Consider the following 129,872-nt stretch of genomic DNA (forward strand, 5'->3'; position numbering starts at 1 on the left):
AGAATCTCAACCATCTTTAGTACATTGTAGAACAAAATATGATTTTCCAAAGAGACAATTAATTTTGATTTATGGCCTATCTACAATCACTTAGCTTAGAACATCTAAGTAAAGTAGTTACTTAGGAAAGTCTGCAACTTACGTTCGTCATCCACAATCAACTTAGAAAACTTGCTGGGCTGATATACGTTGCTATGCAGTTGTTTGTTTACCTTTGATATGGAAACGTCAACTTACCGTAGATTTTGAAAATTTCCAAACCAAACGTCAGTTTCTAATTTGATTACTTTTCCATTGTAGAAACTCAGATTCATTTCCATTGATTCAAATTCCTAAGCTAAGTGAAATTTTCTAAGCTAAGTGATTGTAGATAGGCCATTAGACTTGAAATTTGGAAAACGATGCACTATTTTTGTTGTTCTGTGTCTGTTTCATCCGAAACAAATAAAAAAATATCCAATTATTGTACAGCAATAAGGCTTAAACAGCCGTCCCAATTTGCCTCATGTGTAACGTTTCACCCCAGATGATGTACTAGGTTAAAACATCAAAAATAATATTGAAATACACGCAACCCCTGGTGGTTGATCACTTTTTCGATTGACACTTTTTGTTTTGTGCCCCGTTGGCTTGACAAAGTCAAACTAAAACATGACGAACTGTCACTGTTTACACGGCGCTCACGCACACTATCAAAACATAAGTTTGGTAGTATGTGTGAACTCCGTGTAAAAGGGGTGTCAAATTAAAAAGTGACCCCGTTCTTTTGACAACAGTTTGTGTCAAACCATCGGGGTTTGAGTTTATTGTGGATTTAGCTGATAGCTGGATTTTCTAGCATCTTCTCATGGTCGTTGGAAACCTGGGGGTAGCGAAGAAGCCGCCATCTTGGAAGTTCAGATAAAAAACACTGAGAATCAGTATTATACATATTACTTTGGTAACACGAAGTGTGTTATCCTGGTTAAACTCAAAAGTCCCAATTTTTTTAATGCCGACTCTTAGTGTACGGGCGCTGTTTGATTGACCAAAAGAAAATAAAGCAAAAAAGGTAAACAGAAAAATCACTTTTTTCGATATGAATTTTCAGCCAATATTGGGATGGAATCTCCTAGGATATGATAGAACTTGCCATAAGCAACACAATTCACTTGTTTTTTTCACGTATTTATCGTTTGAATTGCGGGAAATTTGAAAATCAAAAACCCAAACAATGATTTGTTATGGGCTACCATTTGTTTTAGGCATTATGGGCTCTCATTTGACAACCGTGCTAATGTCGACTGTTGTCAGTTTGCTTTGGTCGGAATAGGGTTGCCATCCCCCCCGTTGGAAACGGTCGTGGTTAGGCCTAGGGATGCCCAAATGGTGTGCAAAGTACAATTCAAAGAAACATGATGGTTGGCAATTTTGGTCTTACATCACTTCTCAAACATCAAAAATACATTCTTGCTAATTTTTTATCATGTTGGCAAAATATTACTATTCTTGAAAAAAGTTTCGATTTTTATTAAATGATCATCCCTAGTTTATAGCGTTACATCGTGCTGCCATCTGGTTTTTATAATTGGAAAAGTGCTGAGTCATCTTCTAAAAATCCTATCTAGCCCACCAAAATGAAGTCGATCAAATAGTCGATTTCGAAGGAGAAAAAGTGGAAAATCGTGGTCTTAAAATAGCGACGCCATCCCCCTATGCGACCACGTGCTTCGTTTGTTTGTCAACAAAGCTGCAGCTGTGTTATGAGACGAAGTGAGGGGGAGAGGTTTTGACATTTGCAATCCCGCATCTGGGGACCATCCATAAACCACGTGGACACTTTGTTGGGAATCTGTTACACCGCCCCCCCCCCTTCGTGGACAATTCTCCATACAAAAAAGTTTTTTTTGATCGTGGACAATCGCCAAACTCCCCCCCCCCCCCCCTTCTAAAGTGTCCACGTGATTTATGGATGGTCCCCTGACCCGCCGCCTATTTCGACGGTCTTTCCAACGACCGAGTCTAGTAAGGAACTGATCATACAATAAAATGAGCAAATGTCAAATGTGTAAAAAAGAATGTTCAAAGCTTTGAATGGATTTTGTTCTTGAAATCCATTTATTGTAGGTAAAATTAAGCTTGAAATTTTAATTTATTCAATGCATATATTTGATTGAAAGCTGCATTTTGATTACTTTACAATCATTTTATATAATTTTGTAATTGTAATTGTAATTTTATTTGGTTACAATACCTGTTTTCACGATAGTTGATGATCTTGCCGTGTGTAATTTTTTAACGTTTCGAGAATGAGGTAAATAAACAATAACTAGAGCACGCATTGAAAACAATAACAAACCCTTTTTGTGCAGTCGTGCATTGTCTCAAAATCTGATTGAAGTTTGTTGCTGGAATCCAAAGTTCTAATAAAACAAATCAAGCAAAACAATGCCAAAGGGCCGTTGTGGGTTTGTAAACAAAGAGTGTGTCCTGTTCACGCTATAGGATGTTTACATCTGGCATGAAAGGGATACACTCTTTGTTTACAAACCCACAACGGCCCTTTGGCATTGTTTTGCTAGAAATGTAAATAGAGCAAATGTCCCCATTTTAGACCTAGTATCAATTTTGGATAGTTGGCTTGAATTTTGTGATCGTTCACTTGAAGAACATTCTTAGAACTACCATCAAGACTTTAGCACTCCAGTCTCAACGAAATAGTTACATTTAATTTGTTGTCTGATCAAAATAGATGTTACATACAGTTTAATTCATGAAATTGTAAAGAATACCTCAATCAAATATTATGTACTAACGGTGAAATGCTCACAGGTTAGTTAGAAATTAAACGCCGGATATCCTGAAGTCAATCCAACTTGTTCATCAACCCATCCTTTCCTCATTATCAAATCATTGACCTCGTGTGGCACGCTACCGGAAGATCACCTCGTGGCACGTGCCCCATAAGATCCGACCCCTGTTCCGGCCAACTCGTGGCGCCTAGACACAACCGCGGAACCTTTCGCTTTGAAGTTCCTCCGACCGGCGCGTGTGCCCACCGTTGATGAACATCATCACCCATTCAGTAAAGTTCTTCATCAATCGCGCACGTTGTTCGCCAGAACTTGTAGGCGGTCCATTGTTTTTATTTTTCTCTGTTCTTTTTTTTAAGCATAGCGCCAACATTCAATTCTAGAGTAAGGGATCGAGCATTAGCATAATTTGCTCATTACCGGCGCGCTTCAGCAGCGGGTCTGGTGAATAACTGATTGACTCAAGTTCGGGGAACCAGAGCTTTGCAAGGAGGGGGACACATTACCATTGAGGCATACTAATAGTAATAACTTTTTATTTCTACAGATTACCATCGTCACTGCGCTGCGTTCCGGAGATTTCCGGTTGATAGCAGCGCTGTCACGCAGGAAAGCTCGAGGTCGGTGACTTGGCACTAGTGAAGCGATGAACCTCAGCCGAACCTCTCAGGAGGTCAAAGCAGGGCAGCAGGGTGTGACTTCCAAATTGAATTACGTCGAACAGTCATGGCGTGAAATCTATTTTCGTCTACACACTATCTGATCGTTTATTACTCCTTTTCTCTCGCACCATTTAGCAATCGATCTTGCAATGACTGCCCGTTTGCTTCTGTGTTGAAAAATGATTTCAGAAAAGAGGTGCCACGTGTGGAATAAACGGCGGTTCAAAACGCTTCAAAACATGTAATCATCAAATTTGGGGGTAGGTGAGTTGAAAACCGCAATAATTGAATATTTTTTCAATGTGTTTCCCACCCCTGTCAGAAGAGAGGGAATGGCTTTGAAGTCCTACCTAGCAAATTGACTAACGAGCGTTTAATGAAATTTATTTTATTGGTGGGGATTGCAATCAAAACTTTATTTTGAGATTCTATTCCATCTTCACAGCAAAAAATCCGATGGTAAAGCGCTTGCAAAAGAAGGCACATCACCACTGCATGTAAAATATTTGTAAACACAAAACAAGTATCAACCGACGGAATTCAAACCCCGCAACAACAGTAAGAAGTTTGGATTTTAAACATACATTCTTCGCCCCCACCCTCTATCCCGATTAAAGCCGAGGATCAACAACTCTAAAAAGAATTTGTAAATTTTGAGATTTTGCAGCAAACAAATACGTAATAATTGTAACTATTTCTTAAATATATGCAAAAGATAGTAAAAACTAACAAAAAGATAATTTTGGAGCAAAATGTATGTATTCATTTCATACGACCTTTTCAAAAACAGCACGTAAACAACTGTTCGCAAAGCGGCCTCAATTTAGAACTGTCAAAGCGGAACCAATTTACTGTTTACAAAATGCTCCCAATAAGCAGCAAGTATTGTAATCGATCAATAATTTATTTCGTCTGGAATAAAAAAAAAGTGGATGGCGTCGAACTTTTGAAGTATTAAATGTCAATTAATCTTAAGAAAAGGGTTGAAATCGAGATTGGCATAATTCGTCACTAACATTTCAGAAAGCGCTCTATCTCACGCAAAGCCCATGTTTACAAGGGAATGATGGAACGAGAGGAATCACAAATCCGCATAAATAATTTCAAGATTGTTCAGGTGTAAACCGAAAACGCGATAAAAAATTAAAGTGAAAGAATAAGGCGTCTAACTGCTTATTTAATTGTCGGTGTACAGGACGCCGCATTGTTTAATCATTTTCTGGCGTACATTCAATTTTGCTGCCCAAAACCAGTTATTGAATTGGAAAAATAAAATTCTTTTTAAAATTTTCTTTTCTTGATTTGTGTGCACCTACGTCGAAGACCAAGATTGTTTACTTTTTGCTCTTTGGTCTGACCAGGGGGCGACATCTATATCTCACTACAGGCAGCTCGCCCGTAGCCAACACAAGCTGTCACCTTCGGCACCAGAACAAAAGGGAAATGTCAACTTCGGCTCCAGCACAAAAGAACAGCTGTTCGTTACGGAATCAAAACAAAGCAACTGCTCGCTGTAAAAAAAAAGTACAAAAACTGCAGGCATAAAATGGAAATAAAGTAATTATTGTTTTTATGTAAAATTTTACCACAATGTTCGTTTAAAAGATAGTGTATGTTTGTGAGGTGATTTTTATCAATTTATTTGCAAAATAAACTACTAAAGTAGGGATTATTAAGCACACATCGGGCCGAAGACCTCATTTTAAGTTGTACTTTTATCACATGAAACGTTTAACTCAACTACTGTGTAAACTGTGACTTTTACTACAGTAATTCTTATAACAAAAATGAAATTATTAATAAAAAAAATATTTTTGTTTTCACTGTGCGCAGTTTGTGCGCGTTATCAATCTCAATCACCCAAGATGGCAGCCTTTAGCATCCCCCTGGGTCTGACAGTCTTGGTCTGACAGATTTGGTCTGACAGCTTTATCATGGATTTTGGTCTGTTCTAGGCGAGGGATAGGACACAGCACCTTCCTGCATGTTTATGTCGCATTTTTAAATGTTAACGATGAATTATCAATAACTATGAATAGACCCGCGACATAATGTAGAATTATCTTACTTCGATATCATAACTGCGCTTCAAAGACTCATAATCTCGAAACATCCATCATGATTCACTAAATGTCATCCAATTCTGACGCAATTTTTCGTCACGTAGAAACCAAAAAGGCCTCTTTTGGCCGCCCATCGTTTAGTCTATGAACAAAACACGCGCGAAGCACTAAATTTCTGATCGAGAATTCTAACATAAACAGATCCAAAATGTTTCAAAACAAGTCATTTTAGCATCAAAAAATATGTCACGCTTGAGCTTGAACATAGCCTTCTGCTTTGTTTATGTTTACTGCTGTAGTGCAGTTTTATTAGTGGGGAGCATTAGGGAGCATTCGAAAATCACGTTACGCATTCTGTCTTTTCAGCACCAAACAATATTAACAGCGCCTCTGGCGGGGACTTCAGGGAACTGCATGCGTGTCAGATCCCTCGACACAGGGCTGGATAGGAACACCCCAACCAAAAATGATGATTTTTTGAGTTCCATATCCTTCTTTTCATACGAATTTTTCAGTTGTATGTGTTTGTGCAACCAACCAAACGGGACCACGCGGTCGCTTCTTACAAATTGAGTTGTTTTCATGTAGATGGGCGTCGAACTCAGGACCATTCGCTTACAAAGCGAACACCGTAACCAGTCAGCCACGGCCGCTCCCTTTCCATACGAATTTTTCAGTTCAACCCATAAACCATTTTTATGGTTCGTATGGAAAGTAGGATATTGAACTCAGAAAATCATGATTTTTGGTGAAGTTAATCTTCTTCTAACTTCTTCTTCTATTTATATAAAAAAAATCGGCGGTTTTGTTCGAACGCGAATCAGTTCAATACGAAGCGTCGGAATGAGGTGCGCACGGTGCTCAAAATACCGTTATTATGAAAAAAAATATGCACTCCGAGATTTTGGGGTCTATCGATTCCTTACACCATAGCGCATCTCTGTGCAAAAAATAAAAACATTCGCTGATGTAGTTTTCGAGATACAGCCCTTTTAAGATGTTACATCCGATTTTTAATAAGAAAACCAAAACAATCAATACAATTTCAGCACTTTAAAGAATATGCATTTCGAGATAAAGTTGTTTTTTGCTTCATGTGACTGTCAAGTATCTCTGGGCCAAGTTTCAGAAGGTTTGCTGATGTAGTTCTCGAGATACAGCCATTTTAAAATGTTATTTCCGAATTTTTCAAAGAAAATCCATAAAATTAATACAATTTCAGCACTTTAAAAAATATGCATTTCGAGATAATGATGTTTTTTGCTTCATAAGACTGTCAAGTATCTCTGGGCCAAGTTTCAGAAGGTTTGCTTATGTATTTCTCGAGATACAGCCATTTTAAAATGTTATTTCCGATTTTTTTAAAGAAAATCCATAAAATCAATACAATTTCAGCACTTTATAGAATACGCATTTCGAGATAATGATGTTTTTTGCTTCATATGACTGTCAAGTATCTCTGGGCCATGTTTCAGAAGGTTTGCTGATGTAGTTCTCAAGATACAGCCATTTTAAAATGTTTCTTCCGATTTTTTCAAAGAAAGTCCATAAAATCAATACAATTTCAGCACTATAAAGAATATGCATTTCGAGATAATTATGTTTTTTGCTTCATATGACTGTCAAGTAACTCTGGGCCAAGTTTCAAAAGGTTTGCTGATGTAGTTCTCGAGATACAGCCATTTTAAAATGTTATTTCCGATTTTTTCAAAAAAAAAATCCATAAAATCAATACAATTTCAGCACTTTAAAGAATATGCATTTCGAGATAATACATCAGCAAACCTTCTGAAACTTGGCCCAGAGTTACTTGACAGTGATATGAAGCAAAAAACATCATTATCTCGAAATGCATATTCTTTAAAATGCTGAAATTAAATTGATTTCATGGATTTTCCTTGAAAAAATCGGAAGTAACATTTTAAAATGGCTGTATCTCCAGAACTACATCAGCAAACCTTCTGAAACTTGGCCCAGAGTTACTTGACAGTGATATGAAGCAAAAAACATCATTATCTCGAAATGCATATTCTTTAAAATGCTGAAATTAAATTGATTTCATGGATTTTCTTTGAAAAAATCGGAAGTAACATTTTAAAATGGCTGTATCTCCAGAACTACATCAGCAAACCTTCTGAAACTTGGCCCAGAGTTACTTGACAGTGATATGAAGCAAAAAACACCTTTATCTCGAAATGCATATTCTTTAAAGTGCTGAAATTGTATTGATTTTATGGATTTTCTTTGAAAAAATCGGAAATAACATTTTAAAATGGCTGTATCTCGAGAACTACATCAGCAAACCTTCTGAAACTTGGCCCAGAGATACTTGACAGTCATATGAAGCAAAAAACATCATTATCTCGAAATGCATATTCTTTAAAGTGCTGAAATTGTATTGATTTTATAGATTTTCTTAGAAAAATTCGGAAATAACATTTTAAAATGGCTGTATCTCGAGAACTACATCAGCAAACCTTCTGAAACTTGACCCAGAGATACTTGTCAGTCAGATGAAGCAAAAAACATCATTATCTCGAAATGCATATTCTTTAAAGTGCTGAAATTGTATTGATTTTATGGATTTTCTTTAAAAAAATCGGAAATAACATTTTAAAATGGCTGTATCTTCAGAACTACATCAGCAAACCTTCTGAAACTTGGTCCAGAGATACTTGACAGTCTTATGAAGCAAAAAACATCATTATCTCGAAATGCATATTCTTTAAAGTGCTGAAATTGTATTGAATTTATGGATTTTCTTTAAAAAAATCTGAAATAACATTTTAAAATGGCTGTATCTCGAGAACTACATCAGCAAACCTTCTGAAACTTGGCCCAGAGATACTTGACAGTTATATGAAGCAAAAAACACCTTTATCTCGAAATGCATATTCTTTAAAGTGCTGAAATTGTATTGATTGTTTTGGTTTTCTTATTAAAAATCGGATGTAACATCTTAAAAGGGCTGTATCTCGAAAACTACATCAGCGAATGTTTTTATTTTTTGCACAGAGATGCGCTATGGTGTAAGGAATCGATAGACCCCAAAATCTCGGAGTGCATATTTTTTTTCATAATAACGGTATTTTGAGCACCGTGGGTGCTCTTTGTTGCGCCTGGTTCGTATAAGTCCAAGGAAGGTTCTTACGCCAAAAAGTGACAATTTTGACCACTCTGGAACCGATTCTGGAAAATCTACAGATTGTATGGGAAAAGCTGAGTGCTGAATAGTGGTTCGCAAAACGGCCTCAATTTTTAACTGTCAATGTGGAACCAATTTACTGTTCGCCAAATGTAGAGAGTATTGTTATCGATCATTACAAATTGTTTCTTTTTTGCGAGAATGAAAAATGTGTGGCTTTTGACGAGTTGAAGTCAAGCAATCTTTAGAAAGTTGAAGGCGAGATCGTATTTTTTTATAATTAGGAATGGAAATTGTTTATGGAGTCGATCCGGTTGTATCCATCCAGAAGCTGTCTTTATTGTTTGATTCCGTGGGACAAGGAAGCTGCAGGAATCCAATATCAGCCTGAGACACTCAGCAGAATGACACTCTCGCCGCAGTTCTTCGTCACCAATAAAAAAACCTCTTCAAACCGATAGAAACTTGAAAAGCACACTCAATTTTCCACCAAAAAATGCCAAAAACTAGACAAAATAAAACAAATTTGGGGTTTTTTTTAAAAAAAGGTCCAATAAACCAAATTTTCTGTTTTTGCTTTTTGGGTGTTTTTAAATATTTTATTGGGAAATAAATACATGAAAGTACTTAAAAACTGATAAACTATTGTTAAAAAAAATGTCCATACAAAATGTAGTGATATTATGAAAATTTACTATTTATCATCCATGTAATTTTTTTTTTCGTAAAAACGATAAAATTTTTAGTAAAATATTACTATTTAATCTAAAAATAAAAGAAACCTTACAAATACATTCTAATCTGATGTATCTAAGTGATAACAGTTCAACTGTTAGCAAATTAACATGTTTTTTCATGCATTGTTCCTCTTGCCCCAACGGGTTTTTCGTCTTGCCCCACTAGTTGAGTAGAACGTACTGAAAATAAAAAAAAAATGTTATCAATTTTTTACATAAAAAAACTGGATTTTTTAAAAACTTGTTTTAACAAAGTTCTATTCAAGACCTAGAAAAAGATGATTATAATAAAATCCGACAGATTTTTTAACTTTTTAATGGGTTATATCGAGCATTTCCTTAGCTTGTTACACTTGCCCCACTTTCCCCTAAGCAAAGTGGGATCATTCGAAAATCAGGTTACGCATTCTCTCTATTCATCACCCAGAGAAAAGTTACGTAAAATCAAATTTTTAATCAAAGGAGGCTGAATAAGCAAACAAGCTAGAAACGTTAACAAACGAAAAAAAGGCAGAACGAAGTTTGTCGGGGTAAGCTTGTAAAATTACCAAAATCTGTGAAAGTAATATTTAAACAACTCCTACTAACCCTTACTGAGAGATTTTTGATTTAATCTTCATTTAAAATTCTACTCTGTAAATTATGACAGCGTGTGAATTTTCGGAAAATATTTTCTTAAAAGTCACTCACACACACACACCCACATTTTGGACCCTTTGTTTCTCCCATCGGCACACGGTCCTATCCCAAATCAGGTCCGACCGCCCCAGACCTCTGGATGGGGATGATTTATGCATGTGACCGATAAAATTTGCATACAAAACCAATTTGAATAAGGTTCAGAGGTTATGTTATTGTTTAAAGTATGTGCCATGCGTTGGCACGTTTCGGGAGGAGGCAGCGAGTTGTTGCTGCTGCTGCCGGAGACTGATAAAAAACGACGACGACGACGACGGCGACGAACCCATATTGTACACACGCATCCCGCGCGATATCCCTTAACATAAAGGGCCGACGAGTTGGCAGCTTTTGGCTCCAGAATTTGCGAGAGAAAAGAATAAACTTCAAGTCTTGGGGGGAAATTTAACGTTTTTGATGGCGGTAGCTTCGAAATTTTTATTATATTCTCCTTCTTTAAAATTATATTTCAAATTTACAGAACCTAACGGTTCCGGTTAAATTTTGAGACATCTTTCTCAGCTGCCGCAACGACAATGGAACGGTTTATTTTGAATTGAACAATATCCTGGGGGGTGCGTCCCCGAAATTTCCCATCGAATTTGAGGTCGTTGAATTTTAACAAAATCAAGCAAAATAGCGAAAAATTCATGCCCGCAAAAGGAACAGAGCTTTCAGAATGGCGATAAAATGATTGCAGACCATTACGGCTATTATCACCTCCGTACTCCGTTGTTTGTGTTCCGAAGCATCTCGAATGAAGGTGTTTGCGAGGTTCACTTGAGCCAAAGGTCTTCGGAAAATGCATGACAATTTAGGGTTCGTCTTCTGAGGCTCACCCCAGTCACCAGCAAATAACTCGAATTAACCACAGAGGATCAGATTTACAAACCGGTTTTTTGTTTTCCGCAATTTTTTTTAACATGCTTTAAAGCAATGTCTATTTGTCTGTGAATTTGCTTTGAGGTGGACCTTCCAAGAAAAGAGGTTATTTCACATAATTGGAGCCCATCATCAATAAGTGCTCTCTAAAAGTGTGACGGAAATTGTTTTAAATGGTTCATTGGGTTTAAATTGAACACATTTAGCTTTTCTGCAATCCAGGACCTAGATCCACATAGACCATTTTGAACTCATTCAGCAAAACGCCTAACTTGCGCCCAACAATGCAAAATTTGCAGTTTCGTCGGCGGCGCACGCGTTAAAGTCACTGCCCCCGAAAGTCGTGAAATCTGGACATAAAATCACCCGGCCGAGCTGCGTGTTCCGGAATCGCGCGTCCAATCGCGACTTCAATTTCTTCATTAATTCCAACCGGCCAACTTCCTGACAAGTCCCAACAGCAGCGTCGGCCCTGCCCACATCAATTACCGTTTATTGCTTGACAGCATCAGCACCCGCGGCCGCACTGAATTATGTGATATGAATTTTAATTAAATCGAAGATTAATTGACGGCCATAATTTAAACTGGGCCGCGGCGTTAGGCGACTCGCTGTTGGGAGGGACCTCCCACACGGTCCCCCTTCCCCCCCTGCTCGAAGTAATTGTAATAACAATTCAAATCGAAAAACCAACCGCAGTTGCGCAGTTAACTTTTACGGCTCTATTGTTGATTGGCCTGCATGACAGAACAAGACCCGTGTAGAGTTTCCGGGGGCGGCCACACTGGGCATACTAATAGAGTGTGGATACTGTGCAGGGAGACCCCATGTGGATCGGCTTCCGAAATGCTCTAGTAGATTATGGTTTATTTTTGTGCTGACTAAACTAATCGAATTAAGTCACCCCCTTGTTGCATACTCACGCAGAAAAAAGTTTTGTAGAATCAGCCTGTACCAGGTTTGAATCAACAAAATTTTTGTTGAATATAATCAACGCCGATTTTGCGTTGAAACAAACCTTGATTTTCTCGATTCCACAAAAGTCTTTTGTTGTTTTGAAAAAGCTGCTTTGACGTTTAGCGTTGATTCAACAAAAATTATGATTTTCAAAACAACAAAACGTTTTGTTGATTCAAATATGCCTTATTTTTCTGCGTGCTTAAATGTATGCCCTGAGGGAGCGCACAACTCAAGCTCAATTCGGAGGAATTGATGACTTGGGTTTAATCCAAACGTTGAAAAAAAAAGTAATTGAACCTTTGGAACACAACTAAGATAAATTAAACATACCCAGGTGTAGTCGTCTCCCTGGGTCCTGCCTCGGTGGAGTCGCTGGTAGGCAGTTGGACTCACAATCCAAAGGTCGTCAGTTCGAATCCCGGGGTGGATGAAAGCTTAGGTTCAAAAGAGGTTTGTTTGCAATTGCCTTAACAATCAATCCTTCGGACACCCAGTTTCGAGTAGGAATCTCGTAATCGAGAACGTCAAGGCAATGCTCTAGATTTGGTTTTTGTTTGATTTTTTTAAACATATCTTTGAAATTTCCTCGCACGCAGCATAACATGTTGTCAAATGACGATTTATTCCATTTATTATCATTTAAAAATTATTCATGACCGTAATCTGGGGTGAATCGGGACTACAGTCTGAATAGGGACAGCAGTTTTAAGAGCACTTAAAGCTTTTAAATTTGGAAATACCCCTGACTCAAGGTGGTTTCAAAAACACCCAAAAAGCAAAAACTAATAATTTGGTTTATTGGACCTTTTCAAAAAAAACTCCAAATTTTTCCAATGGATCAAATATGGTCCTCTTGGAACAAGCTGTCAAGTAGGACTTTTTTCTGTCAAGAAGGACCACGAGGTTAATTTTTCAAAATTTAAACTCTTTGTGGTCAGACAAAGGGGCATTGTACGCAGAAAAAATAAGCTTTATCGCCTTATACAATAATATCAGCAATCTAGGCCTCATTTTAGGACCCAATTATGCCTTTTTTTTTTTTTGCTGCATCAAATATCATTATTTTTCTGCGTATATTCGACCACCCGAAAAGTGTCCTCCGTGGAGACAACCCGATTGTTGTACTGGAGTTTTTTGTTTTCTTTTTTTTTTGTAAAGTAGGATTCAAAAATCAGCCAAAGGCAAAAAATATAAAAAAGTTGATTGATTGGACCTTTAAAAAAATCTCCGGTTTTTTTATCAACAGTGTATTGAGGTTTTGCAGCACGACTCTGTTCCAAATCTAGATTTTTTTTTTTTTAAATAGTTCCTATAACCATATGAAACACAATAGCTTACAGGACCTTTTTAAAAATAACCTCTAGAAATGTAGGCGGCGCTACTTATGAAGTTACTTGCCTTAAATCATATCTAGAGTTTTTTTTTTTTTTTGAAAAGGTCCTATAAACTTTTGTCTTTCATATGTTTATACTGCCCATGTTCTCATAAATGCAAAAACAGCAAGCTGAAAAAACGCCAATCAGCGGAAGAATTGTGGATGCCCGGGATTTACGGTTGCCAACGCCCTTATGTCCAACTGGTCGGAGCTGTCCGAGAGTCCCGGCCACCGAACTCAATCTGGTTCACGGACCTAAAGGAACCCATTGTACCTAAGTCACGGTGGCCAGGGCCCAAGGACCACTTATCAGAAGATGTATTCTAGCCAACCCTCTGGCACCACTGTAAATGGCTTGAACGTTTGACAGTCACCAAAACCTCGAAGAGCCCACGTAGTAGTATTAGTGAAGAGCCCACGTTGTTTATCGTAGGCTCTTCACTAATACTACTGCGTGGGTGTAGCAGTATTGGTGTTGTTTGTTTGTTTACACCAAATCTTCAAGAAACATCACTTTTTGTGTGTGCAAATCTGTTACGAAAAAAGGTGAGAACTGTGGCTTCCGATTGACCAGGAAGATTTGCCGGGTAGTACTGGACCGGGGACTGACCAAGTCCCGCTGTAGATCCTTCCGAACAACTCGCTACAATCTCTGGCGAGTCCCGCTGTAGATCCTTCCGAACAACTCGCTACAATCTCCGGCGGGGATTAACCGACCAAGTGCAGAAACATCCGTGATTCCGGCGATTGTGGCGGAGCTGGTCTTTCCGAGCATCCTTCGATAACCTTCTCCGAGGACTGGCCCACTCCCGCTGTCGACTCGCACAGGGAATCGAAGGAATCGCGTGCTTGTTTAGAATCCGACCTTTTGTGGAATCACAAGAAGTTCATCGCGAAGTGGTTCGTACAAATCTGAACTTCTAACTTGCAAAACCATTTTATCGCAATTTCGCGGGGCATTTATCCACAGTCAGTCTCTGGCGGATAGGGTCCTTCGGGAACTTGTGTTTGGAAATCCGTCCCGTGTCGTTATTTTTCATGGAAATCATTTCAACATTATGAAATTATGTTTTTTTTTACCACGCGGTTTGTTTATTTTCAAATTTTGACAGCAAATGCGTTCTTCATCTTCTTTGTTGTCTTCATGTTCGCGTCAAACATTTAGGTTTCATAAACATGGCCAGCGTGACACAACCGCAACGTCTTCTTCCATTCATAATTATAAGGGCATCTCCACCGCAAAATCTAATTGCGTGGCAAACCTATCCGTTGGATCCCCAGTTTTAGCTTTGCTCCGTACCTAATGCACGTTTCCGCACCGCTGGGAGCTAATTTGGCTACTGAATAAAGCCCATCGCGGGGATCTAATTTATTCATTTTCAAATCCTAGCCATTTTGTTGATCAAAATCAATGAAACTATTGTGCAATTAGTTCCTAGCTGGACTCGGTCACTGGAAACAACCGGCGACTCAGTGACCGACGAAATAGGCGGCGGGTCAGATGCGGGCATAAAAATGTCAAAATCTCTTCCCCCCTCACTTCGTCTCACCATCCAGCTGCAGCTTTGTTGACAAACAAACGGAGCACGCGGTCGCATGATGGCGGCATAGAGTTATCTAAGCCCGAGCTCACGCACACTAGCACCCCATTTGTTTTGCTGGTGGGTACAAAATTTAACCTCAATCTTTTTCGTGTACGTACACGCAATACATGCGCACGTAGATAACTCTATCGAGCCAGAATTAGGGGTGATCATGTGATTAAAAATGAAAGTTTTTTCAAGAAAAATAATATTTTTCCGACCGAATAAAAAAATTGCGAGCATGTTCAAACAGTTATTTCTGATGTCGGAGAAGTGATAAAAATGCAAAATTTTAATCCATAATTTTTCTATAAATTGATTTTTTTCCCTTCAACTGGGAACCCCTAGGTCTATCCACGACCGTTTCCAATGACCGTGAGAAGATGCCAGAAAATCCAGCTACGAGCTTAATCCACAATATATTCTAGCATGATAGAACATGCTTCTATTTGCATTATATGTCGAAATTGATTGCGTATATCTATGAAATATCATTTTCAAAATTTTAAAAGAGTTCATCCGATTTGCTCCCGACATGTTTGCACCCCAACTTTCGCACCGCGGGTAGCAAACCTAAAGCTAAATTAGCATTCGAGTTCATTCAGCGAAGAAAAAGTTCATCGGGGATCCGTCGAGTAGCCAAGATAGGTGCTCGAGAAGTCCGCGAGCTGCGGATGGCAAATTTGTTCAACGATTTTTTGAATTATTTGTATTTGTTTTGGTTGTTGTTTTTGTCTTCAAAAATGGCATAGTTGCAAAAAGGCGCATTTTAACAAGAAAATCCAAAAGAAATAAAATTTAAGTTTCAGTAAATGAATGAAGATGCTAGTGAAGATGCATTTAATTTGAATATCAAATTTGAGTGAATATTAAAGAAATCAGGAGTTTGGTTCAAAACGACTGAAATTTAAATTTAAAAATTGCGGGAAAATATTTCTTTGTTTTATTTTTTTAATAAAAACTATTAAACTACCTACATTGGGTTGAACTGAAGCAATTGAAGAGGTTAGTAAGCTGGACGGTTTAACATCAAAAAATCCAATCGACTTCCTCCCTCAGATTCTTTTCCGGGTTCTAAACAACCTCGGCGAGCTTCGCTCGTTCAAGCGCATCCGGTACAATCGCCAGTACCAGATTCAATCCCAACCAAGCCACGGGCGGCGGCGGTCGGAAGATTCCGGGAACCAACAACAAGATTTACATTGTTTCGGTCAAGGTTCAACCCTTCCTTGCTCCTGTCCCGCTTCTTCAACAGCATTCGATCCGACCGGACCGAAATCTGCACGTCCAACTTCCCGTGGCCTCCGCTCACTCGAAACCACTCTAACTCGTCCATCATCTCGTTTCCGCATCCGAATCCGGCAGTTGGTTGATCTGGTTCACTGTAACGAGACTATGTCCCTCGATTTGGGGGTGAAAGCAGGTCGTCACCTTCCATGTAGAACAGCGCCGAAACGGCGCCCAGGCCGCTTATTCCATGGGTTCCGTTTGGTTTTCTAGAACGACGTCGTGACTGTAACCGAAATCGGTGAAATTTGTTTTGTTTTTATTTGAGTATGACATTTGAACTCACCAAGGTTCCTATAGGCATGATGGGATTTCGTTAATATATTGACGAAATGTCGATATACTGACCAATTATTTTAATGCGTTGATAATGTATTGACCGATCTGTCCGACCACTAATGTTTACGTATATTCAACCATTTTCATCGATTTTTGAAAGCGTGAAAATATAGATTTTCTCTTTGCAGCACAGAAAGCCGGAAATAGGTAGCTTTGGATGCTTTTGCTGAATAAAAATTTATTTCAAAAGTTAAATTACGTTATTCTCAGCTAACAGTTACCCAGTCACGACGTTCTAGCAGGATTCTAGCAGGGTTCTCACAAAGCTGGATATTCTTACAGCATTCTAGCAAAAATGTTCCACCGTTCTAGCAGGATTCTGGCAGAACCAGCTCTGTTAGAATATTTCGTGACTGGGTACTCTAGAATCGCATTTAGATTCCTGATCTGATATCAATAATATTAATTTAATATCTATTTGTCTGTAGCCGCGTTCTTTTTTAATTATTCAAAATATAACTTAAATTTGATAAAATAAAATTTAAAAATTTAAAATAATAATAAATAATAAAATAAAATTTAAAAATTTAAAATAAAATTTAAAAATTTAACAAATTAATCACAAAAAACACAATTTTTAGTCCCCATAATTTTCTCTCAACTTCCGCTTCAACCATTTCAAAAGCGACTCTAGTTGTGCTGCAAGAAAATTATCTCCTCGAGCCGGCACCGTCAAGCAATTTGTTTACATCGCGCACATCGACAATAAAAGAATACTGGCAACCCTGCCGTCGCGACGTCGCTTTAAATTTTTTTCTTGCTGTCTGACATTTTGTTTTAGTGCGCGAAAGCAAATTGTGTGCGCGTCCTTCAATTTTGTTAAAATTTACGAAGAAAACTTGATCAAATCTTTGCTAAAACATCGTGAAATTGTTGTTCAGTGCCCTTGCCACAAAGTTAAAGTGAGATATCCCGTTGAAATTTGTTATTTGGGGGTTTTTGAAGCATCCAAAGTTTCGCCCCTCGACGGAGCAACGCCTCAAAATTGATTTTCATTGTTTTTTCAGAGAAAATGAGCAAACGTCGTCGCAACAGCTCGGCCCAGAGCCGGTATGAGGACGGTGACGACAGCGACGAGAGCAGCAATCCGGCCCAGTCCCCGGCGCCCTCGGTGACGGCCCGCAAGAAGAAGAAGCTCGATCCGGTAGGAGGATTCTTGGTTTTGTTCTTGTTTTTTTGATATTGAGTTTGTTTTTTTTTTCAGTCGGAGCTGTGCCAGCAGCTGTACGAGTCGATCCGGAACTTTAAGAAGGAGGACGGATCGACGCTGTGCGATACGTTTATTCGGGCGCCGAAACGGAGACAGGAACCGTCCTACTACGAGGTGGTGGCCAATCCGATTGATTTGTTGAAGGTGCAGCAAAAGCTGAAGACGGAGGCGTACGAGGACGTGGAGGATTTGCGGGGGGACATCGAGTTGATCGTGAAGAATGCGAAGGCGTTTTACAAGCCGGATTCGGCCGAGTACGGGGACGCGTGCCAGCTGTTGGAGGTTTTTAACGCGAACAAGGCGAAGCTGGTGGAGCAGGATGGTCAGGAAGGGGGGTCGACGGAGGTGAAGTCCGCGCGGAAGATTACGAGGCATCGCAAGTCGATGGCGATCGATGACGAGGCGGAGGACGATGGGTTCGATCCGTACGAGGAGCTGTTCAACTCGGTGATGACGGCGACGGACGAGAATCGGGAGCTGCACCGGATGTTTCAGCTGCTGCCGTCGAAGAAGCTGTATCCGGATTATTACGACGTGATTGATCATCCGATCGATTTGAAGTGCGTCGCGGTGAAGATTCAGACGAACGCGTACGCCACGCTGAACGACATGGAGAAGGATTTGCTGCAGATCGTGAAGAACGCTTGTACGTTTAACGAGCCGGGATCGCAGATCTACAAGGACGCGAAGACGCTGAAGCGGATCTTTATGGCGCGGAAGTTGGACATTGAGGCGGGTCGGTCGCGGAAGAGTTCGAACCGGAAGGGGCGAGGAGCTAGTTTGAGTGCCATGGTGGCGGCGTTGAAGGAAGAGGCGGAAAGTAGCGACGACGATCTGGACGACTCGATGGACACCGAGGGCGAGGGACCGCTGTGGCAGCTGTTTGACCAGCTGTACAACACCGCGAATACAAATGGTGAGTGTTCGATGTTGTTTTGTTTTAATTTTAGTTTGGTTTAATCTTTATTTTCCAACACTTTTTGGTTCCGCGTTCATTTTGTCTTTTTGGTTCGTTTTGCCAAAACTCAAAACTCACGCCCAGATCCCAACGCCGTAGGGGCACCGCTCGGGGAGACGCTGTGGAAGTTGCCGGCGCGCCGTTTCCACCCAGAGTACTACAACCTGATCAAGAAGCCCATCTCGATGGGCCAGATTCGGAACAAGCTGAAGAAGGGCCTGTACGCGAACGTAACCGACATGAGTGCCGACCTGTACGTGATGCTGGACAACGCGAAGAAGGCGAACGCCCCAAGCAGCAAGATCTACAAGGACGCCGTCAAGATGCAAAAACTGCTCAACCAGAAGCTGATCGACGCCGGCGATCTGGAGGAGAGCGACGACGAGGACGACACGGATTCGTCCTCGCTGACAGCGGCCACCCCCGCCAAGGGAGTCGCCAGCGGCCGCAAGAGCCGTGCCCGCTCGGTCATCCCGATGCAATCGCCAACCCAATCCGGCGGCTCCGGTGGCGCCACCAGCACTCCGATGGTCAAGTCGCGTCCCTCGCCGTTGGCCACGCTCAAGAAGAAGCTCATCTCGCTGCACGACTACCTGCTGGAGTTCACGACCGGGGGACGCCAACCGATGGCGCTGTTCGTGGAGAAACCCTCCAAGAAGTTGTACCCGGACTATTACCAGATCATTCAGCACCCGATCGACATGACCACCATCGAAAGCAACATCAAATCGGACCGGTACGGAACGCTGGACGACGTCGTCGGAGACTACCGGTTGATGTTCTCCAACTGCAGAAAGTACAACGAAGAGGGTTCGCAGATCTACGACGACGCCAACATCCTGGAGAAGGTGCTGAACGAAAAGCTCAAGGAATTCTCCCACATCAGCAAGCGAACCAACACACCGAAAAAGTAAGTCCAAGTTCGTCAATCAATCCCGCTCACCCCACCAAAACTTCCCCTTAATCGTAGCACCAAAACCAAAACCAAGGGCATGTCGCTGGAAGCCAAGCTCAAACACCTGTACGACACGATCCGCGAGTATCGCGAACCCAAAGCCAACCGCCAGCTGGCGTTCATCTTTATGAAGCTCCCCTCGAAGAACGTAAGTACCAAGACCACTTCCTTCGAAACCCCCCGTTGCAACGAAACCACCCCCCGGTCCAACGATTTCTTCTTTCTTTCTTTATTCCTCTCTTTTCCCTCCATGTGCGCGTGTGTGTGTGTGTGTGTGTTCGTGGAAACCCAACCGACACCCGCAACACCGGTGGGGAAAGAAAAAGGTAAATTTTGCCACTTGTTTTAAAAACTACAAATTTTTGTCAGGGGCGCCGATGCAAAATTTTGAGATTGTTTTTTCCGGCGAAATAGGGCTTTGCTAAAGCCTCAGTCGGCGCTCCTGTCTGTTGTAAACTTGGCCACTAAATTTTATCAAACTACTGGTGGAGAGGTGGTGGTAAAACTCTAGAATAACTCATTTTAAAGGTATTTTTACTTTGGTTCTGCCAAGAAGAACCAACTCAACTTTAGTCAATTTTTTTTCTCATATTCGAGGCTAATTCTTCAAACTCGAGTGAATCTCGCCAAACAAAGGTTCTCAAAAAACTGAGTAAAAAAGTTCACTTTTATTCCTCATTGCGGAGTAGATTCGCTTTTGACCAAATTTGAGTGAGAATAACTCTAAAATGAGGAATTTCGAATGATCGTGTACAGTCGATAAAGCAGAATCTGCGGCGCGCTGGTTTATATCTTGGCTACGTGAGCTATTTTTAGATGCAAAAAGCTTCCGCGCGTGCATGGTTGCCAGATCGGTGGAAAGTGTATAAGTTAAAACAAATATCTCTTTTCAAAGGATAAACAAAATTTTAATTCAATATCAAAATTTGGAAAATTAATCCACTTTTGGCAGTTCAAACTATATTTCAGCTTTATTTATTTTATTGGTGATGGCAAACCTTCCTTTCTGGAGTTTTTTTTGAAAAGGTCCAATAAACCAAATTTTCAATTTTTGCTTTTTGGGTGTTTTTTAATACCCCTGACTCAAGGCGGTTTCAAAAACACTCAAAAAGCAAAAACTGGAAATTTGGTTTATTGGACCTTTTCAAAAAAAAAACTCGAGGTTTCTACAGATATTTTGATTGTTTTGAAAATTGAAGTTCTTTTTTTCTCTCCAATTGGGTCAATTTTTAATGCACAGCGGTAAAAAACACGATATAAAGCCATTTCTGATTACTTTTTTTTTATTTTAATGTAAAAAAAAATTGATGAGACAACATTTTTTTCGATAGATCAACTATGGTCCCCTTGGAACAAGCTGTCAAGTAGGACCTTTTCTGTCAAGAAGGGCCGCGTGGTTAACTTTTAAAAATTGATTTAAGAATCCATTTTAGATCCTTTGAGATCCTACAAAGTGTCATAGTACTCAGAAAAATAAGCTTTATCGTTGTGAACAATAATATCGGAAATTTAAGCTTCATTTTAGGACCCAATTCCTCATTCTAAGAAATCCAGAACGAAATTTGTAACAGCATTTTCACAAATATTTTTTTAATTGAAAAAAGCAACATTTCTAAAATTCACGTACAGTGGACTCTCTCGTTGTCAATATTGAAGGGACCATCGAGAGCGGGAGGTATCAAATTAGAGAACAAAAATCAAAGTATGCTGCTTGAAGAGAATGAAAACTTTATTGACATCTAGAGCAATATTGATATCGAGAAGATTGACAGCCAAAGAGTCGACTGTATTTAAAAAATGTAGAACATTTTAATAATTAAAAATATTAATATTTAATTAATTTTGAAAACTTATAAAATGTTTTAGTTTTTTTCTTCAGAAACCTATTTTTTCATTCGATTATTTTAAATTTTTCAATTTAGAAATTTGTTATTTCTACAATATTTGACTATTTAAATTGTAATTTTCAAAACTATTTTTTTTTTTGAATTTTCAAACTTTTGAATTTTTTAAAACAAGCTTCGAACGCATCTCGAGATTTTCCTCAATCGACAGTCTTAATTTGTCGATAGTGGATCGAGAAATTATCGATTATCTGAAGTCTCAATTATCCGAAGTTTCGATTATCCTACGTTTGCATGGGCCTTCGGAAAATCGTATCATGATCAAAAAAAAAATCGTTTCGTAAATCGAATCATTAAATTCGAGTTCTGCGAGCCGATTTTAGTTAAATTTGAATAGTAGGTTGCATACTAGGGTGAAAATAAAAAAAAATCGTCACCAGGGATACCCCCTGGCTCGATTCTTAAGGTAAAATATTAGTAACTGTACCAATTTTGATCCAGATCGGTTAAGGTTTAAGGGTCGCGTATCGTTAGAGTTGACGAATAAAACATTTTTTCATGCTAAAACGTCTTCTTTAGATCGCTAATAACTTGTCTGGGTTAACCCGGATCGTTTTGCAGTTGTTTGTCATACAATTTTACATAAGAATCTCACACTTGACAAGGATCCGACACATGTAACGCTACCTTTAAATTAAAAGCTCCGCATAAATGTTTGTTTTTTTCCGATACAAAATTCTACGATCTTTACGTACTTTATCCGATTCGGCACAAAATTTACACCTAAAGAATCAAACTACTCCCTGATTAAGATTTTCCAAAATTTTATTTTTTTCTTGTTGCTTTATTGCACGCACTCCTATCGTTTTTGCTGGCGCCAAATTTTCGATAGAAAACAGGCCAGACTTTAACCCTCTACAACCAAACCCCGGCTTTGGACGGGCTTCGATTTAAAAAAAAATCGCCAAAAATCTATTTTTCAACCTATTTTTGATCTTGAAAAAAGCATTATTGGAAAGAATAACCAGAGAGAAGGGAAATACTCTTTGGAACAACCCTTAAAATTTCAAATAATTTTAAGATTGGAAGTTTAACTTGTTTTATGTGACTATGGCTGTGCTTTTTACTAACATTTTCTATATTTTAATATAAAAGAATGCAGTAATTTTGCAGTCTAAAATCATGCCTCTAAGCATTTTTTTACAATTTCAATGATAAGGGTGCCATTTTATAACATAAATTGTGAAAAACAAGCAAAAAATTGAAAAAAATGACTGTAAAACATGAAACAAATTAGATAGGAAATGTAATGATAGGAGGTGGTACAAAAAGCCAAAACTACCAAATACAAACATAAACTAAACAAGTTAAAAAATAAATTAAAATACTAAAATTGAAACAAGAAAAACATAAAACAAGAGAAGTCATGTTTTTCGTAGCACAAAAGACCTCCTGAACAAGGGCAAAATTTAAAAAAAAAATCGAAAAAAAATATTTGGCCAGTAGAGGGTTAATTACCTGCACCGAGCTTCAGGTTGTTAAAAACTTCAATGTTATATTTAGGGGAGTGTGGGGTAATTTGGACACCCTAAGGAAATTGCTCTGTCACGGGCTGTATGGATATTTTAAAGGAATGTGGATGACACCAGAGGATAAGGGAGACCATATTTGATGGAAAAATGTCATTCATTTCGATAAATTTTGATGAAAAAACCATTTTTATCGCAAAAACTAAAAGGTGTCCAAATTACCCCCACATTTTGGTGTGGGGGTAATATGAACACCCCTATGGGGTAATTTGGACATGCCTTGTGGGGTAATAAGGACATACCTTGTGGGGTAATATGAACACCTTTTGTGGGGTAATTTGGACACATGTTGAAGAATAAGTCTAACATTTGAGTTTTTAGGCATGTTTTTTATCCTTCAACCTGGTTTTGTAATTGCTTTATATTTTGAAGTGTTGTTTTGCTCACAATATTTCATCAAAGATTTAAATAATGATTTTGTGATAGAACTATAATTCAATAGGAAGATAACAAATAGATCAGTGTAGTATACATAATTTAATCATCAATACTGAAATGATTTTAACATTGATTCTGGATTAAGCACAAGTTTAGTTTTTAGTGATTAAGGTATCGTTTATGCTTATGTAAATCAATCTTTATATAGAATTTATTAGCCTGAAAATATATATATTTTTTTATTTTACATTCTGTAGCCCTTCAAACTTAATTATTATTGTAAACCAGTATACAAATTAGAAATGTCAAAGAAATTAATTAAAAGCAATTAACATTAGAGTCTTGTTGAACGCCAAATGTACAGTAATCAGATTTTCATCAATTCGAATATTGGAATGAATTTATCTAAATTAAAAAATAGGGATTTTGTGAAAGTTCTCATTGCTCACATTCCTTTTTGATTGATTTGACATATTAAATCCCTCTAAATTTATCTAAATCCCTTTAAAAACTCATCCAACCATGAAAGTTACTTTTTTGTTGCCTGATAGGTAGACTTTCAGGTATGTCCAAATTACCCCACAAGGCATGTCCAAATTACCCCCATAGCATATTCTATCATAATTTGCAATTTTTGATGATAAAAATGGATAAAATGCACAATTTTTATACGTACATATCTCAGGCATCGTCCAAGCAACCCCCTTAAACAAAAAATGTCCAATTTGTTGCCATATAACCCCTGCAAAACCTTATTTCCTAACCTTCAAATATTAGAATTTAAGGCAGTGCCAACCAGCCTTTGGAAACTTTTACATATTATACCAAAACTATTTAACCTATTCCAACTTTTTTGGTTTGTCCATACTCCTAGCCCATTACTAGTACTAGCCTTATCACTTAAATTGCCGTTTTCACTTTATATCTGAAGAAAACGTGATTTTTAAAGGGGTGTCCAAATTACCCCCACTGTCCATATTACCCCAAACTCCCCTACCAGCAGTCATTGGTCGAACTGTTCAGTGTTTGAGCTTCTGTCAAAATTTTGTCACCCGCGTCCAAACAGCAACTTTTTTCTGATTCCATTCTGTGCGGATGTTTGAACACAAACCCAAGTTCACGTTGAATTTCAAACTTCGATTTGAACTCTGTTAGTTTTGCACGATTTGAACAATTGTTTGGTTTGCACGGTTCTCTCAGCTAAAAATAATTTTTTGTCTCAAAAATTACATAAATTTCAGTAAAACAACTAATTATCGGCTGTAAAAGCTCATTTTTTCATTGAACTCTTTGTTTAAGACAATTGTTTAAACACGGGTTCAAACAGTTGTTCGACGAACCCGACGAACCCTGTTTCAACCAGAACAGTGTTCAAGGTCAAATACGAATGAAGGTTCAAAAGCAAACCAAGTTTGCCAGCGAACTCGTCACCAGGGTTTGATTTCAATGACTGTTTACCCTGTTTACCAGAATATGTGCAAAGTCCTGACCTACAGTGATGTTTGAAGTAAACGTATTAGTGGCAAAAATGCCTCAAAAATTTACATTTTTGAGAAAAAAAGATTTTATGGGTTAAATCCCATGTACAATTCAAATGTAAAGCGCTGGCTTCTGTTACGTCCAATCAAGCTCATATTTGGGATTTGCGCTCACCAGAATAAGCCTCTGAATGCGAATTAATTATGCGCTTTCAACTGTAATTAGTAGACAGCAGATTTGACAAATAAGTTGTTTAAATAGTGGAAATAAGCGAAATGAATGAAAATAGGATTGTATCATTAACCTGGAACATTAAAGAAGAAGCCCCGCAATGTTTTTAAATATTTGAAAAGATAATTGATAATTACCTGTGCTTCCCCTGACATTAAAATGTAGCGTGACATCGTAATACTGGATTTTAAAAAAGGCACACCAAAACAATCCCTACGTTTTTGCCAGTTTGATTTCGACTTGTGACTTGTGCATTGAAGGAAATTTGAGTTTTTGCCAGTCATTTATTTGCGTGACTTGACAAAAAAAGGAGCAGATTTATAAAAAATTTCATAATTGAATCATAATAAAAATGAATTCTTTCATTGAAAAAATCACATTGAAAATTGAAAAAAAAAAACCATTTTCCTTACGTTATAAGAATAAAAGCTTGGTTTTTCGATGCCTCCCAAGCTACGATGCTATAGGGAGGGCTTTAAAAATAAGGATTCGTCAACGATAATATAGAAAGGACTTTATTACATGCACAAGTTTTAGTCACTTTTAACATTTTACAAACTTTGTTTCTTTTTTACGACACCATACCTTCCGATCAATGATAATATAGAAATGACTTCTTAATTATAAACAAAAAGAGAAATACAACAAACCTAAATCGAATTGAAAAAAAATTGGTGAAAGTTGCGAAGTTATAAATCCTGTTTTGAACCATAAAGTTTAAATTTAAAATTAACGCATTTCTTTTAGCTGGGTCGATGGCATCACTGCACAGTGAGCTTTTTCATTGCATGGCTTGCATATTCAGCCGAAGCTTCGCTTTTGAAAGCTTTCGAATCGCTCTTCTCTCAATATCCCATATGGTCTAGTGGCTAGGATATCTGGCTTTCACCCAGAAGGCCCGGGTTCGATTCCCGGTATGGGAAACTTTTTTGGCTGTTTGAAATCTTGTTTTCATCTCAAAAATTACCCTTCTTCCAGGAATACCCCGATTACTACGACATTATCAAGAACCCCCTCGATTTGGACCGGATCGAGCAGAAGCTGCGCAAGAACGCGTACGACAGCGTGGACGAGCTGTCCGCGGACTTTATGCTGATGTTCGAGAACGCGTGCAAGTACAACGAGCCGGACTCGCAAATCTACAAGGACGCCCTGTGCCTGCAGCAGCTGATCATCCAGACGAAGCAGGCCCTGCGCAGCGACGAAACCGTGCCGGATGTGCAGCAGGCGGTGCAGGAGCTGCTGCTGTCGTTGTTCACCACGCTGTACAACTACCAGGACGAGGAGAACCGGTGCTACTCGGATTCGCTGTTTGAGCTGCCGGAGCACGATGAAACGCCCGAGGGGGCGAAGGTTCGTGGGATTTCGTTGGATCTGGTGAAGCGCCGGCTGGACAAGGGCCTGTACAAGCGGCTGGACATGTTCCAGGAGGACATCTTTGCGTGTATGGAGCGGGCGCGGAAGTTGAGCCGGACGGACTCGCAGGTGTTTGAGGACTCGATCGAGCTGCAGTCGTACTTTATCAAGAAGCGGGACGAACTGTGCCGGAACGGGAACGTGCTGGACTCGCCGGCGCTCAGCTACAGTGCGATGCACCTGAGCGCGGCCGTCGAGGCGCTGCGGCAGTCCAAGCTGCTCGAGGAGGAAGCCGACACGGACACGGATGGGGTGGTGAGTGTTGGTGATGAGTGAGACAGTGAAGTCCGTACTAGAAGTGAGCAAATTGAACAGTTTTAACAAACTGGCACCACTGTTGAGAGGCAAAGCTCTCCGTTTCGTTCTCCCTCAGTCGAAACGTTCGGACAAAAAGCACTACAAACACCCCTCTTTCATCAGCCGAAATAGCTCAGTTGGGAGAGCGTTAGACTGAAGATCTAAATGTCCCCGGTTCAATCCCGGGTTTCGGCACATGAGTTGATTTTTTTTTATTGCATTCTTTCCATTTCTCAGCAACCGTCCCAGGGCGAAAGTATGACCATCGACCAGAAGGTGTTCTCCCCCGGGGACTTTGTCTACGTTGACCTTCCGGATAACAAGAGTGAGTGTTGGTTGAGCTTTTTTTGAGTGCAAAATTGACCTTTTCTCGCAGTTCCAGGCATCATGTACATCGAACGGCTGTGGACCAACAGCGAGGGCGTCAAGATGATGTACGGCAACATGGTTCTGCGGCCGTACGAGACGTACCATCTGCAGACGCGCAAGTTCATGGAGCAGGAGGTGTTCAAGAGTGACCAACACCAGGCCGTTCCGCTGACGCAGGCCCAAAACAAGTGTTTCGTAATGCACGTCAAAGACTACTTCAAGATGCGCCCGGAGGGTTTCGCCGACAAGGACGTGTTTGTGTGCGAGTCACGGTACAGCGCTCGGGGCCGGTGCTTCAAGAAGATCAAAACCTGGAACCTGGCCCGCGCCAACGATCCCGTTAAGCTGGTCCCGCGGGAGACTTCGCTGGAGATGCGTCGCGTCATGTCGGTGTTCAAGGAGCGCGTCGAGAAGCACAAGGAAGAACTGTCGGAGCTGCAGATGCAGGAAGCCCTGGTTGAGAAGGACAAACCGAACGTGGTGGTGTTTGTGAACGGCGCCGAAGAGGGTAACGTGTACTACGAACAGTACAACACCGTCTGCAGCGGGGTCGTCAAAACAGGAGACTTTGTGTACGTGGCCACCGAGGGTGGCAAGCAATCCGTGGCGCAGATTCAATCCATCTGGGAGACCAAGGAGTAAGTGTTGATCAAATCTTCTTCCTCTCCAAGCTACAACCTACCAAAACCCTTCCAGCAACAAGTCCTTCTTCCGCGGCCCGTGGCTCCTAACTCCACCGGAAGTCCCCGGCACCATCAGCAAGCTGTTCTACCGCCAGGAGATGCTGCTCTCGACGGTGCAGGAAACCACGCCGACCGTGGCCATCGTGGGACGGTGCGCCGTCCTCGAGCATCACGAGTACATTACACGTGAGTGACCGCAAAGGACCTCCCACAAACCCTCTTTTTTTTCAAATAAACACACTTTGTAATTTGCAGGCCGTCCCACGGAGATTGCCGAGCCGGACGTGTTCCTGTGCGAGTCGATCTACGACGAGATGAAGAAGCAGATTCGCAAGGTCGTGCCGGGGAATCTGAAGCGCTTCAACCACACCCAGGCGGTCACGACCGACGAGATATTCTTTTTCCGGCGGCCGATTAATCCACCGAAGGTGAGTTCGATGGGTGTGTGTGTGTGAGAGCAAGCGCGCTTGTGTGTCTGTGTGTAGATGTGCCACCAAATAGTTTTTAGTAGAAATCACCTGTTTTACAGTGAGCTTTTTCTCTTTCTCTTTTTGTTTCTTTCTTGTTTCCGTTTTGTGTGTTTTCTTCTTTTCTTCTTGTTGCAGGTGTCCTGTGGGGAGATCCTCGCCGGACAGGAGAATCGGACACTCGGTCTGGGCGATCTGGTAAGCGAAGCGTTACTTTTGTGGCATTGAGTGCTGGTTGAATAACACGTTTGAGTGAGAAGGTTTTTCTTGATTACCAGCTTGTTTTGAATCAGTGATGAGTCATGAGTAAAAGTGTCATCTGTGTGTGTCCTCACTTTGTTATTTACTTTATTTTTTCAGTTCAGAATAACATAGTCCAGTCCAGAAAAATAATATTTTGTGCCACTGAGTCAAAAATTCAAACCAACGCAAACAAATAATTCTTCAAAAAACAAAATGTCCGATTTTAAAATTTTTACATTCAAAATATTCAGAATTTAAATCAAATTCATTGTTTGAATTTGAGAAATTCAAGCTGATCTAGGGTTTTTTTTTCTCAAAATTTATTTTCCCTAAAAGAGCATGCAGCTAGCAACATCTAAACTTAGAAACATGTACCCTCCCTGTAAAGGCTTATGAATTGATCTCAGTTTAAAGGTTCTCCAAATCTCTGAATTACAAATGTAACATCCTGGAGCAGAACTGTTAAATTCTAATAAACAACAATTGAATTGAATTGAATTGAAATTCAAGCTGCTTGTTCCTATTGATTTGGCCCATTTACATTGTTTTCCTTGAATCCAAAATTAAAAAAATAATAATTATTTCATTTTTAGTAATGTTGTAATATTTGCAGTATTAAACTTTAAAATCTTAGAATGGGTATTTTAACCCTTCATTTCGATTACAAATTAAATTTTTCGTCAAAAATATTCAACAGTACATTCCAACCACGAAAATCCGCTACTAAAGGAGGTATTAGACTATGGTAAACAAACAAACAAACTCGCACTTTTTTTTCACGGAAAAATTGCAAACAAAGCCAAATGTATTCAGACTGATGTTTCTGCAAACCAGGATTGCGATAAAATTATCGAGGTTCGATAACGATAGTTCTATCGTTATCGTTATCCCCATAATTCTATCGGCGATAATTTTATCGACGAAAATGGTCGATAACTTATGAGCAATTCTCTACGAAATCGGTCTTTTTTCTTCAATTTTAATTTTTGTATTTTTTAATCCGGCTGAAACTTTTTTGGTGCCTTCGGAATGCCCAAAGAAGCCATTTTGCATCATTAGTTTGTCCATATAATTTTCCATACAAATTTGGCAGCTGTCCATACAAAAATGATGTATGAAAATTCAAAAATCTGTATCTTTTGAAGGAATTTTTTGATCGATTTGGTGTCTTCGGCAAAGTTGTAGGTATGGATATGGACTACACTGGAAAAAAAAATGATACACAGTGAAAAAAAATTTGTGATTTTTTTATTTAACTTTTTATCACTAAAACTTGATTTGCAAAAAAAAACACTATTTTTAATTTTTTTATTTTTTTATATGTTTTAGAGGACATCAAATGCCAACTTTTCTGAAATTTCCAGGTAGTGTTCAATACTGATTTTTTCAAAAAATCTAAATTTTTGTCGCAAAAATTGTTTAACTTCATTTTTTGATGTAAAATCAAATTTGCAATCAAAAAGTACTTTAGTGAAATTTTGATAGAGTGCACCGTTTTCAACTTAAATCCATATTTAGATGACTTTTTTGAAAATAGTCGCAGTTTTTCATTTTTTTTTAAATAGTGCACATGTTTGCACACTTTTGGAAAAATATTTTTGAAAAGCTGAGAAAAGTCTCTACATTTTGCTTCTTCTGACTTTGTTGATACGACCTTTAGTTGTTGAGATATTGCAATGCAAAGGTTTAAAAACTGGAAAATTGATGTTTTCTAAGTCTCACCCAAACAGCCCACCAATTTTAAATGTCGATATCTCAGCAACTAATGGTCCGATTTTCAATGTTACTATATGAAACTTTTGTGAAATTTTCCGATCTTTTCGAAAACAATATTTTCAAAATTTTCAAATCAAGACTAACATTTCAAAAGGGTCAAACATTCAATATTACGTTCTTTTTAAAATGTTAGTCTTGGTTTATAATTTTTGAAAATATTGTTTTCGAAAAGTTCGGCAAATTTCACAAATGTTTCATATATTAACATTGAAAATCGGACCATTAGTTGCTGAGATATCGACATTGAAAAATGGTGGGCTGTTTGGGTGAGACTTAGAAAACATCAATTTTCCAGTTTTTAAACCTTTGCATGGAAATATCTCAGCAAGCAAAATATAGAGAATTTTCTCAGGGGACCATCCATAAACCACGTGGACACTTTTTCGGGAATCTGTTACCCTCCCCCCCCCCCTTCGTGGACAATTGTCCATACAAAAATTTTTATTTTGTATGGATCGCGGACAATCGCCATACCCCCTGAAGTGTCCACGTGGTTTATGGATGGTCCCCAGTTTTTCAAAAATATATTTTTCAGAAGTGTACAAACATGTGCACTAATTTAAAAAAAATGAAAAACTGAGACTATTTTCAAAAAAGTCACCTAAATATGGATTTAAGTTGAAAACGGTGCACTTTATAAAAATTTCACTAAAGTACTTTTTGATTGCAAATTTGATTTTACATCGAAAAATGAAGTTGAAAAATTTTTGCGACCAAAATTTCGATTTTTTGAAAAAATCATAACTCGTTCAAAGATTTTTTGCACAACCTGGAAATTTCTGAAAAGTTGGCATTTTATGTCCTCTAAAAGTTTTAGAGTAAAACACATCAAAAAATTAAAAAAATTAAAAATAGTGTTTTTTTGCAAATCAAGTTTTAGTGATAAAAAGTTAAATAAAAAAATCACCAATTTTTTTTACCGTGTATCATTTTTTTTCCAGTGTAGTCCGTATCCATACCTACAACTTTGCGGAAGACACCAAATCGATCAAAAAATTCCTTCAAAAGAAACAGATTTTTGAATTTTCATACATCATTTTTGTATGGACAGCTGCCAAATTTGTATGGAAAATTATATGGACAAACTAATGATGCAAAATGACTTCTTTGGGCATACCGAAGGCACCAAAAAAGTTTCAGTCGGATTAAAAAATACAAAAAAGAAATCGAATGACCGAAACCCTAGAGAACTGCTCTTATATTTAATATATTTTTTTTAAATTGACTTAAACCAACCAAATTATGTTGAATTTTCAAGCTTCCTCTCAGTAAATATTTTTTTTTATAAATAGGTTTTACGCCGACTCGGTTTTGAGGTTAGAAATTTGACAGCTTGGCTGCACTGTTTTCATTTTTTGCACGTGTGTTTCAGTAAAAATGTGTATGCGTGTGCACTCGTGACGTCACGCTGTAAAACCTTATATGGTGAGTTTCAATGCATAAATACTAAAAAAAATCACAAAATACCTAATTTTTTTTAAAGCACTCGAGTTTTTTTTGTAATTTGCAATTTGGGTATCAATCGATTCGAAATTTTGAATGCATTTTTTTTTTGAATGAAATAATAAAATTTTTACAAATACCGTATTTTCTCGAAAATACTCAAATTTGTATTATTCGCAATATCAAACGATTCGAAATTTTGCATGTATTTGAACGTTTTAGAGTTTTTTGAATGAAATACTCAAATTTTCACAAAATACCGTATTTCCTCGAAAATTCAGATTTTTTTTTATAATTCGCAATATGGGTATCAAATGATTCAAAATTTTGCATTTTTTTTAACTGTTTTAGAGTTTTTTTTAATGAAATACTCAGATTTTTACAAAATACCGTATTTCCTCGAAAATTCAGAATTTTTTATAATTCGCAATATAGGTATCAAAAGGTTCGAAATTTTAAATGATTTGGAAATTTTTGAATGAAATACAATTTTTTTACAAAACCCGTATTTTCTCGAAAACACTCATTTTTTTATAATTCGCAATATGGTTACCAAAAGATTCGAAATTTTGCATGTATTTTAAATATTTTAGAGTTTTTTGAATAAAAAAACAAGGTAAAATGTCTCTGCGTGAAAAAATTAGTATTTCATAAAAAAAAACTCTGAAACAGTTAAAATACAAGCAAAATTTCGTTTGATACCCATATTGAGAATTATAAAAAAAAATTTAGTATTTTCGAGAAAATACGGTATTTTGTGAAAATTTAAGAATTTCTTTCAAAAAACTCTGAAGTTGAAATACATGCAAAATTTCGAATCGTTTGATACATATATTGCGAATTTAAAAAAATTTAGTATTTTCGAGAAAATACGGTATTTTGTGAAAATTTTAGTATTTCATTCAAAAAAAAAAACTCACTCTCAAACAGTTCAAATACATGAAAAATTTCGAATCGTTTGATATTGCAAATTATAAAAATTTGAGTACTTTAAAAAAATAATAGGGGAAATTCTCGTATGTTTGGCAGGTTAAGCACTCGCCCCTAACTCTATCCAATTAGCTGATTTTCACTTTTTAAGCAACTAATTTTGCAAAACTTTCGATAGAAACTTGCTTGCTCACTTCTTATTGAGCTATTTATCATTCGATTTCAGTTGCAAACGCTTTTAATTAGCTTCAATTGGATGTCAAAGTTCTGACCTGCCAATATTAGAGGCCGTCGCTGGAATTAGATGCTGTCCCCTACGGTATTTTGTGATTTTTTTAGTATTTATACTTTGAAACTTACCATATTATCGAAAAAATGTTTACTAAGAGGAAGCTTGAAAATTCAACATAATTTGGGTGGTTTAGTCAATTTTAGAATTATATTAATCATGAGATATCGTCCGTTATCGTCGAAAAAATTATCGCGTACCGACGAGAACGATAACCATTATTGTTATCGTTAGAAGATAATACTATCGACGATAATTTTATCGATTACCAACCTTGCTTAGTAAATATTTTAAAGGTTAAACCTAAAATCAATTAAGGCATAGCAAATATTTTCTTTTCTTTTTTTGTTTATTCGCATGAAATTTAAACAAGATTAAGGTTGATTTTCATTATCGATAAACTTACCTATCAAATGAAATCCAATCGTATTTCATGTTGAAAAGCAAAAATTTTTTTTTTTACTTTTGAAAACATGAATTCTAAAGGAAATGTGTCATTATAAATGTGGCACCCTTGTTGGGTCAGGCCACACCGGATCTCCGGGATGTCCGTCCTGGTTCCCTCACTCTCCTTCTTCCTCCACTCACTCTACTCTAATCTGCCCTGATGACAGTTCTCCACTCTCTCGTCATCCGACCTACCCGTCACTGACATCGCGCGTGACTACCCGACCAGAATGCTACAGAGATTACCCGATCAGAATACTGTACTTCTAATGGATCACCACATCTCGTTTTTTCTACAGACAGATAATTTCTATATCAAAGTGAGCATCTTTGCACCATAAAGCCTCATCTACAATCTAATTCCGACAAGATCTTCAGAAACAATCACCATATCTTAGATTGCAAGGCAGATATCAATAATGGTTGTGTCACGTGTATATGACATTGTATTGAAGGTGCATTCTGAGATTGTAGATGAGACGTAACATCGATAGCACAAAACTCAACCCAGGGGTATGACAATCGTTTAACATCGACATTTTTTCATTCCCTAGATCAAACTATGTCGCAAGAGACAGGTTTCGATAGGTTGCGGTATTTCGTTTTATGACTACATTATCTTTGGCTCAAACCTGCCGTTCATCATTGTGGGAGTGGGTTGTGTAATTAAAGAATTATATCTTTTATCTTACTTGACAAGATTTGATGCTTTTTGAACAACATTTATTTTATTTAAGAATACCGCATATCCTACCTTTTCATTATTTTATTTATTTTTTTTATTTTTTTTCTTACTTTTTTTTTATGAAAATTGAAACTAAAGTTAGGTCTTTCATTTACAATTCCTTTTCGGGCTCAAGGCTCCGATTCTCATAGGCTTCCTTATTTTGACCTTGTTTTGAATACCGGATTGAGGCTCTTTTTTAACGTTTGAATTCGAGCTCTAATACTATACAAAATTCTATCGAGCGCGAAGCTTCCTGTCTTTCTCAATGAGTTCAAAGCTGAGAGCGTATATAGTTTTATCGACCTTGGAGTTTATGGTTCCGAACTCTTGACCCTTATTTAAGAGCTTTAGGCTTATTTCCGAGCTCGTTGCTCATTTATTGTTCCAGCCAGTAACTCTACCTGTTCTGTTTTTTTTTAGATCTTGTGGCTTAAATTTGTTTTTCAAAAACGAGGCTCGAGCCAAGATTTTTCTTATTTTGTTTTTTTTTACGAGCTCATGGCTCAGTTGACGTGTCTGTAGCTCGGCGCTCTCGACGCTCAGATTTTTTTTTTAAAGATCTCGTAGCGCAGACTCCTGAGGAGCTGAATGCTTTGAGTTTTGTTGTTTTTTTTAAGGGGTTCGAAACTCACACTCCTGAAAGCTCGAGCTCGAAGCTCGGTGATTATTATTATTTTTTTTAAGAGCTCTAAGCTCGGAGTTTTTTTTTAACGAGCTCGAAGCTCCGGGTTTTTTTTAACAACCTCGAAGCCCACATTCCTTAAGAGCTCGAAGCTCGGAGTTTGTTTTTTTTTTACGAGCTCGAAGCTCAGAGGTTTTTGTTTTGTTTAAGGAGCTCAAAGCTCAACCTCGGGCTCGAAGCCCAATCCCGAGCTCGAAGCTCAATGTCCCGAGCTCGAAGCTCAATATCCCGAGCTCGAAGCTCAATGTCCCGAGCTCGAAGCTCAATCCCGGGCTCGAAGCCCAATCCCGAGCTCGAAGCTCAATATCCCGAGCTCGAAGCTCAATATCCCGAGCTCGAAGCTCAATCCCGAGCTCGAAGCTCAATCCCGGGCTCGAAGCCCAATACCCGAGCTCGAAGCTCCATCCCGGGCTCGAAGCCCAATCCCGGGCTCGAAGCCCAATATCCGAGCTCGAAGCTCCATCCCGGGCTCGAAGCCCAATCCCGGGCTCGAAGCCCAATATCCGAGCTCGAAGCTCCATCCCGGGCTCGAAGCCCAATACTCGAGCTCGAAGCTCCTCCCCGGGCTCGAAGCCCAATACCCGAGCTCGAAGCTCCACCCCGGGCTCGAAGCCCAATATCGAGCAAAAAACTCTCAGACTCCCAACAACCAATTGTTTTTTTTGTTTACACTTGCCATACCGTTCGGTGTCGTCGTCGATTTTGTTCAGGAATCATCATAATACGGTAGTCACTGAAGTATTTTTTTAATAAAAGCGACTTTGACGTAGTGAGGTAATTTTTGCACTACTTTCGTTCTTCTTTTACTACACCTGCTCGTTGTTTTTGTTTACATCACTTTTCGTCACTGATTGAGGATAACCAAACCGGACCTGATGGATTCGGGACCATTTGGAGGATCCCATCCTCGTCGCCACTTGTGGCACCCTTGTTGGGTCAGGCCACACCGGATCTCCGGGATGTCCGTCCTGGTTCCCTCACTCTCCTTCTTCCTCCACTCACTCTACTCTAATCTGCCCTGATGACAGTTCTCCACTCTCTCGTCATCCGACCTACCCGTCACTGACATCGCGCGTGACTACCCGACCAGAATGCTACAGAGATTACCCGATCAGAATACTGTACTTCTAATGGATCACCACAATAAAAATATTTCAAGATTTTTTTTTCTATAATGTCCCATGCAAATAAGAGGAAAACCTTGAATTCTGTTTGCTCTGGTTTTTTTTATTGAAATTACATTAAAAAAATTAAAAATACTGACAACATGCTTTGTAGAATTAACGATAAAAAAAAACAAATTTAAAAAGGAATCATTTGAATTGACACCGCCCTGAGGACTAATTTCTATGTCAAAAATGATTTTTTATACACGAATGTGTTGAAATTTTGTTATTTTTTGTTCAAAGGTAAGGACAATGCAGATATTTTTCAATGTGTTGTCCCTAGACTCTGTCATAAAAAATACGGGTCAGAATTCCAACTTTTAATGAAAAAGTAGTTTTAATATGCATTATACGCAGCACAGTTGGTTTTCAATATATTTTTTTTGCAATTCCGTCGTGAAACTACTTACTTTTCCTGTCATTCTTGAACGACGAAAAAGCCTACTTTTCTGTACCAAAAATAACAGAATCGAATAGCAAGACTTTTCAAAATAAATGCTGAAAAGTTCTACTTTTCAGCACTCAAATGGGTGCTGAAAAGTTGAATTTTTCAGCACTTGTTTCGAAAAGTAACACTTTTCAAAATTTTTTTGATTTGAACGATTTATTGACAAAATACATGAAAATTTGATATAAAATTTCACTCAGTGTGTGTTTTTTGGAATTGCAAAAAATGTTGTATGGAACTCGTTGCAAAACTTGATTTTTTCAGCACTCTTCGTATTTATCCAACTCGGTGAACCTCGTTGGATAAATGTACGACTCGTGCTGAAAAAATCCTCTTTTTGCAACTTGTTGCATAAACTACTATTTTGAATCTTTGTTTTGACGATGTCTTAGTTAAATCAATGAGTGCTTTGTTATGAAGTATTTTTTTTAATAATATTGTTATTCTTATATTTTTTATTTAAAACTTTTTTAACAGTTTATGATTTGCATTCAACGTTTGAGTAAGAAATGCCCATTATTTGAGGTTCTGGAAAAGTCGTGAAAAAGTCGGTAATTCAAAAATGGAATTTAAGTGCCCACCCTGGTTTTCTGTCATTCATCGCCAAAAATAACAGTACTGAAAAGAACCTTTTAGCATCCAAAAGTTTAATTTTTCAGCATGTGTTTCAAAAATTAATATTTTTCCATACTGACTTATAGTTTGACACTAAACTTGACGGCAAGTAACATGCAAGCGGGGAAAACGTGTAGGGCCAAGGGATCATCCATAAACCACGTGGACAATTTTTTTAAATCTCAGAATTGGATAAATGTACGACTCGTGCTGATCAACAACAAATGGAATTAAATTTTGTGTTACCAATTTATACTTGAAGATCAGGGTGGCCACTCAAGTCTGGAAATCGGGAATAACGGGAAAAAGTCTGGAATTCGTCAAAATCCATAAAAAATCGGGCAAATGTCTGGAATTTCAAGCTTTCTTGTTTGAAAATTATTTTCTAACTCTTGAAGGATTTTCTATTTCTGAATGAAAAGGCCATTTAACACATTGAAAATCCTGATAAATATTGAATGCATTTGTCCAAGATTTTCATAATATTTTTTATGAATCAACAGATTTTTACAAATTTTTGTTTATCAAACAAAATCCATTTATAAAAATAAAATAAACTAAAAACAGCAACAAAGTTAATAAAAGACTAATTGAAAAATAAAACCTAATGTTAAAGAATATGGCCAGCTTAAAGTTATGATTCTGTTTTAATATTGATTGAGTAGTTGAACAATGATTCCAAAAGTTTGGCAATGATTTTTTTGTGGATAATTTTCATTAAGTCATTTCTAACATATTTTCCAAATGTTTATTTTGAACTTTTTTTTGTGAGTATGGGTAAATTAATATAGATTCAGCTAGATTTTCAGTTATCGGAAAACTTAAATGTCGTATAAAATCCAATCGTTGTTCGTTCTGAATAAAAAATAGTTTTTTTTACGTTTTGTAAACATGAAAAAAATTATTAAAAATCAAAAAAGCAAATAAAAAAAAATTGATTTAAGATATTGCAATAGTAGTTTATGCAACAGGTTGCAAAAAGAGGATTTTTTCAGCACGAGTCGTACATTTATCCAACGAGGTTCACCGAGTTGGATAAATACGAAGAGTGCTGAAAAAATCAAGTTTTGCAACGAGTTCCATACAACATTTTTTGCAATTCCAAAAAACACACACTGAGTGAAATTTTAAGTCAAATTTTCATGTATTTTGTCAATAAATCGTTGAAATATAAAAAGGTTGAAAAGTGTTACTTTTCGAAACAAGTGCTGAAAAGTTCAACTTTTCAGCACCCATTTGAGTGCTGAAAAGTAGAACTTTTCAGCATTTATTTTGAAAAGTGTTGCTTTTGGATTCTGTCATTTTTGGTACAGAAAAGTAGGCTATTTCGTCGTTCAAGAATGACAGGAAAAGTAAGTAGTTTCACGACGGAATTGCAAAAATATGTTTAAAGAGTTTGTCTCTTCGAACATTTCGCATCAAATAAGTTGTTAAACATGGAATCTTATCAAACTGATTTTTTTTTCATTTTTCATTTCATTTCATTTTTCATTTCAGACAAATACTGATAACTGGATACATCAGCATTGATAAAAAAAAATCAATATCAATATTTACAAAATTTAGAAGGGAACTTATTTTTTTCTAAGCGATTTCCTTGATATTTTTCTAAATTCTTTAAAATTATGAAGTTTGTTGTTGGGTTTCTTTTTTTACGAAAATTGTAAATAGTTTGTTTTTTTATTTGTTTAGATTTTTTTGATGGATGGTATTAACTTTTTTTATAAAGAGTTGTGTGTTTAATTATTTAGATAAGAAAGGCCTATTTTTTCGAGTTTTTGGAAAAGTCGGGAATTTGAAAATGGGATTTGAGTGGTCACCCTGCTTAAAGATGTAATCAAGCCAAAACCAATCCCTCAACCAAAATTCACTCATCAACTCATACCAACAAATAAATCACATGCCCATACAATCATCATACACGTTCACCAACTCACCACAAATCAAATTTCTTCCCCAACCGCGCTCCACGCCCGACTCATTCCAGGACTGCAAGGACGAGTTCGGCATCATCGACGACTCGATCGATGGGCCACCGTCGATCGGTTCCGACATGCTGATGACGGCTTCGCCGATTCCGTCGAACGCCCTCGGCACCCCCCAGACGGGCACGGGGAAAAAGGACAAAAAGGCGGGCAAAAAGCTCGTCACCGGGTACATTCTGTACTCGAGCGAACACCGGAAGGGCATCTGCGCCTCGAATCCGGACTGCACCTTCGGCGAGGTGTCCCGCATCGTGGGTAACGAGTGGCGATCGCTGCCGGACCACGAGAAGGCGGCGTGGGAGCAGCGCGCGTCCAAAATCAACGAGGAGAACGCGGCCAAGCATGCGGCCGAGTTTGGCGAAAGCAACTGCCCGAGTCCGGCGCCGGGCAAATCGGACGGACCGTTGGTGCAGGAAATTACCACGAATCATGTAGGGTTACTTGTTACATTTTTAAAAATCTATATTTTTCATTGCTGATTTTTTATGTTTAGTGTAGCTTTTATTTATGTTTAATGTTTCTTTTTTTTAATTGATGGCAAGAATAATTCCAGCGACTATTTCTGGCTTTGACGAAACTTTTCAGGCATGTTAAACAATACACCTACTGTTAAATTCAAACTATTGATTCCCTCTTTCTCCAGTTTTGTCACATTTAGTCGTGATCGTGCGATGATGTCGCACATGAATTTTGGGCGCTGAGTTATAGACGTCTCAAAATCTACAGGGAGAAATGATGCGTGGACATACCGTGCCAAACGCTGCAGCCCAGTCACGAATGCAAGAATGAATTTGTGCGATGAAATGTTTTCAGAAAATACACCAAAATTTATGGAGCAATTCCAGCTCAAATCAGGACTTTTTCTGGTACTTTTGTACCCGACCCTTTACGATTTCAATGAAACTTTTTAGGCATGTTATCCTAGGCCTATATAAGCCATTTTTGTGTATATGGAGCCAATTTAACTCGAAGATGACATTTGAGAAGGGCGTAAGTAATTTAAATATTTTTGTATTTTGTATTTTGAAAATTACTGTAACTCAAAGTAGTAACTCAAAAAGTGGTCAAAGACAAACTTTTAGGAAATTAGCCCGTCCAATGGCTCGAGAGTCGACTCGATATCTGTAAGATCATACATCCAATTGAAATGTGGTCAAAGACAAACTTATGGGAAATTGGACGAGCTTTCCGGTAAAAATATTTACGAGACTGAAAAATCAAGTCTGTCATATAGAAATTCCAAAAAACCATCAAAAAACCTATTTTTTCAACATTTTTATTTTTAAAACCGCTGTAACTTCACAAGGATTGGACTTAAGACAATGGTCAATATGGAGACTTTTATGTAAAATTGTCTGGAAAATCGAACCCCGTATTCGGTTTTTGAAAATTTTGACGTTCAGAGCACTTTTCAAAAAAACAGTCTCAGTAAATGATTTTTGTATTTTTTTAGGTGAGTTGCTCCATTCTGCATTTTTCGTGAGTCTTTTTGTAACATCTTAGGATATCTTTACAAAAATTTTGAACGAAAAAAAATCGTGGGCTCTCCCTTAAATTTGACTTTTAAACTTAAAAATCAAAAAATCTCATAAAAGTTGGGTGTTTTTTTCTTTCAGTGTATTTTTATCGAAAAGCCCGTCAAATTTCCTACATGTTTGTCTTTGACCACTTTTTGATACGATGCAACGGCTTCGAGATACAGAAATATTTAAATTCCGAATTACAAAAATATTTAAAACACTTACGCCCTTCTCAAATGTCATTATCATGTTAAACTGGCTCCATATACACAAAAATAGCTTATATAATCGTAGGATAACATGTCTACAAAGTTTCATTGAAATCGGAGAGGGTCGAGAAAAAAGTACCTGAAAAATTCCTGTTTTGGGCTGGAATTGCTCCATATGGAAATTGAAAAAAACCATCAACAAACCTATTTTTCCAACATTTTTATTTTTAAAACCGCTGTATCTTCACAAGGATTGGACATAGAACAATGGTCAATATGGAGACATTTATGTAGAATTGTCTGGGGAATCGATTCCCACTATCGGTTTTTGAAAATTTTTACGTTTAGACCACTTTAAAAAAAACAGTTTTAGTAAATGATTTTTTGTATTCTTTTGGGAGAGACATAACATCCTGCATTTTTCTTGAGTCTTTTTGTTACATTTTTTGCTATTTCCTCAAAAATTTTGAACGAAAAAATATCGTGACATCACCTTCAAATTTAACTTTCAAACTTAAAAGTTGAAAAATCTCATGGAAGTGGCGTGTATTTTTCTTTCAGTGTATTTTTTTTTAGAAAGCCCGTCCCAATTCCTACAAGTTTATCTTTGTCTACTTTTTGATACGCTTTGAGTTACAGTAATTTTCATGGATCGTGAAATTACGATGAAAATTTCAAGTTATACTATGTAAATGAATCAATGTGTAAACAGCGAGTCCCGCCAGTTGATGTTTACATTAGGGACGAGTCGAATAGACTCTTTGTTTACAATTAAGCATTGGCACATTGTTTTGGTCGATTTGTAATAACAATTTCAAATATTATAAAAATGTAAACAAAAAAAAAATAAAATAGAATTTAAAAAAAAATACAAAAACTGCAAAGATTTAACAAAAATCTAAAAACATGAAAATTATAAAAAATCTGAAAATAAAGAAAAATTGAAAAATTCTAATAACAAAAAATATTTTAGTTAAATGTTATTTTCAAACGCCTAATATTTTTAAACTTTTGAAAATAAAAAAAAAACAGGTAATTTTGAAAAATTTTTAAGTTCATAAAATTTGAATCCCAAAAATAAAAAAAAAAACAAAAATTCCGGAGCCACATTAGACAAGGGCGAAAAAGCATTTTGACAGCTGCAACTTTAAAAAAAAACGAGACAACAAGTAACTATTTAACAAACCCCGAAGTGTTGAGATGTAGCTGGGGAGGCCAGCTATAGTTTTACACTTCGAGTTTTGTGAAAAAGTTTCCTGAAGAATAGATCGAACTGTCAAAATGCTTATCCGCCCTTTTCTCGTATTGCTCCAGAATTCAAAAAAAATTAAAAAATAAAATAAATATAGATTTTAAATTTTAAAAAGCATTTTTTTAATTTTAAATGAATAAAAAAATTAATTGTGATTTTTTTAAAACACTTAATTCTTTTTATATCTTTGACTTTTTTTTTAAATTAGGTATTTTTTTTACTTTTTAGAATTTTTTATATTTTTTGCATTTTTTTCATTTTAAAGTTATTTTTTTTTAGTTTTCCCTTTTTTTTTACTAATTTAAATGTTTAAAATTAGAATGTTCGACATTTCAATTTTAGAATTCTTAATTTAAGGTGAAGCCGTTGATCATTTTCGAAGAAAATTGATCATCACTATAAAATATTCTGTATTAAATTCAATTTAACGAATTTCTGCACCAAAATGAATCAGCATGTGCCGGTTGTTGCCTTCTGGAAGCCACTGAAAGAATTTTTGATCTAAATCAAATGTGTTTCAAAATTTATATAATTTTGTGGTTCAATCATTGACGTCCTAGTTGGCAATCATTGATTAATGACGATTTCCATAACTTTGCAAGGAATGGGATAATCGCTACCAAAAGGAATCAGCATGTGTAGGGCACTATTCTAAACAACTTGTAGAAGGAATTTTGTCAAAAATTGATAGCGACGCAAAATTTATATCTTTGAACAAAAAATCATGGCAATGATGGAAGTCTTCACGTTAATTTTTTTTTAAGATTTGACTTTTCATTTTTTATTTTTTTTTTTATTTTGATTTTTTGAAAACAAGTTTCGAACAAATATCGATCAAAAAGTAGATCGGGAAATTACGATCGAATGATCTCAATTACAATTTACCGTTCAAAAAATAAGATCGTAATATTTCGTGCAAGGTTACGAGCGAGTGCAATAATTACCACGACAATTTTTTTTGGATTTTGGATTTTTTTTAAACCGCCTTAAGTCAATATTAAAAAAAAACATCAAAGATGCAAAAGAAAAAACTTAAAAAAAAAAACTTCAGACTTGAGAGAAAAAGGAAAAAAATCCCATTGTGACGGCAGGCTGTTTGAGTGTTGAGTTCGGCATTCTTTCGTATCAACTTTGTGTGTGTCAACTGACGATCGCTTCCAAATGACGATCATGATCGTTGATGCCAGTAGACATCCAACGATCGGGTTTATGGGAGCGTTCTTTTATTACGTAACGCAAAATATTGGGTTTTTGACCTCCCCCTCTCTCCCTATCAAACAAATCGTTACATCTAACTGCGTTACGTAATAAAAGAACGCTCCCTATTATGATACCTGATTCCCGAGCTTTACCAAATATCAGGCAATCTCTGTCAGTGACCGATCCTTTTACAACAAAACAAAATAATAAAGCCTGGCATATTCGAACAATAACTCTGTTGTTTAACATGCCAAAAATGTTTCGTCAAATGTTCTGCGATGGTAGTCTGGCCTATAATTGATTCAGACGTTAATTCTTTTTATCACTTCCCCTCCCAAACAGGTGTACGAGTGCAGCTGGGACAAGTGCGACTACCAGTTCGAGGACCCGTTCGACTGCATGGAGCACTGCGTCACGGACGTCACCGGCTGCGTGTATAAAACGTTCATGAAGGCCGCCGAGCAGGAGTTTTCGTGCATCTGGCGCGGATGTGCCCGCCTTAGGCGCAGCATGCCACCCTTTCCGCACATGCAGCGGCTGGTGAAGCACGTCCGGGAGGTCCACCTGACGAAAACCCCGGCCAAGTTTGTCGCCCCGTCCGATCGCAGCAAGAACTTTGTGTACGCCAAGCGACAATCGATCTCGCAGGCGCACCCCTCGACGATGAAGCATAGGCCGTCGGCGGCGGGGTTGGGGCCTGCAGGAGGGTCGGCCTCGTCGTCACAGGTTCCGGTGGCCGCGGCAAGTCCGACCGTGGAAGGTGCGGCCGGGTCGGGGGGAGGTGGAACTGCTCAGGGCGGCGGCCAGTCTGTTGCGGGAGCCGGATCAGCTGGAGCTAACAATCAGTCAAGTAATTTAATACCTGCGCCGTATTATAATTGTGAGTTTTGGTTTGTTGATTTGATTTTTTCTTTTATTTTGCATTATTTTATTTGGGTACGTACGCCAGGAGAATTTCAAACATTAAATTTTAGCATGAAATTATTGAAATTTCAGTTTGTTGTGGGAAATGAAGTCAATCATAGGATATTCGTTGCAAAATTTTATTATCACACTTATCTGAGAAAAATATGTCATGACTGCATTCAAATGATTGCTGTCACCACACTTACCTCTACAAGATAGAAGAAGATAACAAAAGAGAGAAAGAAAAAGCATGTGCAGTCGTGCCGCCCGGCTGTTTGAGTGTTTAGATCGGCATTCTTTCGTGTCAACTTCGTGTGTATCAACTGACGGTCGCATCCAAATGACGAAAATGACCGGAGCTGCTTTCCTAATATTTCTGGTTTAATTTTATGATTGTTCTTTTTAAGTGTTTGATTTTGGAATGTGATATTCAAATTAAACTAGTAACAAAATAGCTAATTGTGAGTTTCTTAGAAAGTTTAGCCATCTCAAGAAAACCCGTTTGCATGCTTTTTTTCAAAAACTTAGTTCTACCAATTACCCACACAATAACAATCCTCTATCTCTTTCTCCCCAGTCGTCCCGGCTCCACCAGCCGAACCGCTGTTTGTAACGGTGCCACCGCGGCCCCAGCGGGTGCTCCACTCCGAAGCGTACATCCGGTACATTGAGGGCCTCCAGGCGGGCGCCCAGTACACGACACCCTGGCCCAAAACCCTAACGGTGACGCGCGAAACCTTGCCCAACCAGGACCCGAACCGGCTGCCCGTCCACTGGCTCGGCAAGAAGGGCCGCGACAAGCCGGAAGCCGTCGTGGACGCGATCTGGCAGCTGCGCGGTTTCCTCATGAAGGACGTCATCCAGTTCGATCGGTTCTGAGTCCTGATGATGGGTTGGTAAGTTGGGGACAATCTTTCGACGGAGAAAGTGAATTGGCAAGAACTTTGTTATCTCACTAGTAAGCAGATATCTACGTATTAAGGTTTATTACGCACTATAAGATTTCATTTTACAAACTAAATGCTACTAAAACACACTGGAAAACATGGACATCTACAAATTATGCACTAAAATAACGACGTAGAATTATTCATCCGAACACTCCAACAGTCAATCGGTAGGCAGTAAGGCAGTTTATAATCGGGATCGCGCTGTGGTGGCCAGGTTGAGGGATTTGCTAAGTTCCAATACTTCGATGCCGCATCCCCAGCAGAGCGTAACGCCGCAGCCACCGTGGCCGTAGTTGTGAATAACGGGTACCGTTTGGGATCCTGAAACGAGAGATTGAATGGTGATTGCTGGTCAAATTTGAGTATAAAATTCAGTTTTGCATCAAAACTTAAATTATAACCATCTTTTAACTAGTAAAACAGACTGGATGAGAAAAACAACACTCACTTTCATTTCATTTCCCAAATTCCTTTTTTTCGAGATTTTTTTATATGTTTTAGGGGACAAAAAAACGCAACTTTTGAGCCGAAGGTCAAAAAATCTGCCGCTGAGTTATACATTTTTGAAAAAATTGTGATTTTTGAAAAAAAAATTGAAATTTAATGCAAAAGCAAATTTGACGTAATTTTTCAGTGTAAAATTGAATTTCCAATCGAAAAGTAAAAACTTTAAATATTATGCCCTTTTGTTAGTCTTGATTTAATATTTTCTCAAAATGTTTTTTTTTTAAAGATCGGAAAATTTCATGAATGTTACATGTTTTAACATTGTAAATCGGACCATTAGTTGCGGAGATATCGACATTAGAAAATGGTGGGTAGTTTGGGTGAGACTTAGAAAACTTCAATTTTCCTGTTTCTTTTTCCTTAAGCCGCTATATCTCAGCAACCACAGGTCCAATCTTCAATGTCTCTTTGTCAAAAAAAAAAAAAATATTTTGGAAAACTCAAGTTTTGTGAAAAAAGTTGATTAAATTTTTTTTCGCGTACCTATTTTTTCTCAATAGTCCTCATCAATACCTACAACTTTGCCGAAGACACCAATTGATCAGAAAATTCACTCAAAATATACAGCTGTTTGAATATTTACGTACCATTTTTGTATAGACAGCAGCCAAAATTGTATGGAGAGCTGTATGGGTGAACCAATGCCACAAAATAGCTTCTTTGGTTATAGGGAAGACCCCCACAAAGTTTGAGCCAAATAAAAAAATACAAAAAATAAAAATGGTCGAAATCTGTCGATTTCGTAGAGAGTTGCTCCTCTACAACTTTTAACTATTCTGATTTTTGATATTTTTTAGTGGACAACAATACACACTTTTGACCTAACATTTTGAAGGTATAGAAAATAAACATAAAAATATTTATTGTTGCGATCAAATGAGAGAACTGCTCAGATTTCGGTCATTCGATTTTTTTTTGTATTTTTTAATCCGACTGAAACTTTTTTGGTGCCTTCGGTATGCACAAAAAAACTATTTTGCATCATTAGTTTGTCCATATAATTTATCATACAAATTTGGCAGCTGTCCATACAAAAATGATGCATGAAAATTCAAAAATCTGTATCTTTTGAAGGAATTTGTTGATCGATTTGGTGTCTTCGGCAAAGTTGTAGGTATGGATATGGACTACACTGAAAAAAATGATACACGGTAAAACAAAATTTGATGATTTTTTATTTAACTTTTTGTCACTAAAACTTGATTTGCAAAAAAACAGAGTTGAGTTGGAGAATTTGAACGGTGTGCGTCGCGGTCCTCGCACAGGATTTTCGTTGCCGTTTCCGTCTTTGTTGTCCCCCCGATTGTGTGTGTATTTCGATCCGGGCGGTTTCGGGATGTTTGACAGTTGCGTTGGAGAATTTGAACGGTGTGCGTCGCGGTCCTCGCGCAGGATTTTCGTTGCCGTTTTCGTCTTTGTTGTCCCCCCGATTGTGTGTGTATTTCGATCCGGGCGGTTTCGCGTTTTCGCATTTTAGTTGGTTTTATCTTTCCACAGCCGGCTGTCTAAGATTAAATCATTTATGCTAAACTCAACACCAAATAACCGGGGATAGTCTCATCCGCATACTCCGACTGTTTGCCTTGAGAATGCATAATACATCACACCATTAAACAAAATTTATTGATTATTGGGTCGCATCATCATCCTCTATGCAGGAAGGTGCTGTGTCCTATCCCTCGCCTAGACCAGACCAAAATCCATGATAAAACTGACAGACCAAATCTGTCAGACCAAGACTGTCAGACCAAAGAGCAAAAAGTAAACAATCTTGGTCTTCGACTTAGGTGCACACAAATCAAGAAAAGAAAATTTGAAAAAGAATTTTATTTTTCCAATTCAATGACTGGGTTTGGACTGCAAAGTTGAATGTACGTCAGAAAATGATTAAACAGTGCGGCGTCCTGTACACCGACAATTAAATAAGCAGTTAAAAGCCTTATTCTTCCATTTTAATTTTAGATCGCGTTTTCGGTTTACACCTGAAAAATCTTGAAATTATTTATACGGATTTGTGATTCCTCTCTTTCCATCATTCCCTTGCCTCTATGTTGAATCCTGGCCATTGCCCTTACCCACTAACAAAATCCCAAGTAGAAGTAGTTTTCCGGCACACGCGGGGGTGTGGATATCGTATAGAACCCACCCTTGATAGCAGCCTGTGCTAACTAACATTCCCGTCCCATTCCCTCGAGATCTACAAACTGACATGGCGGGCGCCGTTGGTGGCCAACGACTGTTTCCTATTCGCACCGGCTCTAGTTTTGATGATCGTGATGTTTTATCTTTTCAGCGCATTCATGCATGCTGTTGATAAGGGAAACATCATTTGATCGTTGAAGCGTGTGACCGGTTGTGCTGATGGGATATTATGGTCCTGTTCAGCAACGGAGAAAGACAACCATGGGTGGTCTCTCATGCTCATGCTCTCATGCTCTTAAAACTTGATTTGCAAAAAAACACTATTTTAATTTTTTTTAATTTTTTGATATGTTTTAGAGGACATCAAATGCCAACTTTTCAGAAATTTCCAGGTTGTGCAAAAAATCTTTGAGCGAGTTATAAATTTTTGAATCAATACTGATTTTTTCAAAAAATCAAAGAATTGGTCGCAAAAATTTTTCAACTTCATTTTTCGATGTAAAATCAAATTTGCAATCAAAAAGTACTCCAGTGAAATTTTGATAAAGTGCACCGTTTTCAAGTTAAATCCATTTTTAGGTGACTTTTTTGAAAATAGTCGCAGTTTTTCATTTTTTAAAATTACTGCACATGTTTGCCCACTTTTGAAAAAAATATTTTTGAAGAGCTGAGAAAATTCTCTATATTTTGCACTTTTGAACTTTGTTGATACGACCCTTAGTTGCTGAGATATTGCCATGCAAAGGTTTTAAAACAGGAAAATTGATGTTTTCTAAATCCCACCCAAACAATACACCATTTTCTAATGTCGATATCTCAGCAACTAATGGTCCGATTTTCTATGTTAAAATATGAAACATTCGTGAAATTTTCCAATTTTTTCGAAAAAATTGTTTTTAACTTTTATAAACCAAGACTAACATTCAAAAGGGCCAAAAATTCAATATTACGCCCTTTTGAATGTTAGTCCTGGTTTAAAAATTTTGAAAAAATTTCACGAATGTTTCATATTTTAACATTGAAAATCGGACCACTAGTTGCTGAGATATCGACATTAGAAAATGGTGTGTTGCTTGGGTGGGACTTATAAAACATCAATTTTCCTGTTTTAAACCTTTGCATGGCAATATCTCAGCAACGAAAGGTCGTATCAACAAAATTTAAAAATGCAAAATATAGAAAATTTTCTCAGCTTTTCAAAAATATTTTTTTCAAAGGTGGGCAAACATGTGCACTAATTTTAAAAAATGAAAAACTGCGACTATTTTCAAAAAAGTCACCTAAAAATTAATTTAACTTGAAAACGGTGCACTTTATCAAAATTTCACTGGAGTACTTTTTGATTGCAATTTTGATTTTACATCGTAAAATGAAGTTGAAAAATTTTTGCGACCAATTTTTCGATTTTTTGAAAAAAACAATATTGATTCAAAAATTCATAACTCGCTCAAAGATTTTTTGCACAACCTGGAAATTTCTGAAAAGTTGGCATTTGATGTCCTCCAAAACATATCAAAAAATAAAAAAAAATAAAATAGTGTGTTTTTGCAAATCAAGTTTTAGTGACAAAAAGTTAAATAAAAAATCACCAAAAAATTTTTTACCGTGTATCATTTTCTTTCAGTGTAGTCCATATCCATACCTACAACTTTGCCGAAGACACCAAATCGATCAGAAAATTCCATCAAAAGATACAGATTTTTGAATTTTCATACATCATTTTTGTATGGACAGCTGCCAAATTTGTATGGAAAATTATATGGACAAACTAATGATGCAAAATGGCTTCTTTGGGCATACCGAAGGCACCAAAAAAGTTTCAGTCGGATTATAAAATACATAAATTAAAATTTAAGAAAAAAGACCGATTTCGTAGAGAACTGCTCAATAGCACTTCTGCGGAACTTTGATATTCGAGACATTTTGAGACTAATCAAAGAAAAAAAAATCGTTTAAAAAATGGCCGTTGCGAATATTTTTTAAAGTTTATGAGATTTGGTGTTTTTCAATATTTTTTCAGCCTGAAATGGTGATGATTTGAAAATTTGGTACCAAATGGACTTTTTATGTAAAATTGAACGACCAATTTGATGGCGCATTCAAAATTCTGAAAAAAACGTGTTTTCTGTACAAAAAAATATCAAAATACATATCTGGAGTTTTTTTTGAAAAGGTCCAATAAACCAAATTTCCAGTTTTTGCTTTTTGGGTGTTTTTAGGACCGCCTTGAGTCAGGGGTATTGAAAAACACCCAAAAAGCAAAAACTGAAAATTTGGTTTATTGGTCCTTTTCAAAAAAACTCCAGATATAATCCAGAAGGATATTTTTTCATATTTAGATACAAACTTATAGGGTTTGCTCACAACCATCACACGTTATCACCTGGGTGCAGAATAGTTGTCCGCAAAGCGGCCTCAATTTAGAACTGTCAAAGCGGAACCAATTTACTGTTTGGAAAATGATGCCATGAATTGGCAAGTATTGTAATCGATCTATTTTTTTTTTGTCAGGAATAAAAAAGACGAGAGCGTCGAGCTTTTGAGTCAGTCTTAAGAAAAGGGATGAAACCGAGATTGGCTTAATTCGTTGCTAACATTTCCATAAGCGCTATGTCTCACTCAAAACCTATGTTTACAAATCGTTTAAGACGAATTATCAGTAACTGTGAATGGCACCTGCCAAATAACATTGAATAATCTTACTCACAGCGCTTCAAAGATACATAATCTCGTAATTTCCATCCGGTTGCTCTTCTGATTCACGAAATTCCCCCACTTCTGACGCAATATTTCATCACGTTAAAAACAAAGAAGGACTCTTTTAATCACCCATCGTTTAGTCTACTAAAAAAGAACGAAGAACTTAATTTTTCAGCGAAAACTCTATATGTATTATCAGATCCAAAATGTTTCAAAACGAGTCACTTCAACAGCAAAAAATATGTCACGCTTGAGCTTGAACAAAGCCTTCTATTTTGTTTATGTTTGCAGCTGTAGTTCAGTTGTATTAGTGAGGAGCAGTGGGGATCATTCGGAAATCACGTTACGCATTCTGTCTTTTCAGCACCCAGGTTATCACGATTCTTAAAAATAGTTTTTTAAAAGTCAAGGAGGTATTAGACTAAGGGAAACAAAATGTATGCAAGCTGACGTTTCTGCAAACAAATGTTGGCGAGCAAACAACGCAGCCAAACAGGCAAACTGTTAAAATGTGCGAGTTTGTTTGTTTGTTTGCCGTAGTCTTATACCTCCTTCACTTGTTGCATTTCTATTTGTTTTGTCGTTCGCTTCTGTCGCGGGTGGCCTTAAACGGCCATCATCGGCACAGCAAACCTTTTCGTCATATTGCTTTAATTTGTGATGGTTGAAAACATGTTTGTATTTTTTTGATGAAAAATACTATTTTTAAAAATAGTTTCGTTTTTACTATTTTTAAACTCTGAGTACATGTCAGAAAATGGACCTCGTATTCGTGATCATGGACCAATATTACCTCTCAGGCCAAAGTTGCTGTGTGAGTTAGTGGAGAGTTGGTGTTGGTGTCAAACCATCGGGGTTTCAGTGTATATAAATATTGACAAAATCCTTCAACAAATTGTTCAGAAAAGTCCCCAACATGTGTTGATACTCTGTCTGGACTCTGGAGTTTGTGACAGCCCATGTAAAAGGTATAGAACAAGTGTGTGAAAGGGTGGAGGTTGGGGGTACTGTCATTCCGACGTGTGCATCTGAGCTGTGATGAATTCAAAATATTTATTCAGTTATTTAACAAACAGATTCAAAAAATATATTGTTTTAACCCAAATCAACAATGTCTGACGAAAGTCTAAAAATAATTTCACAGTCTCCAGCCGGAATCAACACAAACCTTCACCAGAGCGTACATGCATTTTGTAAATAGTGTACAAGTCAAGTGCACGTTTGTCTGCTGCCAGGCAAACACAGTTCAAAAGGATGGCCAAGTTCCCCCCAGGGAGCTTAACGTTTCATAACAACCTGAGCCCTGATAAGGCCAGAGATGACATCCAATGATAACCTCACGATCGCTCTCGCGATCAACAAAAACAACACGCCCAAGGGGAACGCTTACCGGCTCGGTACTGTTCCAGCTCCAGCCGCACGGCACTTCGGCCCGGCCTGAGGCCAACTTGCTCGTTGACGACCAGCGCCGACTTGAGGCTGGGCAGCATCCGCTCGCACCCGTCGAAGATGAACTTGCTGTCCTCTTGGCTGACCGTCCGGTTGAAGTCGTTCATCTGGTGCGTCCCGCCGAGGATGACCGTTTCGGTGCTGGAATGGGAGGAGATGATTTTAGAATGACCATAATTGAATTTGACCCAATGTCGAAACTCACTTGGGAATAACGTAATTTCCGTCATCGCTGTCGTCCAGCAGAATCTCGAACACCCAAGGAGCGCACACCCGCGCCACCTGTCCCCGAATCGGCAGCACCTCCTTGTCGCCCACCAGCTCCAGCGATCCCAACCCCGTACAGTTGACCACCAGGTCCGCCTTCCGGTTCCGCAGCAAGCTGTCCAGACACTCGACCCGCGATCGCACAAACCGCCCACCCACGTTGATGAACCGGTTGAACAGGTACGGCAGCAGGCCGGAAGGTTCGCAGGTGAACGTGGCAAAGTGATACCCGCCGGTGTACTTGCGGCCGTGCTCGTAACTTAGCCGGTCCAGCTCGGACTGCGGTACTTTTGTGCAGCCAAACACGTTGTCCCGCCAGGCGGGTTCCGGATAACCGGCGGGATCGGTCGTGAGGCGGGTGCAGGGCTGTAGACTGACGCCGATGCGAGCGGCGAGGCCGTTTCGCCACAGCTGGTGGAAGAACACGTGCGTGTCGGCGGACCATTGACTGGAAATGGGGGAGAATTGGTGGGAAAATTAAATTGACTTTCTTAGCCTTTGTTGCACTTATTCTTAGCAAATGTATTTCTTTGATTTTATTACAAAAAATGTATCTTATGCAAACACCACTTGAAATTGTTTTTTTTTTTTCAGTGAAATAATCGTCAATTCATCAGCTATTTTACCCAAGTAGTTCGTGATTATTGGAATGTTTGTGTTCCAGATGATGATTATTTGAGTTTCATTTTAACAATCTTTCGTCTGTCCCTTCGGTTTTTTTCCTCTTGAAAAGTCGATTTGGGACCATCCAGAAAACACGTGGACACTTTTTTGAGTATCTGTTACCCGCCCTCCCCCCTTCGTGGACAATTGTCCATACAAAAAAAAACTTTGTTGTATGAAACGTGGACAATCACCATACCCCTGCCCCCACGTGGTTTATGGATGGTCAAATATATGTGAAACAAAATAAAATAACAAACTTTTGACCAAAATTTCGACGCTTACTTCTAATCTAATCTAATCTAATTTCGACGCTTACTTCTAAAAAAAAGTGGCATTCATATAGGCTTTGCGTGATACATGTTGCTAGCTAAAAATAGGTAATTTCTGGCTATTTCTGTAGTTCAGACCTCTGGTATATTTTAACTGCGAACTAACGCAAAACTCATAAATGATTTATCAATTTTTTTTTGGGTTCCCATTGAACATGTTTAATTAAGAATCAATATTTCACTTGTTTCGGTATATCTTTCGGTATAATTTAAGAAAATAAAAATTTGTTTTTTTTTTCTTCTACAAGCGCATTTTTTGGTGGAAGTCGCCGTAAATAATAAAATTAAAAAAAAAACTAAACTATATTTAATCAACCTATGTGGTTGGCGCCTTTCTCACTCTTTACCAATCTTTGTTGATTCGATGGGTTTGGACACAAATTTCATCTAATTTTTCTTAAGATTCGCAATAAATAAGTACACACATATAACTTAAGTGGTCTTTAATTAAGACAGGGTTGCCAGATCTTCAACGTTTTGGACTCGTTGTAATGGTTTTCCAATAACCTTACCAACTATGTGTAACATTATTGTCTAACATCCGGATAAATACAAAAACATTACTTTTGAACTACTTATCGAAACTTTATAAAAATCAATAGGTGCGTATAGGACGAATCGAATGCAACTATATGCAACCGGTCACGGAAAATTTCTAGCAGAGTTAGTTCTGCTAGAATCCTGCTAGAATTGTTCTAGCAGGCCTGCCAGAATTTTGTTAGAATTTTGCTAGAAAATTATGACAGAGCAAAATCGGTGAAAAATGACGTCATTTTCGCCAAATCGTTTTGCGGCGAATAAGATTACCGCCATCTTATAAACTTTCTCTTTTATTTCTGTTTGTTGGAGGAGGATGACGTATTTTTCTGCGTCGTCAATTTTGGTAAGTAATTAAAATCAGATCATGGAAAATCTAGAATTGATAGCCTTTCCTATTCATTAAAACAGGAACCAGATCTTGAACCAGATACACAGAGAAAAAAAATCATGGTAATATTACATCTGGGAAGGGGTACATCTTTTATGTCAGAAAAAAGGTGTAATTTTACCTCTGGAAATGTGTAATTTTACCACTTTTCTGGTGTAATGTCACTTTTTCAGTCTAAATTGAGGTAAAATTACATCATAAAAGAGGTAATATTCAACCTTCCAAAATTACAGCTTCCAAATTTACATTATTTTTTTCTGTGTAGAGGCCGTTTATCCGGTGAATGCTTGGACATGTTACATGTCGAAGTTAACGATATTCGAGAATTGTTTAAATATATGTTTTTCCATGTAATTTTGCCCGCTGAATCTGAATTTGCCCTCAGAATTAAGCCAAAGTGTCGAAAACTCGAATTTTTGGTCATATTTTGGGCTTCCTTGTGAAATTATCATATAAACCCAAATTATGACCAAAAAATCGAAAAATTGGTCGCAACAATTTTTCAACTTCATTTTTTGATGTAAAATCAAATTTGCAATCAAAAACTACTTGAGTGAAATTGCAGGCCAAGGATTGATACCTAAGAGCATGCAATGGCACTGACCTTGTTGCGTGCTCTTCGGTTGACATCCACGTAAGGAACATCCTGGAAGGAGCGTAACTAACTTCATCCGTAGTTCTGTTAGATCATCCGAATTATCTTGATCAGAACAGTATAGCTCTGGTTCCTTGCGAGTGTCCTATTTTCTTACCTCCACGTTGGCTTGGTTTAGTCATCATGATGACAAGGTGTAACCTAGCTGGTGGCCTGTGGAAACGGATCGTAAACCTTTGACCACCGCGGGTCAGAGTCGAGACGGCTAAAAGAAAGGGGCGCGACAATGTGGGAAAGGGAAGTAATTTGTGATTGTAGGCGGTATTGTTTTGATTCGCAGTATGTTGAGTCAACTGCTGTCGATGTACCTGAAACATCGCACAACGGGGTTTCTCTTCTTTCCGTTTTTATCTACCATTAGAGAGCCTGGAGCTTGTTAGAGAACGGACGTCTCAGGCCTGAAGTGCCAATCGAGGCGCGGAAGCTGTCAAGCGGAGGTGCCTATCGAGCAAAATCCTTTGTCTTTTGCTCGATTAGTACCTCCGTTTGAAAGTTCTCGTGCTTCGATTGATGCTTTTGGTTTGAGGTGTCCGTCCTCTAATAGGCTCCAGGCTCTCTATCTACCATCTATATTCTGTTTATTTTGTTTCACTGATTCTCGAACACGCCTTCTGTTTATTATCGTCCATTTGTTTTCGATTTTATTTTCTTGATTCTCTTATTTCTCAACGCTTTTCCACTCTATTTACTAATTGATGCTGCTGTAACAAACTTTCTGTTTTCCCTTAATTTGGTAGCGATGTCAATTTTGTTTATCTTTATTTATCTATTTGAATAATTTTTCATCTGCCCTATAAATTGCCCTTATACAATCTAAGCTTGTTTGTTGCCTCTATTTATTAACTATTGTTAATTTCTTTATCTACTTCATTAATTACTATCTTTCTTTTACTATTGATTCTTCAATAATATATTTCTTTCACTGTCCATTGTTTTCAATCTTCACTCTTTTCTTTAAAACAAGTGAGGTTTGAGCCCTTACTCAATTTTTGGAATGATCAAAGAATCAACAGAAATATTACTATTGTACTTTTGAAAAACTTATAAAATGCTTAGGACCAAAAATTGTAACATAACACCGCGACAAAAGAAATAGCAACATATAAACACGACTCAACACTAGGAATGATTTCAGAAGAAAACAATACACAGTAAAATAACAACTAGTTTTTGAATTCAAACTAAATATAAAACAGTGTTTGCTTTAATGAAAGTTGATAGGCACACTTTAAATGGTTAGGCGCTTATACTTACATCAAACCCTACGTAATGTACCACCCCCGGCCGAGTTAAAATGCGTAACCGGAAAAGAAGGTGTGCATGCCTGGCACGAACACTCAAAGCGTGTTCTAGCGTGCTGCTCGTACTGACTCAGAGCAAGGGTGAGATGTAGGTGTAAGGGCAGTGCGTGTTCGTCGGGAACCTAGTGCATAAGATCGGTCAAGGCCCGTTCTTACACTGAAAATTGCGAATTGCGAAAAACTACTTGAGTGAAATTTTGATAAAGTGCACCGTTTTCAAGTTAAATCCATTTTTAGGTGACTTTTTTGAAAATAGTCGAAGTTTTTATTTTTTTAAAATTAGTGCACATGTTTGCCCACCTGAAAAATATATTTTTGAAAAGCTGAGAAAATTTTCTATATTTTGCATTTTTAAACTTTGTTGATACGACCCTTCGTTGCTGAGATATTGCCATGCAAAGGTTTAAAAACAGGAAAATTGATGTGTTCTAAGTCCCACCCAAACAACACACCATTTTCTAATGTCGATATCTCAGCAACTAATGGTCCGATTTTCAATGTTAAACTATGAAACATTCGTGAAATTTTCCGATCTCTTCGAAAAAAAATTTTTCAACATTTTAAAACCAAGACTAACATTTTAAAAGGGCGTAATATTGAATGTTTGGCCCTTTTGAAATGTTAGTCTTGGTTTAAAAAAAATGAAAATATTTTTTTCGAAAAGATCGGAAAATTTAACGAATGTTTCATATTTTATCATTGAAAATCGGACCATTAGTTGCTGAGATATCGACATTAGAAAATGGTGTGTTGTTTGGGTGGGACTTAGAAAACATCAATTTTCCTGTTTTTAAACCTTTGCATGGCAATATCTCAGCAACTAAGGGTCGTATCAACAAAGTTCAAAAGTGCGAAATATAGAGAATTTTCTCAGCTTTTCAAAAATATTTTTTTCAAAGGTGGGCAAACATGTGCACTAATTAAAAAAAACTGTGACTATTAAAAAAAGTCACCTAAAATTGGATTTAACTTGAAACCGGTGCTCTTTATCAAAATTTCACTAAAGTACTTTTTGATTGCAAATTTGATTTTACATCAAAAAATGTAGTTGAAAAATTTTTGCGAAAATTTTTTGCAATTTAAAAAAAAACAGTATTGAATCAAAAATTTATAACTCGCTCAAAGATTTTTTGCACTACCTGGATTTGATGTCCTCTAAAACATATAAAAAAAAGTGTTTTTTTTTTGCAAATCAGTTTATGTGACAAAAAGTTTAAAAAAATTACCAAAAATTTTTTCACCGTGTTTCTTTTTTTTCAGTGTAGTCCATATCTATACCTACAACTTTGCCGAAGACACCAAATCGATCAAAAAATTCCTTCAAAAGATACAGATTTTTGAATTTTCATGCATCATTTTTGTATGGCCAGCTGCCAAATTTGTATGGAAAATTATATGGACAAACTGCTGATGCAAAATGGCTTCTTTGGGCATACCGAAGGCATCAAAAAAGTTTCAGTCGAATCAAAAAATACAAAAATTAAAATTTAAGAAAAAATACCGATTTCGTAGAAAACTGCTCATTTGCAACAGCTCTTCTGAAGACACCAGAGCTCCAAAACATCACCATTTTTCGGAAAATTCCATTTTCCACTTAATTTTGCGATCTGGACCACTGTGCAGTGCTGAGAAAACTTTTTAGAGCAGGATTATAGCCTTACCTCAGTGAGTAAGGCTAACAAAATATGAAAAATAATAAATTAAACGAAACTGTTATGTCGGAAAAAAGTAAATTCTCGAAACCGTGAACTGTGTTCATGAATTTGAGAACCACGAAGGAATATATTCACGTTAATAGAGGAGAAAAGCAACTCGTGACAAAATTTTGAAGCTAGGAATTTTGACAGGTATGATTTTCATAAAGTATTCCCCTTCTTTTCTCTCCCACAGAAAACTGGGGACAAAGTAGCTGTCAAACAAGGCCATACTGTTAAAGTTACTCACAAAATAAGCTTTGAGTGATTTGAGTTCATTTCTGACGTCACGGTTTTTTCCTCTATAGTGCAAATGCGCCACACTCTTGAATAAATTCCTCCGTGGTACTGAAATTCATGAATACAATTCATGAATACGGGAATGGTTTTTTTTCTGTGTGAGACAAAAAAAATGATCTAATTATCGCAATTACATAAAGTTGCGCAATATATTTTGAACACCGCAAATGACAGTTGTTTTGGGGACCAAACATTACTGTAGCACTGCTTTTTATTAACGGTCGGTGCTGATAACTCATGATCATTAGCCAGTGATTCAAACTTCACTATTTTATTTGTAAGGGATGCGGTACCTCACCCAAAATGCTTCACCTGTAATTTTGTAACTCAGTTTGAAAAAAAAAATTCATCCTTTTGCAGAATTCGTGAAGAATCAAATTAGCAAAGTTCGTAACTCAAGATGCTAAAAATTCACCTCCGTTTTTCGAAGTTTTCCTTGCGACAAACTCACACAATCTTATGGTCCGGCGTGTTCCCACAGTAGTACGGTCCCCACAGCCCGGCCGAGACGTCCCCCGTCGTGTTGGGCGTAACGTCTTCCGAGATGAGTGTTACATTGGCCACGTTGTAGTAGTGTTCCGCCAGCTGAACCGCCGCACACAACCCGTTCACGCCCGCTCCGAGAACCACAATTTGCTTCATGACTTTGACTAATTATTCTGCCCTGAGGATCTGCTTCCATCAATTACCGAACACGTACTGAGGCTGGCCATCGTTCGATGGTACTAATTTAAATAACGTTTTGCCCTTATCAACTGGCTTGGACGAGCGAGATGTAGATCGTTCCAGGAGGAAAAAAGAAATGAAAGGCCAGTGGTGAATCTTTGCAAATATTTGTATTTACATTTCCTCGCTGGAATTGCAATGGAAAAAATGTTACACTTTATAGCTTTCTATCCTTGGAGTCATTGTTGATGCAAGGAAGTCATTCTAAAGCTTACTTCCCGGCCCGTTGATAAGCGGCTGCACCAAGCTTAGAACATGGCCAGCGCAACCCCAAGCGAGCGTGATGCCCCCACCGCCGTGGCCATAGTTGTGAACTACCGGAACAACTCCGTCGATCCACTCGAGCTCCAGCCGCACGGAACTCCGCGTCGGACGCAACCCGACCAAATCACCCACCACGGGAGCCCTCCCCAGTCCAGGAACCAACGCGCAACAGCCGCGACTTATCCCCTCAGAGTCCCCCTCCCTGACCAACAGATCACAGTCACCCTTTTGCTTGGTTCCGCCCAGCGTGACCGCTCCGGTGTTGGGAATAACATAGCCCGCGTCGCTGATCAGCACCTGGAACATCCAGGGAGCCTCGACGCGCCTTATTTGGCCACGTGTCGCCGCCAACGAACCGCCATCATCGCCCAACACCTGGCTCGATCCCAGCCCCAAGCAGTTGATCACGATCGCGTTGGGCACGGTATCGGCCGCTGGTAGAATCTCCCCCAGCGTGGTTATCTTCTGCCGACGGAATGTAACGCCGGTGGAGCGCTGCAACGCCGAGGTGTAAAATTGCAGCAGCCGTGTTGGTTCGCAGGTGAACGTCACGAATTCGTTGCCTGAGCTGTGCGGGAAAGAGAGAGATTTTGTTATTATCAATTGGTGCGATAACCTTTCCTATAGTAACAACAGGGGGCCTCATAGAAAGAAGCTACGATCTGGGATTGTATTGTTATTTTTATTTTTATGCTCAAATAAAATTTCCTGGTTCCTTTTTTGGAAAATTTTAAATTTTCGTAACTGCACTCAAAAATGTATAGGTCATTGCTTGAATTTTTAAGTTATTTTTTCGTTTATGCGCGAGGCGCTTCAAAATGCCCAGTTTTTATGTTCAAAAAATCATAACTCCGAATCGTGTTAATGGGTATTCGCAATTTTTTGATGTTATGTTAAATATTACAAGGAATCAGGGAAAAATATTTTCAAATATGAGCTCTTTGCTCCCGAGACCTTAAGATCAGCAAATGCATTTTTCATAGGACCTTTTAAAATATTTAGCTAGGTTTTTAGAACCTCATCATATTTTTCCTGAAGCCCAACTAATATTCCGGAGGCATGATTTTTTTTAAATGTGTTTATTGTGAAAATCGCCGAACCACGTCATTTTTTGGACCACCCTATTTCGGATAGGAGCACCCTAATCGCCATACAAAAAATACGGATCTTATTATTTTGGCCATGGAACTACCATGTCAAATTTGAGCCAAATCGGAGCATATTTGATTCGGATACTTCCTGTTTGACGTGGAATCGTTGTTAAGTCCAGGGTGGCCACTCAAGTCGGGAAATCGAGAAAGTCGGGAAAAAGTCGTCTTCAACATCTTATTTCAAATTTCTGGTTCAATCTATATGAGAATGAAAAGGCTATTTGAGACCTAAGACATTAAAAATCCTAATAAATATTAAATGATTATGGTGGCATGCAATACATCCACATTTTTATAATATTTTTTTATGAATCAAGAGATTGTTATTTATTTTTGACTATGTTTATTAAACAAAAGGTAACATCTAACTTTAAACAACAACAAAAGCCAATATGAAAAATAGTTTGCTTGAATAATAAAAAAAAACAAATCCAACTACAGATTGAATACAGTTTAATATTTTAAAATCCTAAACAAAATTCATCATCAGTCATTTCAAATATTGTTTCCAAATGTTTGATTCCCTTAAACTTTTGTGTGATTATGGGTACCACAACTATAAATAAAACTACAGATAAAGCGGAAAACTTAAATATCAAAAAAATATCCATATATTTTTCGTTCTGAAAGAAATAATGCAAAACAACTTTTTTACGCGTTGAAAATATTTAAAAATCTTTAAATTGCAAATAAGGCTGGTAAAATGTTTAATCAATGTTTTATACCGTCAGCTATGGTCAGCATATTAATGAATTCACGAAAATATTGTTTTTCTGAAGTTTTACGTCTTTTCGTTGTGTGCTCTCAAAATTCAAAATTTGCAAAAAGTCTCAACAATGTTTTCTTAATAGCATGTAAAAGACAGGTTTTTTTTTTTAACAAAAAAAAGACGAGTCAAATTGAATTAAAATTTGTAACTTAACTTGACTTAACCCTCTACAACCCAACCCTGCCTTTAGACGGGTTTCGGTTTAAAAAAAATCGCCAAAAATCATTTATTTTTACCAATTTTTGATCTTTAAAAAGCATTGGAAAGAAGAACTCTTAAAATTTTAGAAAATTTATGGGTTGGAAGTTATATTTGTTTTATGTGACTTTGCCAATATTTTAAAAAATGTCATTTTTTAGGGGTCAACTTTGGCTGTATTTTTTACTAACATTTCCTATATTTTCAGTAAACAGAAGTATGCAGTAATTTTTGTAGTGTCCCAGACTAGGCCTCTACGCATTGTTTTACAACTTAAATGATAATGGTGCCATTTTATAGCAAAAATGTGAAAAACAGCCAAAAAAATAAAAAGTGACTGTAAAAACATGAAAAAATAGATAGGTAAAATGTAATGATAGGAGGTGGTAGAATAGGCCAAATACTATCAAAAACAAACATTAACTACACAAGATAAATGCAAATTAAAATATTAAAAATGAAACAAGAAAAACATAAAACAAGAGAGATAAAGTTTTTCGTTGAACAACAATTGCTCAAAATGACCTCAAAATGTTCGGAAAAAAATTGGGCAGTAGAGGGTTAATTACCCTGCCCATGGTCTTCGTTTCCACATACACGAATGGTATTCCGAGTCCTGGGACCCAGAAATGTTTTCAGTTGCCAAAAATCATGATTTTAACAGATTTTGGATGTCTTGGTCGCAAAGAATTTGTTTGAGTTATCACAAACAAGTTTAAAGAACTTATGTCTAGAAATATTCGTATAAAATAAGTGGTAAAATATGAAGTGTTGTCATACTGGATCTGTCATTGAAAAAAATAGTTAAAACATTTAAATAGTGACACTTCGATAAATCTACATTGATTCAAAAAATTCAATATAAAAATTTTCAAAATTTTGAAGGATACTTGTTAAATTACCTTTAAACGAATTCAAAGATATTTTTAAATTCTTGGAAAGAATAATAACTGTAATCAAGTGTAAAGATATGTAAAGATTTGATAATAAATAAAATCATAAGAATAAAATTCAGTTGTCTTTAACTTTTCGTCATCATTTTTTTTACTGCCAGCCGAAACGAAGTTTCAAAAAAACTTTATGTTTGGTAATTTTAAAACTGAACATTGAAATAATAGGTCTTGTTAAGCTTTCGGTTATTTTTCAAAGAATCATTTTTTTACTCTGAATCAAATAATGGTTCCATTTTTGAATTGAATTTTTAAGGAATTCATTATTGAAATTTAAGTTTTTTTTACTAAAACTGTCAATGATTTTTTTTAGAAATTTTGCCCGATGGTTCATATTGACTTTTGACTTTTGAAATCATTCTTCAGATAAGAAATATATATTTTTTGAGGTTCTGGAAAAGTCGGGAATTTGGAAATGATATTTTAGTGGTGATTGTTAAGTTATGTACAATAAAAAGAACATCATTTTTTGTTTTTAATAGAAGTTATAGCTTAATGGGGTAAATTTTTTGTTAAAATAACTAAATATTTATTTTTAAAAGTAGTATTCATGTAGGTATGCCTATCTGCACATTTTTTTTTTGAAAAGCTGAGAAAATAATAGAGAAAATAATCCTACAATTTGCATTGCTATACTCTAATGCAAAGTTTAAAGATCAAAATGAACGCGGTCCAAAAAAATAACGCATTCTTCTTTTTTTAGGTGTTTTGGAATAAATAAATTCTAACATAAAAAATTAAGATTACAAGAATTCACAAATTGAGAAATTGAAAATTCTAAAATTTTCAAATTAAAAATTAAAAATGCGGTTCTTGGAATGCAATATACCAAGATTCAAAGAATTTTAAAATCCAGTTCCTAAAACCGTGATTTGTTATCATGTTATTTTTTAATTCTTAATCTCGCAATTCTTCTAATCTTGCATTTTCTAATCATTTAGTTCTTTGATCTGAAATTCTTAAACTATTAAAAAAATATCATAATCCTCATTTTTTTCGAGAAATTCAGGTTTCTGCATTATTGAACTCGTAATTTTTTAAATTAGTAGAATTTGCTAAATTCTAAATGAATTTTTATTTGTGAATTCCAAAATTTAAAAAAAAATACTCGAATTTAAGAATTTTGTTTTTAATTACCGTCATCAGGGGTGACATTGGGTCTGGGGGGTGAGATTGGGTCATACAAATTTCCGCATTTTTGTATGACCCAATCTCACCCCCCAGACCCAATGTCACCCCTGATGACGGTATTTATAAATTACATTTTTTTTAATTTTCATGGTTTTTGATTCCATTATTTAATTTTTGAAAATTTTGATCTAAGATATAGTTGATATATAAAATATTTGTGTTGTTGAATTTCTATGTGCTTTATTAAATTTCGATGTTCTTTATTAAATTTTGAAATTCTTACTTTTCGAATCAAGTGCTGACGGAAATGATCGCAGACAGAAAGTTTTTCAAATATCATGTTTCTGTTTGACAGAAAAAGAACTTTAATATCTTAAGCCCATGTCATAAATGAGAAGTGAGATAAATAATTCCTCCAATTTTTTTCAACCTGCAAAAAAAGAAGTCGAAAATCAATCCAATCCAGTACATACCCGATTGTCTATGACCTCTGCTCTATACTCATTAGGGTGGGTACGGATTTTCAAAAGTTCTCACATCAAGTTCTGGTGTGGTTCCCCTTGTAGGGCATACCGATAGGGACTCTCAGGCCAAATTTCAGCTCATTTGGTTGAAAACTGGCTTGTCTCAAGCGAGTTCAAGTTTACATGGGATTTACTATGGGAAATTTTGAATTTTCGTTCATTCGCTCCTACAGGCCTGGGGGAAACATGCAGAAACTTCTAGGATGGCCAGAAATGAGCGGAATCGTCTGGAGAACAACTTTCCCTAAGAGACCAGGTCGATTCGTTCAACCCCCATCGAGCTCAACGGCAATACATCCGGGGTTTTCGGAACCAACGGTTTTCCCCAGAAAAGCAACAAATTTTCCTTAGCATGCTATGAATGCTTGATGAACACCGCGACGCCACATGTCAAACAGCTACCACGTGATTGTTAAATTTGCACCATAACATTTTTTTTTCTTATTTGGAGGTTTAGAATACAGCTAAATAGCATCAGGATCACCATAAATTTTAATTCTATGGTTCAAAAAGTAATAAAAAGTAATTTTTTATATGCGATGCTAGTCCACGTGGTAGCTGTTTGACATGTGGCGTCGCGGTGTTCATCAAGCATTCATAGCATGCTAAGGAAAATTTGATACTTTTCTGGGGAAAACCGTTGGTTCCGAAAACCCCGGATGTATTGCCGTTGAGCTCGATGGGGGTTGAACGAATCGACCTGGTCTCTTAGAGAAAGTTGTTCTCCAGACAATTCCGCTCATTTCTGGCCATCCTAGAAGTTTCTGCATGTTTCCCCCAGGCCTGTAGGAGCGAATGAACGAAAATTCAAAATTTCCCATAGTAAATCCCATGTAAACTTGAACTCGCTTGAGACAAGCCAGTTTTCAACCAAATGAGCTGAAATTTGGCCTGAGAGTCCCTATCGGTATGCCCTACAAGGGGAACCACACCAGAACTTGATCTGAGAACTTTTGAAAATCCGTACCCACCCTAATACTCATACCACTCATACGACTCACAAAGAACTACTCACACGTATTTGACGCCATGCTCGCGACCCAGCTCGTCTAATCTTTGCGCGGACAGCTCGCCGTACCCGAAGGCAAAATCTTTCCAGATTGGCTCCTCCAGCCCGTCGACCTTGGCCGTGACGGCTACGTACGGCACCAGCGATATGCCGCACTCGTCGGCCCGTCCCGACCGCCACAGGTCGTGAAAGTAGTGGTAACTTTCGCGGGACCATTTTCTTAAGAAAAAATTCGAATAAATCTTATTTTATTCGATTTGAGTTATCGACCTTACCTCACCAACTCGGTCGGGGTGTCCCCGAGCAGAAATGGTTCCCATAGGCCAGCGGCCACGTCCGAGGTGGTGTCCGGACTGAACCGATCGCTGATGATCTCCAAATGCGCGTCGGGGTAGCGTTGGTGTAGCCGGTATGCGCAGGATAGCCCGTTGATGCTGGCGCCAAGAATGATGAACTTTTGCTTGGGTGGCATGATCTCTACGTCGTCGACGCGCCGCAGTTAAAATTGGATCTTATTTTGAGGAGGACGGTAGATTGAAATTGTACACATAGCGAGAAAGAGAGATGGTTTGGAGCTATCTGTGTTTTGTGATAAGATATTTCACGTTGTTTTGAACGATTAATCACGTCCCTTTGTCATGTCTGACCTGAGCGCGTAATTAATCAAATGATTTTGAGATTGATTCATGAATCGTTCGGAAGTGGTGTTTGAAAATTTGTTATTGTGCAAAAAAAAAAATAATAATTTAAAAACCAAGTCATAAAAGCGCTATCAGCAATGTTAATCCCGAATAATTCGAATTATGTCGCGTTACCAACTTGCTCCAATCAGAGTTGTTACGGAAGGCGCGGATCGCGCGGATCTGGCGCGGATTTGCTGGATAATTTTGCTCAGGCGCGGATTTCGCGCGGATGGCAATTTTGATAAGTAAATTAATTGAGAGAGATAGGATTACTTTCAAGTTATTAAGAAAAATATTTTCAGGAATTACGATAATTTGTTTTTTTCCTTTGAGTGCAAGAATTTCATAATTTTTATTAATTGAATTTTCTTCTGAAAATGTTTGTTTGTATTTTCTTAGTACGAAACGTCGAAAAATGAAGATGAAGATTATGTAGAAATTATTATTTTTTATATGTTTCTTGTCATTTTTAACATCTCCGGCTCTGAATAATTAATTTCTTTTATGTTTTGAGTAATGATTTTTAACCTTATTTAATTTTATACTGGATTTATTCAATTTTTATTTTTTTGTAAATCAAATATTACAAACTTTTCCCGAAGATATAGACATCAGAATGTGAAACAAAAACTATTATTGGGGCTTGTTCTGGTGGGCGCCAAATATGAGCTTGATTTGACGTAACAGAAACTGACCTCCACTTTTGAATTTTGGAATGGAATTTAATCGGTAGAAATATTTTTTTTTTTCTAAATTTAAACATTCTTAGCAAAAATAAAAACATTCCAAATTCAAAGCTTCAGAAATTCAAAAATTCAAAAAAAATTGATTAAATAGTTTTTATTACAACAAAAAAAATAAAATACATATTATATTTTTCAAAATTTCTTAAGTCGTAATTTAAAAAATCTGAAATTTCGAAATTCAAAATTTTAGCAATCTGAAATTCAAAATACCAAAAAATTGGGTAATCGAAAATTTGAAGGTTTAAAAAAAATCAAAATTTAGAAGTCAAAATTTAAAAACTAAAAAATATCAAATTCAAAACAATATAGAAAAAAAATTCTCAAATCTAAGATAATTTTAGTATTCTTAAGCTTATAAATTCTAAAATTCTTAAATACTTAAATTCTTAAATTCTTAAATTCTTAAATGCTTAAATTCTTAAATTCTTAAATCTTAAATTCTTTTATTCTTGAATTCCACAATTTTTGAATTCCTATTTTATGTAAGAGATTTTGAAATTATAAGAAGACGTTATTTTAAATATCGGAAATTAAATTTCTTTCGGAGTGAAATTTTAGCGAGGATTTTGGATTACAAGCTGTATAAAAATTCTTAGATTTTGAATATTTAGACTTTCGAAATTTAAAATTTTGTCATATTATAATATTAGATTTTGTTTTTTTTTTTTTGAGGTTATTTTTGAAGTTCAATTTTTGGGTTTTAAAATATTGTATTTTCTATTTTGAAGTTTTTTTTCATGACCTGCCTTGACCGTCTCTTGAGGATTTTTTTAATGGATTTATTGCTTTCATTCTTTTGGAGCCTTTAAACATAAAACGATTTTTTTAATCAAATACTTTCTGAATTAGTTTTTTTTCATTAAAAAATAAAATTTCTTAATTGTTGGTCGCGATATTTTTTTATATGGCGTGAATTTCGCGCGGTTTCGGATTTTATGTCGGCGCGGATTTGGAGCGGGATTTATTTTCGACTCTCCCGTAACAACCCTGCAATTGGGTCCTAAAGCCCTACGTCAATTTTTATGTACAACGGTAAAAACACGATTGCAAACCATTTCTGATCACTTTTTTTTTCATTTTAATGCAAAAAAAATGACTAGACAACATTTTTTCGATGAATCAACTATGGTCCCCTTGGAACGAGCTGTCAAGTAGGAACTTTTCTGTCAAGAAGGACCGCGAGGCTAATTTTTCCAAATTGATTTAAAAATCAATTTTAAACTTTTTTGTGGACGTACAAAGGGTCATTGGACTCAGAAAAATAAGCTTTATCGCGGTAAACAATAACATCAGCAATCTAAGCTTCATTTTAGGACCCAATTTTCATACAAAACAAATCTGGAGTTTTTTTTTTTGAAAAGGACCAATAAACCAAATTTCCAGTTTTTGCTTTTTGGGTGTTTTTGAAACCGCCTTGAGTCAGGGGTATTGAAAAACACCCAAAAAGCAAAAACTGGAAATTTGGTTTATTGGTCCTTTTCAAAAAAAACTCCAGAAATCTTTTTCGCATGGAGCGTGGACAATCGCAAAATCGGCTTCGATGTGTGCTCATGATCTAAACGGTCTGTTTATTTAGAGACCGTTTGAGGTCTCATTAGATTCGTCTTGGGGTCCCATAATTCCCTATTGAAAATTATAAAGTTGAGTAAAGTACTTCAAAAGTTATGAAAAAAAAATTTTTTGACTGAAATCCGGAAGATTCTAAAAAAGGTGTTTTTGTAAGATAACCCCTCATGTTATACATTTTCAGAAAGGTATTGAAAAAAAAAATCAAAAAATTGAAAAGACCTTAAATATTTCCAACTCGTCCAAAACATTGGAGAACTGAAGTGTTATTTATAAGTTTTTAGAGGCCGGAGAGGCGGTAGAGCCTTTTTTTTAACTTTAGTTCGAATTATGAACAACAAAATATAGCAAACTTGTATAATTTTAAAGATTTGATATAATTTAGGTTCCTTTTATCGATTTTACCTATTTGAACAATTTATTTTGCAGATCTGTATGCTTCACTTCCTACTGAGCTATTCATTACTCAATTTCGGTTGTAAACGCGTTTAAAAAGCTGTAAATATTAATCGCCAAAATACTGAGATGCCGACATTATGTGACTGAAGGAATTGCATGCTGCTCCCCGTAATGCTCTCACCAATAGTAATTTAATCAAATTGAAACTCGTGCATATTATTTACGTCAACACGCTTTATTACCATAATCATAACTTGCTACGCCGGTACTTATCCCCACCCGCACGCTCTCACTCAATGCCCAGCTTCTGCTTGATCAGGAACTGGGGCAGTCGCTTTCCCTTCCAGAAGCGCGGAATCGGCGTGTCCGTCGCCTGACGCAGCTTGTCCGCCACGTACGCCTCCGCCGAGAACCGTTCGGCGTCCTTAATCTGGGCGATCAGATCCGCCTGGAAGGCCTTCTCCTTGCGAAGTTCACGCCGTTGACGCACCTTGGCCCACTCGTACTTCATCTTCTTGCGCAGCTTCCTCAGCTTGTGCTTGCGCATCTTCCGGCGTCGGATCACGATCAACCGGGCGGCCTGGATTCCGCCGTCGTCGACCGTGTTGCTCTTGGGCAGGTCTATCACGGGAAGGGACCGCGGGAGGTCTCCGATCTCGGTGATCCGGGATTGGTTCGGATTCTCGATGATTCGACTAATCAGCGGCAGGTCGAGGATTTCTTTCCGTGGCAACAGCGGATTGATCCGGACTTGGCTGATGTCCAGTGAAATTTCACGTGGAAGAAACACTAGCCTGGATATGCTGCCACTGGGTAATTCCGGTTTCGTTTGGCATGATGTTGCCTTCAGGGGTATCACCGTTGCCGCCCTGGATGTCTCGTTGAGTGAAATGCTTGAGAAATTCCGAATCAGGCTCGAAATTGCTAAAATCGAGGAAAATTTAACTAAATATTCTTAAAAAATCAACGGTTCTGTAACTTACCCTGAACAGGTCGTCGGGCCAACATAGTAAAGTGCAGTCAGCACGAGAAATTCACACAAAAATCATCTAATTTCACTTAAAGTTTGTTCCGACCGCCGGTTATACAATAATGTTTTTCTTTGAACCAAAACAACTTCACTCCTCACGCGCGAGCCGAGCCGTGGCTGTACTGTCAGTGGGCCGAGGCGTGTTGAAAAAGTAATCGGAAGGCACATTGGAGTGGTGAATAGTGGACACGTGGATGGCCAAACTCACCATGGCGATAGAGTGGTTCAATGGATTGAATTTATAAAATGAACGAAATTAGGCCGTTGCAAATATTTTTCAATGTTTATGCTGAAATGTTGAAAGAATGCTAGTAATATCAATTTTTCATTTTATTTTTAATTGTTTTGCCTTTTGATTCGTTTTTGTCGAGTTTTAAACTAAATTATAATACACTAAAACCCCGATGGTTTGCCACCAACTATTGTCAAACGAACGGTTTCACTTCTAAGTTTGACATCCCTTTTACACGGAATTCACACACACTACCAAACGTTTGTTTTGGTGGTGTGCGTGAGCGCCGTGTAAAAAGTGACAGTTCGTCACTTTTTAGTTTGACTTTGACCAACCAAAAAAGTGTCAAACGAAAAAGTGACCAACCACCGGTGGTTGAGTGTAGTTGTTATATCCCTACAACTATGTTGTAATTTTTGTTAAGTCCAGCATAATGCAGCTTAATAGCTATTGATTCTATGTTATGGTAAAAAACTAGAGGTGGGCAAAACCGCTCTTTTAAGGAGCCACTTATTTTCGCTCGCAGCGCTTTTGAATGGTTCTTTTGCTCTTTTTAAAATTTAAAATGTCTATTAAACTTCCCATAATTGAAAATTCGGCTATTGTGCAAAACCAAGTATTTCGAGAAAAATGCGTTTTAATGTTTGTTACCAAATTTCCGTCAAGGCGATTTCCCTTGAGAGTGGCAAAACTTGAAATGAAAAAAATTGCCTGAAAATCTTGGCAGTCTCTATTTTAAAAAATTTCCGATTAAATCGTTCGAATAACTGGGGAGTGCACTCCAACTTAAATTTATGAATTTGGAGAAAATTGCTATTAATTTTACAAAACTGCGTCGATTTCTGCTCAAATTAATAAAATGGTTATATTTTATTTTCTGAAAATATTCTGCGAACCCTATTCTACAATTTATTATGATATATAATGTCTATAAATCCAAATGCTTTTTCGGGTGAAATGATTTCAATTTTTCTTGTGATTTAGGTGTTAATGATGGTATAGCAATTAAAAACTAAAACTATGTGAAATACGTAAACATAAACGCCTTTAAGATGAATTGTGTTAAAACACAGTTTGGGAAAACAAAAATTACTGCATGCATGAGTATGCATACTCATTTTGACATAAAAATAGAGGATACTATTAAAAGTACGGCCAAAAAGTACACCATAAATATATATTTTTAAAATGCATTGATAAAATTATATGGAAATACTAAAATCACTAAACTCACGATTTCTTGAACAAAGGGTTTTTTTTAATAATTTTTAAAGATAAAAAAATATCATTAAATATTAAAATGCATATAAATTTTGTAACATTTTGATTAAGTCCTAGCCAATAAAAAAATCAGATTTAATGTAGAATAATATTATTCAGCATGATTGTACTATTGCACAATTCATAAATTTCGTGATTTTACCAAAATGCATATCTGTGATTTAAACCAAGTTTTCAACGAGCTCCCGTTCTAAGAAACGCAATAAATCAATTCAAAAACGTTTGCAAAGCTATGCCAATCCTACTGCGGTACACACATTCTCTCGCACGGAGAGAAGCCGTAAACAAAAAAAAAAAACATCTTGCAAGCTGTAATGTTTCCGTCGCACCTCGTGGCGTATGTTTATGCGAGAAGAAACATTTCCTTCAACAGGTTGAACTCATCTGTCTTTCGCGATAGTAGCAAAACTTGAGTTTGGTAATGCGCATGCTCGTAACCATGAAAACACTTGTGAGCGGTTCCGGCTGTCTCTCTAACCGTTCAGGTTCAAAGTTGCAAACGTACTATTGAAGTGTTGCTGGCGATTGTTGTGGATTCAACTAAACATGGTTCAAATCGAATCAAATTATTCGCTCTACAGCATTGCCTTGGCGTTCTCGATTGCGAGATTCCTACTCGAAACTAGGTGTTCGAAGGCTTGATTGTTGAGGCAATTTCAAAACCTCTTTTTACACCTAAGCTTCTATCCACCTTGGGATTCGAACTGACGACCTTTGGATTGTGAGTCCAACTGCCTACCAGCGACTCCACCAAGGCAGGACCTAGGGAGACGACTCCTACACCTGGATTGAGCTAAAGACCTAACCTCTTGGTTAAACCGGGGCCAACACTTACTTCCCCGTCCGACGGAAGGCGTGATCAGACAACATTTTTAAAGTTCATGTGTTGCCTCTATACGAAACCATGCAATTTAACTGTTCAAAAAAAAAAAAATCAAATTTTATTGAATTGCTCATCAACACATTGTACTCCTTTACTTGATGCAAAAATAAGCTATCATCTAGGCTATCATATAATTTCAAAATACCTAAGATTTTGTTCCAATTTCAGGATTCACATCTATTTTAAATTTTTAATTCAAAATTGCAATATTAAAGACAAAACTTGGTTTTTATGTTAAAAATCTGTTTTATTTAGATGTCTTGATTCCGATGAAAAATATATATAAAAAATCGCCAGTGTGCTTTCTGAAGATACAAAATTTCAATATCGGACTTCGTCATATGCCTTGGGAGTCTTCACCCCAAATTTCAGCCCATTTAGTCTATCTCATCTCGAGATATCCCCTCATACAAAATTGTGGTGGCAGAAAACAATTAAAAAAAGTCGTTATAAGTCCCTCTTCCTTCTCCCCTACAAAATAATTCCAAAAAAAACAGGGGGGGCAAAAAACATATACTAAAAGTTGACATTTTGAAGGAAAACAAATTGTCCACTCAATTGTTTGAAATTCAAATTATTGATTAAATTTGTTGGCCTCGTAGTTTGCACGATTTCTAATTAAATGACGAAACAACAAATGTTTCGTATGTTTTGAGGCGTTGTGCTAAAAACAAATGCTTTAAAGTGATCTGGGAATTTGTAACTCAAGTTGGTGGAGAAATATTGCTAAATTGCATTTTACGGAACAGGCAATCACGCACTCTCTTTGAACTGGAAATAAAAAAAAAACACGAAACAAATATTTTTTACATGATTCGATCATCTTAAGTGCTTTACATTTAAAACCTTTAAAACATTTAAAACCTTTAAGTTTGGACTTCGGATTACGAGCCGTTTTCATTGAATATGATTTTTAGTCGTGGAAAATCACTCAGTAATTTTTTTTTTCATTTTCTACATCTCTAATATTTTCTAATACCCCTGACTCCAAGCGGTTTCAAAAACACCCAAAAAGCTATATGTATCTAAAAAAATGTTTATTGGAGCTTATTAAGAAACAAAAATCGAAAAAAATATTCCTTCGTGTTTCTCAAATTCATGAACCCAATTCACGATTCCGGGATTTGTCTTTTTTCCGTAAATTTCGACGCAGTCGTGCTATCTTGTCCTACGTCGCTTTTTGACGTTCCGACGCGTTTTAATGTTTGCCCTTGAATAAACAAAAACGAGAGCACGCAATGTAAACAATAACAAACAAGTTTTGTTTGGTTGACCATTCTGTGCATTGTCCTGAAGTTTGGTTGCAAATGGTTGCTGGAGACCAGAGTTAAAATTGAAAATGTTTACGGTAGTCGAGCTCGTACTTGTGTCAAACGTGTTCTGACCGAGGGCCCGAGCATGGGTAAATAACAAGGGAAATGCGTAATAATACCTTTCTCTGGTATCAATGCCAAATTTTGGTATTCCTGGACCCTTTAAAATTTGTCTTAAGGATTATGCAAGAGCAAAATGTGCTATCATACCAATTTAAGGTATTGTATTGATATTGCAAAACTGCAGAATTTGGCAATGGTCGAACACCACATTTTGGTATTCTTTTAGTATTACAGTGTTTTATCAAATTCCTCTGAAACTATAACAAATTTTGACCAATTTTGACAAAATAATTAATTTTGCGCTAAAATGATGTCTCAAAGCGAATGCTTTCATTGAAAACCGGAAATTTCAAACTTGATTTCAAACATTTTTGATATACCCCCTAAAGAAATGACTTGAAATTGTGGAAAATTTTCTAAGTCATGATGGCACATTTTGGTATTATTTTGTATTGAAGTGTTTCATCAAATTCCTCTGAAACTATGGGATTTTTTTTTATAAATTTTGATGAGATAATTAATTTTGCGCTACAATTACTTGAAACCCAAAAATGTTAAAGCTGATTTTCAATTTTTTTATATACCCACTAAGATTAAAAAAAAACGTTGAAATGTTTTTGAGTAGATTTGGCTGTTGCATATGGATCATTTCCGTTTTTTCACTAACTGCAACTGCTGCACTAAAAATGGTATGAAAATACCAAATTTTGGTATTTATTGTGCAAATACCAGCGACCAAAATGTGCTCTTGGTTGCCCAGTAATAGATGGTAAAATAGGGTAGGGTAGTCATCAATGAGACACTTTTGGTTTTCAACTTTCAACGATTTTTCTAAATTTTTCATCAGCATGTCTTAATGAGCTTTTAGTTGCATTATCTTTCTTTTAATGTGTTCTATCATTGACCAAAATATGAGATCGATCCGACATCTACAATCAGAGTTATTCAACTGTCTCATTGTAGACGCACTAGGCAGGAACAATGAGACAGCTGGGGAACAATGAGACACTCTACGAAAATCAACATTTTTCTAGCAAAACATCATGTTTTTGTATTGTTCCATTGCAGGTGACTTGCCTTGAACATTTTAGAGCAATTTTGCCAACATGAATCTTTTGATAACAAAAGTTACACTAAAAAGTATTTAAATTTTGTAAAATCCATATATTAATACCAAATAACTTTGTATTTTTGGTTAAATGAAGTTTAAACTCTATAAATATGCCAAAAAGCACTTTTAATTCATGTTTTGAAACATTTCCATCGATTTTGAAAAGTTTATTGAAGAAAAATCAAAGTGTCTCATTGTTACCCATGGACTGAAATGAGTGGGGAACAATGAGACAGTCCTGGATTCTGGGTGTATTCTAAATTTTGGCCAAATCTAATGAAAGGACATTGCACTATGGGGTTTCAGGCGGCCATAAATCGAAAAACCGACATACTCTAATTATTTTTTTGGTATTTTTTTTCGAAAATAAACATTCTAACTAAGAAAAATCTGGAGTTTGAAAGTTGTAGGTTCAAAATTCATTGAATTGCAGACCTTCAAAGGCGAAAATGGTAAAAAAAACATGTTTTTTGACAAAAAAATGATTATTTTTCATAGTTGTACTGTGTAGCTGTTTATGTATTTTTTCCTGCATCATTATATATATTCAGAAAGGTAATTGACTCAACTTTTCAATAACATTTTACAAAACACACTTTTACAGGCTAAAAAAAATAATAAAAATCAAAAAAGAAGGATTTTTATTCAAAATTTAGTTTTTTTCAACTTTGTTAATGGAGTACTTTTTTTGTGTGCGTTTGTGCGATCTGAAAATTTTGCAGCTTAAAATTTGAACCATGTCCTAACTTGTCTCCAATTTCAAAGTGCACTTATGTGCACTTTTGAGTTATGTCATTTTGAACATTTTGATTCATGCAAGAAAATTAATGATTTCGCGTATACGCTTGGTTAAAATCACATTATTTACCTGCGGAGGCAGAAATGACGTACCTGCTATGTATGTTTTGAAATTGATTTGATATTCATGACTTTGTTGGTACCCTAAGTACGTTTAATAAAATTAGAAATTCCTATTCTAAGTATTTTACAGAAACGATTCGTCGAATATTCATATCAGTTCGTTGTTGTGTTCTTTTGGAAGTATGGATAATAATACCGTAGTGTCCCTGTACGATATAACGAAGCACTATTCTGAAAACGTGAGAACTGCTTTCGAGTATATTTGTAAGAATTACAACATTGCAGAACCATCACATGATCAACTCAGGAAAACCACAGATGAAAAACTACGCATGTTGTTCTGTAGCTTCAAAACGAGGAATACAAAATCCCATAGAAGAAGTTCATATTTTAAGTAATCTAACGACAATCGGTTACATAGTGATTTTGATTTAGAAGAATTTATCGTGGAAAACGTGAATTTTGCAAGTGGATCAACAAAAACGTGGACGAGAATCCATACAATGTTCCATAAAATAAACCGTCTAAAATTCAAAAACACCGCAAAAATCAAATTTTAATTGGAGGGGGAGGGGGAAGTCTTCAAAGAGAGGTGGATTTTAACTCAAGAAGAAGGGGAGGGAGATTGAACGGAAATCAGAAACTTTAACATAGCATAAACCGCCATTCCGGGCATCAAATAGACAGAGCAAGAATATTAAAATTCACCACTTTAATGCATGTGGCCTAAAATATATGAAAAAATCGAAAATTAAACTTTTTTTTTGGAAAAATATCAAAATTCATTTGTTTTCATTATACTAAGTACAAACAACACAAAAAAGCCACAAAAAAAGCAAAAAAATATTTTTGGCCGCTCGCTTATATGGAAATACCCCATAGTGCATTGTAGCCCAACTTAATCCCTATGGAACGTCGAAAGACATTCGAAGAAATATTAGTTTTGGTGTAAATGGCAGCCTACGAGCGAAAAAGTTATTTTTGTCCATAATTTACTATTACACCCCAGAATCAAACATTTATAAATAACTTTTCAAGGGAGCGTCCATAACCAAAGCCACTATAATGGCAGACGTGTATCCAGTACACACACCTTTCCCCCAAATTTGAGCCTGATTGGTTGAAACTACGACTTGTGAGAGCCATTTTATCATTGTTCCCCGTGTCTCATTGATGACTACTCTACCCTACCATCAAACCATACCAAAATCATGTTTCAAAACAAAAACAAAATTTCATTTAAATAATTTATTTTCAGGCTGTGTCAAGATAGCACGACAAGATTTAAACTTCTTTCATATGAAAAGTGACAACAATGCACGGAGTTTTTTTTTCGGATTTTATGAAATATCTCAGGATTGAAATCGAATTTTGGGGATCTGTGTAGTACAAAAGATGAGGCATTGCAAGCTGCCAAAAATGACGTTCTTAACTCAATTCGGCCGAAAATGCACGTGCGACAAGTTAGCACTACAGATACGATTTGTTAATTTCGCAAAAAAATATAACCTTCCAAAGTTTCCCACGGTTCACGGTTATTAGTCAAAAATCTATAATTTTTTTTTTGATTTTTTTTTTATTTATGATGTTGTACTTAGTTTTTCGTTTCTTCAAAAAAATCCATCTCTCCCCTACACTCATTATGTTTGCACTACTTAACTCTCTCTTTCTCCTGCTCCACGCTCTGCAATTTCGCGCTCACTCTCTCTCCCCACAACGCAAAGTTATCAAAGTGTGTGACCACAGTTCCCACACACAGTCACACCGTGCCCGATTTCATTCTAGTGAAAAATCTCTGGAGAACGACAGTTCAGTTCGTGTTTGGCCGTTCACAGCTCGAGTCGATGGTTTTCGTCGTTCGTTCTTTGTCAAAACTCGGGTAAGAGTGTAGGAAAAACTCGATTTTTACTGATTGTTCCGAGAAGTGGACGGGCGCGCGCGATTTTCTTTATGTTTTTTTTTTTAGTTTTAGTGCCATTTTTTAAAAGCGTTTGTGAGTGTGTGTTAATTTATGCCAAGTCAAGTGAAAGCCTGCGGCGCACTATCACTAAGGACACTTTCATCGTTTCCACCGGGAAAACGTTTTCCTTTTTCTTCTCGTGAGGGGTAAGGGGTGTGTGCCGGGACAAGGTCGGAACATGTCTTTTTCACCTGGTGGGGGGTGAAGTGTGGGGGAGAACATAATTTACATTTTACCGTGAAATAGACAAACACACACGAACAAATAGGTTTGATGAGCTGTTGGAAAAATTGTGTTTTGTTTGTTGGGTTATTTTCCTTTGTGTTTATTTTTTTCTCGATTCAGTGTGGTTGTCGTGAAAATTTATTCATGTCATCGTGGAAACTTGTGGAATGTCCCCAAACCACCGACTCCGACAGGGGGAAGCTAGATTAATTTCCAACGAGAAAACACCATTTAGTCCAATTGATTGAGTCTCGTATTTTATTTTCGTTCAACGTATTTTAGTGAAAAGGCAAATTTTGTAAATTTCCACCGGCAAGGGGTGCGTGTGTGAAACATGAGACCGAAAATCAAACCCCCCAAACCCCTTGAAGACAAAAGAAAAGTGAAAATTTTGATGTAATACATGATATCTCGGCTCGGTTGTGTCACTTTGAGGGAACGTCAAAAGTGTGCGGGGTAGGTGCAAGTGTGTGTGTGTGAGTCGGAAAAGTCGGAAAAACGACGACGTCGTTACAGGAGCCACCGCTTCGTCCTGGCGACGACGATGGTTGTTTGTATGGGTTGGAGATCGTTGAAGAGTGCTGTATTTGTATTCAGGTGGCGACGCGGAATTGAAGTCGTGTTCGTGGATTGAATTTTCCATGGTTTTGAGTTAGGATGTCCTCGAAATGTGTATTTTTTTGTAATGTTTACTTTGTTTTTTTTTTTATTTTTCAGGAGATTTTATTATTTGTTCCATAAATAGCTTATGCAAAACCATAAGGTTTTTGATCTTAATTATTTGAGCATTTTTATAAGTTTCATGTGATTCAAGAAAACAAAGATTGGTCAATGTTATTCAAAATGAAATTAGAAATTATTTCTTGTTTTCGTTAAAACCTTTAAAAACATTAGAAAAATGTTATTTATTATATCTCATGTTGTTGATGGCTGTTGTAAACTCTTTGACAATATTATTTTTAAAGTTTTTTTTCATGATTTTATTGATATGTTTTAAACTGTTACCAGATTTATTGGTATTTCAAAGTTTTAACCTCCTCATGACAACTCTAACTACATACTAACTCTAACTCAAACAAGTGATTAGTTTTGCATCGCCAAAAATTTACATGACCTCTGTCTGATCAAAAATTCGAGATCCATTTTTTGATATCTCGCAGCGTGACCATTCAAGGAAAATCGGTAAAGTCGAGCAAAAGGCGGGAATTCGTTAAAATCCTTATAAAATTGTGAAAAAGTAGGAAATTTGTGATACAAGCATACTTGTTCAAAAATTACTTTTTAGTTTAATTAATAATTTGTTATATTTTGTACAATTTAAAGTTCAATTGCACTTGATCCGTTCTGAACACTTAACCAAAATCTAAATTCCTTCGGGCCAATGCGAATATTTTAAAATGTTTTTGTTCCTCCACTGTAGCCGAGGGGGGGGGGGGCAAACATAGTTGAATGTCTAAGCTTTCAATTCATGCAAAAAGTTCATAGTTTTGTGAGAAATTGACAGAATTATGTGCGATACAAAAAAAGGGGACCAAGTCTCCCCACTCTCCCCTATGTTCATCGAAAATTTACTAAAATTCTATTTTTTTTAATAAACCCGAACATACTAGGAGTGATTTTAAACGCAGAGCGATGCATTTTAAGCTGAATAAAGCTGATTGCACTTAGAAAATTCCGTAAAATTTTGAAATTTTTTGAAAAAATATTTTTTTGCCTCCTAACGTTTCAACTATTTGAGAATGAAAAAAAAAATAAGACATTAAAAAAGTGATGCCGTACAAAAAATAAACGAAATGTTGTAGACTAACATGGTTCATGTCGGATTATATTTTATCAAGAAACATTAGAAATAAACTTTTGTTTTTGATAACAAGAAAAATCACTATAGGTACTTGACTCACACTTTTGGGAAGCGCTGGATGATAGTGATGCCATGAATTGAACTCATTTTATAATGTTTCCTGTAAATCATGAAATTTTTGCTTGTTTGGCGAAGTTTGTAATTAAAATATTTTTTAACAAAATGTTTGCTTATAAAAACTTATTTGAAATTTCATAATAAATTTGAAAAAAAATATGCTTAAATATTTCAAAATATTTGTAATTGTTTTTTTTTTCTGAAGTAAATATCTTAAAACGTTAAACTCAATTAATTGAGTCATTGTATTTTTTTCTCAAAATGTTTGATACCAATTAACATTTTAAGTGTATGAGTTTAACAAAATTTATTTAACATTAATTTAACGGAAAAAACGACGTGCACAGCAACAGAAGAAGCTGTTGTCCTGCAATTTTTATGCAGTACCTTAAGGATTGATTCCAAAATTGTATCGAAAGTACTCTTAGATTTCGAAATACTAAAATGTGTGTAACCAAAATCTCTTTTCAAGTAGCTCTGGTTCAGGGGTTCAGGTTTTCATTATCATTATCATTATTGAAGTCTACAAAATTCAAAAGGAAACTAATTATACAGCAATTCCATTTGAAAAGAGCCTAAACCGAAAAAAAAGTTCTCCGATCTGACTCAAAATTTTTCTGGGGGTTCCTTGGCCAAAATAATTAGACCCGTATTTTTTTGTTTGGCCATTAGGGATGTAGGTCATCGTGCTAGGGTGGATCGAAAAATGGCAATTTTCGTCATTTTTAGCAAAAACCACTTTTTTTTCGAAAAATCATATCTCCGCGCCATTTCATCCGATTTTAGCTGTCTTAGACGCAAAAGAAAGGTGATGAGTTTGGCTATTTGAGAAAAATAGTAAGAAGTTCCAAAAATCTAGCTTAACTATTGAAAAAGTCATATGAAAACTTAAAATGGCGTTTTGACCGTGTCTGGACCAAAGAGCCTATGTCTGAAAATATTTTTATGTTTGTTGAAATAATTAAAACTTAAAACATAATTAGAATACAATTTCAGACTTGATCATTTTTAACTTTTGCCATCAGGGAACAAAATATTTATGTTCGGAAACTTTATAAATAAAACATGAAATTTTATATATTTTTAAGTTTTTTTTTACTTTTCAGGTTTTTTTTCTCATATTCAATTCTAAAGTTTTTTGCTTTAAATTTGTTGGCAATAGCTCGTTTAAAAAAATACTTTGAAACATTGTTCGATTGGCGAGAAAGATTTTTTTCATGAACAGTTTTCGATTGGGTAAAAAATCCTTTTATTAGTGGTTCTGGAAAATACGGAAATTCGAAAGTAGGATTTGATTGGCCACCCTGTATCTCGTGACGACTGGACGTTTTAACTGAAAAAAGCAAAGTCTGCATTCGAATTTCAGGATAAAAAGTATCTAAAATAGTTTACAAGTTTTGTACAATAATTTTTTTGCTCCCGGAAAATGTTTGAAGGAGGCGGGGAAACAAAAACATGAAATATAATTTGCATAGGCATATGACCACATATTTATCTGAAACCTTGACAACGTTTTTTTTCCAGAATTCTAAAGTAGCATCAACATATCCCAGAAGCTTTCTGTTTCTGTTAACAGCACTCTCATGGTTATCCACCGCAAACCAGTAAATGTTATTGAAATGTCGTGGGACTGGTTTGAGAAAATCTGAAAAAAAATGACTTTATATGGGTATAATTCAAAATGTATACTTTGATGCTGTTCTCTAAATCTGCTCTAATTGAAACTATCGTGTTGTTATTCTATAATCCATCATGTTTGTTTGTAATAGCCCTCTTAGTCGCCTTTTATTCACCTCAGTTGACTGTGCCCAAAACCAAAATGTAAAACATCATGCGTCTCCATAATATCAGGGGATTGAAACTCGTCTGAAAAACCTGTATCATTTTTTCCTTCATAACGGTGGCGCCGCGTGGTGGTAGTTGCCCTGTTTATTACACTGTGAAATTATCCATGGTTAATCCAAGAAACCAAAGGTGGCAACAGAAATGTCCGTCCAAAGGGGGTGCTGCAAAAAAACTTATTATTTTTAACAAATTTTCGAGCAAATCAGCAACGAATTACAAGTTTTACAGTCGAACGACACTTAAATAGTAGGTTTTGCAATTTCACTGAGAAACTGTCAACTTTTCCTGCCCTTCTGGAGAAACGAAACAGCCTACTTTTCCCTACCAAAAATAACAATGGAAAATTAATACCTTTCAATAACAGTTAAACTTTTCAGCACTAGTATCGAAAAGTAACATTTTCAATATTGTTTTGTTTTGAACGATGAATTTACTAAACACATGAATGTTTGACATAAAATTCCATTAAATAAGTGTTTTTCGGAATTGCAAAAAATGTTGTAAGCAACTCGTTGCAAAACTCGATTTTTTCAGCACTCTTCGTATTTATCCAACTCGGTGAACCTCGTTGGATAAATGTACGACTCGTGCTGAAAAAATCCTCTTTTTGCAACTTGTTGCATAATAGAAGTTTATGCGATCACCGAGTTGGATAAATACGAAGAGTGCTGAAAAAATCGAGTTTTGCAACGAGTTCCATACAACATTTTTTGCAATTCCAAAAAACACACACTGAGTGAAATTTTTGTCAAATTTTCATGTATTTTGTCAATAAATCGTTTAAATCAATAAAATTTTGAAAAGTGTTACTTTTCGAAACAATGCTGAAAAGTTCAACTTTTCATGCCAATTTTATGGAGGCGCATGATGTTTCAAGTTTTGCAAGAAATCACTCCTTTCGGGAAACCCTAGCACGCCCATCCTTTGTGGCTACACCGACATACTCGGACGCACATACACTGGCGCACACCATTCGCACAGTAGTATTAGTGCAATGAAAATTTGTAATTCAATGAATTTCCACTCTCTTTCATTCGTTGACGTGACGTGTAGCATAAGGAAGAACAACTCGAAGAAGTGAACAAGGTGACGAAGAAGAAGAAAAAAAAACAGTTATAAAACTTCAAAAGTGCAAACACGGAAAAAAAATCTTTCCAGAAGAAACCGACAGTGTCGACGTCATCACCGAACAGCCTCTCCGCTTCATCGCAGTTTGACAGCTGAGTCGATCGTGTTGTGTGTTTGTGTTTGTGGAAAATCGGTAACAACCCAAAACACTGGCACAACAACATCCGTAGTGACAACAAATGTAGCGAAACAGTTCAGTGAGAGTGTGGTGAGAGAACGGGAAACAGGAACAGGAAGTGTGAGGGAGAGAGAGAGCCTAGCAGGCTACAGTGAGGGGGAGGACTCATCACCAGACGACGACGTCTCATCCGTAACAGGTACGTTGACTGTTGTTGTTGTTGGTTGGTTGGTTGGGTCGTCGCCGCCGACTATGTGTCAACACACTCACCACAAGCGGGCTCTTATCCTTATGACAGTGCCAGTGAGTGTGTGACACACTATTTGTGGGCTCCCCGCCGTTGATTCAAGCCACACAACCATTGCTAGTGGAACACGGGGTCGTAGCTTATGAATCGGGGGAAAATGAAAGAAATCAACAAAACATAAAGAAACGACTTGCACTCATTGCGCTCCACTGTGCTTTATGTTTATTGATTTTGTATTATGCTTTGGGAGTTCTTTTTTGCACTTCTTGATCCCCGTCCCCACAGTGAGTGTAGCCGTACTCGGTCATGTCTGACTGGGTGAAGTTTTTGGTGTGGGGGTTTTTGCCCTCCAGGTGGCAGCACTTACACGTTTGTCCTCCTTTTTTTGTGCTGAGGCTAATGCATTCTCGTCCCACGACGAGCAACTATATACCATTATAGAATATCCAATTTGTGTAAGCCCCGTGGAGTTATCAATGGCCATCGGAGAATGACGATTGATGGATGGACGAACGGACGGGTTATATCCGTAATGAGAGTAGTAGAAGGTAGAGAGATGGACAAGTCGAGTTGCATAACTCACTGGCGGGAACCGCGAGCCAAATAAACGGATATTATTTGTAGGGCTTTTGTCACTAATGACCGGAACGTGGGGTAAAGTATTGTTCCGTTTACACCCCATTTGACGGTGAAAAAAGAGTTCCCAAAATCGTGAACATGAGTTCATGAAAAATGGAACCACGAACAAAATGTTCATAATTCACGTTTTTGGAAAACGTACCATGCAATTTGAACACTTTGTTCGGGATTTCCATTTTCATGAACGCATGTTCACGATTTTGGGAACTCTTTTTTTCTCCGTGCAGTAATGTTTAGACAGTTCTCCTTGTTGAATTGATATTTTATTCTCCATAAAAATCTAATTTAGCCATTCAAAAAGTTTTACATTTAACACAATTCGTGAGTCCGAATACCTATTTTTGTCCTAAAATCCTTGCCTCCATACAAATCGCAATACAATCCTACTGAAAATGCTTTCAATTTTCTTTTTTGTTTTGAGTTAATATATTAATCAGTCACGCTAAAGTTCACAAGCCTCAACAAACGTGGTCGGAGAGGCTTTTTTGCTTGACAATTCAAAGCAGAGGCGATTGGCCCCGTCTTGACCTCATCGGCATCAATCATTTAGAGCAGATCCTTATTATTTATGCATGTAAATGAGTTGAAAATGAAAAACGGGCTGCATTATCGGATTCTTATAACAATTTAAAACTAAAATATATAAAAGGCTAATAGTTGTTTATGCAAAAAGTTGCAAAAAGAAGATTTTTCAGGAGTCATACATTTATCCAACGAGGGTCACCGAGTTGGATAAACACCGAGTTGGAGAAACAGTGATGAAAAAATCAAGTTTTGCAACGAGCTCCATACAAGTACTGTCTTCAAAGTTATTCACAGCAAAGTTTGACTTTTTACAATCAGATAGTTTCAGGATTGGGTCCGTAAGTTTGAAAATTTAGGTAATAGGTAATAAAAGAACGTTAGGTAATAAAAGAACGCCTACTAGTTAATATAAATATAAAAATATGGTTATATTCAATAGGTAATTATTACAGATTTTGTCATAAAAATGTGTAATATTTCATCACATTTTTACATTTTTTTCAGGTAACTCTCTGGTTGTCAATATCCAAGGGACCGTCGAGGAAGAGAATCATCAGTTTACAGAACTATGCAAAATGAAGACTCGATTGAAAATATTTTTTTCTTGATAACCAGCTATTCTTCATGTAAACTAATGTCAAAAACATAAACAATGACTTTTAAACCCCGCCGTTTGACATGCATGATTTTTAAAACCCGCCAAACAAATCGCAGCACACTGGGGGTTGCTTGGAAAAAATCCTTGTCAAAACTTTTCCGTTTTCTTTTGAAACGGTGGTGTTTTGGGGCCCGGTTTTAAACAGGACCAGATAATGCCGGAGAAAACTGGCCAACTTTCTTTGTGAATCCCAATCTGCGATACTTCATCATGAAGAATGGCTCAAAAAATTAATTTTGCGGTTTCGGATACATATCGGATGATGGGAAGTGAACTGAAGCTTTCGGCGGACGGTGGAGTGGAAACGAAGCAAATATTCATCAAATTGTTCAAAGTGAATCTGAAGCAACCGGCTGAAGAAGGCTTATAATTTGTTATTTATGTGTAAATTTATAAATTTGCAAGTGAAATAAATATGTTTATTCGGGGGTGAATCTTGTTGTAAGATTGTGTTTAAATTGGAAATTTTATCGTATTTGATCAACCTAATTTTATTTGTTGATCTTGGAAAATTATAAAATATGAAAAAATAAAGGTTAGAGATAAAACATGAAATCAGTTTTTTTCATAAAAAAAAAATAAATTAAAGACACAAAAATTGCAAAGTTGGGTTTTTTTCTCTTCCTTAAATTGTCTTAAGCTCTTTTTTTCGTCATTCATTTTTAACTCAAATCAAGACATTAAATAAATTAGTAATTCCCTTCATCTTGAATCTTCCCGTTTCTTTTGCATTGCTACTTGCTACTTCAGGGCAAGAAAAACGGTAATCAAACAAGTCGTAAGGAAAAAGAGTTTATTGTCTGGCGTACAGTCTTTTTAACATTTTTTTTTTAGCAATCTGGGGTTTGGACCAGAATTGCCGTTATGTTTTCTTATGAAACGGGATGTAAAAGAATTGGAACACAAATAAATGAATTTAAGAACTTTTAACATTTCACGTGTTTCATCGACTCTAAATATAATCTTGCCCACTTTCCCCCGGCTTAATCTGGTCCCTAAAAAACACCACCGTTTCAAAAGAAAACGGAAAAGTTTTGACAAGGATTTTTTCCCAGCAACCCCCAGTGTGCTGCGATTTGTTTGGCGGGTTTTAAAAATCATGCATGTCAAACGGCGGGGTTTAAAAGTCATTGTTTATGTTTTTGACATTAGTTTACATGAAGAATGGGAAAGAATCATGACAACGTCCATCAAACAAAAAATAAACTAATGTCAAACACCCTTCCAAGCTTCGTTTCGCCAAGAAAAGTGTCTATGCAAGCCATGAGAAAGTAAAATTATTGACAACCGGAAGAGATTTTTTAAAGCAAACAGAATCCAAGGGATCGTCGAGGAAGAGATCGTTCAAGCAAGGGAAAATATCGAGGAATGAAAATAATCGAAGTATGCAGATTGAAGGGACTGAAGAATTCATCGATAGATGGAGAATTATTGATATCGAGAAGATCGACAGCCAGAGAGTCGACTGTATTACTAAAAAATGTTATCTTCAAAAACCAAACTTTCAACCTTCCAAAATTCAACTTTTTTTTCTGTGTAGAACTTCTGACAAGGTTGGCTAGAGACACATGCGATTTGAATAAAAAACTTTTTTGTATTTTGAATTTTATAAATTTTGTTATAGTTTTCAAACTTCATAGCTTCCTTTGTAGTAAACAGTAAAAAATATGGTAGTTTAGATTATATTTCGTCCAACACTAATGTCAAAATAAGAAAGTGTAATTTTACTTCTGAAAATGTGTAACTTAGCCTATGTTTTGAGTAATACCATTAGTTACTGAGATATTGACATTAGAAAATGGTGGGTTGTTTGGGTGAGACTTAGAAAACATCAATTTTCCTGTTTTTAATCAAATGCATGGCAATATCTCAGCAACTAAGGGCCGTATCAACAAAGTTCAAAAAAGCAAAACATAGAGAATTTTCTCAATTTTTTAAAAACATTTTTTTCAAAAGTTTGCAACAGGGATGGAATAATCGCAAAAAAATCATATTCGCTTGCAAACTTTCTTCACCCGCGAAAGAGAGAGGAGGCAAATCACGCAAAAGAAAATCGCTCCCGAACTTCTCCAAAAAATCAATCTGTGGATGATTTTTTATGATTTTCCTTGTTAGCATCACTTAAAATTATTTATTTCGCTTTGTTTACACTCATTGCCCAACTACAAAAAGTGACAGTTCATTTTTCGACCTGTGACGTTACACATGCAAGTGTAGTAGTGAAAAAGATGTTCCGCCGAATAATCAAGATGATGATTTTTTTAGATTCCTTTTACCGATCTTTCGTGCGCGAGAGAGGAGAGCCATGCTCCTTTTGGATTTTTCCTCTTGATGAACGTCCAAAGATTTTCTTTTGATGATGGTTATCACTTTTGTATGGACAACTAATGAACCAAATTGTCTTCTTTGGGCATCCGCATACCGAAGGCATCAAACAAGTTTCAGTCGGATTAAAAAATACAAAAAAATTGAATGGCTGAAATCTGAGAGAACTGCTCACCATAAAAGAGACAATTATACACCATACACATACATACACCGCGATTGTCACGATCCATAGAAAAAAGATTTTTTTTTGTATGGACAATTGTCCACGAAGGGGGGGGGGGCTAACAGATTCCCAAAAAAGTGTCCACGTGGTTTATGGATGGTCCCATAGCATTATGTCGGTTTCATCAAATTTCTTTATGAAACGAAGACCACATTTTGGTTTTAAAAAAAATCCAATGCATTTTACGGATCTGGTACATTTCGCCGAATGGTACGTTTCGCCGAAAGTCGTTTCGCCTAATGGACATTTCGTAGAATTTTTAGGTACTGTTTGGGGGTCATCCAAAAATCACATAGACGCTGAGGGGGTTGTGTGGGGGTTGTTTTTTTGTTAAGATTTCGACATTGTACACCCAAAATTCAGAATCGAGATAATCGTTCTCTCAAAATTTATTGAGGGCTCAGTGCCAAAATCGATAGAATAGTGGTACCAACTCACACCATCATAACAAATGAGTTCATTCGTTAGTTGAATCAATAAATCTCCAACAAGTGTCATACATCGACTTCTGACTTCTCCATGGTCACCAAGCTGTGGTGGCCGAGGCAGCTAAGTCATTGGATTGGTTTGTCAAAGGTCTCTGGTTCGATTCCCGTTGTCGACACTTTTGGTTTTTTGTTTGACGGATGAACTTTTTTTGCAAATGAACCTCGAGAGAATTGTTCTATCGCCCATCTCGAGCTGTGTTCTCTGCGTCCGTGAATGGTACCACTATTCTCTCGACTCGAGACCATCATTCTCTCGGACTAGCGCTGCCAGTTTTGGGTGTATGATAAGAACTGCTCATGTTTTAAAGAATGGAAAAACACAAACAAAAATGTTTAAAAAGATAAAGATGTCTCAAAGAATTGATGTTTTTCCAAACATGTTCTGATCAAGACTGACAACTACACTTAAAACCATCAAAAGAACTGCTCTTTTTTTTTAAGTATGTGAAAACACAAAAAAAACAATAGGGTAATTCTCTACCAACTCACACGAAATCTGGAAAAGTTGCCCCGACCCCTCTTCGATTTGCGTGAAACTTTGTCCTAAGGGGTAACTTTTGTCCCTGATCACGAATCCGAGGTCCGTTTTTTGATATCTCGTGACGGAGGGCGGTACGACCCTTCCATTTTGAACATGCGAAAAGAGGTGTTTTTCAATAATTTGCAGCCTGAAACGGTGATGAGATAGAAATTTGGTGTCAAAGGGACTTTTATGTAAAATTAGACGCCCGATTTGATGGCGTACTAAGAATTCCGAATAAACGTATTTTTCATCGAAAAACACTAAAAGTTTTAAAATTCTCCCATTTTCCGTTACTCGACTGTAAAATTTTGGAACATGTCATTTTATGGGAAATTTAATGTACTTTTCGAATCTACATTGTCCCAGAAGGGTCATTTTTCATTTAGAACAAAATTTTTCATTTTAAAATTTCGTGTTTTTCTAACTTTGCAGGGTTATTTTTAGAGTGTAACAATGTTCTACAAAGTTGTAGAACAGACAATTACAAAAATTTTGATATATAGACATAAGGGTTTGCTTATAAACATCACAAGTTATCGCGATTTTACGAAAAAAGTTTTGAAAAAGTTACTTTTGCGTTTCTCTTTGTTTCGTCGTCCGTGTCTGTCGCGAGTGACCATGAACGGCCATGATCGATGACGACCAACTTTTTTGAAACTTTTTTTCGTAAAATCGTGATAACTTGTGATGTTTATAAGCAAACCCCTTATGTATATATATCAAAATTTTTGTAATTGTCTGCTCTACAACTTTGTAGAACACTGTTACACTCTAAAAAATAACCCTGCAAAGTTAGAAAAAACACGAAATTTTAAAATGAAAAATTTTGTTCTAAATGAAAAAATGACCCTTCTGGGACAATGTAGATTCGAAAAGTACATTAAATTTCCCATAAAATGACATGTTCCAAAATTTTTACAGTCGAGTAACGGAAAATGGGAGAATTTTTAAAACTTTTTTAGTGTTTTTTTCGATGAAAAATACGTTTTTTCGGAATTCTGAGTACGCCATCAAATCGGGCGTCTAATTTTACATAAAAGTCCCTTTGACACCAAAGTTCTATCTCATCACCGTTTCAGGCTGCAAATTATTGAAAAACACCTCTTTTTTCGCATGTGCAAAAATGGAAGGGGTCGTACCGCCCCTCCGTCACGAGATATCAAAAAATGGACCTCGGATTCGTGATCAGGGACAAAAGTTACCCCTTAGGACAAAGTTTCACGCAAATCGAAGAGGGGTCGGGGCAACTGCTGTGTGAGTTGGCGGAGAATTACCCAATATTGATTTTAAAAGAATAGACAATTTTCAGAAACTTTTTCAAATCATTCAATTTTGCATTAAGAAGTATGATAAGAACTGCTCATGTTTTAAAGAATGGAAAAACACACAAAAATGTAACAAAACTGTTGATGATTCTATGAAAAGTTTTTTTATGCCAAATCAAATTAGATTATGATAAATTTGTTTTCATACTTTTTATTTTTATATAATTGTTCATTTTTGTCGTAAAAGTTTGCATAAACAAAGTAGTCTTCTTTATTGACAACTGTTCCGCTGAGTTATCCTGATTTTTTTGGAGTAAGGTTAATAGTTTAATCATTTTTTGTCATTTTTATATTTTTTTCTTCATTTTTCCTTTTCGGCGAAACGTCCCATTCGGCAAAACGTCTCATTCGGCGAAACGACATTCGGCGAAATGTCCACCACCCGCATTTTGTATAAAGGTTCATTCAAACATTACTTAACTCAGTTAGGTTGTTTTTGTCTAATTTTGTTACGTTGGAAAATGGGTATCCAAATTGGCGAAATATTGTGTACCGTAATATTCTAACGGTCCCAAAGATATCGATGATGACGATGCCCGATGCAAAGTTTCATCTATAGTCACTAGCCAGTATCCGAGGCGAATCGAATCGATGAAAGACTGCGAAAACTGCATTTCTGTAAGCAGATATGATCCTTCATTTGTAAGTTTTTTGCATGCACAGTAAAAAAGTTGTTTAGTTTAATTTGAAAGTTATCTTCATAAAATTTTTAAGCTCCTATCAAACAATTAAGAATAGCTTTTTTGAAATTTGTTTGGATGAAGCAATTTTTTAATGCTGTTTTAAGTTTTTTTTTATTTAGACTCAGAGATACAGACCACATACGCTCCACTCTACATATATATATATTTTCATCCGTCGGCATCTCAATTCTGCTGACAGCTCTGTTGACAGTTTCGACTCCATGATGGTTTGGAGGGTAGGTTGCCGGTTGCCTGTTTGAACGGGAAGCTTCCCGAGCTATCTCATCTCCGTCGACAGTCACAACTGTGTGTGTTGCCTGGCTGTACTGTGCCCGAGAGTTGCAGGTTATGAAAATATCAAACGACAGCCGGCGGGCTTTGTGGTTCTGACTGGTGAATCCTATACACACACAGAGTGCGATAGTGTGCTGTATTTAATTTGTAGCAATGAAGTGGCCGTAATGGAATTGAAACTGATGCCGGGAAAACTTTAGGGGGGCTGACAGGTCGATACAGTGAGGTAGAGCTGCTGTCGCGGATGCACTCATCAGAGGAACTGTTGACGGCTAAAGTGGAAATCGTCGTCGTTTTCGGAGGGAAAACTTTAGCTGTCAGAACAAAAGCGTCGAGTGTAGCACAACTCTGCGGGAAGTCAACTGTCAAACAAGGGCTATTGTTTCGCCTGGGAACATCAATCACCGTAAAATGGGGTGATTTTGATAGGTTTAAGATTTTTTGCTATGTATCTAGAAACCGGCTATTTAAGACTTGTCCACCAATTCTTTTTCCAACATTTTTGACGCATAACAAGATGATGGAAATATTATTTTTGACAAGACTATTATCTCTTCCATTCATTTTTTAGTGAATTGAATCTTTACTTTTCAAAGACATTAGGGTGACGATTCTCGAGATTTCCAATTTTCCGGGTATCGAGAGTTGATTTTCGCTATTTCCTGGGACCCCGGAATTTCAGGTTTTTTGCCAAATTATTGCTGTTTTTCCAATAATTTGAAAGAAATTTAAAACATTTATTCAGAAATTCCATTTGAAAAGAGCCTAAACCGAAAAAAAAGTTCTTCGATCGGGCTCAAAATTTGTCTGAGGGTTCCCTAGCCGAAATAATAAAACTTCTTTTTTAGTTTTTTTTGTTTGGCCGTAAGGAGGACCTGCACCGTGCTAGGGTGGTCCCAAATACGGCCAATTCTCGCAATAACCACATTTTTTTCAAAAAATCATAACTCCGTGTCGTTTCAATAGATTTTAGCGGACGCAAATGAAAGGTGATTATCCCAAGTGACATTTTAGGCCTTATCAAAGCTGTCACAAGCGCTATAAAACCTGTCAATCAAAACCAACATCAAAACCACTAAGTAACAGCCTCCCCAGAACCCAGATAAACCTCACTTAAAACCCAAAAAGACCTGCCCAAAAGGTTGTGACGGCCTATTTATAAAACCTACAAAGGAGTTCAAGGCTTTACAACTGAATCCTAACAAAATCCTCAAAACCTTGATAAAATCTTTGTCAAAAGTCAGAAGTTAAGGAAAACTGACATTTCATAGGTCTTCAAGCGTCTTATGCCAAAAAGGTTTTATTTTGGCTAAACATAGAATGGAGATGGTTTGCAAAAATGGCGATAATAAATAATAGATATTTGAAAGATTAATTCTCGCAATTGGTGGCTCAAATTCAGTTGCGGTTGAAATTTTATTGATAAATGTAGGGGAGATAGAGCCAAAAAAATCAACTCGCTTCATAAAAAACCATTATTTGGTAATCATAGTTTTTAATGTTAAAAAAACCACCGACTAAACTAATGCTGTGGAGGGGGTGGCGTTTATATTTATATCAAAACCGTCGGCCGCGCTGCTTCTGTGATTTTCCCCTCTGCTTGGGGAAGGCGTTTCATTTTTCGGTTTCATTTCGCTTCGCGAAATTTTGGATTGCTACCCTGTATAGAGCCCTAAGACGAAGTTCTTCGTCAAAAATATTAAATTGCAATTCTTTGACAACAATGTTCAAAATATTTTTAAACATCTATCACTATATTAATTGTATCAGCAATTCAGCATAAATGAGTGTTTTTGTGAAATTTAAATCAAATTTCTCAGTTCAGAAGGGGTAGGCGTGGCTGAATGGTTACGCTGTTCGCTTTGTAAGCGGAAGGTTCTGGGTTCGATTCCCATCTGCCCCTATCGAGAAATTATGGAAAGAAGGAATAATTCTGAACAAATGAATATGAACGAAAAATTCATTAGCTCGCGGCGGGGTTCGATCCCCCGTCCTTTGGGTCAGCAGACAAAAATGCTAACCACCAGACCATCGAGGCTTAGCTGTCTAGAAGGATTAAGAATGCTATAAGAATCCAAGAAACTTGATTGGAATCTGTGTGAACCTAAGAAAAGGAAAATGCAATATTGAATGCAAGTTGAATTCAAGGACACTGGTTGCATAATTGTTAGGCGAATATTGAACTTTCAACACGACCAGAATTCACCACAAAAAGCTTGGTGAACCGAATTGGAAAGCTCACGGTCTCACTGCGACGCTCAAAGAACAACTCCAGCGGTGTTTCAAATCGTCGGTGAGGTTTGTCTACAATCTACGACGACGGGATACTACGGCTGTTGTACGGAACACCATACTAGGACACGATCTACCAGCCAACTACCAACTACGAACATGCTGCTTTATGAAACGGGGATACGACGGCGACCTGCCGGAGTATCTCCAACAACACCTCGTACGTGGACAACTGCAACGAACCAGATCGTTCATCACCCCCAGGCACACAACGATAAGTGGGAGGAGTGTGCTGGTTTCCGGGGTTAAGTGCTGGAACAACCTCCCTCTGGAGCTGAAAACTAAACCCACATTGTCGGCATTTAAAAGTGCAATCAGAAGCTCATTTCTAAATTAGTTTTAAACTTTTTAATTAACTTTGTTTGGAAAATTTGTTTATCTTTATTTTGGCTCTATTGTAAAATCCTACAGTTCCTTCCTTGACTTGACAAAAAGTACACACTACAAGTTATCGTATCCAATAAAGCAACAAATTACAAATTACAAATTACAAAGCTTCCAAAAATGAATCCAAGAACATACGAAGAATTAAGGACTATAAATAGAAATTTGACCGGCCGCATCACTTATCACGGTGAATCCTGGCTTCACACCCATCTTACTAACACCCTCAAACCTCACGTGATACTTTGTCGAAGACTCGGCTGATTTAGCGGTCTTCATCACTCAAGTGTCGGACTAAAATTCCTATCCACTTCCCCCGTGTCTTACCACTGGTCGTGGCCGGCGCTGTGATTGGCTAGCATGATAGAGAAATTTGAAAGTTGCGAAGTGGTGATGATTGGTTCCTACTCTTCATCTGTGGTCCATGGAGCAATTCTTGGAGGTCCTGGTCAATAACAGAGTAGCAACTACGGGTAGACACCAATGCTACACAGAAAAAAATATTTCTGTAAATTTACATTATTTATCATGTACCAAAAGGTATCATGATAAATGATGTATATTTCCATAAGATCCATTGGAAATTTACATTAGATTCATTGGAAATTTACATTAGTTTTGAAAATTTACATTAGTTTTGGAATTTACATTATTTCAAATCAACTAATTCTGATTGGCCAATGGGAATGAGAAGCTCGACTTGGATTGCAGTAGGAAAAGGGTGTGGCCTATGTTCTATTTTAAAATTATTGAAGCGGGCAGCAAAAGGAAATTCTGATTCTAAAAGTTGTTTCACAGGTAGGGGACGCTTTCTCGTCGACGGCCAAGTGGAATAACGCTGGACTGGAATCGAACAGACGACGGGTAGGATGTTCGGTGTTACTGCTGCTACCCGCTGCCAACTGAGCCATCTTCGCATTTTATAATCGAGCGGCTAAAGCATCAACTTGTTCAGGTCGAGGCACAGGCAGTGAGCCAGCGAAGTATGAGAGCGATAGAAAGAGAACCAAACATAACTATTTTTAGTTCGGGTAGTTTTGAAGTCAACGTTTGGCAGAAATACATTGGATATATGATTTACATTAAATAGGAATTTACAGGAAGCCGAACGCGGGTAGAAATTCATCAGATTTGAGTTTCCATGCTCAACGTTTCCATTAGATTCATGATTTACATTAGATTTAGATTTACATCGGAGTAATTTCCATTACTTTTTGCTCATTACATCATATTTCAACATTACATTGAGTGAGTTTACATAAGAAACAGCAATTACGTGCTGTGTAAATTTACATATTTTTTTCTGTGTATGCTATGCTATGCTATTTAAATCAAATTTCTCAGTTCTCTATTTTTTCTACCAAGATGGCGGTCAATCACATTCAAACAGAACACGCGTTTAGCGCCATGTTTATGCACTGCTAATTGGTCGCGATAAATACTTTTTCAGGAGCTTGTGGTTTTAAGTAAGCTTTTTGCATGCCTATTGGCACTTAACAGCTAAAACACCCTTGGTTTTAAAGAAGCACGCGATAAAACCGTTTGGCATGACATTGCTATTGGGTATTCAAGACTCTCTTAAAACTTTCATAAAACCTTATTGAAAGCCATTTAGCTTTTATTGTCACAAGGTTTAAGTCCGAGCCTTAAAACCCTGTTAGAACCTATCAATTAGCTCTTGCTTATTGGTTGCGGTGAATGCCCAAATAAAACTATTAAGCAATCAAGATGCTACCATAAAACCTTAATAAAACTAGGGAGTGGCTAGTTGGTTTAAAAATGTTACTTGGGTAGAGAGAGAGCCTGAAAATATTTTTGTCAGATTCCTCGGATAACACATAAAAAAATTGGCGAAGTCGAACCGTACTGGATTTTTCGACGCTCCACGCGCAAAAACGGGAAAATTAAGAAATCGGCAAAAAAAGCAACTTTCATCACTAAAACTGCGATAACTTTAAAATTAAAAAAAAAAAAACCATCAAACCAATGATTGGACATGGTTCCTGGGACCATTCTGCATCTCTCGGCCAAGTTTCAAAATCTTTGCAGGCAGAAATTTCGAATACGGTCAGTTTTAGTGTTTTGAGTAGAAATTAAGGGGAAATCGCATGTAAAATGCGTAGGAAAAGTTAAAAGTTTCAATGTGTTAACTGTTACTGGTCATGGTTTTAAATTGTTCTTACAGGTAGCAGAATGATATAAAACGATTAACCGGACTGACTTAGCCGGATTAAGCCTAAGTTAAGTGACTTAAGTATATAATTTACAAGTTTGTACATAAATATCTAATAAAGACTCCTACATAAGGCAATTAAACCAAGGAAAACTAGATTGCACAAAACTTATATGAAATGGGGTGACTTTGAGCCAAGGGTTGACTTTTTACCAACTTTACGATTGTAATATTACAGACATGCCTCGGTTTAGCCCCGCATATGGGGGATACAAAACCGAGGCGTGCATAACCGAGGCACAGAGCTTATGGGATTTTGGCTATATTTGAGACATTGGCTATAATCGTATGAAAAATCATGCAAACCTAAGAAAATTATAGTGTATTTTTCCTGTATTTTGAAAATGCATTTTATTCTCTAAAGAAACCAAGAATATATTGTTATTGCAATATGGGTATCAAATAATTAGTTTTCTTCATAAATTTCGAAGGTTAAATCATTATTTTTTTAAAGCACTTAAGATTTTGACAAAACTACGTATTTTTGAAAAAAATAATGAAAATTTCAGTTTTTACAATATGGGTATCAAACAATCAGGATTTTTTCAAACACTTCAAATGTAAAAACAACATTTTTAGAAATACTCAAATTTTTTACAAAACTACGTATTTTCGAAAAAAATACTCTAAATTCCGTTTTTACAATGTGGGTATCAAACGATCAGGATTTTTTCATATATTTCGAATGTAATAACAATTTTTTTTTGAAAATACAAAATAATTCAACAAACTACGAATTTAAAAAATAAATACCCAAAATTTCCTTTTTCACAATGTGGGTATCAAATGATTGGGATTTTTTCATAAAATTCGAATGTAATAACAACATTTTTGAAAATTCTGTAAATTTTCCTAAAACTACGTATTTTTTGAAAAATACTCAAAATTTCAGTTTTTACAATATGGGTATCAAACCATCGAGATTTTTTGATTTTTTTTTTAGTATTTTCAAAAAATCTTTTTATTACATTCGAAATGCATCAAAAAATCCCGATCGTTTGATACCATACTGTAAAAGCTGAAATTTTGAGTATTTTTTCGAAAATACGTAGTTTTTGATTTTTTTTTGACTATTTCCAAAAAAATGTTGTTATTACATTCGAAATGTATGAAAAAATCCCAATCCTTTGATACTCATATTTTAAAAACTGAAATTTTGAATATTTTTTCCAAAATACGTTGTTTTGTGAAAATTTTGAGTGTTTTCAAAAAAAAAATTTATTACATTCGAAATGTATGAAAAAATCTTAATCGTTTGATAACCATATTGTAAAAATTGAAATTTCGAGTATTTTTTCAAAAATACGTAGTTTTGTGAAAATTTTGAGTATTTCCAAAAAATGATGTTATTACATTCAAAATGTATGAAAAAATCGCGATAATTTGTCCCCTTATTGTAAAAACTGAAATGTTGAGTATTTTTTTCGAAAATACGTGGTTTTGTGAAAATTTTGTGTGTTTTCAGAAAAAATGATTTTACATTTGTAATGTATGAAAAAATGCCAACCATTTGATGCTCATATTGCAATAACAATAATTTTGAGTATTTTTTGAGAAACGTTGCATTTTCAAAATACAGGAAAAATGTGCATTTTTGTGAAAATTTTCTTGATATATAATTTTAATGGATAGACTAGCGTGCCCAGCTCTCGAACCCCTGTACACGCTAGTGATATAGTAGATATTTCACTAGCTGACCTCCAAGGACAAAGCATCCGAGCCGATTCGACAAATTTGCAAGCTTACCGATGATTGCCTCCGAGTCTTTGCTAAAACTCACTGAACCATTGCAAAGCTTCATAATTATGACAGATTTTCCCTTTAGATCGCCCCACTGAACATACCGGGCGGGACGCATTTCGCTCCAGAAACTGGCCTGTCTATCTATACTACTCTGAATTCATGAATGTTCGACACAAGAAAAAAAATACTGGAAGACGATACAGTCTGGACTGTTATTTGCAAAGCTAAATTTAGAATAATAATGCCATTCGCTTGCTCTCTCTTCGGTGGTCCCCGTGGGAGCCGAGGTGGGGGAGAGGGACAGCTTCTTCGAGTCAAAATGTGGCCACTTTGGAAAACGCTTCAGATATTGGATGGAACTGAACTTGCGACCCATTTCGAGCGTGCCCCCCTAACGATGTTTCTTTGTTTTTCTCTTCCTTTTTTGGCGTTGTTTTGCCGGTAATTGAGATCAAACTATGGATCGAATGTTTAACCTTCACAGCAATTCTGATACATCTGCTCAAATATATTAAAAACAACCGTAATTTTGAAGAATTTAAAAAATTTATTTGGTTGAATTTTATCAAAATTTAATAAGATTGCCATCTGCGTAATGAATTCTAAGAGGTTACATCATACAAAAAACACGAAGATCCTTCCGATTCCCAATGTGGGACAGCTCAAATAAAACCCAAGAAGGTCGCCAATTGTCGTCGGTCCTCACATTATACACGGACCGATGCCCGGTCCCCGGGTTTGTCTTGACATTTTCTGCATTCTCCCATTGTTTTTATTGAATATCACACTCGAACGGGTTTTTTCATTTCGAAATTTTCACTAACCCTACTCATCGAAAACGAACGACAAGCATGACAAATTTACATATTTTCCCACCACGAATCCGACTTCAGGTATAGAGAGCAGCATCTTTTCCCCGCAGCATCAAACTCCCACGTAATTTTCTCGTCGTCCCCAGCAGTGTTGGTTTGAGGGGCGAGGACAGGTTGTGACGGGAATAATGTATCAACTCTCTCTGTGAATTGTTTTGCGTTGTTTTTTTTTTAAGGTGACCTCTCGTTTTGCGTGTGATTATTACACGGAAAATGCAGATGATGATGAATCACTGATAAAAACGAAGTTGACTTTATAGCTGTCGGCCACCATTGCTAGTACCAACCACTAGTGTCTTACTTTTTATCTACAAGGACTTCGCCGCCCTGGACACCTAAGTGTATGAAAGTATGACACGGAGCGACGGCGCCGAGTACCCATGTTTACACAAAGAATTTTAGAGCGCCCGCCGCGGGATTCGATCCGGCGATCTCTGAATTGTGAGTCCAGTGCGCGGTCCGATTGATCCACACGGACGGGACAAACTGATAACCATGCACGAAATTTGATTGCTAAATCTGAAAAGAATTAATGTAATTTTGTAATTTCGAGCAGTGTATTCGAGTGTATTCACGGTGTGCCTTGAGAGACTCAGAATTACAATAAAAACTCATAACCCTACACACTTCGAAAAAAACGTGTAATTTTCGGTCAAATTTGATGCACATAACTGGAGCATCAAATTAGACGCAAAGCTGGATCAAATTAAACGTAATATTACACGTTCCAAAGAGCTTTGACGATCGTGTAAAATTACATTAATAGTCAGGACCCGGTGCCTGCAGTTCCCATTACAGTTTATATGGAATTCCAATAAGAATGTAACAGAAAAAATAGGCTCCGGGTCCAGACTGTTAATCGTAATATTGGTCGGAAATAATTCTTATACGAATCGTATCATTCTTATTGGACGAGGGAAAACACGTGTTTACATTTTCTTAAAACAATACGTTTTTATTGCACACATCACTCATCACATCTCAGAAAATTACAATAAATGTTTACTCATGGCCCAAACTTGTCTATCCTTGTGTTTTCAACTACGATTAATCGCCAGAATTGCTCCATTTTAATCACTGCTTTTGTTTTTTTTTCCACTACCCATTTGTAGTGTGTTGGCCAACCCTCAAGCAGGTGACAGTTTCGGTTCACTTCGGGAACATCTTTGTATGAGGGAACGTTTTCAGAAAGTGTCCAGGCAGCTGTAGCGGAACAGCGGCATGAACTTGGCTTGAATTGTAATTTCCCTTTATGTTCCATGATGTTCGCGATCTAAAAAAAATGAGGGGAAATCGACAAAACATGTTACCAATCTGTTGCATATCACCTCAAGATCGATTAAACTCACCTTTATCAGCGATTTGCTTGTTTTATCTTAAACTGTAGTAAGTTCCGGCAATAAAGGACACAATTGCAAAAAAAAAAAATCTGAACGAAAAATTGTTTCCCGCTGCGACCTGAACCCTTGCTGACGTTTTGACGTTTCAACATTCTGACAAACGTGTAGTGGCTAATGTGCGTGATATTGGGTTTTATTAGATGTAACATTACATCAAATTTGATGCTCCAGATATGTGCATCTAATTAGGCGTGAAGTTAGGTTAGTTTTGATGTAATTTTAGGGTTCGCACGATGTAAAGGAATCCAAATGGGAATTTTATCGAGTTACATTAAAATAAACCTAATCTTACATCGAAAAATCGTTTACATGATTTGATAATCGGTTTGATTAAAGATTACATCAAATGTAAAATTCCAATTTTTTTAGTGTGTAGCTGAAAATTCCGAAACGAACAAATAAAAATCTTTTTTTTTACAATTTTTCATGAAAATAAAGCAACAGATTGAAAGATCTTACAGAAACGTGCACGCATTCTGGTGGCGAGTAGAAGCACTACGCGACGATGTTCGGAATGACAGCGTGCTTTGATTTTTAATTCATTTAAATATGTTTTAACATCGATGAAAGTTGTTGTAAAGATTGTCACAGCATTAACGAATCGAATGATGTATAATTCATAGGGGCTGAGTTAGTTTTTCATGCTTTTTTCCTCAAATTAACCAAAAAGCTTTTTGAAAAATTGATTTAAATTAGATTTAATTGATTGATAAAGCTCCTTATGTGTGTATTATTGGTAGAAGCAACTATTAGAGTCATATTACAGCATAATTACAATAATTTTCTTATAAAATTACCAGTTATTAGATTTTTTCCAAAAAAATCAAAAAATCACCGAAAAGCTTTTTAAGGTCAATATTTTGGTCAAATAGGAAGAAAAGTAATGTTTAAACACTTTTACATTAAATTTGATCATCACTTTCAACTTTTGCAACATTTAACTTAAGTAATCCAAAATATCGATCATCATTTTAGAAAAATCGTTTAAATAAAATGCCAGCCACAATTAATCACTACAAATCACCACGCATTATGATCGTTAGCGGAATTGTCACACTTTGCAATACCTCACGTTTCTGAAAATGCTTGATTTTTCATTATAAACGCGTTTTTTTCCTAAAAACTGCTCAAACTGTATGGGGGCTGTCATTCCGAACACCGCTGGAACAACAGCGAACCTAGTGGAAAAAACGTCGTCGAATTCATTAAGGGGTTACATACATGTAAATCGGCTAAAATGTCAGAGGTTGGTTTGAGCATACACTTAAACTTTTTTCAAAATCCGTTTTCAAGGCATTAAAATATACATTTTCATTTACTAACAAAACAAATTTGAAGCCATTTGGTTGTACCGTTGCCGAGATATAGCTATTTGAAGTTAGCAGCTTCAAAAAATTTTTTGGTGAAGACTCGTTAAAGCGGTCCCGTGTGCATGACGAAGGCCGATTTTCAAAAAGTTTGTTTAAAAAAAAAGATAAAAATATTTTTCTGTTTTACATATAAAAAATTGCCAGTTTTTGATTTTTGTATTTTTTGATAATTCAAAATTTCAAAATCGGGCTTCGTCATGCACACGGGATATGTCTTGAGAGTCTTCACCCAAAATTTCAACCAATTTGGTCCGTCCCATCTCGAGATATCGTGGCACCCGTAAATCAACTTGGTGTTCAGAGAAAAACGCTCAGAAAGTTACACAGTTGGCTTTACGCATGGCAAAATTCTGAGCCTAAATCGGCTCTAACTCAGTTAAATCATGAAATATCTTCATGGAAATTTCAGGAGTGATTGAAAATCAACTTTTAAGTGGATTTAATAAATTTTCTGTAATATGAAATTTTGTGATTTTCTATATGTATGTAACCCCTTAATTGAGACAGTCACTTTTTATTTTACGAAGTTGGGCATATCTGTGCTTATAATGAACTTAATCTGATACTTTTTTTGGAGAACTTGTTGTTAAATTATTTGGTCGTATTGAGGGTTTTAGCTTTGATTATGGGGTTGTTTCAAAGAAAGGTAGAAATTTGGTCTGGAGGTCAAATATTGGCCAATCCATATTTATGAGAAATTGATAAATATGTACATGAATCGATCGATGTTTAGCAACTTTTCTAAAAAAAAACCTACAAAAACGAAAAAAAAAGCTTTAAAAAAGTGCTCTAGGCTCTCAACGAAATATTTCGACGGTCCCCGCAAAATGTCATAGTGCCAAATATCAGACCTGACGATTTTTTTTATGTTCTGTTTGTCCTAGGAAACACACTGTGTGAGAACAGAAATCATTTTTTCTACCGGTTTAGGGGGAGAGTGGGTAATATGCACCCCCGGGGCAAAATGCACCCCTGCTTTTCTCGGTATTGGGAAGAGTTTGAGGATCGTAGAATAAAAACAGCTAAAGTTATTTGCAAAACTTTAAAATGTTGTGTTTTGATCTAACTTTTATTGAACTTTCAATATTATTTTTGGACAATATAAAAAAGCATTTATTGATATTGTAAGTGTTGATTTATATAGTTTTTGCCATTATCTCTATTATTCTTTAGATAGATGAGTCCAAAACATTAAAAAATGTATTTTTAATTGAATTTTATGCAAAAAGCGTGGTCGGGGCAAAATGCACCGCTGTGATGCTCCTCTGTAAAAACAGCGGTGTCATCTAGTGGTGACTAGTGAAAACTGCTTTTACCCGGTGCATTTTGCCCTATTTTTGTGAAGCATTTTGCCCCGTTGTTGTAGTGCATTTTGCCCAAATGTTGTGGTGCATATTGCCCCGCATATTTGTTTGAAATGAATCAAAAATGTTTTTAGTAATTTGGTAATTTTAAACCTTTGAAGATTTTTTTTCACATGGATGAAGAAGAATAATAGTTGTTTTAGAAACATCTAACAAAATTCTTGCACAGAAATACTGTTATGTATGGTTGAGAAATCATAGTTGGCCTTAGGGGGTGCATATTACCCCCTCTTCCCCTATATTTTTTTGGTAGCAATGATCCGATGAATTTTGGAAAAAAAATATAACCGTGTTCAACTGAATATAGCACAGTATCAAAATGAGTCAATGTTTCATTCATAATTCAAACACTTGAAATAAAAAGTTGCAAAGATAATCGCTGCTACAATCAAGAACCCGGCATCAGCCGATGAACGTTCACATCAATACATTATGTTTAGTTTAGAACAACGTTCGGGCTGCCTTTTGCTTTATTTACTCGCAACGGGGTTTCCCACCAGTGCAACAGGGAAGAGGTCGGAACATGATTTATTCAGTGGTTACTAGTAATTGATATTTTATCCGATCACCGCCGGCATTAGTTTAATAAACCGCTTTTCGTGTATATTAAAGGCGCCCCCGTATGGCCACACACCATTCTAACATTGAGCCCTTTTTGCCTTTCTTACTAAAGAAAGGTATAGGTTTTACTTTAAGCCAGGACGTCATTTCCATCTTCGTAAATATGTCGATTCAGCATGAATTTTAATCGGAAAAATCGTCAAAAAATCACACTGCATCGATTTTCGACGCTCTATCGATTCACCTTGACAGAACTCGTCTATCTCACACCCTCGAATTTTGAGAAAATAAATTCCGTGGAGGTCGAGTGATGTTCGTATGTGGTAAAATTTTGCTAAATTTTGTGTCGCGCCGTTCTCAGCTCCCATATATCCGATTTCGATTCTTCTAAATGCAGATGAAAGCTAGTGTGCTGAACCTGGGCGAGTTGTCTCGCAAATTTCGAAATATCCATCTGTTTTCGGATGCGGCCAGACTTTTCAACAAAATACACAGTTTTCAAATGAAAATATGGTCAATTTTTATCATTTTCATATTTTTTATTTATCTCAAAAATTGCATTTTTCGAGCTCTACAACCTCCCAAATTTTCATCCAGATCCATAATCTGGTTCTGGAGTTAGAGCCGTTTGATTAACCTACCAAAAGAAAAAAAATCCCTAAAAAAAGGTAAAAGCCCACCTGGTGACCCTCGCCAACATTTTTCATTTCTGATTTTATTCAAAATTTCTTGCTACATTCATAGTACAAACCATGAATGAGCACCTGAAACAAATTCGACATCGATCGGCAATCCCGATAAATTTTTAGACCGATTTACTTTTTGCCTTTCTTACTAAAGAAAGGTATAGGTTTTACTTTAAGCCAGGACGTCATTTCCATCTTCGTAAATATGTCGATTCAGCATGAATTTTAATCGGAAAAATCGTCAAAAATCACACTGCATCGATTTTCGACGCTCTATCGATTCACCTTGACAGAACTCGTCTATCTCACACCCTCGAATTTTGAGAAAATAAATTCCGTGGAGGTCGAGTGATGTTCGTATGTGGTAAAATTTTGCTAAATTTTGTGTCGCGCCGTTCTCAGCTCCCATATATCCGATTTCGATTCTTCTAAATGCAGATGAAAGCTAGTGTGCTGAACCTGGGCGAGTTGCCTCGCAAATTTCGAAATATCCATCTGTTTTCGGATGCGGCCAGACTTTTCAACAAAATACACAGTTTTCAAATGAAAATATGGTCAATTTTTATCATTTTCATATTTTTTATTTATCTCAAAAATTGCATTTTTCGAGCTCTACAACCTCTCAAATTTTCATCTAGATCCATAATCTGGTTCTGGAGTTAGAGCCGTTTGATTAACCTACCAAAAGAAAAAAAATCCCTAAAAAAAGGTAAAATCCCACCTGGTGACCTTCGCCAACATTTTTCATTTTTGATTTTATTCAAAATTTCTTGCTACATTCATAGTACAAACCATGAGTGAGCACCTGAAACAAATTCGACATCGATCGGCAATCCCGATCAATTTTTAGACCGATTTACTTTTGCCTTTCTTACTAAAGAAAGGTATAGGTTTTACTTTAAGCCAGGACGTCTTTTCCATCTTCGTAAATATGTCGATTCAGCATGAATTTTAATCGGAAAAATCGTCAAAAATCACACTGCATCGATTTTCGACGCTTCGTCGCCAAGTCGACAAGTTGTCAAGTTGAGCTTCGAATGCTGGCGCGAGAATGCTGGCGCATTTATTTGCTGGCTCGACTTATACTCGTTTGTAGTAGCTTGTCTACCGATGTTTCCTACAACATGTAAGATATCGTAGCTTTTCGGTTTCTTTTGCCCTGTTTGTTTTTGCATAACTGTCCAATGTTTATTTAAAACTTTTGTGACATAGGACATTCATCCGGCTACAATCTATTTGTTTTCCGTGGGCTCCGAAAATCGCCTAAAAGTAGACTCAATTTTTTCGTGATTTCGTAAGTTTATTTAACAGGGTTCATTTGATTCCAATAGGAGCTTTCTAAGCTTTTCATCGTTTATATCGTTTTCAAAGTTTTCAATGCTGGCGACGCCAATGGCTTTCTACCTAAGGTACTCGTGATTGAGTGTGTAGTAGTGCGGTTGTAAAAATAGCTATCTCTGACTCTGCCACATTCGTAGAAGCTGAATGGCTATCTTCCCTGCACCGTGCGGCACACGCGGTTCACTTATACCTCGGGTTTTCTTTGCGCCTACCGCGGTGTGCGTTGTCACTGGTGCATGTGAAGCTTGCTATGCTCGCGTTTGTCATAAACGCTTGTTTGATTAAGAATATGTACGATTTAAAATATTCTTTTGGAGAAAATGGCGTTTTTTGTTTCTTTTGGAAATCATATCATTTATAATACTTTGCTTTCATCATAAGACTTTCTTCTTCTTCTAAACAAAGTCAATGTTATGAATTGAAAGAAGTACCATCGTTATATTCTTTAGTAAGAAAGGCTCTATCTCACCCCAGGTGGGATTAAATCGGGTTTTTATTAGTTCTGAATGGTTGTGTGTTGTATATCGATGAAAAAAGGACGCACTCTGGACCCAGCCTCCCCTCTTCCAAAATCAATACCACCAGCAGAGTTACACACACAACACAACAGAGCCCATCAGACAAGGGGGTTGCAAAGTGGAGAGGCGGGTGTGGGGCAGTACCGAGACTTGGGCCATGTGTCCGGTGACATCACTTAAATTGGATCGGCTAATTAAATGTCAAAACCGTTCGGCTGGTACTCTGTCCGGGCTGTGAGTGTAAGTGTGTGCGAGCATTTTTTTTTTGCTGTATGTGTGTGCGTATACTGTTGTTAAGCTGGAAAAGGGGGGTTTAATTAAATTAAAAGGACTTTGTGGTTTTTTTGCCTTTCCTCGAAAATTATTATTCGGTTTATTGTGCAGCCGGTGGATGTGAAAGAAACTTTGCACTTCGAAGAACTTATTAATTGAACATTGCTGAATAACAAGCAATAGCTACATGTATTTACAAATACAATCTGCTATTTTCAATATATTATCTTAAATAGCTTTAACTTTATAGGTTTTTTTTGAGTAACCAAATTGGGTTTTGAAATAAATAATATTGAATAAGTTGAATGAATGAATTGAAAGTAGTAAAACACTTTATTTCTGACATTTTCAAATGTTGGGATGCCCTAAGTAATCTGGGAGCGTGAACAGACGTATATTTTTTCCGCTGTCATATTTGTGGAATTTGTATTTTAAAAAAATCGTCGATTTCAATTTTAAAACCGGAGTTCCTGTACAATTTAAATGGTGGTGGCGGTTGAGGGGGTGACGATTACACGAACAAGAAGGCAGGATCAGCAACAGCTGGAGCACTAGGGTGTAATATGGTTGTATGGGGGTAATTCTCCGCCAACTCACACAGCAGTTGCCCCGACCCCTCTTCGATTTGCGTGAAACTTTGTCCTAAGGGGTAACTTTTGTCCCTGATCACGAATCCGAGGTCCGTTTTTGATATCTCGTGACGGAGGGCGGTACGACCCTTCCATTTTTGAACATGCGAAAAAGAGGTGTTTTCAATAATTTGCAGCCTAAAACGGTGATGAGATAGAAATTTGGTGTCAAAGGGACTTTTATGTAAAATTAGACGCCCGATTTGATGGCGTACTCAGAATTCCGAAAAACGTATTTTCATCGAAAAACACTAAAAAGTTTTAAAAATCCTCCCATTTTCCGTTACTCGACTGTAAAAATTTTGGAACATGTCATTTTATGGGAAATTTAATGTACTTTTCGAATCTACATTGTCCCAGAAGGGTCATTTTTCATTTAGAACAAAATTTTTCATTTTAAAATTTCGTGTTTTTCTAACTTTGCAGGGTTATTTTTTAGAGTGTTTTAATGTTCTACAAAGTTGTAGAGCAGACAATTACAAAAATTTGATATATAGACATAAGGGGTTTGCTTATAAAAATCACGAGTTATCGCGATTTTACGAAAAAAAGTTTTGAAAAAGTTGGTCGTCATCGATCATGGCCGTTCATGGTCACCCGCGACAGACACGGACGACGAAACAAAGAGAAACGCAAAAGTAACTTTTTCAAAACTTTTTTCGTAAAATCGCGATAACTTGTGATGTTTATAAGCAAACCCTTATGTCTATATATCAAAATTTTTGTAATTGTCTGCTCTACAACTTTGTAGAACATTAAAACACTCTAAAAATAACCCTGCAAAGTTAGAAAAACACGAAATTTTAAAATGAAAAATTTTGTTCTAAATGAAAAATGACCCTTCTGGGACAATGTAGATTCGAAAAGTACATTAAATTTCCCATAAAATGACATGTTCCAAAATTTTTACAGTCGAGTAACGGAAAATGGGAGGATTTTAAAACTTTTTAGTGTTTTTTCGATGAAAATACGTTTTTTCGGAATTCTGAGTACGCCATCAAATCGGGCGTCTAATTTTACATAAAAGTCCTTTGACACCAAATTTCTATCTCATCACCGTTTCAGGCTGCAAATTATTGAAAAACACCTCTTTTTCGCATGTTCAAAATGGAAGGGGTCGTACCGCCCCTCCGTCACGAGATATCAAAAAACGGACCTCGGATTCGTGATCAGGGACAAAAGTTACCCCTTAGGACAAAGTTTCACGCAAATCGAAGAGGGGTCGGGGCAACTTTTTCCGATTTCGTGTGAGTTGGTAGAGAATTACCCATGGAAAAAAATAAAGTTGTCCAAATTTAGCTAGCACAGCAACTTTTTGGTTCCTTATAGGGTCCTTAACAATTCCCCAAAGTTTGGTAACGATTGGTTAAGTCCCCACTTTGCGCAAAGCGATTCAATTTTCCATGCAAATTTGTATGGGAAAAATAACTTTTTTGAATTTTGATATTTAAACAATCCACGTTTCACGCTATATCAAAACCGGATTAATATTCAGATGCTCTGGAATGTGCTCTACAACTTTCCCGGAGAGAGTATGGTGCTAACTTGCTCCTATAAAAGATACAGCGTGTTCAAAACTCGTCTAAAACGTGTTTTTTGATCGAAAATCACGTTTTAGACGAGTTTTGAGGACGCTGTATCTTCTTTCAGGAGCAAGTTAGCACCATACTCTCTTCGGGAAAGTTGTAGAGCACATTCCAGAGCATCCGAATATGAATCCGGTTTTAGCATAGCGTGAAACTTGGATTTTTTAAATATCAAAATTCAAAAAAATGGTTTTTCCCATACAAATTTGTATGGAAAATTGAATCACTTTGCGCAAAGTGAGGACTAAACCAATCGTTCCCAAACTTTGGGGAGTTGTTTAGAACCCCAAAAGGATCTAATATAATGCTGTGCTGGAAAATCGATTTTGATATTACACCCTAATGAAGCATCCCAGTTGGTTAAATCTAAAGGGAGTTATTAGCATTTAAGTTATACAATAGCACAATTTTGAAATTCATCCATTTATACGATTTCAAAACTAAAAATCAATCTGAAAAAAACGTCGAAAAATATCCAAGATAATTAAAACTACTGCCATTTTCCGTTACTTAACTGTAACATTTGTTGGAAAATGTCATTTTGTGGAAACTTTGATGTTCTTTTCGAATCTGCAATAATCCAGAAGGGTTATTTTTCATTCAGAACATTTTTTGTCATTTTAAAATTTCATGTTTTCAGGGTTAATTTTTAGGTTGGAAAAGACAATTTGAAAATTTTATGTACAAACATAAAGGGTTTGTTTGTAACCATAACGAGCCTGTATGCGAATGACCATTAACAACAGCAACAAGAGTCACGAGTTTTCGCTATTTTTAAACAAAGTTTTAGTTAAAAAAGTAACTTTTTCTGTTTGTTTGTTCGTGTCTGTCACGAGCAGGGTTGCCAGGTAGCTAGATAAATCGGGGAATGCCAGATTTTTCAAGTGTCGAACGAATTTAATTGAAAATCGAAAAATTTAGCATGTGTTTTTCTAAAAGAAAATAGTAATTCTTCAATTGTGTGGCCATAAAATCAGTCAATCCATCTGAATTCTACAAACTGTTTAATTAATCCATAGACTCCTTCCCCTTCAGCATTCAGAACTGATTTTTGAGATTTTTGCCTGCCAGATTTTTCCAGATTTTTTTTCGATACTTTGCCAGATTTTTCCTAATTTTGACCTGCAGGTAACCATGGTAACCCTGGTCACGAGTGACCTTGAACGGCTATGATAAACACATCCAACCTTTTCAAAACTTTGTTTGGTAATATCGCGATAGCTCGTAATGGTTACAACTACAACCAAACCCTTTTTTATTATTATATATACTGCAAAAATAACACTAATCTTAAAATGAAAATTTGTGTTTTAAATGTCATTATGACCCTTTTGGGTTATTGCCCCCAAAAAACATATTCCAAACATGTAGAGCGTCCAATTTCCCGGGGTTACAAAATTCCCGGGAAACGAGAAATTTTCAACAAATTTCCCGGGAATTTCCGGGAAATTTGAAATTTAACGAAAATTATTCTAATCTTGTTTCTGATTAAACTTTTGCAACGAAATTGTATAGAACAGCAACTTTAATAGTCAAAATGAGTGTAAGGATCAATAAATGGTTTGACTGCTTGTAAAAAATCATGCAACTTTGAGAAAATATATAAACTTTCTAATTTTTAAATCTTGTAAATCGTTTCAAATGAAAGACAATATTATTAGTATTTTTGTTGAGAAGGACTTTTTTTAATCAAAGTGTTTGGACAGTGAAATTTTATGCTCTACAACCATAACATTGCTTTTAAATTTGTCTCAGTGACCATAAAGTTAAAATAAAAAAACCAAAAAATTCAACTTGTGAATAAATAAATAATCATTGAATTTACTTTGAAAATCTAATTTCTAGCGCTTTTTAACTTGAAACACTATTTTTCAACTTGAAAATTTGATACGAAGTTGTTTTTTAATGGTTTTTCATGGTTTTATGATATGATTTTAGTTATATGGTATTCAGAATAATAAATCAATTAGATTAAAATTATGTTGAGCATTTAAAAGTGGTTGAAATTCAACGATATTTTTTCTTATATAACCCTCTTACGCCCTTGGTAGCTTACGTGCTTCATAAATTTATAACTTCAATCTGTAATTTCTCGAAAAATTAGAAAAAAAATTTTTCTCACACAAACCTTTTTTAAAAACTTTATTATATCAGTTCAATTTCCATCCAACATGTACAAGGTAACAAAAGTCAAACAAATCTCAATGTTGATCTTGGCCGGAAGATGTAAATATCTTATTTTCAAATGATATTACAGCGTATGTTCTGTTTTCCAACATATAAGCAAACAATATTAGGTTTTACGCCGACTCAATTTTTAGGTTAGAAATTTGACAGATTGGCTGCTCTGTTTACATTTTTTCACGTGTGTCTCATTGAAAATGTGTGTGCGTGTGCGCTCGTGACGCCACGCTGTAAAACCTAATTCCTAGTGGTGAATACTTCAGAAATAAATATTATCTGAATTAAACCTTGACATGAAATTTACAGACAATCTGATTAGTTCAATATGAACAGTAGATGGGAATAAATAAAATCAAATCAGGTTCTCCAATTATTATTTTTTGTATAATTTCAAAACATTGGTGCCAAACAGGTAGGAAAATGTATACTTCTGCTTGTATTTCGGGAATTCCCGGGAAATTTACAAATTTCCCGGGAAACGGGAAATATTTTTTTCCGGGAAATCCCGGGATTTTTTTTTCCCGGGACGGGAAATTGGACGCTCTACAAAAATGTGTACAGTTAAAAAATAAAAAAATAAAAAAAAATGTATTTTCTTTTTTAATTAAAATAATTACTTCTAAGAACAAAGTTGCACGCAAATCGTGGTAGGGTTAGAAAAACGAAAATGCAAAAAAGTATTTTTGGATTTCAACATAAATATAGCTATAAAAACTAAATTGAAGAAGAAATAACACTTTTGTCTGTGTACCTACTCCTGACTCCTACCCGGGCAGACGGTAATAACAAAATTAATAATATTTCAATAACAAATCCTGTTAAAATAACAAAAAGTGTTATTATTTTATCCTGAAGTTCAACTTCAAGAAGAAAAAATAATAACAGTTTCTGATAAAATAACAAAATTTGGTATTGAAGTGATATTATATTGAAAATGTTTAATAACACGCTGAGAAGAGGAAATGTTATACATTTCAAAAACTCTCCTAGTAACAAAATTTGGTATTCGTTCGGTATACTGACTTAGAAATAAAATTACCATAAATCGCACAAATGGAAAATTTTCTAAGTGTCCATAACACAATCTGTTATTATTTTTTCTGTTGTTAAATATGTTTCAATCTTTGGGATGATTTTGTCTAATTTCGTCGGGGTCATTATTTTGGCCATTAAATGGGGTCCTTAAGCTAAAATTATTCTGAAAAATTGAAATTTTGAAAGTTAAATTTTTTAATTATTTGATATACCCCCTAGAGGACTTTCTTTAAAATTGGCTAGAACTATGGGATAATTTTGACCAATTTCGTCGGGGTCATTATTTTGGCCATGAAATGGGGTTCTTAAGCTAAAATTATTCTGAAAAGTTGAAATTTTGAAAGTTGATTTTTTAAATTATTTGATATACCCTCTAGAGGATTTTCTTTAAAATTGGCTAGAACTATGGGATAATTTTGACCAATTTCGTCGGGGTCATTATTTTGGCCATGAAATGGGGTACTTAAGCTAAAATTATTCTGATAAGTTGAAATTTGAAAGTTGATTTTTTAAATTATTTGATATACCCTCTAGAGGACTTTCTTTAAAATTGGCTAGAACTATGGGATAATTTTGACCAATTTCGTCGGGGTCATTATTTTGGCTATGAAATGGGGTCCTCAAGCTAAAATTATTCTGAAAAGTTGAAATTTTGACAGTTGATTTTTTTTAATTATTTGATATACCCCCTAAAGGACTTTGTTTAAAATTGGCTAGAACTATGGGATAATTTTGACCAATTTCGTTGGGGTCATTATTTTGGCCATGAAATGGGGTCCTTAAGCTAAAATTATTCTAAAAAGTTGAAATTTTGAAAGTTGATTTTTTTTAATTATTTGATATACACCCTAAGGGACTTTGTTTAAAATTGGCTAGAACTATGAAATAATTTTGACCAATTTTATCGGGGTCATTTATTTCACCATGAAATGGGGTTTCAAGCTAAAATTAATCCGATAAAATTAACTTTTGAGAGTTCATTTTTTTAAAATTTTGTTATATCCCCTAACGGAATTGATTTATTTATTGAGAATTTTTTAAGTGTGAATAACAAAAACTGTTATTATTTTCACAGAGCCAGGAAGTCGGAGCTGACGTTGAAGTTCGAGCTGGAGTGAGACCTCGGAGACTGCATCGGATTCAGCAAATTTTCAGCAACTTTTACTTGGAGTCGGAATCCGTGAAGTCGGGTATTTTTAGAGAGCTTAAGTCGTCGTTGACGTCATATCCTGCATCCAGAGTCGGAGTCTTCAAAGTATGGATTCAAAGTCGCTTGGAGGTACCCGACTCTGCAGCCCTGACTAGTACAGAGGAGTTATGGCAACTGCAGGTTTATTTGCAAATTACAAATAAACCAAAACAATAACTTTTTTTGTTATGGAGACATACCAGTTCAATAACATTTTTTGTTATTATGCTGCTTCACCTTTCCGCACAAAATAACAAATCTTGTTATTCCTTCATGATTCCTTCTGTGTTATTGGTTTGATATTGCAATAACAGCATAATAACAGTTTAAGTTATTCTTCGAACAAATCTTTGTTATTGATTTTTGTTATTTTAACAACTAATCCGATCATCCCAATAACATATTTCGATCTTCTCACAATATCAAAAACTGACCTTCCCAAGTTATTTCCGTCTGCTCGGGTAATCATAACCTACAACTTTGCCGAAGACACAAAATCGATCAGAAAATCTCTTTTAAAAGTTACAGATTTTAGAATATTCACGTGCCCATTTTGACCAGACCAGAGCAAAATTGTATGGAGCCTACTTTTGAAATCGCCTCATTTTATTATTTTATATTTTTTTCTATTGAAATTATTTGAAATTTTCTATTGTTTTTAAACATTTATGTGGGGTTTAACCCATTGGCTGTTCACTTACATATCTAACATTTATTTTTCTTCCACTACCCCCAAATCCCATCAAAGGGTTAAATTCATCACTATAAGCAAGCCCCAGGTGAGCAGGTTTAATTGAATTGTTTAGTCGCTCAATCAACTACGCACCGCTCTCTCCTGGTGAGTCGTTATTTGAACTTGCCATTATCCAGCCGGTCGGGGTTGTACAACTTAGAACTCCAGGTGGTAACACCATTTCTTCCCCCACCCCCTCCCGCTTGCCAGGACCATTTGCCTGCCAGCTGGTGAAAACGCCGCATAAAACGCAAACCAGCAGCATTTATCGATCGATCAAATTTCCATCTCCATTGCAAGCGGTTTCCTCTCGCGCGCGCTTGGTTGCCTTAATGATTTCCATCGAACCTCATCAAAGCTGCTACCTGGTGGGACAGAGCAGGGGCGGTGGTGGCGCTTCCAGGGTTAATTTGCGTAATTTGGCTCAAAGTTTGTGTGGAATCAATATGGAAAATTGGAAAGCCACCAGCGGTGAAGCCTCACAAAAATGTGGGGTTTTGGGGGATGAGAAGAGTGTAATTGTGTCGGTATGGTGTATGAATTTAAGCAGCTGAATAAACCAATAACACCTGCTGCTGACGTTTTACCACTCTGAGTGAAGGCAAACAGGCTATTTGTTCTAATCAGCTGCAAGACTAGGGAATATTAAGACAGATACACAATGTTTGCAAAACAAACTGCTCTGCACAAACTGCTTCAGGATTTGGGAAAAAGTTCAATTTCCGGAGGTTTGTTTGCTTTGAAATTAAATAAATCAAGTAATCTCAATGTTTGCACTCATGTTGATTTGATTTTTTTGTTATTTCAATATTAAACTTTCAAAAATGATATTTTAATCATTAGGATATCAAGTAAGTATCACCTCAGATTGAGAAGATTACATTGTTTTTTCAAGATTCTTCAAGGATCATCAAACTTGTTTTTCCAAGTACCCACCTGTAGTTGTTTCTGACCATTTTTTTCGCCCAAACGTTCGAGTGTCCTGCGCTGATTGGCACTCTTCACATTTTAGCAAAAATCACATAAAGAAAGCTCAAAAGCCGGTGGCGGTACTCACTTATTGAACCGGAAGCCTCGTTATTGTGCTGGCGGAACCACTTCACAGCGCTAGGGAGGAGCCTCCGGCGAGCGGAAGTTCATTTTCGTTTATTCAAATGTCAATGGTGAGGAATCACCTGGAGATCACTCTCGTGAACTTTCCGAGGCAAGCGACCGCGATTTTAAGTGTGTGTATCGAAATCGGCGCAAATCAAAACTCGAAAACACTCAGAATTTGTCTGGTTTGAAGTGCTCCCACGTTCTGCGATATCTTTTGCCCTGACGGTATGTAAACGTGTATCGGGGAAGGCATGCTGCCACAAAGACTCAGTTTCATCTTGTTGCGATGTGTAAGTTTTTCCAACATCTATCGTCGTCAAGGATCGTTACTACTAGAGAACGATGAGAGTTTGTCGTACAAAAGTTGGACTTTTTGCTCGTTCTGCTTTGGAGAATTCCCTTTGTTCACTTTTTCAGAGTGTTTCTTCAAGATCTCTCTTTACATAAAATTACTCTTTGAACAATAGACGGCAAAGTGAAGGTTGAATTTCTCTTCATTTTCTTTAACTTCAATCTATTCCCACTATTTCACGCTGATCAACGATAATTCACATTTAAGTCTATCAAATATTAAATTATGCCAGATTTACTGCATTTAATTTCCAATAAATCAACCGCAGGATGTGCAAGATTGAATCTTCAACCTCGTTGAAACAACTTCCCCGACCGAGTTTCCCACCGACGCCGGCTGCAACAGGTACCCCGTATCTTGAACATTGGCCGACCGATGACGCCAATGTTTTCCGGAACCTATCGCAGAGACGCTATACTTGCTACTGAACCGTATGAAGTATACAGAGTGAACGAGCGAATGTGTTTATTATCGTCATAAATTCCGGCACGCCCAAACGAGTACATAGCCAGTGGAGGCATCATCGCCGCCGTTTGACGTATTCTTTCCGGGTTTCCCTCCTCCGGGGGGTGGTCAACTGCCTTTCCAAAGGCTGGCGCACGCTATCTGACAGCAATTTCCTTCCTGTGTGCAAAACGCGATGCTCTCAGTAAGTTTGAATGCTAGAAAAATAAAGGTTCAATAAACTCTACATCTACAAAAATAGAAAACAATCTGAAATAAAAAAAACCATCTTCAATTTTTAAAGGAATTTCTGTTCGATTTGTGGCCCATTTGAAATGTTAGTCTTGATCCAAAAAATCCAAAAAAAAATCACAAATGTTTACTTTTCAACATTGAAAATTGGACTATTAGTTTCTGAGATATTGGCACACCCAGAACTGGGCATCGGTATACGAGAGGATAAAGAGCACGGTTTGGTAGTAAAATGGCATTGTGAACGGACGGAAAGGATAAATCCCGAAATAACTGAGAGTACAGTCATCCCACATATTCGGAACGGTTTCCAGATCGGCCAATGTTCAAAAAATCATAGCAAATCGATAATTGAACTTAATGATTCACTTTTACCTTTATTTGAAAGCTTTTCTTGCGATCTTTCGAATGCAGTATCGAACATCTGCAAATTTTAAGTTTTATATGAAGTTTTTGAAGAATTACTTTGACCCTTGAAATCCACAAATTCGGAACACTTTTTTCTTACGAATGTAAACAAACTTTGGATCTCTCCAGGAGTACATATTTATTACCAAATAATGACTTCACACACTGAAACCAATGAAACTCAAGCTTAGTGATGTTTTATACATGGTTTGATAACTTTTTTTGTGAAAATATCTGTTAAATTCAGGTGTTCCACAATTGTGGAAGGCACAATAACATCCCACAATTATGAAACAGGCCATTTGTAGGCAGTGTTTTGCTGCTATAGACAAAATAGTCTTGGAATGAAGTTTTTTGTTCAGAAAGTACTACTTTTACTATTTCACTAGTTAGATAATGTCCAAATGAAGGTTCTAAAAATAGTAAGGTCGACAGAAAAGCTACTTTTGGCATGCTATTGACAAATTATCATAAAAGTGTTCCGAACTTGTGGGTGTTCCGAATATGTGGGATGACTGTACTTTACGCGTGGGTTCATTTTCCAAAAAAATCACCCTTCAAAAAAAAAATGTCGAGGCCGAGACTCGAACCCGAGACCTTCGACAAAATGAACTGCGCCTTTGCCGTATCGGCCACCACGGTTCGGTGGTTAAGTGGCGATCATTTGCTCATACAGTATATAAAAAAAAGTATTTACACCCCTTGGGCACTATGTAGGTCATTCCTTCGCAAGTGACCACGCGTCCAACATCGACCTTCACAAATTCTGCTCATATTTGGCATGGGGGTTGTTTTTGCCCCAAAAACAAAGAATCCAAAGTTTGGTGACATTTGGGCCACCCCCGCGCTCATGGCACCCCCCTCTTTTTCTGAGATTTTTGAAAAACCTCATTTTTAAAATGCATTTTGCTAAAAGAAAAGTTTACAAAACGTGAACTTTTGGGTATGCATATTTGAAGATTTTTTGACGTAGAATCGAATGGCGTACTCAAAATTTACGTACAGTGTTGCCAGATATGAAAATTTTGCGCTTTAAGTTTTTAAAATGCTTTTTTAACCCTTTGGACGAGCACTTACGGGAAAACTGACAATTGCATTCGATTGCTGAGAGTTTTTTAAATTCAATCAAAACCTCAGGGTAAAATGAATATTTCTTGAGATACCGTACACTGGAGTGACTTTGATAGCCCGGGGTGACTTTGATAGGTTTTTCGAATGCCCATCAAATGAATATCTAAACATTTTTGAAAATTTTGAGTATGTAAGCATTAAGTGATAGCTTATTATCGAACATATATGCAAAAATGTGACTGTTACATTGGATGTATCAAAATTAGTGGCCAAATCAAATTTCTATCAATGTCACCCCGGGCTATCAAAGTCTCTCCAGTTTACGGTATCACATTTTTAAGTTGGAAAGCTCTGTATTGCACAGCAAATGTTTTACTTAACCATCAAATTTCAACAGTACATTGCGTGAGAGCATAGTAGGCCTTGAAATTTGAATATTCTTTTTTTCAATTTCTTAACGGAAGCAAGTTAATGTCCCAAAATTGTATATATATATATGTATGTATTGTATGCATGTATGTATTTATGTATGTAAGTATTGTATGTATGCATTTGAACCCCCGTCTTGGCAGGACTTGGTGTGGTTCACGGATATAAGAAAATTACAAAATGTTTAATTTCGAGCGCTTCAACAGGAATTTTCTAGTTTTATTGCCTCAGAAGATAGCCTGCTTATTTGGTTAGGGTTGGTGGGTCCAATTTTTACTAGAAGGATTTTTGGATTTTTTTGGCAAAATTTAAAAACATGCTCAAAAAATTAACCTATATATTTTTGGGATCAATTCCTAGCGCTTTGCGATGTTCTACAAAGTTGTTCCCCGGATAAAAATATTTGAGAATTTTGACAATAAGAAATTTTTTTAGCATTTTGGGAAACTTTGTCGAAGAAGATGTTAAAAGTGAAAATTCCCCATAGTAAATTAATTAAAGTTCCATTCTAACTTCAGGTCAAAACAAAAAAAAAATGTGGTTTTTGTCTCCTTAGGCCGTTGCAAATATTTTTTAAGGTTTAAATCGCCCCCCTACCTCCTCTTCAAAGTCGGTCCAAAAAATCAGGAGGCACAATTTTTTTTCAAAAATCTTCAAAATTTTAATGGAATTAGAAGTCTATTCAACTGAAAATAATTTGATATTTTTTTTCTGCGTTTAAAATCACTTTTAGCATGTCTGAGACAGATCAAAAATATTTTGAATTTTAGTGAAATTCTGTTGTACAGTATGTAAAGCAAACTTTTTTTGTCAATACTAGATATTTTCAAATCTAATGATAGCAAAACATCTGGGCAGGTGTAAAATGCACTTAAAACACTTTTACCATTGAAATATCAATACCACGGCTTGTATTTTAAATTGTTGTATATTTTTGCCTTTCTTGCAAAAGAAAGGTTTAAGGATTGCTTTTGAAAAAACGCTTTAATCCTATTACTAATTTGAAGGTTTTAATGCGCTCTTTCGATTGAATTTTGGCCCGAAACCTGGAACTCAAAGCCTGATTTTTTAGAGGTATTTTTCTGAAATACTTGTGCGATGTCTGTATCCGCTTTTAAAAATTTGTGTCTTCCATCATTGGAAAACCGCTCGCAAAACCCACAGTTTTTATATTTCAGATTTGTAGTAGTGGGGTCGGAGACGAACATTCGATTTTTCGATTCACTATGTTTGACCAGTAAATATGGTCAAAGACATTTTTAGAGATATTTTTTGGACTATTTTACAGTTAACACTTGGTTAACACTATCAAATTAAAAGAATTCAGTTTCAAACAAAAAGTGACGTGAGCGGGGCGGGGTCGGGGGCAGCTTACAGGCCAGGTGATAGGCGACACTATCGGGGGATCACTTTCCGAGGTGAACGTCCAATCGGACGGAATTAAATAACGCGGCGCACTTTTGGGAGCAAAACTCGACCGATCTGTGCGAGTGCAGATGCAGAAACTTTATTGGTGGCGATTTCAAAAATTTCTTCTTTATTACCCTTTTCCTCTTCCTTCTTCATTCGTAGGTGACGTAGGTGACAGTTCTCGCTGTCATCTACACCTCCTGTCATTCGTCCAAACTTATCTCGATAGCGCTGTGCGCTATTTGTGTTTTGTGTACAGGGATAATTCAATTTTGAATCGTAACAAATATTTTACAAATTTTCGATAGTACCATCATCAGGGATGACATTGGGTCTGGGGGGTGAGATTGGACCACACAAAAAGGAAAAAAAAAGTATGACCCAATCTCACCCCACAGACCCAATGTCACCCCTGATGACGGTAATAAATAAAGTATTTAATGATACTTTTTGTTGTAAAATTTTGGAAAATGGGCTTGAAATTTGTTTTTTTTTTTATTTATTTTGAACGAATATGTCTTAATTTACTAATAGCTCTTGCGTCTTTACCATGTTTGCCGTTTTCCGATGTCTGCCATTTCACGAAACAGGGGTTTTTGAGTATAATTCATAATTGGAAAAACACTTCTGATAATAAAGCAATTAAACGGTTCAAGTTACTGGAACTGATAATGTTTTGCGAAAGTCCCCAAACAAACCAGTCTGCTCTGCTACCATTCCAAGTACGTTGCGGTCCAGGGTACTTCCTAGATTATTGATATTAATTTCATGTGGTTTCCATGCCACTTAATAGACACATCCCTCACCTCAATCAACCGCCTGTTGCGAGTCACATTTTCCAGAAATGATGGATCAGTAAGTTGAGCACAAACAAAAAAAAAAACAACGCAAAAAATATAAATGATCTAATTATCGTTTTGATGTGTTTGCGAGGCAACGTTTTGGCGCGTCAAACGTGATAATTAGAGATGGATCATCATCGCCGTCGTCTTGGACGTCGCGAGCGGTGCGAATTCCTTCCTGCCCAAGCTAATTAACTCACTCCCCCGCAGCAATGGAATTTAAAGTTGATTCACTGATCGGCCAGTAATGGAATGAAAATTCACCGCCGGAGATTCGCTTGCTCACGCAGCTGGAAATAAATTTGCCCTCTTATCAGCGCCGGGCCGTCATGCAAAACATAAACAATCGAGGTTAGACATTATCTCAAACACGCAGGCAGTTGGAAGGGGGGGGGGGGGGGGATTGGGGCTCTGAGTCAAGTGTTTGTTTTGCGAATCCAAGTGGTTTAGCATCGGTTTAGCTACTGGTTTAGTAGCTGCTAATGCAGTTTGATCGCACGGTAAATGATTGCTAATTGAGTGGATATTTTATCAGGCTTTAAATAAGGTAAAGGGTCAATGTAGTTTGTAAACAAATAGTACATCTCGCTTACATGAGTGAATAGTAACATTAAAAATGAAAAAGATGATACAATTGTTTACAATATAACAAATGAAAAATTACGTTGTTTTTTTTTCTACATATATATTGAACACAATCAATGACTATTTTATGTATTTGATTGACAACCCTAGGAGCATGGGAAATTTACTTACCGTAAACTGGGGTCAATCGGGACACATGGGGCGAATTGGGACAGCAGTTTTAACCATGTTGGAGCACAATGTTTTGATTTTTCCGGTTGGTTTCGGTTAGAACAGACTCAGGCCAACAAAATGTGTACATCCATTTCCAAATTTAAAAGCTTTAAGTGCTCTAAAAACTGCTGTCCCTATTCAGACTGTAGTCCAGATTCACCCCAGATTACGGTACTTACTTTACTGCCCAAAGATTTCTTTATTGTTTTTTTCCCGCGCTCAGAGAGACTTTAGTTCTTTTGTGGTGTTCTTCAATCATTTTTGAGTACTTTCTTTATATGAATTTATTTTGTTTTTTTTTTTTCATTGTATAGTTTAGGCATATTCTACACACTTCAATTATTTTCTGTTTTTCATTATTTTTCAATATTTTTTCGGTGGCCAAACATTTTACAAATAAAATTAAACTGTTAGCTTTTCAATTCATGAAGCCAAAGTTATCCCCAAAAAACATATTGTTATCAAAACATTGGCAAAGTCACATGCAATAGTCCAACATTAAATAAAGCTTTAAAACCTGCGCCACTTTCAGTTATTCAACTGTTAAAAATTGTGTTAGCACTCTCGCGCTCTCGCAAGAAAAAAAATCCTCTCTCGCCGCGAGTTCCGTGCTGTCAAGAAAAACTCGCCGATTCCCCGTGCTCATCTCCGCTTGCGAACGGGTGCGAAAAGGAACGGACTCTAGAACGGACTACAAGTTCTCCCGGTCGCTCGCGAGTGACAAAAGTTTTGCTTCTTCTCGCTCGAATTCCAACACTGGTTAAAATCGTAAGATATGTGATTGTATTGGAACTTAAAAAGAATCTGGAGTTTTTTTTAAAAGGTCCAATAAAACAAATTTCTAGTTTTTGCTTTTTGGGTGTTTTTTTAATACCCCTGACTCAAGGCGGTTTCAAAAACACCCAAAAAGCAAAAACTAGAAATTTGGTTTATTGGTCCTTTTCAAAAAAAAAAAATCTAGAAATGTAGAACAAACCAGATTGCTGATTTCAGAGTTTATGTTTCGTTGTTTGTGCATTCGTAATAAAAGCAAACTTTCATTTTGTATATTTCTTATCTACTTTCAGGTAATGTGTTGATTAAGAATTAATCATTTTTGGCGTTCATCTCGATTATAAACGTATGACAGCAGCAGATAAAGGTTTGTGTTTGTATCTATTAAAAATACCAACATACGATCATTACCGTAGGCACCTTACTAGCTTTTTAATGCTTTAAATAAAAGTTTCATGTTTTTGGAAGAATAATTCCTTAGAAAAAAACATATTTTCTAAACCGCAGACCAACAAAAAAATTTGTCGGGATCGACCCACACGATTTCCCTTTTATTAATTGGGTGATCTTTTTTTTTAGAATACGTGAGAAAAAAAAAGTTAATGTACCGTTGTGATGCTTGCGTGAGCTTTAGTCTCTCAATTTGTACACTGTACATTTTACCTCTCATTCCGTGCACTTTTTCCTCTCGGATGGGTGCTGCACTATTGGTGCCTTCGGTATGCCTAAAGAAGCTATTTTGCATCATTAGTTTGTCCATATAATTTTCCATACAAATTTGGCAGCTGTCCACACAAAAATGATATGTGAAAATTCAAAAATCTGTATCTTTTGAAGGAATTTTTTGATCGATTTGGTGTCTTCGGCAAAGTGGTAGGTATGGATATGGACTAAACCGAAAAAAATGATACACGGTAAAAAAATTGGTGATTTTCAATTTTACTTTTTGTCACTAAAACTTGATTTGCAGAAAAACACTATTTTTAAGTTTTTTTATTTTTTGATATGTTTTAGAGGACATAAAATGCCAACTTTTCAGAAATTTCCAGAATGGACAAAAAATCTTTGACTAAATTATGATTTTTTGAATCAATACATTTTTTACAAAAAATCAAATATTGATCGCAAACATTTTTCAAATTCATTTTTCGATGCAAAATTGAGTGCAATTTTGATAAAGTGCACCGATTTCAAGTTATAACCATTTTTAGGGATTTTTTTTTTTTTTCAAAATAGTCTTAGTTATTAATTTTTCAAAAAAAGTGCCCATGTTTACCAACTATTGAAAGAAATATTTTTGAAAAGCTGAGAAAATTCTTTATATTTTGCTTTTTTGGACTTTGTTGATACGACCCTTAGTTGCTGAGATATTGCCATGCAAAGGTTTAAAAACAAGAAAATTGATGTTTTCTAAGTCTCACCAAAACAACTCACCATTTTCTAATGTCGATATCTCAGCAACTAATGGTCCAATTTATAATGATAAAATATGAAACATTCGTGAAATTTTCCGATCTTTTCGAAAAAAATATTTTCAAAAACTTTAAATTAAGACTAACATTTCAAAAGGACCAAAAATTCAATATTACGCCCTTTTGATATGTTAGTCTTGATTTAAAATTCCTAAAAATATTTTTTTTGAAAAGACAGTACCAAAAATTTTTTGAAATTTATGTCCCTCAACTCTAATAAAAAAAAATAACAAGCCATTCTATAAACATTTTAATGAGAAAAGAGTTTTAAAATGCATTTTACGCATCCCCAGCTGTATTGCAATCATTAGTTTTCAAAATATCGAAGTATAGAGGATTTGCAGCAAAGCTTAAAGACACATGTCGCCACCTATGAATAAATAGCGTAATCCTATGATTTTTCGAAAAAAATGTGTTTTTACCTTCAAAATCAACATTTTTAGTGAACTTATGCCGGATTCGGACGAGAAAAATTATTTCCAACAATTTGGTGTACAACTTTCCAATATTTGTTTGATTTTTCTATGAGGAAATTGTAAATTTAGTAAAAGATAGTAATTCGAACTATTTGGCAACAAAGTCTGTTAAAAATCAATAAAAATTGTTGAATATACGTTAACATATCTGTTATCAACTATATAACTGTTTATTTCATTGATTTATACGGGGAAAGCAAGGGGAGGTCACTCCCAACAATGTTCATCGATATAAAATTCGATGCCATTTAAATGCAAGCAATGCGCATCGAAATTAATGTTTACACATCTCAATTCATCTATGTAGTCCGTTGGACGTTTTTGTCTAGAAAGCCTGGGTTAGAGACCCTCCACATCCTTAAACATGGTTCTCCCACGTTCCCTCCAAGCATCATTGTCCGGTTCAACTATTACCAAGCCATGGACCCGCGGCAGCACGAGCTGGCAGTGTTTATTCATGTCATGGGTATGCGTAGTCAACGCTACCTACTGTGTCACCTCCACCCTTCTCGGTATACAGCATGGTGGCCGATGTCAACGCTACCTACTGTCATGTTTGTTGCATATTTTCGGGGCACGAAAATAGCAAAAAAAGAACCCACATGAGTACTCTCTCAACGACATTACGTGCACAACGTACCCGTCGAATCGGAGCAAACCATTCGAGCTCGAAAAGGCAACCTGAGCGGATCAAGGTATAACCTTTCACCAACTCGCAATTCCTTTCCTGACACCATTAGCATCTATGGGGCAAAAAAAAAGGCACGCCCTGCAGTGCAGAGCGTGCCTAGTTCACTAAGGCTTCGCATATCTGACGCGCTGTGAGATCCAATCGTCGGGATGCCAGCAGGGAACGAGTACTGGGTACTCAACTGCTGGCGACGAAAGGAGTAATTTCACAACGAACCCCTAGGGTACTGTGCTCTGAGCAACCGATGTAGAATCAATCGTCAGTGGTAGCACAGCTGTGTTGCGTTCAATGCCGTGCCCTGGTGATATGATCTCTATTAGATCATTTCTTAACACGCCGAGGGCTTCGCGTATCTGACGCACGATGAGATCATTCGTCGGGATGCCAGCAGGGAACGAGTACTAGGTACTCGGCTGCTGGCGACGAAAGGAGGTACATCTCACATGCTTTGTCAAACGACGAACTCTCAGGTACTGTGCTCTGAGCAACCGATGTAGAATCAATCGTCAGTGGTAGCACAGCTGTGTTGCGTTCAATGTCGTGCCCTGGTGATATGATCACTATTAGATCATTTCTTAACACGCCGAAGGCTTCGCGTATCTGACGCGCTATGAGATCATTCGTCGGGATGCCAGCAGGGAACGAGTACTAGGTACTCGACTGCTGGCGACGAAAGGAGGTCATTTCACATGCTTTGTCAAACGACGAACCCTCAGGTACTGTGCTCTGAGCAACCGATGTGGAATCAATCGTCAGTGGTAGCACAGCTGTGTTGCGTTCAATGCCGTGCCCTGGTGCCGTGCCCTGTTGCCGTGTCCTAGTGATATGATCACTATCATATCACCTACCTCTTAACACGCCGAGGGCTTCGCATATCTGACGCGCTGTGAGATCAATCGTCGGGATGCCAGCAGGGAACGAGTACTAGGTACTCGACTGCTGGCGACGAAAGGAGGTCATTTCACATGCTTTGTCAAACGACGAACCCTCAGGTACTGTGCTTTGAGCAACCGATGTGGAATCAATTGTCAGTGGTAGCACAGCTGTGTTGCGTTCAAAATCGACCATGAACCTGTAGTGCCTGAATGACAAACTCGTCACTCTAATGCTGCAACTACAAAGTTCACCTTACCTCTGACGTTATTACCGATGATTTGCTTCGCGTGACAGCACTGGTGTACTCATGCAGCGATAGAGTCGTAGGACTCTATCACCGGGAATCGAACCAACTGAAGCCGTACCTCTACTGCTTGGTTGAATTCGACTCGTTAGCGTTCAAATAGTACGTGCTCAGGCGTTTCCAAGCATTTGCCTCGCGTAACAGCACTGGTGTACTCATGCAGCGATAGAGTCGTAGAACTCTATCACCGGGAATCGAACCAACTGAAGCCGTACCTCTACTGCTTGGTTGAATTCGACTCGTTAGCGTTCAAATAGTACGTGCCTTAGCTTAGCATTTACGGTCTTTTCGCAGGGTAGCCATACGACTGCCTTCTGCTTTGCCATGGGTATGGTCAAACAAGAAACACTGTTTAATGGGTTGCACAGTATTGTGCGCGGATGATCAGCCGCACCGTACGTGAGTGTACGGACCACGCGAACCGGTGGTAGCGCATGTGGTATACGCGGACATAGGACGAACCTGCCGCACACGTTTGCGCTCGGTACCGCGATATAGGCTGACCAGCCAGGTATCGTTCACCCGATTGATGAGTATGTGCCGAACTTGTCGACACTGGTGCTCTCGAATGGGTGATACAAAACAACACATCACGCTCCAGAGATACGTGAAGCTTTGTAATGATCCTTCCGCAGGTTCACCTACAGAAACCTTGTTACGACTTTTACTTCCTCTAAATCATCAAGTTCGGTCAACTTCAGCGATTCAAATGTAATCCGGGAAGGACTAGCAAATGTTCACCTTCAAAGACCTCACTAAATAATCCATCGGTAGTAGCGACGGGCGGTGTGTACAAAGGGCAGGGACGTAATCAACGCTAGCTATTGACCAGCACTTACTGGGAATTCCAGGTTCATATGGACCATTTCAATCCATAATCCCGACTAAATGAGCATTTCAGTGATTTCCCGCGCCTTTCGGCGTAGGGTACACGCTGCTGCTCACATTGTAGCGCGCGTGCAGCCCAGAACATCTAAGGGCATCACGGATCGCTCAATCTCATTTTGCTCATCACAAGCAGATTATCAACCTCAATGAGTTGATGTATTATCAGGTCACACTACACCGCCGGTGGATGGATCGCGCACGACCGTGCGAACGGCCGACGTGCCCATCCGGCCGACGGGATCAACATCTGACTGCTGATAGCGTTCTATTTAATTTGATTGAGTCACCATGCACCACTACCCTTAATTTGGAGAAAGAGCTATTAATCTGTCTTACCTCAATAAGTTCGGACCTGGTAAGTTTTCCCGTGTTGAGTCAAATTAAGCCGCAGGCTCCACTCCTGGTGGTGCCCTTCCGTCAATTCCTTCAAGTTTCAACTTTGCAACCATACTTCCCCCGGAACCTAATTTTGGTTTCCCGGAAGCTACTGAGAGCACCATGATGTAGCGTCTCCCAATTGCTAATTGGCATAGTTTACGGTTAGAACTAGGGCGGTATCTTATCGCCTTCGATCCTCTAACTTTCGTTCTTGATTAATGAAAGCATCCATGGCAAATGCTTTCGCTTTAGTCAGTCTTACGACGGTCTACGAATTTCACCTCTCGCGCCGTAATACTAATGCCCCAACTACTTCTGTTAATCATTACCTCTTGATCTGATTACAAACCAACGAAACGTAAGACCGAGGTCATATTCCATTATTCCATGCAAAAATATTCGCGGCCATTGATTGGCCTGCTTGAAGCACTCTAATTTGTTCAAGGTAATCTCAGCTGGGTTGGTGAAAACACTGTACCTGATAGGCAAGCGCCACCATATAGGCACCCAGTCTTATAGTCGCAACAATCCAGTGACCTACTACCATCATTAGGAGTAGCACCCGTGTTGGACAATAATAAACTTCGAACGTTTAAACCGCAACAATTTTAATATACGCTAGTGGAGCTGGAATTACCGCGGCTGCTGGCACCAGACTTGCCCTCCACTTGATCCTTACCGAAGGATGTATGCTCGGTTCATTCCAATTATAAAACATCATAAAAGAGTCTTATATTGTTATTTCTCGTCACTACCTCCCCGTGCCGGGATTGGGTAATTTACGCGCCTGCTGCCTTCCTTGGATGTGGTAGCCATTTCTCAGGCTCCCTCTCCGGAATCGAACCCTGATTCCCCGTTACCCGTTGCAACCATGGTAGTCCTCTATACTACCATCAATAGTTGATAGGGCAGATATTTGAAAGATCTGTCGCCGGTGCGAGACCATGCGATCAACAAAATTATCCAGATTTCAACTCAAGCATCACGAAGGACGATCGGTTTGACTAATAATTGCACAGGTTCCGCGAGGTCCCTGCATATTGCATGTATTAGCTCTAGATTTTCCACAGTTATCCAAGTAACTAGGTGAATGATCTTGTAAATTATAGCTGTTATACTGAGCCTTATGCGGTTTCACATTAAAACTGTTTGTACTTAGACATGCATGGCTTAACCTTTGAGACAAGCGTATACTACTGGTAGGATCAACCAGAATTCGTCAACATTATCACGTCACGCAATGCGGGCATGGGGTGGCGGGACCAGGCGAGGTCCGCGCGCACCACCGTCTCATATAGTGTGTGTGTGTGTAATGGAAATTACCTCACTCTTCCAACCTCACCACAACGCTCTTCCATCGTAAGACGTTGTTCCTCGATGTCGTATCATGCGCGCAATACAATCGTCAAAAGATTCCCATTCGTTTCGTGCGGCAAGCGCTGCAGAACTTGAACACTCTCTCAACACATAATACTCGCTACGATCGCCGACTAGCAGCGTGGTAGCCGTATGACGTTCATGTTAACAAAACACGGTCTCGCTCAAACATCACCTCACAGCCGAACCTCTCCCATTCCTTTCCGTGTCGCACCACCTCTCACCATAGCCACAGGGCCAAGGCGCGCCCTGGTGCAGAGCGTGCCTAGTGCGCACCGCTCCGCATAATCATGACGCTCCTGGTTCGATGGTATAATTTCCATATGCACACGACAGCCCTCATATCGACTCATGCGTCAGAGTGCACTCGACTCACCTAGCCGGGTAGTCTCAGCGGGCGTACGCTCATACGGTGGGACCGGTCTGAATTGTAGCGCACTCTCGGTGGTAGATACGTGCATGCATCTCAGTGGCACCACTCCGCAGAACCGCGTATGACGTTCCCGGTTCGATGGTGTAATTTCCATATACGGCCGATGCGTCGCGTATCTGACGCACAATGTACCGTCCCAGCCGGGTAGTCTCAGCGGGCGTACGCTCATACGGTGGGACCGGTCTGAATTGGCGCACTCTCGGTGGTAGATACGTGCATGCTCTCCAGTGCGCACGAACTCCTCAGAACCGTGTATGAGTTCCCGATGTGGAATCAATTTCATATAGCACATCAACTCGTGCCCAGGTGGATCACTATTAGTGCTTCGCTATCTGACGCGCTATGAGATCATTCGTCGGGATAGTACTACTCGACTGCTGGCGACGGTCATTTCACACAAACGACGAGCCCTCATATACTCATGCTCTGAGCAACCGACTCACCTCAATGTACCGTCAGTGGTAGTCTCAGCGGGCGTACGCTCATACGGTGACCGGTCTGAATTGTAGCGCGTGTCCTGGTGATATGATCACCATCACCTACCGCTTAACACGCCGAGGGTTCGCATATGACGCGCTGTGAGATCCAATCGTCGGGATGCCAGCAGGAACGAGTATAGGTACTCGACTGCTGGCGACGTCATTTCACATCAAACGACGAACCCTCAGGTACAGTGCTTTGACAACCTCAATTGTCAGTGGTTGTGTTGCGTTCAAAATCGACCATGAACCTGTAGTGCCTGAATGACAAACTCGTCACTCTAATGCTGCAACTACAAAGTTCACCTTACCTCTGACGTTATTACCGATGATTTGCTTCGCGTGACAGCACTGGTGTACTCATCGATAGACGTAGGACTCTATCACGGGAATCGAACCAACTGAAGCCGTACCTCTACTGCTTGGTTGAATTCGACTCGTTAGCGATGTCGTGCTCAGGCGTTTCCAAGCATTTGCCTCGCGTAACAGCACTGGTGTACTTGGCGATAGAGTCGTAGAACTCTATCACCGGGAATCGAACCAACTGAAGCCGTACCTCTACTGCTTGGTTGAATTCGACTCGTTAGCGTCAAATAGTACGTGCCTTAGCTCGAGCATTTACGGTCTTTCGCAGGGTAGCAATACGACTGCCTTCTGCTTTGCCTCAAACAAGAAACACTGTTGTAATGGGTTGCACATGTATTGTGCGCGGATGATCAGCCGCACCGTACGTGAGTGTACGGACCACGCGAACCGGTGGTAGCGCATGTGGTATACGCGGACATAGGACGAACCTGCCGCACACGTTTGCGCTCGGTACCGCGATATAGGCTGACCAGCCAGGTATCGTTCACCCGATTGATGAGTATGTGCCGAACTTGTCGACACTGGTGCTCTCGAATGGGTGATATCACGCTCCAGAGATACGTGAAGCTTTGTAATGATCCTTCCGCAGGTTCACCTACAGAAACCTTGTTACGACTTTTACTTCCTCTAAATCATCAAGTTCGGTCAACTTCAGCGATTCAAATGTAATCCGGGAAGGACTAGCAAATGTTCACCTTCAAAGACCTCACTAAATAATCCATCGGTAGTCGGGCGGTGTGTACAAAGGGCAGGGACGTAATCAACGCTAGCTATTGACCAGCACTTACTGGGAATTCCAGGTTCATATGGACCATTTCAATCCATAATCCCGACTAAATGAGCATTTCAGTGATTTCCCGCGCCTTTCGGCGTAGGGTACACGCTGCTGCTCACATTGTAGCGTGCAGCCCAGAACATCTAAGGGCATCACGGATCGCTCAATCTCATTTGCTCATCACAAGCAGATTATCAACCTCAATGAGTTGATGTATTATCAGGTCACACTACACCGCCGGTGGATGGATCGCGCACGACCGTGCGAACGGCCGACGTGCCCATCCGGCCGACGGGATCAACATCTGACTGCTGATAGCGTTCTATTTAATTTGATTGAGTCACCATGCACCACTACCCTTAATTTGGAGAAAGAGCTATTAATCTGTCTTACCTCAATAAGTTCGGACCTGGTAAGTTTTCCCGTGTTGAGTCAAATTAAGCCGCAGGCTCCACTCCTGGTGGTGCCCTTCCGTCAATTCCTTCAAGTTTCAACTTTGCAACCATACTTCCCCCGGAACCTAATTTTGGTTTCCCGGAAGCTACTGAGAGCACCATGATGTAGCGTCTCCCAATTGCTAATTGGCATAGTTTACGGTTAGAACTAGGGCGGTATCTTATCGCCTTCGATCCTCTAACTTTCGTTCTTGATTAATGAAAGCATCCATGGCAAATGCTTTCGCTTTAGTCAGTCTTACGACGGTCTACGAATTTCACCTCTCGCGCCGTAATACTAATGCCCCCAACTACTTCTGTTAATCATTACCTCTTGATCTGATTACAAACCAACGAAACGTAAGACCGAGGTCATATTCCATTATTCCATGCAAAAATATTCGCGGCCATTGATTGGCCTGCTTGAAGCACTCTAATTTGTTCAAGGTAATCTCAGCTGGGTTGGTGAAAACACTGTACCTGATAGGCAAGCGCCACCATATAGGCACCCAGTCTTATAGTCGCAACAA

General features: G+C 37.2%; 4 protein-coding genes and 2 non-coding genes across 8 annotated transcripts; 3 read left to right on the forward strand and 3 right to left on the reverse strand.

Annotated features, from left to right (window-relative positions):
• The first annotated feature begins 17,266 nt into the window (after positions 1-17,266).
• On the forward strand, positions 17,267-45,529 carry LOC6039150 (protein polybromo-1). Of its 3 annotated transcripts, none has more exons than XM_038266246.1 (15): positions 17,267-17,405; positions 17,511-17,647; positions 17,708-18,629; positions 18,756-19,581; positions 19,642-19,774; positions 19,947-19,952; positions 26,126-26,818; positions 27,098-27,185; positions 27,237-27,867; positions 27,926-28,098; positions 28,168-28,340; positions 28,518-28,577; positions 39,133-39,561; positions 43,654-44,191; positions 44,795-45,529. In XM_038266246.1, exons 2-15 carry the CDS (start codon positions 17,516-17,518, stop codon positions 45,094-45,096), a joined length of 5,106 nt encoding a protein of 1,701 aa, XP_038122174.1. In that variant the 5' UTR covers positions 17,267-17,405; positions 17,511-17,515; the 3' UTR covers positions 45,097-45,529. The 3 variants fall into 3 exon arrangements, with proteins under 3 accessions (XP_038122174.1, XP_038122175.1, XP_038122176.1); XM_038266247.1 differs by having other exon boundaries at positions 18,771-19,581; XM_038266248.1 differs by lacking the exon at positions 19,947-19,952 and having other exon boundaries at positions 26,156-26,818.
• Trnae-uuc lies at positions 25,999-26,070 on the forward strand. Its single transcript has one exon. It is a non-coding gene; the product is annotated as a tRNA-Glu (tRNA).
• On the forward strand, positions 26,983-27,055 carry Trnaf-gaa. The gene has a single exon. It is a non-coding gene; the product is annotated as a tRNA-Phe (tRNA).
• On the reverse strand, positions 45,187-58,863 carry LOC6039153 (D-aspartate oxidase). The gene is made up of 4 exons (XM_001848756.2): positions 58,557-58,863; positions 52,171-52,680; positions 51,907-52,106; positions 45,187-45,488 (listed from the first exon to the last, which is right to left on the reverse strand). The coding sequence occupies exons 1-4, from the start codon at positions 58,745-58,747 to the stop codon at positions 45,352-45,354; spliced, it is 1,038 nt and encodes a 345-aa protein (XP_001848808.2). The 5' UTR covers positions 58,748-58,863; the 3' UTR covers positions 45,187-45,351.
• A 59-nt stretch (positions 58,864-58,922) lies between these two features.
• On the reverse strand, positions 58,923-68,350 carry LOC6039154 (D-aspartate oxidase). The gene is made up of 4 exons (XM_001848757.2): positions 68,228-68,350; positions 65,103-65,338; positions 64,834-65,046; positions 58,923-59,663 (listed from the first exon to the last, which is right to left on the reverse strand). The coding sequence occupies exons 2-4, from the start codon at positions 65,297-65,299 to the stop codon at positions 59,036-59,038; spliced, it is 1,038 nt and encodes a 345-aa protein (XP_001848809.2). The 5' UTR covers positions 65,300-65,338; positions 68,228-68,350; the 3' UTR covers positions 58,923-59,035.
• An 87-nt stretch (positions 68,351-68,437) lies between these two features.
• LOC6039155 lies at positions 68,438-69,366 on the reverse strand. The gene is made up of 2 exons (XM_038266249.1): positions 69,205-69,366; positions 68,438-69,145 (listed from the first exon to the last, which is right to left on the reverse strand). Exons 1-2 carry the CDS (start codon positions 69,227-69,229, stop codon positions 68,511-68,513), a joined length of 660 nt encoding a protein of 219 aa, XP_038122177.1. The 5' UTR covers positions 69,230-69,366; the 3' UTR covers positions 68,438-68,510.
• Between the last annotated feature and the right edge of the window lie 60,506 nt (positions 69,367-129,872).

The sequence above is a fragment of the Culex quinquefasciatus genome, chromosome 3 (genome assembly GCF_015732765.1).
Source record: "Culex quinquefasciatus strain JHB chromosome 3, VPISU_Cqui_1.0_pri_paternal, whole genome shotgun sequence".
NCBI lineage: Eukaryota > Metazoa > Arthropoda > Insecta > Diptera > Culicidae > Culex > Culex quinquefasciatus.

Coding starts and splice junctions, on each gene's coding strand:
- LOC6039150 (XM_038266246.1), top strand. CDS start 17,516: ATGAGCAAACGTCGTCGCAACAGCTCGGCCCAGAGCCGGTATGAGGAC. Junction 27,868..27,925: donor TCCATCTGGGAGACCAAGGA/GTAAGTGTTGAT, acceptor AAACCCTTCCAG/CAACAAGTCCTTCTTCCGCG. Junction 39,562..43,653: donor AGGAAATTACCACGAATCAT/GTAGGGTTACTT, acceptor CCTCCCAAACAG/GTGTACGAGTGCAGCTGGGA.
- LOC6039153 (XM_001848756.2), bottom strand. CDS start 58,747: ATGAAGCAAATTGTGGTTCTCGGAGCGGGCGTGAACGGGTTGTGTGCG. Junction 52,107..52,170: donor GGAAATTACGTTATTCCCAA/GTGAGTTTCGAC, acceptor CTCCCATTCCAG/CACCGAAACGGTCATCCTCG. Junction 45,489..51,906: donor GCTGGAACAGTACCGAGCCG/GTAAGCGTTCCC, acceptor CTCTCGTTTCAG/GATCCCAAACGGTACCCGTT.
- LOC6039154 (XM_001848757.2), bottom strand. CDS start 65,299: ATGCCACCCAAGCAAAAGTTCATCATTCTTGGCGCCAGCATCAACGGG. Junction 65,047..65,102: donor ACCCCGACCGAGTTGGTGAG/GTAAGGTCGATA, acceptor TTTTTTCTTAAG/AAAATGGTCCCGCGAAAGTT. Junction 59,664..64,833: donor GAGCATGGCGTCAAATACGT/GTGAGTAGTTCT, acceptor TTTCCCGCACAG/CTCAGGCAACGAATTCGTGA.
- LOC6039155 (XM_038266249.1), bottom strand. CDS start 69,229: ATGTTGGCCCGACGACCTGTTCAGG. Junction 69,146..69,204: donor GGCCCGACGACCTGTTCAGG/GTAAGTTACAGA, acceptor CCTCGATTTTAG/CAATTTCGAGCCTGATTCGG.